General features: G+C 37.3%; 1 protein-coding gene and 1 pseudogene across 1 annotated transcript; both read left to right on the forward strand.

Moving 5' to 3' along the window:
- Positions 1–3269: 3269 nt before the first annotated feature.
- LOC140246643 (uncharacterized) lies at positions 3270–71993 on the forward strand (annotated as a pseudogene).
- Positions 71994–125923: 53930 nt separating this feature from the next.
- Positions 125924–127321, forward strand: LOC140246644 (uncharacterized). Its single transcript, XM_072325985.1, has one exon. The coding sequence runs from the start codon at positions 125924–125926 to the stop codon at positions 127319–127321; it is 1398 nt and encodes a 465-aa protein (XP_072182086.1).
- The last annotated feature ends 16858 nt before the right edge of the window (positions 127322–144179 follow it).

Consider the following 144179-nt stretch of genomic DNA (forward strand, 5'->3'; position numbering starts at 1 on the left):
CGCATAATTTTGTTGGGTACTGTTTCAAAGTATTGCAGGAAACAGCATACAACAAATGTGACCCGCTACAACAAAAGGATCCGAAAGTCGGGGGAGGACAATTTTCCGAAAATGGCATGATTTTATTCCCGTACTCTTCTACTTTAATTTCATATATAGCACAACTCATAAAAGTACTCGGTTGCAGCGGAGATATCGATGATTTTATCAGCGCATGTCAAGTGGTTGAGGAAATCGGGATTTCGAGAAAAGCGCCTTCAAAGTTGTCCTTCCGACGCTGTCATGGTCATGGGGAGGTGAGACAGTTTTCACCGCTTGACAATAGAAGGCATGCTCCTAGTGACCTCCACCATGTTCAGTCAAGCTTAGCGCTAGCGGTCTACGCCCGTCCAATCGGTAATCAGGATGCCATGCACTGACCAATAAGATCACTCCCTCGTTGCTAGGGGCGGAGTCTAGCTGCGGCGCTAAATCCAAATCTTCGGACACATTTCCCTTATATTGAAAGTCAGAAAATCATGGCCCATAAAAACGCTAATTTCTTGCCTTTCCTTTGATCATTTAGCCTAGAAATTTATTTTTTTTAAACAAAATTATGCCAAAAACAGAAATCCGATTGTTTTGACCAATTTTGATGATGTGACTTCAAACTCGATTTTCTCGGTTCAGCCGTCAGCGACTTTAGGATCCTTTTGCTGTAGCGGGTCACATATATGTGACCCACTACAACAATGGTAATTGTATGCCTATATTAGCTACCTATTGTGTAAATTTCTGGAAAGTTATATTTTCATGGGTTTTCAGTTATTCACAATCAAAAGTTTAAACTATTTTTTTTAAACATCTAGTACTTTGACACACAATGACTCATGTTTACCGCATTGAGGTGTATATTGAACTTTGGTATAGTGCTGTCAGTATGGGATTTCAGATCTTGTACTACTACATGGCATGTTAATCCTTATAAAACCAGGCTATTTCTGGTTTTGTTGGAGGGGGGGGGGGAGAGCATTTTACCAGTGTGGTCAATGAATTCAAGTATTGTAGTTTATTAATAGATGTACATGTACGTATCAAATTAAAAGAATATACCTCATCACTACATTTACTTCCCAGCGATTTTTATCAAGTTTGTAAAGCAACTTAACTGGTCGTATTATCCAATGAAGTAATAAACCAATAACTTATAGCTAACAATATACAACACAATGTAAGTACACGGTAGTTGCAAATGTTCAATACTTAATTTTTTTTTTCTAATTTCAGTTGATACCTTTCAAATTTCAAATACTGGCATGGAACAACAGATTCATTTAATGTGAGAAAATGACCTATACATGTCATTTATCCAACCTTCAGATGAATAAATCATGCATTTAATGTTGTGTAAATACTGTTTACGGATGCATAACATCAAACACCAGAAATGATATAATACTAGGAATATCTGTAGTTGTGAAAAGAGAACAAAAAGTGACATGTTATAACTTCCCTATGTCTCTCATAAATCACATGCTTTCCTTTCATTTCACCAGGAGGTATTGTATACAATCTATTGGGCACACGTTTCACTACTCTGATGTGTCCAGCATCAGCATGGCTCTCCCTGTCTCTATTCTTTACAAATGGGCCATCATGCTCTACATACTTAACGAGAGCAAAGGCATCACTATCATCTTCGAAAACCACAAAACCACGTACAAATGCCACTTCATTGCCTGTTACTTGTACACAATCATTTCTTCTGGTAGTGTGCCGAGAATATTCAGTAGTATGGATTCAAACTGTGTTTGTGCTTTCTTGTACACTTTAATTACAGAAAAATGTCACAGGATATTCTTGTGGGTTTTGTTTCTTGACATGCTATACCACATGATTATCACAGGACAATATCACACAGCAGTACCACACAGTAGTACCAACTGGAGTGATGACTATGTGGTGACTACCACAATGTACTGTGGTGGACTATGTGGTGACTGCCACAGTGTGGTAGACTATGTGGTGAATACCATAGTGTGGTGGACTATGTGGTGACTGCCACAGTGTGGTAGACTATGTGGTGAATACCATAGTGTGGTGGACTATGTGGTGAATACCACAGTGTAATGGACTATGTGGTTATAACCCTGTGGTCACAGTGTGTGAGACTGTGGTTTGATTCACAGTGTATTTAATATGTGTTTTGGACCAGGTGGTTACGCTATGTTGCACAGTGTGGTGACGCTGTGTTTCACACTGTGGTAAATACACAGTGTTACCACACGTCCCAAAATCACATATTAAACACATATTAAACACATGTGTTCGACAGTGTGTTACACACTGTGTTCCACACTGTGTGCCACACTGTGTTGCACACTGTGTTACATCATGTGGTAAAACTGTGTTCTTTCCATAAGGGTAGGCCTTTAATAGATAGAATGTTTATTTACACACAGGATACTTTTTATATACTGCTGAAATCTTTATGTACAATGAAATAATCGACTGATAGAATGGAAATGAATTCTAACAAAAACGAACATTGACAAACGAAAGAAAGCAAAGCAAAACGAATCAAAAAACAATGACGAGACCTCACTGTACTGTTACCTCATTCGATCCTGCATCTGTAAAAACACATACCGCATCCCATTCATGGGAGACTATCGACTATTCCTTCCCATGACTAACAAACTATTAGAAAAATTGACAGGTTAGTTTCTCTATTTTACCTAAATAGATATTAATAGGACGAAAATATATGCGGCGAAATCCGCCGATGATTAGACCTCACTCTCCTATAGGTGTCTACTTCCCCCTCCGTTATAGAAATGTTAGTTCTACAGTCTATATTATATTGACGTGCGATTTCTTAAAAGCCGGGCAATTCGTTATTTGCTGCCTGTATTCAATCACCGTTTGTATATGTATTACAGAATAGACCTAGACATGGATAGAAGAACAATGTTCCCAACAATCAACATAGTTAAAAAAAAAATAATACTAACCCCTTTTCATGTATTATGCGACGTAAGTCTTGGCTGACCATTTGCCATGAACAACTATTTTGATATTGTTGTCAGCGACGAAATCGTGTAGATGTCATTAATCATTCAACATAAAGGCAGTCTATTGGAATAACATAATTATTTAGGTGTCTACTAGTTACATTTCCCTTCTATTCCACCCCCCCCCCAAAAAAAAGAAGAAGAGAAAATGGGAGTCGTACTCAACTGTAATACACACCTTTCATTGACTTCAAATGAAACAGTGTCTAATGATCCATGATCTTCACTCACCAGCGTAAAATTCTCTCCACAAAAGTTCCTACCAAACTTGAACTACACATCTACTCACTTTTCCATTGTTTATGATCAATGGTAGGTACTGCCTCTACCTTTCAGGGATGGAAAGGAGAAGACATCCGACTAAGTTGTGGTATCCAGGGGGAGCCTGAAGCTGTGTTCTGGGTCAAGGAGAGCATTTCTGATGATCAGCCGAGGACGACCAAGGCTAGATTCGTAGAAGGAAACTTCAAGGGCGTGGAGGAGCGGTTCGACATCGACAAAAATTTCAGCCTCGTGATAAATGATTTGAAGGTGGCAGATGAGGGTCTCTACTACTGTCAGGTGGCGCTGAAAAATTTTGAAAACTTTGACAACTCCGTCTTCATGACAGTCAACTGTAAGTCAGATGCACGTGTTTATTTATAGTTATGTTAGACGGTGATCCTTAATCTAGAAGAGAAGTTAAATTTTACGGATAACCGCAGCGGCTATGGGGCGCTAAGTGTCACACGGTCGATTTCGTTACAAAAAGATGTCACAAAGTCAGTCATTTCATCGATAAAATGACCGATTTCGTGACGAAATGGATCATTTAACTACGAAATGACTAATTTTGTGACGAAATGACTGATTTCGTAACAAAATTGACCGTCAATGAACATAATATCATTTATCAAGTATTCTTAATTGTGCGAAGAATTGATGATTTTCGTAAAATACATAATTTTCATAAGGATCATGAGTTTCTATATCATGTAAATAACATTTGTGAAGTCAGCATGATAAAACATATTATTACAAAATAATGAATACGACAATAAAGGGGAGAAAATCATAAAGCATTCAAAAAACCTTTTATTGACCAGACGCTGCCATATAAACATATACCAGAAGCAGGAAACGCATTTCTGGAATCAAAATGGTAAACCTCATAACTGAAGCAATTTTCAGAAGTTAACTGTGATGTTAACTGATGTTAACAGAAGTTAACTGTCACAAAATTAGTCATTTCGTAGTTAAATGATCCATTTCGTCACGAAATCGGTCATTTTATCGATGAAATGACTGACTTTGTGACATCTTTTTGTAACGAAATCGACCGTGTGACACTTATCCCATTATGGCATACGTGGAAAGGCCTTGGAGTGGTTCACGAGTTACCTATCAAATAGATCCCAATTTGTACATGTCAATGGCTTTGATTCTCAAAATAAAACGATAACATGTGGTGTCCCACAAGGGAGCTTACTAGGCCCGTTGTTATTCATTATTTATATCAATGATTTTCATAGATCCTCGGAGAAACTATCATTCATATTATTCGCGGATGACTCTAACCTTTTCTTTTCCCATCCCAACCCAAATATCTTAGCAAGAACAGTAAACGAAGAACTGAAAAGGTTATACAATGGATATACGCAAATAAATTGTCACTTAATATTCAAAAAAAAAAAATTATGCTTTTTAGTAACTCTTTAGATAGCCTCCCGGGCAATATATCATTTGATACTACTCCCCTAGAAGAAGTTTCTACTTTTAAATTTCTTGGTGTTTGCGTTGATAACAAGCTTTCATGGAGGAATCATATTGATAGCATATGTAAAACTATTTCACGAAACATTGGCGTAATGAACAGATTAAAATATTATCTTCCTTCATATGCATTATTAACTCTTTACTCTAGTTTGATACTACCGTATCTAAACAACGGGATTCTTGCTTGGGGTAATACATATCAGATATTACTTGATAAACTTGTTTTATTGCAAAAGAAAGCGCTCAGAACTGTTTTTAACCTAACTACACGAGAACATACAGATCCTTTGTTTTTTTACCATAAAATACTAAAAATAAAAGATTTGTATGTGTTTCAACTTGGTCAGTTCATGTTTAATTATAACAGCAACTTTTTACCCAAAATATTTCACGACTCTTTCCATCGAAACAGTCATGTACATAACTATCCTACGCGACGATCAAACGAATTCCATCTTCCATTCATGAGAACCGTACATGCCCAAAATACATTTCTGTATACAGGACCCAGACTTTGGAATAATCTAGATAATAGCTTAAAAGACTCACCCTCATTCCTCACATTTAAATACAAATTCAGAAAACATTTGTTATCTACTTATAATTCTAGATAATCTGAATTAATTGTTTTAATTTATGCTTGAGGTTTCACCTGTCCTGATGTCGCAGCACTTGGCGTGTTCTGTATGCAGACCTCTCTTCTCTCTTTATTCTTCTTTCCTCTTCCTTCCTGTCTTTGTTCCTCGTAGACTTGTATTGTCACCGTCTTCTCTCTTCTCGGTACTGTCTCGCGTCGTATATGTGTGTGGGTAACTGAATGTCTGTACGAGTGTGTCGTCCTTCTTATATTTTCCCGGTACACCAGTTCAATGAACACCGTCTGGGCATTAGCATTGATACTTATTTCCTATTATTGTCGAAGCCAGCGTATAGCTATACTTTTACAAACGACTTAAGTAATCTATATTTAATATAAATGCTGTAAGAAAATAATAAAACAAACTTGAATAATATATTGCTTACTCATCAATTATCTAGGGATCCACGTCCTACAAGCTTAGCTTTTTTGTGGATCGCTATTTTCCAAAATTGAAGTTATTTTCTGAAAGCTCGCGAAGTATACATGTATACGCATCGTTCCTTCTGATTATTGTACATATGTTGATGTATATAATTTATTTCGTATATTACATGAACCTTTTGTAAAAGTGTAGACAATATCATTTTATGATATGTATACTTTGTATTACGTTTTGATTTTCTTTGATTGGAAATAAACTATGATTGAACTTGAACTTGAACTTGGTATTGAAATCTTGATATCACCAACAAATCAAGTGATTGTGGCAATCATGGCAAGTCGTCATTCTGTAATGAAAATACTTCATAAATATGAAGAGTTTGTTCGCAAAAACCGATAAGTCCATACTTGCCAAATGAAGATATTTGCGATTTAAGGTCAAGAAAAATAAAGAGAATAATAAGAAAATTTTTGCTTCTTTTGACCATAACTTCAAAATATACCTTTATATGTAGTGACCAATATATCATTTCAATGGTATTACAGAGACCGTACTTCAAAATCTTAAAAAATGGACTTATCGGTTTTTGCGAACAAACTCTTCATATATATAATATATACATATATATATATATATATATAATCCTGGGAATCTTTCACCTTCTAGTCTCATTTTCAACATAAATGATAAAGCAAACCATCACATATAAAATAAATGCCGGTAACTGGCACAAATAAGATGAATATATCCTTGAAAATGGTTTAGACATTCTCTAGTAATTTTTGATATTCAATGTAAAAAAAAATATAATTTTAAACAAAACTATCTTGTTTCCTAAGCGATGGCATCGAAGCATACAATCGAGGAATGCGTCGCTACTAGTCAGTCCCATCAAAGGCGGTGTACATATCAATCTCCCTCCAACTCACCTTTTTTCAACCTGACGTGTGTCGTGAGTGGATTCAAGCCTAACATTTCTATGCTATGGACCGAGGAGTCGGGAAAGAAACTAAAGTCCTTGAGCTCTCAACAGACAACACTACCTGACGACTCATACGAGAGGTCTGAAATGATCACTGTTTCAGCTTTAGGCCTACATGGGACGGAAGAAACCTTTACGTGTATAGCTATCGGTGACTCGTTAATGACTGGAGCGTCGACAGTTGAAATCACCGTCCGGCCTATACCAGGTTTGTGAAACTTTGTTATTTTCGTGTTTCTAAATGATAAAGGGATAACAAGTGGTAATCATATATATATATATATATATATATATATATATATATATGTATATATATTAGATATCAGTTCTAAGATCAAGACTTGTCATGATCTGGTGATTGATCTATTATTTTTGAGTAACCTAAAATTACCACACACATGTTCATCTTACCACTTAAATATATGCGTACGAGAAGCGTTTTAATTAAAGCTAACGATTAGATAATTTAGAGAGAATAGAATTCAAACAAGTACGAAACAAAAACACAAACCTTAATCTGTGTGCAGTATTTTATCTGAATAATGTAATTTCGTCAACATGTGTAAAATGGTTCTCCCTATGGAATCTATCATTTCTTTGGTACTAAAAGAAAGCATGACACCGATGTAATAATATGTATGTATATATATATATATATATATATATATATATATATATATATATATAATTATATATATATATATATATATATATATATATATATATAATATATATATATATATATATATATATATATATACATTTCTTCCCATTATTTTTCCGAAATCTAGGATACAACGAATATAAACTTTTTCATCTGTTATTCTATCGATTTTTTTTTCAGGAAAACGTGGTAATTTGGGTCTCATCATTGGCCTAGTCATTGGCATTCCTGTTGCCCTAGCCATCCTATCTCTCCTTGTTGGAAAGTGCCTGCAAAAATATCATCCGGAATACCTACCAAGAAAAGGTGGCGATTTTCTTTTACTAGTTAGATCATTTATTCATTTTTTTTTTTTTGGGGGGGGGAGGGTGTCATTGCAAACCACCTGAAGTGAATAAGAATCTATCTGTATTCACAAAAAATCCGTGAAAAAGAGTAGGTTATACGGTAAAAATATGGTAAAATATTATAATCTATGCTTTAAATAATCACAGTTGTAAGATGGGAATTGTAATGATCTACCAGATCTGCCTATAGTATAATACCGCAGGTTTAACAAAAAACAAGAAATTGAATATGTAAAAATGTTAAAGGAAAAAAGTCTTTTAAATTACAATAACTTTCAAAAGGATCTATTTCAATGGATGTCATTGCAAAAAGATTATCAATACTTATTGTACTCAATTATTTATACTCAATTATTTTGCTGCCGCTGTTGTTGGTATTATTTCACAGGATGTGGTTGGAATCCATGCTGTTGGAGACCACACGAACCAGAGCAACTTCATGAGGAAGAAGAATTAATGATGAGTATAAGAAAAAATAAAATGCAATCATGCTCATCATAATCCTTGCTAATGCTCTTTCTTGCTAATTCATTATTAGATGTGATGCAATATAGAGTTTGGCGCTGTCCAAGTCCAAGAATACGCATGCCAAGAAATGCCTAGTTTTCCTCCTTATTTCGTTGTTTTCCTACGAGAATGCAGCATATTCACTTATATCTCACGTATTTTCTCAACAAAAATTACACGTAAATATTCTTCTACGATTCCTTGTTTTCTTGAAGGCAAATTATGTGTAATATTTACTAATGAAGCTCAAAAATGCCGATATTTCTCTCTCTCTCTAACTCTCCTTCTGTTTTATAAGACAGAAATGAAAGGGGTAGTAACCTAGTGAGAACCATTTCCAGTTTCTTCGTAGTAAACGGATGTACTGTATACGTAATTACATCATCCACATTATTGTCGGGAGAGGCTTTAATATTTCCAATCCAAAGGCATTAGTCAAAATTCAATCCATTCAGAATGTTGAAATATAGTCATTGCATAGATGGGGAATCCAGATTCCCGTGGATAAAGAATAGAACATGGTAATTGTCTTTTAATTGTTTGGTGTCTTTCTTTCGCCAAAAACATTATCAAAAGGTAAAATTTATATGTAATGTACTTTTCAGTATCTTGAACGCAATAATAACCCCAACGTACTGAATTGTGAAGATTCAAGTCTATGTGCTCAATTTCGTGATATATAAATTGATTTCCCCTCCCCCCCCCCGTATCCTAGGCTTGTAAATGATATGAAATAAAATGTTTAAAGCATTAATTATTTGTTTCTAAATTGTCTCTGAAAATATACATTTGGCTGGAAATACTGTGCAATTAAATTTCTAACTTCTCTGGCATGTTACTGTGCACGACTATCAGTAGTCATTTACGGTATACCTATTTCTTCTGTTCATAATGTAGTTCTTTAACCCTACATAATATGTATAAAGGCCAAGGGGGACACATTGTGCCCCCCTACCAGCTTTTCGTTTGCCACTCCTTCGCCCTTAATCCGATTTCAACCAAATCATGTGACTTTTCCTAAAATCTAATTGCAAACATTTTAATGTATAATTTAGCTATATTTGATGTTGCTGATTGCCATGGCAACCATAAACTGACAACCATGTCAGTCAGATTTTTCATCTTTTTTCTGTTCCCAATTCATTAAACAGCATTACAGTGTATGAAATGAATGTTTCTTGGCTGAAATTTGTTGAAGGAGCAAAATTTGAAGTAATTATGGTCCTGGAGTAATTACGGTCTTATTATTTCCTTTGTTTTTTAAGTAACATAGGCATAAAACAATAGATATAATAGAGATAATTGAAAACAATAAATATTGCCCTTATTTTTTGAGTTGTTTTGATTCCTTCACCAAAGTTATGGCCTCTAATATCAATAGTTTATCATGATTATCAATTTGCAATCTCAAAATTCCAGTATTATGTAAATATGAAATACCATAACTATACATGTACCCATCCCAAACATTTCATCTCAGGTCTCATAATGTATCACTGTGTTGATATGAAAAGCGCCCCCATATGGTGACCTTGACAAATTTCAACCATAGCAAATGATAAAATTCCACTTGCTTATCATTTATGGCAAATATGAAAATGATTGGTTTATAATAAGGCATATATTATGAGGATAAAGAAATACAGAAAAATCATGTTTTTAGCATATTTCCTATGTATTCTATATATTTTGGTAAATAGCGCCCTCCATTGGTGACCTTGTAAAAATTCAAATTTACGGCCATTTAGAGTATGCGTTCCTCTACCTACGTGCCAAATATGACGATGATACATCAAATAATAACAAAGTTATATGGGGGGAGGGGCACAATGCCCCCCCCCCCTCCCCCCTTGGGCCTGCGAGAGGTCAAAATAGCTTGGGCTTAATAGGGTTAATGGAAAGTGAGCTATATTGCCTTTACCATTACATCACACAGCCATCAAGAAAATTAAGTATTGTAGATGTTAATAGTGAGAGTCACACTGCTCATTATTATTATTTTTCTTTATTATTATCATTATTATTTGTCATTTCAGACATGTTATATACATAGAAAAACACCCAAAAATTCGATTAAGCATAATTATGAAAGATAAGATAAGTTATCATTATTAGGCATTTCAGACATGTGCATGTATACATAGAAAAACACAAAACAAATTTGATTCAGCATAAAAAAGATAAGATAAATTACTGATAACACAGAGTCAAAGCACCTATATTGTGACATAGAAAACAGGGCTGCCAGGGGCAAGAAAAGGTAAACTTTATTATCATGACTCCCAGGTCTTCTATCCCACACCCCATCAACTGTGTCAAAATCTGTACATAAAATTGCACTTTTACAGTCACTGGTGAATTAAGCATGGAGTCGTATAGGAAAATAGATGGGATGAAAAGGCAATATCATACATTGTACTTACATAAACATAGGCCTACATTGGCGTCATTCTCTAAGGTAATATCAAGACTGCAACTTAAAACCTCAAAAAATGAAAACAATGGAAAATGGTCACATTTTTTAACAAAGAATTCCTGTAAATATCTTTATTGCCACGATCACTGAAAGTATAACAACAATAATATATTGAGTAGACACCTTCTTACTCTTGCTCTCTCTCTCTCTCTCTCTCTCTCTCTCTTTAGTATTCATTTTATTCTCTTTGGTTTTCTTCCCTTTCAAGGATCACCACGTAGCTCAGCTTGGCTGTCAAATGAACAAGTACAGCGCTGCCGAGAAGAGCTGAAGGAGCATTACCGTACATCAAGATGCAAGATCCCTTTTGCTCCACTCAAGTTCATGGAAAGTGTTGAAATGGATGAAATAGATCCTAATCTGTGTCAAATTGACCGATCATGGATGTCTACACAAATAACATACGGCGATTTTTTGAATTTGACCAACGTTTCAAAGCGCCTTCTGATAGTGGGTGAGGAAGGTTTCGGGAAAACAACACTCTGCTCCAAGATTGTCTGGGACTGGTGCCAGGGTAGGATTCTCCAGGATCTGGACATGGTCCTCCTAGTTTCTATAAGTGATTTCACTACCGGCCAAAGTATAAGTAGCATCATAAAAACATACCTCTCTGATTCAAATACAGCAACAACAAACCAGATAGAAAAGTACATCTCAGTAAATCAAAATAAAATTCTCCTCGTGTTTGATGGTTTTGATGAGTATAACGAAGAACTATGTGGCAGTGAGGTTATTAGCATTCTAAGATTAGAGCAATATATGTCATGCAAGGTAATTGTGACCACAAGATCATGGAGAACACAAGAATTCTTGAAAGACATCGATAATGCCGAAGCTTACACTGTAATAAGCGTCGAAGGATTTAACGAGGAGAATTTAAGAACTTACATTAAGAGATACTTTCGAATTCATGGAAAGATGGACGGTCTTGAAGAAAATTTGATCACTTTCATGGAAGAAAATGATGTTGTCCGGATGGAAATGGCCCCGTTATCGATCTACTGTGGCATATTTTGCCTCATGTGGAATGAATTGTGTGAAGAGAAACGAAAAGAAATGCACAAATTGCAAACTATTTCCCAGGTTTTTGAAGAAATGATCTCTTTTCTGAAAAAACACTATGCGTCAAAAGTATGCGGAAATCGACAAATCCAGAACTCTACGGAACATATGAAGGAAGCTGGTAGGGCAATTCAAGATATAAGTAGGATAGCACTGAACGGCTTATTGGACAGAAAACATTCATTTCGCGAAGAACTATTCAAAGAATGTCCAGATGCCATGGAAACATGTTGCAGAGTCGGAGTTTTGGCAGTAGAAAGAGATGTTGACGTTACATGCTTCGTTGTGCCAATGGTTTCTTTCTCACACAAATTATTTCAAGAATATGCTGCAGGGAAATACATCGAACACTTATTTGCCAATGATCGCGCCAAGTATGACGATCTGAAGAAAACACTTCTCAGTCGATACCAAGAGTTCCGTTACGTACTCTATTTTACATCAGCTTTAGGGAATGAGCTCAGTCTTGATATCCTTGACAGCTTGCTGGAATGCTCTGACCAGGATTACTGCGTTGACGTTGCATTCGAATGTCACACTGAGGAGGCAGCCAGAGTAGTGGGGAAACAATGGGAAGAATACGAAATATCACATGAAACATCAGAACATACAAAGCCAGGAATTACGTTTATGGTACACTGTAATCAAGTGGTGAGTTATACAGATTTATACATGTCGATTTGAAAGTGACATAAAAAGTATGTAGGATGGCTATTTACGCGTCTAGAACAAATACCCCCGGACAACCTCCCTAATAGGGCAAATGTCCTCCATGGTAGGGCACTTCCCCCTAGGACAATTAAACCCCGGATAATTACCCCACGGCAATTCCAAATAGGGCAACAGACAACTACACCTCCCACACACACGGGGTCATCCCACTAGACCGACACCCACGAGTCATACAGCCCACGAGTTCGACATTGAAAACAGGTCAATGATTCATACAGCTCACGAGTCATACAGCCCATGGGTTCGACACTAGGTAAATAAAGCCCATGAGTTCGACATTAGGTAAAATCAGCCCACGAGTTCGACAGATACAACTAGGCACGTAATGTGTCGGTCTCGTGGGCCTTGTTGGCTTTTAATAGTGTCGAACTCATGGGCTGTATGACTTGTGAGCTGTATATGACTCCTGCCGCGGGCTGTATGACTTGTGGGCTGTATGACTCGTGGGTGTCGGTCTCGTGATGTGCACCTCACACACACACACACACACACACACACACGCACACACACCTTAAACAGTTCAATTCCCCCTTGGACAAAATATAGGACTAAGGTCAGGTCACGAAGTTACCGTGATTTATTGCCAATTATGTCTACTTCTAAACTTCTTTACAACGGTTGAATTTTGTCTATTTCAAAAGTCCTATAGCTGCATGAGATTATTTCACTGCCACTACTTGTAGAACTTTCTTTAACATGATTCTGGGGTAATACCGTGACCGTCGTTTCAAGATTGCCCTGTCAGCTTGTGGTGTCAACAATTACCTTACTGGGCAATAAACCCTTGATATGATTAGCCACAATCAATCTCATTTCGGACAATAATCCATCCCAGGAAAAATGACCCCTCCCATTTTTTTTTTATTTATCGTCTTATAAATTCAATGCTAGCAATAGAAGAAATGTGCTAGCAAACGTTCATGAGCTTAAGCACTTTTTTGTCTGCTGAACATGGTATTACACGCCTGGAAAACTTACCACTAATGTGCGTAGACGGAGATGTACGATTACAATAAAGCATAAACAAACAAACAAAGAAAAAAAAAACATTTGAAGAGCTTTTGCTCAAGCTTGGTTGTTGGTCAGGATTTGAAAGTTGCCAAGTGTTATGTCAAAAGTGGACATGGAGAAAATATTGTTTCAAATGGACTATACATGTACCCTGAAAAACCAAAAAACTTTATACACAGAACATAGAACGACATAGGAGTGTCTCATATACTGTTAATGTTGCAATGTCTGTCCTTGGGAGCTACTGTTTAGTAGCCCCATGACCATTCCTTTACAATAATACCACGTGCTTAACAGGTTCATCTGAGTAGAATTCATGCATGCTTTCTTGTTTAGTTCTGTTTTCCGGCATAACACCCAAATAATCATGCATTATTATGTGAAGCTGTGATGTCATCATCTTTGTTTCTGATAATTTATGAATTTCGAAAACAAAATTCTTATTCCTCACATTTATCACTATGAATTCTTAAACTTTGTATATAAAAAAAGAAAAGTTGAAGAGATTCAAATTCAAAAGTGTATATTTGTTTAAAAGTGTCCTTTAAAGGTTTATATATGTAACTGAGTATTTATCAGGATCATGACACAAAAAAGTCTCCTTTGCTTAAAAAATATAGAAATGATTAGTAAATACGATTGAAAATTGAATAAGCGCTCATTTACTTCCCCACATCGGTCTATGGTAATTCTTACTTTTTACGATTATCAATAAATGCTTGCTCCCGTTAGAAATCATTACGTCTTGACGGAACGAAATGTGGACAAACTCTTTCGCGTGAATTGGCGAAGGGTATATGTTCCAGCTGTGTGCTGCATAAAGTAACACTAAGTGACTTCAGATTTCACATGGACTTCTACAAGATCCTCACTGAGGAGTCTTCAACCTGTCAGGTAAGTCTTTTGGTAATGGTTGCATTAGTAAGCAGTGGTGGATATGGGGAGGGGTGTTTAAACAAAAGAAATCAAAATAAATAAATGAAAGGGGCGCAGTAAGTGATACCAGAAGTATATTTGCGCCCCCTTCCCCTTCACAGAATTCCTGGATGTCCCCTGGTAAGACAAGTAAAGGAAATCGAAGTATTACTAAAGTATTTCATAAAGGCATTACAGAATTTTAAGTAGTCAGGTGGTAGTCATGCCGCCTACAAACATTAAATATAATAGATATGCGAAATAGAGCTACCGATTATTTGCGGGTTCGCTCGGTTTTCCCGTTTTGCTTGTGTGTTTGTTGTTTTTTCTTCTTTCGGCATGGCAGTCCTAGAGGGCAATGGCTGATGCGCCAGGTGAGGTTTTTCCAAGGGTTTCGAAGAACACCTAGTGTTGCTGTGTAACTTAAATCTGAAATGGGTCTTTAGTTGTAGTTTCTGCTGACGAAGTAAGACGAAGGGAAGAAGCAGAGTCTATCCACTCGGTGTTTACGGCGTGCTCTTTTCTCTCCTGCCTGCTGACTTCTCTCCTCTTCCACTTCTCTGATTCTTGCACCATTTGAAGCAAGTATTGTCAAGGATTTGAGCTGGCAAGGTCGTCAACAGCTGCTTTTTCCCAAAATATCATGGCCAGTTTTGCGCACATTCATGTCACGTTTGCACACATCCCTCAACATTAGGTTATCCTTATTAAAATAATAATAATAATAATAATGATAATAATAATAATAATAATAATAGTAATGATAAAAAAATATAAACTTACGAGTAACGGAAACATGCTTGCCGGAACGTCGGGACTGGGTAGGCCCTTTTCAAGGCCAAACACCTACCCTAGAGAATAATATGTGGTGCGCCGGCAACATTCTACCGCCATGGAAGCCTTCGAAGATTTAAAGAAACAAAATCCGCTGAATCTATGATTGAGTGATATTCCTGTTTATATGTTTGTTCAAAGTAAAGTTGTCAGGTTGTTATGAAACAGGATGGAACAAATGTTTCGATGATTAAAGGCGATAGTCTGGTAGAGGAAACAGCAGGAGGATGGGCTGAACGAAATTGAATTTGCATGAAAAAAAAAAGAAAAGGAAATGCCGGTATTCAGATGGGGGTTAAGACAATGAGGTTTAAAGCATTACTATTTTAGTCTGGATATAAAAGAAAAATAACAGTAAATCATCTTTATCTCTTTATGTTGACACGAACGCACTGTGATTATGCCTAGAATTGCAAAACGAGCTAACTCCATTCTCATAAAGTTTAGATATTTGAGAATAAATCTGCTAGAAACAACGAAAAAATAAGAAAATACGGGAAATTTTAAATTATAACGTCTAAAATATTCCTCGTTATGCCACAAATAAGGTATTACTGGAAGGTTAAATCTCGATCTGATGATGAACTTACTTTGAAATGTTTAAAAATGGCGCTTAGCTCATTTTGCAATAAATCTCTTCATAGTTCCTCTAGAAAAAATGAGAGTGAATCCCCTTCAGGACCAATCTTTCTTCCATCGTCCTTTTATACAAGGTCCGCCTTCCTATACCCACAGCGAGTTTCGGGAGAGAACGGGCTCTTATTAGTTGCCCCTATACTGGCACAGATATGCGTATTCATGCATCGCTCTAGCCCCAGTCACATAGACATTCCGGATCACCCCTGATCTGATCCGGGGTGATCCGGAAAGAGATCCATGTTGACACCTTGGACGTTATTGGACATCCGGGAAGCCAACATGACAACTTTTGGAGGTCAAAAACATCCGGCGTCATCTGAGGACTGCCGTGTTGGCAGAGCGATCCGGGAACTATCCCGGAACTCCCCTTATCATTGTGTAGATCCTTGAAGATCCATGTCTATTTGTTACTAGGGCCTCAGCGCAAGTATGCTTAAAAACGAAATCACTTGAAATCTTTAATCGCCAAAGTCAAGGAACACTCAAAGCACAAACAGAGACACTCACATGAGGTGTAAACCGTACATTTCGTGTTTGCCGCTGTGCAAACCACATACTGTTCTCACTGGAGATGAACGTGGTTTTTTTTTTTCACACTGTTTCCTTGAAAGACAAATTGCACAATGAAATAGCTTTGGTAGATACACTTTTATTTCTCTTTTTTTTTTTTTTGGGTGGGGGGGGGGGGGGGGGACTACGCTCTTTTGTGTTATCGACAATTCGCTAGAGCCGAAAGAGAAAATGCAAGGTATACTTAATTGTATTAGGACCATATAGATTTGGCACATGAGTTTCAACATCTTTATGTGTGTATTTGTTTCGATGCAGCCTTTTACTTTCACACTGCTGTTACGCAAAGGCCTATACTGATAACAAACATTGAATCTTTGTGTAATTTGTTTTTTTTTTTCGAAATTTTGTTTGGTTTCTGTTGTTTGATATAGATACAGCATCTCGAGTTGTGCAATCAAAACTGGACAGACAACTCTCTACATACATTGTCGCTTGGAGAATGCTTGGCCCAATGGGCGTGTACACTGCCACGTCTTTCGAGCTTCGCTGTGGATTATTGCTACAACTTGCCACACAATTTCTTCTCAACAGCAGCCACCATGGCATACTCCTGTCAGGTAAGTATGTTTCTGTTGACTACTATAATACGCGTAATTCGAATGCGAAAATTCACTAAAAGATCAGACTATTCTTTTTTCTTTGACGAATACAATTATGCATATACTGATTGTCTAAAAATGTACATTTCTTTTGCATGTATCTGTGTGTGTGTGTGTGTGTGTATGTGTGTATGTGTGTGTGAGTGAAAAAAAATCCTGAAAGGTGCTAAATCCACTTTGGATTGTAAAGAGAAAAAATAGGATCATCATTTCACATGCTTCGAAATGGTTTCATGCCACAATTTCACACCCAAAATCGTACTCCATAATGAGATAAAAGAAAATGTGCCTCACAAAAGTCTGCATGTCTTTACTGATTCATTATTTTGTGGACTATCACCCTTGTTATAGTCCACAAAACAAACAAATATCAGTCGAATGTAATTTGTCATTTTAAAAGCATCATCTCAAGTAATTTTTCGGTTTTGGCAGATCTGAACTTGCGAGATGCTACACTTTAAAATGGCATAGGATTTTCCCTTTCACGTAATCATACGGAAACATATCTTGAAGATTAGAGTACTCTAAAAGTTAAATTGCCAAAGTCAGTTTTACTCACATTTTCTCTTCCTTTCATGATTTCCAAACTTATATATGATTACATACCCCAAAATATTGTATAAGTAACTCGTTAATAACACGTGGTGTATTTTGTTCTTGTATGATTTCCTATCTCTGTATACTCTCCTGTTTCCTTAATCCCTCCAAAGGATCTGTTTTTATACATAGAAATGAAACATTTCACCGCAAATAACTACAGAGGAGCACTTTAAGACAGCAAACCCTCCAGCAAACTGTCAAGATTAAAATATCGCTATTTCGTAGCCAGTATCTTTAACACAACCGTTTATAGAGGTACTGGGATATCTGTGTAACACATTGGAGAAAATCTCATCAACCATTGATGACAATGTCCTTTATCACCGTTATGGCCGTTCATCTTTGACCTCAATACCCCAAATTTAACCGATTCTTTCTTCATTGTGAACACACTTCCACGTTTTCATCGGTTCTTGAGTTACCGAGAAATTGAGCTTATTTTATGTCCTTTATGGATACTATGCCTTTGACCTTTGACATCATAGTTTCTTTCGTACTTCACATAACATAATCTACAAGTTTAGCGGAAATGTGATCAACCATTGTGAAGTTATAGAGGAACAAAGCTGATTTAATGTCCTTTATGTCTCCTATTGACCTTTGACTACTTGATCCCTAAATTTGAGTGTGTCTTTCTTATGTTTTTGTAAACACTGCAAGTGTTAATTAAAATCTAATCAGTCGTTTTTTAGTTATTGGGAAATTAAGTTTTTTTGTATGTCCTTTATGACCCCTATGACATTTGACCCTCGAACTCATGACCCCCAACATTAATTGTTCATTAATATTACCTCATTATGTACATACTCTGCTAACTTTATGAAAGTGCATTCACCCGTTCTTGAATTGTATTGTACACGTACAGAAAGACAGACTGACAAACAGACAAACAACCCGACAGACATGCAGACAATCATACGGAACCGAAAACATAATCTCCACCTACCGTATAGGTTTCACCTACTGGCGGAGTTAACCAAGAAGTTGGTCATCTGGAGAGCTAAACAGACAGGAAAGCTAGCCAATTTGGCCTTACTATGGGGTCAAAGTGCATTCAATCATGTACAATGGTTTCGAATAGGATTCTATTGGATTTAGCACCTTTTGAAACAAAACGGAAATGGATTTACCCTGTTTTCAAGCAAAATTTATTTTTCGTTGCATGATTTCTCCATTTTCTAACAAGAATTTCAATACTTTGAAGAATTTCCTGCATGGGACTGTTAAAAGTGAATGAATGAGAGAATAACATCATAACAGGAAAAAAAAAATCTTCGTATTATTTTTAAGGAATCATGGACATGCCATGACAATGATCATCTGCTTCATAAACTAACGTGTTAAAGGTAATTGTTTGCTTTTATTAGCCATTATCTCCCTCCTGTATTCAATTCCATGTCCGTTCAAAACGAAACTGTCTATTTTGCAATCCGATGTATTTCAATAAATGCCCTTGACTACGACTATTTTTATATAACGAAATTTTGATATCTGTGCAAGCTGAAAATGTTAGAACTCTCTGGATAATTGTATTAAAGAAGTTTTAAGTCTTTTGCACGTTTACTTTGAAGGTATAAAGTATATTAGAAAGCCTTAATTCCAACCCCTTTCTATCATAATCGCTTATAGTCTTTCATTAAATACAAACCCTTGTACCTATACCTCCGCGATCCCAAACATATCGTGCCTTGCTCGCCCTGGTTTTGACCCTTCAACCGCTTCGCCCCTTTCTCCTACTGATTTCCATAGTTACACAGAAATCACTGTTTTTTTCTTCTTTTTTTATTACCGTGCTTTCTATTTTTTTATCAATGTTGATACGATATTTACTTAAAAAGTCGCATCTATTGTATTTCAGTTCACAGTATTTTCCGTGCTTACAGTGTTATATTGATTCTGTAGGGCCCTACAGTTTTTACGAATTGAAATGTCTTCTTCTTTTTTTTTTTTGCAATTGAAGACCTGAATATAAGAACGACCAAAGTCCAATTTTTGGCCAAATTCAGTTTGACATGGAAAATTGTAACTTATGCATGGACTCATCTTGTGTATAAATGATAAATCCTAATTACCCCCGGAAGTGCCTGAAATGAATGGGTTAAATCTTATATGAATGTAAGAATGTAAGGACTTGGGTTATTCTTACATTCATATTAAAGCGCCCTCTCTCATCCTTCTATCATCTCTATAGCAGAATATCATGTATATGATTCAGAGAACGACCCAAGTCCATATGATTCAAAGAACGACCCAAGTCCATCACACAAAATGGCCTCTCCACACTGTAAAAACATCGGTGTTAGATTTCACACCATGGGTGTTAAATCTAACACCGATAAAACTTCAATAGAGGGCCACACCCACATGTGTAGAAAATGTATTGTGACGGTGTTAAAAAGTGTTCGCCTGGCACTTCGTGGTGTTAATTTGACACTGTGGCTGGTGATATTTTTGACACTGCGCTAGAGTTAATTCAATAATGACACCGCATGATGTTGATTTGATATTGGTGGTGTTAATTTCAATGGTATAACACCCGTCCAGCTTCAATAGGGGACCACACCAACTGGTGTTACTGTGGTGTAAATGTATTTACAGATTTTTTTTTTCTCAAAAATCAAGTACTTTATCGGAAAATTCTTTATCGTCTTGTTGAAGTTCAAAATTAAGAAGAAGTGCAGTAACTAGGAAACTATTCAAAAAACAATTTTAAATTTTTAAATGACACCCGGAGGTGTTAATCTAACACCATGAATGAGCACCGGAAATTTAACACCAGCTCGGTGTTTCATATTTAACACCAGCCTTTTTGCAGTGCACAATTAATGTAAATGTTAATTGTCATAATAATATATGTTCTAATTTGAATATACAATGTTGCCTTCCCATCACAGTTAAATAGAATATTATTGGACAAATAAAAAAGATAGGCCTATGAAGTTTTTTTTTGGTTTACTCGAAATGGTCTTCCATGGACTTGGGTTGTTCTTACATTCAGATACTCAATTGTATTTCTGTAAGAAATGAACTAAATAAACTGAAGTGACGGTGCCCTCGCTGGTTTTGCGGCATGTTCCCGGTTTGAGAACTGACATTGATATCACGTCCTCAAATACATTTATATCTGCTTATTCACACGACTTGGGTCTTGATTTCGCACGTCCAGTTGTTTATTTTGTTATTTTTTTCAGATTCGAGATCTGACGTTATCTTTCGACGGAATTCGAAATCTGGACTTGATTGGAGGACCCATGGCCCAATGGGTGCATACTCTGCCAAATCTTTCGCGCCTAAGTTTGAGAGGTGGGACCTTTCCCGATAATTTCTTACCAACAGCCATCGCCATGGCAAAATCCTGTCAGGTATTTCTTATGCACAAATAACATTTGTTAGTGATCGTTGAAAAAAGCGCTTCATAGTTTGTGTTTTGCTGGCTTCACTCATTTGAATCTATAAATAACAATTGAAAAGCATATTAGAACACAACATAATACATGTAGCATTAGTGAAAAAAATGCATCTTCACCGATATTGGTGCTTAGGTGAAAAGGAATCTTATGGGGTGCCCTGCAAAGCAGAAGATGACTCTTACGCTTTGAAGGATGAATAAGAGGCATGACAATCTAATTAGTCTGAGAGCTGGCTGCTGGTCAATTTACCCCATCAAGCCCAAAAGGTTTGACCCCTGAGAGTTGCTGGGGCCACCCTCCTCATTAAAAAAATGCCCGTCAGCCTGGTCCCTGAGGGCGGGTTCGGCCCCCAGGGACCCCCCGAAAAGGCCCTCCGGCGGGTGTAATTTACCCCATGGAGCCCATGGACCAAACTTGGCCTATATGAATGCCCTATGGGTGTACATAATCAAAATATAAAAACTGACAAAATATCTGGTCGGGAAAGGGGTTGCCAGACCGCTTGTTTGCAGGCATAAAATCTTGTTTTTGGTCAAGGAGTCTGCGCCAAGACTACACTGTCCCATAGGCCCTGTACTGTAGTGTCTCCCAACAGGCTGACGGACAGTGCCAGTTAGTGCATGTAGTAGTCTTGGCGCAGACTCCTTTACGCTCAACAAGGGTTTGTGCCTGCAAACTACCCGTTATACCCTGGGACCCAGGGTAGTTTGCATGCATAAATTGACCACACACACACCCACCCCCCCCCCCACACACACACACGCACACACACACATACACACACAATTATGTTTACACATGACTCTATGTACAACTGTATATACCATAACACTAAACATGTTACAATTAATAGGTTTCTCATTAATGCAGCCATAATACCTTGCACATAATAAATGTCAAACCTATAAGATGTTCATACCTTTTGAATGTTTTACATGGATACTATCAATACACCTTTAAGGAACACTGAAGAAATTTGAAATTTGTGTGAAGTTGTATTAGGTTTTATTGGCCACACAGCCTACTCTTTCTGTATGATGTATTCACCTTATGAGACTCAAATAGAGCTTTTCAGAAAATGCTGAAAAACTTTTGTTGTGAGTAAACTTCAGTTTAAAGGGACTGTACAGTACTAGTTGAGGTGAGGGATTCATGTTTTGAACATTCCTAAGTGAGATAATGAGAAACCTTTTATGAAATATGAAAGAGCATATAATTTTAGGAAGGATTCAAGGTTTATTTGATGAAAATTGGTTTTCAAATGGCTGAGATATCCAAAAAAGTGATAATAATAAAAGGCGACAGGCCACAACTTTATTAGGTTCTCTTTGTTTCACCTTGTTTTTGGATATCTCAGCCATTTCAAAACCGATTTTCATCAAATAAACTTTTGATACCCCTTAGAATTGAATGTTCTTTGACATCTCATAGAGTGGTTTCTGAATATCTCGCAAAACGTTAAAAGCTAAATCCTCGCCTCGACCAGAACTGTACACACCCTTTAAGACCAACCACAACAGCGCTAAAGGCCAGTTGTATAACACATTTAAGTAAACATTTTCATCAACCGTGCATTAAACATAACTCTAATAAAGTTTATGTCAACAAGTGGGATGTAGCTTGGATTACTTCTTTTTCTCCTGCTTGATATCCTCTTTTAGATACAAATAACAAGTCTCAATCCTAATATAAGATTCCTTTGAAAACCTCAAACTAATAACTTTTTGTGTTTTTGGCTGATAAAAACCACCCTTTGATGTATAAAATAGGCAAGGATTACAGCATCCATGCCAACATTTCCTTTATTTGACTCTAATAAATTCCAAATCAGAATAAACTGCATAACATAAGGAAGGAGCTTAATGGTTTTGGAAATGATATTGATCAATTTTCATACTCAGTAGTGCATGTCACCTCATAGTTTTGGACAAATATCTGCATATCTATAATACTAATGAACATGTAATTACGGTGTTCTATATACATGTATTTCTTCCTTGGAACCTCAAATAACAAGCTTCGCAATAGAATGCTAACTTTCTGTAATGGAAATAAACAGGCCAAGAGCATTTACTTTGATCTTGTGTTCTCTTCATCTCTTCAGCGCTTTGGTTTTTTTTTTTTGGTCATCTTCTTATTTCTGGAGATATATTTTATTTATAATAGTTCCCAGCCCCACACAAATGGTGTCACATACTGCAAACACTGCCAATGACCGTGACCAGTACACACCAAGTTGAAACATAGTAGCTCTCTTTTTATATAGCATATTGGCTGAAAGTATTAACTTGGTCTTGTGGTCTCTTTATATCAGCAGTTTTGTCAACTCCTTATTTCTGGAGATACACTGTACTTCATCTTCAGTTCCCCAGCCCCACACAAACAAAAATCAACATACGGTGTCACACACTGCAAAGAGCGCATCAAAGTATATGATTGCCGTTAACCCGGGACATTATTATACACACAACGTGAAACATAAAATTACCAGCTAAATGAAATGTTAGCTTAATTTCTTTTCTTTAACAATAGCATGCACGTTGAGAGCATTTACATGTTGTATTCTCTTTTATATTAGAATTTTTGTCAACTCCTCATTGAGATACTTTGTCTACCCCCCTCCCCCCCCCCCCCCCAAAGAAAAAAAAAAAGATATTACTTCCAGGGTGTCACATACCATATACAGTTACAATGCAGGTCCTAGTTCATATTTATGATTTAGTTGCCATTCAAAACCATGGCAATTACACATCAAACCATGCATCACACTCTATGGAAGACTAAAGCTTACATAAATTACGTATAATGTAGGCCTATGATAAGCATTGCACATGTTTCAGTTGCAGTCTTATGATTCCTGAACTGACCAGTATTTGGCATGAATTTATTACATATAATATAAAACATAATTTCACATTTTAGTCTATCATACTGTATAATGCATGATTTGAGAAACTGAAGTCTACTCACAACAAAGGGTTTATTTCAGCATTTTCCAAATATATATATATATATATATATATATATATATATATATATATTTGTCTTATATGGTGGATACATAATAAAGGGTAAGCAGGTTGTGTGGCCAGTAAAACAGAATACAATTTCACACAAATTTCAAAATCTCCTCAGTGTTCCTGCTTGAAGGTTCACTGATAGTATCGATGTAAAACATTCAAAAGTTATGAACATAATAATTATAGGTATGTGCAAGGTATCATGGCTGTATGGAGAAACCACTGGTCATGTTTTGTGTTACGGTATATTCTTAGTATACATAGAGTCATATGTGAATGTGTGTGTGTGTGTGTGTGTGTGTGTGTGTGTGTGTGTGTGTGCGTGTGTGTGTGCGTGTGTGTGTGGGTGTGGGTGTGTGTGTGGTCAATTTGTGCATGCAAACTACCCTGGGTCCCAGGGTATAACGGGTAGTTTGCATGCACAAACCCTTGTTGAGCGTAAAGGGGTCTGCGCCAAGACTACTACATGCACTAACTGGCACTGTCCGTCAGCCTGTTGGGAGACGCTACAGTACAGGGCCTATGGGACAGTGTAGTCTTGGCGCAGACTCCTTGACCAAAAACAAGATTTTATGCCTGCAAACAAGCGGTCTGGCAACCCCTTTCCCGACCAGATATTTTGTCAGTTTTTATATTTTGATTATGTACACCCATAGGACATTCATATAGGCCAAGTTTGGTCCATGGGCTCCATGGGGTAAATTACACCCGCCGGAGGGCCTTTTCGGGGGGTCCCTGGGGGCCGAACCCGCCCTCAGGGACCAGGCTGACGGGCATTTTTTTAATGAGGAGGGTGGCCCCAGCAACTCTCAGGGGTCAAACCTTATGGGCTTGATGGGGTAAATTGACCAGCAGCCAGCTCTCAGACTAAATAGAGGAGAGGAACAGCCCATGCAAATACCAAACCCCATCGTATCAAAATTTAGTCATTATTTCAATTACCTGTAACGTTTTGTAATGTCAGTAACACCTGGTGAGAAGTAGAAAACTGTCAAAGATCTAACCAACCAGATGGTGGTAATTGTGACGGTACATAATTATAATGGACATTGTAATCATATTGTTTGGCCTGAATCACCTCACTGTCAAACCTATTATTTCTGTAAAGTATTGTCATTATCCCACAAATCGAACTAAATGAACTTTGCTTTAACATAATGGTTAGAACGTTTACAGGTTCCCAATGACCATCACTAATTTTGGATGGTATGACTTCTTCTTCTTCTTCTCACTACTCTTTCTCTCTCTTTCTCTCTCTCTCTCTCTCTCTCTCTCTCTCTCTCTCTATATATATATATATATATATATATATATATATATATATATCTTTGATATTTAGAGACGAAATTCACTGACATTTATGTTTACCTAACATATTTTCCTGCATGGTAAAGAAATGTTATTGCTAGGAGAAATTTAAGTGAAACTGTCGGAAAATATACCCATTCCAAAAGGTGCTACACATTGCTCGCAAACTGAACTCACCTGACAAAAATAGGATACGCTTATCTGCAATGTATTCTGTTGGGAATCTTCGGCAAATTGTAATCAGCGATTCCACTGGGCTATACTTTTCATGTATCTTGGTATCCGTCTAGTCATTGTCAAATATTCACACTTTCATTTATTTTCTTCATAGTATATCTTATATTTATTTACAGATGCAGAAATTAGAGTTGTACACTGATCCATTTACAACCTTTCATGAAAAGGACTTGATCAAATGGGTATTTATCCTGCCAAGCCTTTCGAGCCTCAGTATGACATGTGGCTATTTGCTCGATATAGGCCTATTCGTCTCAATTGCCACGGACCTGGCGCCATATAGTCAGGTATGTCAACTGAAAGTACGCGTTTTCCTTTTGACTGTGAAGATGAAAATGAGCCCTTCGGCTTCGTATTGTTTTGTCGTCATCAATGTGCTTACTCTTCCTCTGCACATAGACTTTTTTTCTTTGAGAAACAGTATACCCATTATCACAGAGAACTCTCTTCTGAAGAACTTTTTCCCTTTTCTGTCGACTTCTGCCTGCCTGCGGGCATCCATTTATTTGTCGTTTCCTCATCATACAGCCTTCCAGTGTATGACGAAATGCATCGTACAGGCAAAACGTATTGCTGTAAGAGAAATGCGTGAAATACCCAAATGCAGAATTTTTTAACACTACACGTTAAAACTGCTCAGATATGGTTTTGTGAAAGGGCCTAAGTAAAAATGTTTCCAAAACATACGGGCTTATATAGTGTCAGGGGGCTATGATTTTGGATTACATTGTTGTTTCGAAATTGGTATGCGGTATTCTGAAGGTTTGTTTATCCGAAAATGCCAAAAAAAAAGAATAAATGAATAAATAAATAAAATAATGAACAATTGGAATTTCAATTCTTATTTAGTTTTCGTATCAATGAATCTTCGTAATAACGAGTTGTAACCTAATTCTTCTCAGGTCTTGAAATAGTTGGATCGTAGATCGTTTTGTTGTTGTTGTTGTTGTTGTTGTTGTTGTTGTAATTGTTATCATGGTATGATGTGTTTTATCACAGCTTGGAAACGTAATTTCAGCAGTGCCAAAGAAGTATTTTGATTGAAATAAATCTATTCACCACTGATATATATATATATATATATATATATATATATATATATATATACCAAAAGGCGCTAAATCCATTGAAAAATGATGGATTTAGCGCCTTTTGGAAGCTAGCTCTTCATATATATATGTATATATATATATGTATATATATATGTATATATATATATATATATATATACATATATATATATGGGTCAGAATTTTGAACGATGTACAATTGAGTCAAAACAAGGCAAAAATTAAAAAGTAGGAAATTCTCCAAATTATTCATCTTACCTGAAAGAGTATAACTCAAGCTTTAATATGAACCCAATTATACTAGGATTTTCCCAGAGGAACAAGTTTTTATTCACCGCTGAAGTTTACCATGTCCAGAGCAGCGAACGTCCGTGAGGAATAGTACAGCACATGCACTTGAATACCATTTAACATAGTTTGCAAAGATCTGATTCAATTCAAAATCCTAACGAAATATCTTAAGGCACATGTGTACGTGCTTGCAGAATATTAAGCTTGTACTCTTAACCTGTACGTAATGGTAGACAACTGATGATTCAACTAAATTCGTCGTTTCTGTTGAAATATTGCTCTTCCGCTAAACACTTTCTCCGCTTTACGCGCATTTTACAGAAACGCAATATTTTGACCTCTTATTTCACTATCCCATACTTTAATCCTCACTCCCAAATAATAACATACCCTTTTAAGATGTATCTGATCTAGGCAGTCTCTATAACCCAAGGAACATAGCATAGTTTTCATCACGGAGGTTCGCATGTAGCTCACGGACGTTCGGAACAAACAAGATGCAGCTCTCTTGAGTTGGAAACGCATTCTACTCACAGCAAACAGCAATTTCATATCGAGAACAAACTCCTCTGCAAAATCCTGAATAGATATTACCAATTCTCAATTATATAAGCTTGTTTATCTTCTCATACTGAGGAATCAAAAAATTTTTTTTTTCCATCTCTCGTAAATGAACGTACAAACGTACGTGTAATCTCAGTGACGTATAGTCCATCCTTGAGAACGAATATATTTATCAAAATTTCGTTATCATGAAGTAAAGATTCAGGTCCTAAATTTGTTACCTAAAGTCTACAATGCAAAATCTGCTTATAACGAACATGGTCACAGCTAAAATTATGACAAAGAATTAACATAAAAAGACAACAGAAATGTGCTCCGTTATAGAAATACGAAGTTTAGCTGGGGAGGGCAAACGAATAGGTTGGGAAGAAATCCCTCTATGTTTGCTCCTTGTGTTACACACTGTTACCGAGGAGAATTTGTATTATTATATTAGTCAGAAATTATAATAGGATCGATACTGCGAAGCTTCGTCATAACAAGACACAATAAGTCCATATAACTTGGATGGATGTTTGTGACTTCGACATTATACAATATGGTTCGTTATAACAAACATTTTGTAGCGCGTCATTTCGGAGGCTCGTTATGCATACAGTTTGTCAATACGAAAATTGATAGAGTTCGTATAATTATGAAGCTTTTTTATTCGGTAAATGATAGGAATCTCCGAAGGTTAATCGAAAGGTTTATTAATTGGAACATGAAAAATCATGTTCGCTTATCCAAATGTGGAGAGACAAGTTAACAACAAAAATTCTCCAAATTTCAAAACCTCATAATAACTGTTTTCACCTAAACGAATATCAGGCCCTTTCCACTTTTAGAAGAACGGACCTAAAAATACTAATCCTTAATATCTATTTTTCGGACTAACAAACTTTCGGAATAAGAAAAATTTTAATAACAAACCTCCTTAATTAACTACAAACTTTTTTTTTTTCATTCTCGGAATAACAAACCTTTGGACATCGGAGTAACGAATCTTAGGAAGAGCGAACGTATGAAAGTGCAACCTTAAACCTATTCTTAATCATTACTTTTTTTAACATGTGTTTTCAAAGTAAGCACAAAAGCACAAACAAATTGACGATCTCTCTGTCTCTTAACTGTAAAATGAAAAAAAAAAAAAATCTTGGAAAGATTTACAAATGAACATTGCTTTTCATTGATGAGCATAAAACAACACCATGTGATGATAAGCGGAGGATTTGTTTGTTTTCATCAGACAATAATTGTATACTGCATTATTTTTGTTCGCTTGTGACGGCATTTCGATGAATAAAAAACATAAACAAACAAACAAAAACTTCTCCAGAGGAATTTGGTACAACGGGAGTGCACTGGCAATTCTTTTCTCTGTGTGTTGGAGCTCGATCCCTTCTCTGTTTCTCAGTCATTTTTATTCAACTGCTTCCACGTCCTTTTGAAATTTTTCCATTTTTTATTCAACACATGCCCATTACAGACTTCTTCCGTCATTATCCTGCATGTGATTACGTAGCACTTTTCGGATTTGTTTTGGTTTGTTTTGCTTTGTTTCTGTTTTCTGTTTGGTCGCAGCATGTCCAGGCTATTGAGGGAATGAGAGAAAAATTGTCATGAAGAGAAAAATAAGAATGAATTAAGGCATTTAATATCATGACAATTTCAGCGAACGTCCGTATGGAGACCAAAACTGGATGTGTTCTGTTTGAGACGGCAGCTACCATACTCAAAAGATAAACACTTGGCGCACCTGTCACTAAAAAGTGGCACTGATCCTCTTTCTCCTACTATGTAATCCATTGACTTATTCTACCAACGAACATCCGTGACAAAAACGTTTTCCTTTTGTTATTACAAGTAAATTGAGTGCTGAACATTATTCACTTTTGGGTATGAGCGGCTCGGTGATTTGGTAATATTTTCAACTAACATTACCTTTGCAACTGATTGACAAATTGCCCTACATCGACGTAAATAAGCACTGAATTGATCAGTGTTTTAGTAGTAGCCATGATAAAAAATCATGGGCGTACATACTCGAGCAGGATTCGAACCTACGACCTCCTGATCACCGGACAGGCGTCATCTCCACTAGACCACCGAGCTTTCGCCCGAAAGCAAGTGTTGGTTCTAATCCTTATAGCATGCAGCGGGTACTGCTTTGTTATTCAAATTCATGATTTTCTTCCGTCGAGATGTTTTCATTGCAACTGATTGACAAATTGCCCTACATCGACGTAAATAAGCACTGAATTGATCAGTGCTTTAGTAGTAGCCATGATAAAAAATCATGGGCGTACATACTCGAGCAGGACTCGAACCTACGACCTCCTGATCACCTGTCCTGATCACCTGTCCGGTGATCAGGAGGTCGTAGGTTCGAATCCTGCTCGAGCATGTACGCCCATGATTTTTTATCATGGCTACTACTAAAACACTGATCAATTCAGTGCTTATTTACGTCGATGTAGGGCAATTTGTCAATCAGTTGCAATGAAAACATCTCGACGGAAGAAAATCATGAATTTGAATAACAAAGCAGTACCCGCTGCATGCTATAAGGATTAGAACCAACACTTGCTTTCGGGCGAAAGCTCGGTGGTCTAGTGGAGATGACGCCTGTCCGGTGATCAGGAGGTCGTAGGTTCGAATCCTGCTCGAGTATGTACGCCCATGATTTTTTATCATGGCTACTACTAAAACACTGATCAATTCAGTGCTTATTTACGTCGATGTAGGGCAATTTGTCAATCAGTTGCAATGAAAACATCTCGACGGAAGAAAATCATGAATTTGAATAACAAAGCAGTAGGCTACCCGCTGCATGCTATAAGGATTAGAACCAACACTTGCTTTCGGGCGAAAGCTCGGTGGTCTAGTGGAGATGACGCCTGTCCGGTGATCAGGAGGTCGTAGGTTCGAATCCTGCTCGAGTATGTACGCCCATGATTTTTTATCATGGCTACTACTAAAACACTGATCAATTCAGTGCTTATTTACGTCGATGTAGGGCAATTTGTCAATCAGTTGCAATGAAAACATCTCGACGGAAGAAAATCATGAATTTGAATAACAAAGCAGTACCCGCTGCATGCTATAAGGATTAGAACCAACACTTGCTTTCGGGCGAAAGCTCGGTGGTCTAGTGGAGATGACGCCTGTCCGGTGATCAGGAGGTCGTAGTTTCGAATCCTGCTCGAGTATGTACGCCCATGATTTTTTATCATGGCTACTACTAAAACACTGATCAATTCAGTGCTTATTTACGTCGATGTAGGGCAATTTGTCAATCAGTTGCAATGAAAACATCTCGACGGAAGAAAATCATGAATTTGAATAACAAAGCAGTACCCGCTGCATGCTATAAGGATTAGAACCAACACTTGCTTTCGGGCGAAAGCTCGGTGGTCTAGTGGAGATGACGCCTGTCCGGTGATCAGGAGGTCGTAGGTTCGAATCCTGCTCGAGTATGTACGCCCATGATTTTTTATCATGGCTACTACTAAAACACTGATCAATTCAGTGCTTATTTACGTCGATGTAGGGCAATTTGTCAATCAGTTGCAATGAAAACATCTCGACGGAAGAAAATCATGAATTTGAATAACAAAGCAGTACCCGCTGCATGCTATAAGGATTAGAACCAACACTTGCTTTCGGGCGAAAGCTCGGTGGTCTAGTGGAGATGACGCCTGTCCGGTGATCAGGAGGTCGTAGGTTCGAATCCTGCTCGAGTATGTACGCCCATGATTTTTTATCATGGCTACTACTAAAACACTGATCAATTCAGTGCTTATTTACGTCGATGTAGGGCAATTTGTCAATCAGTTGCAATGAAAACATCTCGACGGAAGAAAATCATGAATTTGAATAACATTACCTTCATGTGCAGTAATATATTTGTAATTATCAGAAATTTCCTTTCTCGGACAGAACGTCCGTGAGCGAAACTTTCAGAACCTGTAACAGTACAAATTGTCTCCAGATCCTCATTAGAAAGAAATTTAAATGCACAAAAATTACAGACTACGTAAAATTCCATTTTCCTATAACTTTGTTTTCAGTGATTAGCTGTTTTTGTATAATTAGAGGGGAAACAAGCGTAAAATTGTGAGTAAATTTTCTACTGTTCGTTCATCATGATCACGTAACGCCTTAAAAATTCTGAAACTACTGCCCTAAACTCATTGTTTACTTTGTAAAACTTTATTTGCGGCTATTGGAGCTAAAAATTTTAAAGAATACAGGACACTTTCGAGACAAGTTATCCCTATTGAAGAGATTGCATACGTCACGGACGTTCGCTGGAATTGTCACGGACGTTCGTTCTACTGATAGGGTCATGTTCCAGGACGGATAACTAATCGGCAGAGAGTACCTAGCCTTCCTAACTCTTTCAAAAATTTGAAAAGGTATTGTCAATGCAAATTATAAGAAATTTGACATCCTTACAACATATGTATTGCTCAGAGGGGGATCAGGAGGTGAATTTTCAGAGAAAATATTGATTATTTGCTTGGTTTTCGGTGAATTGCATGGTCCAAAACTGCGGACAAGCCTCAGTCCGCTCCAAAAATAACATGCAGCTCCTCGGCTAGAGAGCCAAAGGTAAAATGCACCTTCGTCATCAAAGCAAGATGGTGTCCCACTTGAAAACGTTTTAATCATCTCGGACGTTCTTTTTTTCTCGGAGGTTCGTCTAAAAATATAATTTCGGTTCCTATTTGACAAAGGATGGACAGAAACTCAAAACAAACACATTATCGTGTGGCTAGATCTTAGTTGATTACGACTCAGAACAATATTACCAATAACGTTTAATGGGATACGATCTTTATTGCAAAATAGCGGAAGCACGTCCGCGACGAAACTGAGTAAAATTTTGCATAAAAGAATATTACGTCCCATGTACAGCCAGCAGACGTACAATTTTTGCAGGATATGTTCATTAGGTGGAACACCAAATTTTCGTATACATTACAGTTGGGACAACAAAGTAGAATTTGCAGCAGCGATAGAAATAAAAGCACCATGGACGTTCGTCTGTTTAGGACTTTGATATTTCAATTGTTCTCTGTGATTTTATACGTGCTCATAAAGTTCTTATAATTTTGTGGTTCACACCCATGATATGTCAGATCCAGAACATGGTCAGATATTAGATGCCACGTACGCTTAAAAATGCCTATCATTAGTTTGAAAAAGAGAAATTATTGTGAAAATAGCGTTTTTACCGTATTTTTACGCTTTAAGTCCTTGTCAAATGAAAAATATCAGGCAAAAGTCAACCAAACGATATATCTCCTGAAAGGAAATTTACCAATCTTTGAGATGACATGAAAAAATCTGGTTTCTTAGATCATCCTGGCGTGTTCTATGGGAAAGAATGTCATAAGGTGCGAAAATTGGCAATTGTACATCGTTCAAAATTCTCACCCATATATATATATATATATTATGTACATAACAAGTATAATAGCTCCCTATGCCTTTTTTTTTTTCAGATTCGCGATCTCTTCATTAAGATTTCCGGGGAAATTTTGAAAACGCCGGCAGCAGAAAACCTGGCTAAATTTGTGTGTCTCTTGCCGCATCTTACACGTGCCGATCTTCATTTCCATGGCGGGACTGAGAAATTCGCTAGCACGATTATTTCATCGATCGCATATTGTGAAGTAAATTTATCTGTCACTTCAATCTGCTTACTACTTGTTGAAACAGAAAAATAAGAGTGTCACAGTGATAAGTATTGCAACTAGTATCAAAGTGCATTATATATATTTGGTATTTACGTCAGCAACGTTTGAAAATATGTCCGTTTCCCTTGAAATGTATCACTTGTAAGTGCTTACTGATATTCTTTTCTCTCCAATTACTGAAAGACTTAATCATAATTATCTTAAAACGGTTCATATGAAGAAAATGTATCGAAACAACAAATTATAGTTGTATCATGCTTCATTGTCAGCAAGAACAAGTAATACAACTCATCGGGAGTATGTTGCAATTCTGCAGTTTTTTGTGGCTGTTGCTGCAGCTGTTGCTGTTGCTGTTGCTGCTGCTGTTGTTGTTGCTGCTGCTGTTGTTGAATGGAGTTTGATTCGATATATTTTAAAGTATGTGTTACCTTTTATGTCATACACTATCGTAATAACCGTACATTTACATGCTATTCTTTTATTTTGATCTGTAACATGCCACACACAGCTGGAAAACATTACGGTCAATGGAAAGCCAGTAACGGAGTTGGTCGGTCAGTGATGTTATAGGATGCATGACACAGGTATACATTGTAATGTCAGACTTCTTGTTTATATGATATGTTGTCATTAATAACACATAACAATTGTCATGCATGGGGCTGTTTATTGAGGAAGTCAATCCGACGTTCGAGGCCTGTAAGTTGCAGGCAACTCTCCTCAGCCAGACACAGCTATGACCGCTTCTTGCGCTTCAGATGCGCTCTTCGAGCTGAATTGAATCGCCCATATGGCAAGCCGTTTTAACGTTTAATCCTATTTCTTGAAATAAAGAATTCGACTTCTTGATATCAAGAAATATGATTAAATGTTAAAACGGCTTGCCTTACCCCCAGCTTCAGACCCTGAACCTGATCTTGACTCGGAGATACACGTCATCACTAAATCATTATTTGTAAAAGTACATCGCCAGATACAGCGATAGCAGTTTAAGCATGTTTCCGAAATCAAGGCAATTACATCGCATGTACTTGAAGTGCAGGAAAAAAAGAAGAAGTTCGCAGAATTGCAATTGCTGTGGAATGAACTGTTTACATGATAAGTAAAAAAAAAAAAATGATAAATCCGAAACGTTTTCCTCCAAATTGAGCATCTGAAATATACCAGGGAGGTGGCCACTTCCATGATTCTACCTTTTTCCGAAAAGAGCAGGAACGCGTAGCAACATTACTATGCCGAATGTATGCGGTACAGAAAGGCCGCAAGAGTGCGGTTGTGTGTATGTGTGTCGCGGGGGGGGGGGGTCAAAAATAGTCATTTCTTATATGACATATTTATTTATTTTGATTTCTTTTTCTCTTCTACCTGTTTGCACAGGCCTTACCACGAGGGTCGTTATTGGGACTCACCGCGAACACGTTACTCATGCGTACAAAGCTTGACGATATTGGCTAATTTGTGAAGAGAGAAACGCTATAACTTTACTGCAGCTATCTACCTATCACAGCATGGAAAGAGCACGTCATTACAATGAGACTGCCGAAATATTTTCCATAGTCAGTGTGGATGTGAGATTAAATCTTAACAGACATAACGAGTCACATTAAGTTGAAGGACAGAAGAAAAACAATCTGATATTCCCTGCAGATATATATGAAGAGTTTGCAAAAACCGATAAGTCCATATTTGTCAAATGCAGATATTTGCGATTAAAGGTCAAGAAAAATAAAGAGAATAATAAGAAAATTTTTGCTTCTTTTGACCATAACTTCAAAAATATACCTTTATTATGTAGTGACCAATATATCATTTGAAAGGTATTATTTTGTACTTTATGACAGAGACCGTACTTCAAAATCTTCAAAAATGGACTTATCGGTTTTTGCAAACAAACTCTTCATATATTGTATTATGAATAAAATGAGTGAGATAGACTGCTGTACATATAAATCCTAACAACAACAGCAACGACGACGATGAAAAAAAAAGTGTTTGGTTATTGCAATCCAGGACATTTTTGTGAGATGCTTAAGCTCCGGCTACCTGCATATAGAAGATAATGAAGTACATGATCGATGAGTACACCTGAGAGGGACTGTCATGGAAGACGGACCTGAACAGCGATACGATGATCAATAGACGCAAGGCCGTCATCAAATGAGCCTGGAATATTAAGCATAAGATATTCCAGAAAAACGAGAAATGCGGTCCAGTTAATGTCATATTCGGACACACAACAACCGCTGCACGGTATAGGCACTATTTTTTTTTTTGTATGATTACGAGAGCTGAGCAACCTACAGAGGAATTGAGGCAGATTTCATCCATTTTTTTTTTGGGGGGGGGGGAGTGGGCGGGGGTGTTCTTTATTATACGTAGAAAAAATTTGTTTGATACTTTCACACCGTAAGATATTCTAATTGTTTGAAGGTGATCTAGTTTCTACAAATCAACTATGGATTAGAATTAAGAGAGACCGGTCTTCAACAACACTTTTCAATATTCCCTCAACCCCGAGTGTGAAAAAAAAACTGCTTATGAAAATGAACTTTTACCTTTCTTCCTTCTTTCTGTCTTTTTTTGTGTTCTTGTTCATTATCAGCAGAAATGTAATATCTTTGTCCTCATGGCTAATTTTGCTTCTTAGTTTGCATTCTTTCCAACGAATTCAAACTAAAGAACCGACTAGTACTGACAAATATTGCTTTGAGTTGGTCCCGTCACATTCACATTCCTTTCGTAATGGACATAAGTCCTAGTTCCGACATTTCCTGAAATATAACAATGTGCTGTCTGCTTCCACTTGAATCATTGCATTTATTTCTGTAGCAGCACACATTCTCACGTTTTGAATTGAGATGTAATGTTTTTGTCCAGTAAAGTATAGTGTTGATTGGTTTTATCGTGATAGATTCAAGGAATGGAAGAAACATAAAAAATGGCATCAAGTATCTGAGGTGTCTTACTTTATTCATTTTTCGTTCTAATATCAAGAGCAATAACCTGATTATGAAATATTGATACGCTTAACACATTTTGAGAAGTAACCAGGGTGTTGAAATGTTTTCTCCTTTTCCACAGTTTGTCATTAATAACTGCTAATGCTTTAGATATATTATATTATCATCTGTTATAAAACACAATATTTGCTACTTTTCTTGCAGTCTTTGATATTGAATTCAATCTTTCTTCCATCCACTAAGTTCTCTTTTCACATATAAAAATTGAATTTATCTATTTTTACTTTATTATTTTGTAGAACATTTCCTTTTATCAATTCTACGAGATTAAAATAAGAGTCATATGTATCTTTAAACCCTGCTGGAATGGAAAACAATCTCCCACAATGAAATCCTAATGTGTTCATATGGTCAGCTATGTGAAAACGCCCGAATTTAAGTGTGACAATGATTGCACGCTGTAGTGGGTTTTCAAGGAGTGTTTACACAATAATGTTCTGGTTCACACTGTGAATTGTTGATTCACTTTGTGTTCACAATGTAAAAACGCTCGAATTTAACAATAGGACGAGATTTCTCACAATGTTCACATTGTGGGACATTCTATTTTTTCCAGCTGGAATGTACTTAAAAATGGATTAAAACCTTTCTTTACATCACGTATATACATCAATGGATATGAATGATATTTACCAACTCATAAAAACATTTGGTAGAATTATATTCCAACAAATATTAATAATCTAACCTCCCATCACCGTGCCAATTATAGGGTGTATGTTCATATTATTGTTTGTGACAATATTTGTCCATTAAATGATTCGTAAGAGTGTCTCTATTTTATTACCAATAATAATTTTAACATCATTTTATATGATTTCGATGAATCTAAATCATATCTTTCCGGACTTTAACATCAAATAAGTCTTTAACTAACAGAGCAACCCTCATGCCTGTCAATATCTTAAAAAGTGTATCATCCATTTCAAATAATAAAAGCGTCTTATCACTTATCCGTGGCTTACTTAAGTCAAATACAGAACATTTCAAATTAAGTTCACAGAGAACTATTTTATGCCACTGTGATTTTTGTTTAAACTCCTAGAGATCAGAAGCATACCTTATTGTTATCATTATAGTATTACGTTCATATATTTTTAAACTCTCTCCGGCAATGAATCTGTTTTTCAGAGGTTGAAATTGAAAGGTCGTATCATTAAAGTATCGCACCATTTCTTCGTAATTACATGTGATTGTTTTTACAATCGCCATCGGATGGTTTTATTCAATGCTCTGGATGTTGCTGCGACAACTGAAACTAAGAAAAAGTAAAAGTTACTTCCTGTTTTGTGAAGTTTTCTTCTCTACTGCTTCAATACATGCTGTAAACAGTTGTCAACAAATGTTTTTTCTATTATAGTGCACTCTTTCCTTTCTCTGTCTCTCCATCTCTCTTCTTCTCTTTCAAATATTCAGCAAAAGTCCAAGAGGTATGTAAAAAAAAGTCGTTTCGGACAATCTGATGAAGTAAAATTAATCCACTATTTACCGCATTATCATTCTGCTAGCTATAACGGCAAAATATGACGGATACACTCACACACACGCACAAACTCCAGCAATTATGGTCCAATAAGTTCCCTTCAACCATAAAAAGAAACATTGAAATCATGCATTCATAATATTTGATCTGTTTTGCATTTCAACATAATACTATAACTACATTATATGTATATCTGGTCTTATTTTATGCAGTGTTGTGCCTTCAGTGTTGGCATTGTTCTTCCGGGAGAACTCTGCATGCTATTATTGTGAAATATGCCTACACACAAACATTGACGGCAAATATCCTGTCCAAGTATAAACGCAGAGGACAGGATTCAAATCCCAAGACCTTTGTATACAAATCCAGAGCCTTAGCTCCTTTATGACGTAGTTCCCACGCTAATGGCATCAATTCTTAATTCTAAATCGATGTTATTCGTTACAAGCAAAGATAAATTACTTCATAAAAAAATTTACGTTTTTCCCAAGACTATAACATAGGGCCATTCGAAAGATACAAACACAGAATTAAGTGAAAATAGATTTTCTACCAACTATCACGATTTTCAAACAAATTCAATAAATCATTTAAATACAAACTACATCAAATCATTTTGTTTCCTTTCTCATGATATAAGTATTTCATGTTGCAGTCGCAATAAAATGAATATAAAGATTTTTGGTGGGATGACAGTCCTTTCCTCGTCACAAAACAACAAGAACAACAACAACAACAATAACAACAACAAAACCGTTCTCTTGGATCTACACTCAGAATGAGAGGATCAAGATGTGCAAGTAAGGGGATATGGGGATTAACGAATGGCCTTATTTGATTTCACTTGCAAAGAGATTTAAAAGTTATGGCTATGATGAAAGTGATCTATTAAACACATTATTTACCATTTGCAGATGAAACAAACACTCAACTTTAGTGATTCAAAATGGTTCAAAATTGTGAGTTAGAGATATATTTGAAATAACTTATGTATAGGAATGTTAATCTGTATATTACTGCTTGGCATTGTAAATGTACAAAATGTAAACAAAGGTTTTGATAGAATTTTTTTCGAGAATAAATCGTCTATAGTTATGGTTTATTGACAAAAACATTGATACCTCTTTATATTTTAGGCTTTTTATTGCGCAATTTTTTTAATTGCAGGATGTTTTGTGATACAACCACACATGCTGAAATGAGATAACTCCAACATTTTTTTTCATCCCTGCTCTCAATGGTAAACAATACCTTTAAGTCCATAATGCAATTATGTGTTTCTGCAATAGCTGTCAGTACTACACTTTTTTCAAGAGATTTTATGATTCATTTACAATTTGTCTATCCAGAAAATTTCTTGTTCTGAAGCTTTTTTAATCCAAAAGTGAAATAAGTTTTCTTTATTCGGAAGGTTTGGATTTTTTTCTTCATTTTTAGCATTTCTCACATTGAAGTTTTTGGCCGGATATTTGAACCGTAACATTTTTACCACTGACATTTCTACCCCCGAAAACAGAAAAAAAAATAAAGTAAAGTTAAAGGAACGGTATAACTTTGTTTCAGTTTTAGATGTTTATTTTATTATTTTTCTTTGTTTGTGCGATAATGAGAAACTACTTATGAATTATGAAAGCGAATGCAATCATAATAGGAAATTAAAGTGTATTAAGGAAAATCGGTTTTTACTACAATTACTTTGTTTCTCAATGCCGATTTTCGTCAAAAAAGCACTTATTAAATAGAAAAGAACTTAGGCCTATATTAGAGGAATTCAAAGTTGTTGTTTTTATGAAAATCTGTTTTGAAATGGCTGGGATATCCAAAAGTAAAGGTTGGTCCCACCGTTTATCACAACTTTTAGTACAGCAATCGATTTCATCAAATAGACTGTGAATTACTCTAAGAATTAAATGCACTTTCATAATTCATTCATATTAGTTTCTTGCTATCTTACAAAAAATGAAAAAAGAAAACCTTACAAATAAAAAGTTAAGATCCTTAAGTCGAATCTCAGTCAAAACCATACCATCCCTTTTACTGCAGTGTTCTGCATAATAGTTATACTATTCATGAGGAACACTACAATAAATGAATACCTCTAGAATTGACATTATATTTCTTTTAATCTAATCTAACTTACGCTTAAAAGAAATTGTCTTTCCCTTGCTGCATTTTACGTGTCAAAATTCGCAATGGACAAAGTAAACATAATGTTCAAAAAATCCCTGCCAAAAGCAGCATCTTTCATAGGCTAATAAAAGGCAGATGCCTTGTCGTCTGCTTGAGGTTTTCAGACCCTTTTGTTTTTGATATAAAAATGGCGTCCATATATATATGGCTGACATGACGGAACGGGAATCTTCTTCATAGTCGGCTTTCTAGTGTACATATTGGACATAATGTTCTCTCCAAGTCCTTACAAACTGTTGAGATCTTTTTTCAAATAAGCATAATTTTCGCTGTTCCTAGAAATTAATACATATGTATATTATCTCTGGTCACACTGACAGTACTGTATGTCATTGTATGTGCAGATTGCTAAACACAAAGGCACAAAATGCACAAAGGTACATGTCCGCGAGCGAGCGTGTCCCATTACAATGCGTTATGGCATACTATGTTAATGTGCACAACGGGAATTCGTTCGCTGGTATAAACTTTTCTCGATAAAAAGGAAATGGTACATCGTCCTTGCAGAAAGTCTTGCAGCTTTTCTGTGAAATGGATTGATAACCCATTTGGGAAGTAATGGAAGTCTGTGGCCATATAGCGATTCATAGCCGCACATAAATTACGAGCGGTGCCAGTGAGGTTGTACGTCAATACATGAGCGTTGTGCCAATTTGAAAAGGTTTCCAATTCAGACTAAACGTCAACACCTCGCCCAGCGGCTGCGTTGAATGATCTCGGCGACGCAGTAGAAAACATCGACATGTTGTAGAGAGTACATGAAACAAGGAGACACCAACAATAGCAAAGGGCTGTGTCTCAGGGTGGAACACTTCCCACCCTCTCGTTTGTCTCAAAAGCGTAGATTACATGAGGAGTGACGTGCCAATACACATTATAGCCTTTTATGAAAGCTGTATTGACGCCGATTCTTCGACAGACTTCTGGAACATTGCAGTTAAAACGTATAATTCACTCTGTTTTAAATGAACTGCCTCAGTCTTTGACTACCTGCGATGGATAGAAGATGCAACCTCGTAATGCTACTAACATTGACTGCTAGTATTATATGTAGCACCGCTGAAGAAGGTATGTATAAATAATTACGATTATTTAACCTGCGCTCACATCACTGTACGTAGCTTTGTCAGCTTTAAAATAATACCACTGTTCAAACGGTGTTTATACAGGTACACAGTGCAACCAACAATATCATCAGAATAACGTCAATGATCATAAGAGGGCCTACATGTCAGGTTGGTGAATAAACGTGACTCTCACAGACACACACACACACACACACACTCTCTCTCTCTTTCTCACACACACACTCACACATACATCTTAAGTATTAAGTCCACTGATATAAAACGCATTGAATGGAGTTATTTTTTATTATTTTTTTAATTTTCTATTATTTTTTTTTCAGACAGGATTTGACACAGAAAGAGCACTGTACATTTCAAACTACACATTGATGAATACTGTATGTTAATGTGTGCATCAATCTGTGAGAAAAAAATCACTCGCGGTTTTATGCAGAGACACTGCCGCCATCTTGTATTGGAGCACTATATGCGTCGTGATCTGCCAATGGCGGGCTTTACCATAACATTCGGCATTCTGATCATGAATGGCCGTATTGATCGAGACAGTGGGGAATCCCACATGAACTTTGAACCTGGCGTTGTTAGCTTGATGCGTATGATTTTTCGTTCGTCATTACTGTCTGTACGCGTTAGGGCAAGTCCATGATATCGCGCACCTTACGTATGGGAAATTCAGAGATTTCAAACCTCTGAAAAGTAATGAAGGAGAACTTGGATTTTACTGTTTATCATCTGGAGGAGTGGTAGCCCTAAGAAGAATATTATGTTTAAGTTTGATGTCATTTGACCTTGGGTTTATTATTTTATTAAGAAAAATATGGCAACTTACGTATGGGACCAGAGAAAAAACGGATTTTTCAAAATAAAGTTTGAATTGAAAATTCTCTGAAAGTGCCTTACTGATCAAGTTCTGTTTAGAAGTGAAGAAAGGTACAATACTGAAGTATCTTTCAACAAAGTTTCACTGCAAAAGAATTGCGCATATTTTCATGAAGTTGGTTTAATTAACGAAAGTACACCTTATATGGGACATGGCTCAACTTACGCATTGGACATTTGTCTTTAGTGCACAACTGTATTCATGGGAATGACTTTAAATTTCCCTATGGTGTCATATTCAGTTCCACAAATCATACTACAACATGTAACAAATGAAATAGACTTCTAAGTATGTACTTTCCCGGTTCAGATACCTAACAAAAGCTAAAATAAAACAAATAAAATTAATTACCAATTTACAATTAAATGTGTTAGTTTGGATTCCGTCATGCATTAACACTGTCCTCATGATGTCTACACATACAGATACAGTATACTGACACTCTATTTCTAGCCCATTTGTAATACTCTGGTCAATATTTTTTATCAAATGAAAAAAAAAAAAAATGTGCGAATTCTAGCTTGCGACCTTGATGTAGCATATATGCACATGTACCGGCTTACCTTGCAAGTTGTCTAAGTTTTTATAGAGTTTTGTAATTGTTTGAAATGCAGCACAAAACACAACAACAGCAAGAGTAATTAATTTTTCTCTGTAATCATCATGTTTTGCCATGTGAATTTTAGCTTCTGTAAAATCAATCAAATTTTAATGAAACTTTTAGATTTTAAAAGCCGTGGTAGGACAAAGAGATAGAAGAATGTATGTGCCAATGCTGGCTTCTTTTTTTTCAAATTGCTTGGCTTCAGGTCTATGAAACCAAAGACAACAAAATTTGTGTTTATACTTTGTACATACATACATACTTGTGTAGTGATACAGGAAAGATTATCATTTGTACATTTAAATCTTAAGAGAAAATGTAATTCTAGATTTGAAACACTCAAGTAACTCACTGATCTGAAACTTACAATTTTGATAAATTCTAATAACCTAATTTGATCATACACTACGAGATTGCAATGCTTGTTGATAATTGTGTAGATGTGGGGTACAAAGTAAGTATGAGTTGATGAAGGTGTCTCAGAGCACATCTGTCTCTTCAAACACAATATAGAAAAGAAAATTGAATTCCCTATTTGTTTGTGTAATTTGTGTTATTAGCACTCCAACCACAAAACCAGTATTGATATTGTCGTTCATGGCACATGTAAACTATAGTCTTCATTTTACAGGATTTTCAGAAATCATGTTCATGACCTTGATAAGTCATGACATATTCTGAGGGTGTGCAGTTGAAACATTAAACATCATATCAAAATAAAAAAGTATTCTCGTAGGGTTTTTCCTTTGGTATCACCTCAAATAATGACAAAGTTACCTGCGGTCACCTCAAGCGATTTTTCTTTTCAGTAAGACCTGTAATGTTGTCATTGATGAGCGCCACAAGCACAATTGTTTTTATTTCCCTTTTTAGGCTGTACAACCTGTAGTACGTGCTGAACAGTGTACTGCACCTAAAACGACACTTAGAGAATCCCATTCTCTAGGACAAAGTCATTTTGTAGAGAGGTAAAGTTGAAAATGATAACTAAATTAAGAAAATGTCCAATATCAAAATGTTAAAAGGAGGTTATTGAAGACCAGCTGCACAGCCTGTAATGAAAATAAGAAAATACAAGTATAAATGCATATTCTTTATTTTCCTTTCTTAATCATAGAATGACTCAATAATGCTGTTCTTACAATCTCCCTGAGGTCAACTAAGTAGGAGAGGTAGATATATAGACATATCCTTCAGAGTAGGTGCAAAGATAACCATTAACCAAACAAATGTAAGGACATATAGCATCCATGTCAAAAGGCGGTTTTCCCATTCACTTTGCATGTAATGTCCCATACGTAAGGCATTTGTCCCATACGTAAGCAAACTTTAATTAGTTATAAGATGAAGTACTAATTAAATTTCCACATTTAGTTTTGCTAATCTGGAGTTAAAATGAATAAATTAGAACTTCCTAAAGGATGATTGGTCAATGTTAGAAATCTTTAGAAAAAAAAAAAAAACTTTAAAAAACATACTCAAATCCTTACGTATGGGACACTTCTTTCTGGGAAAGAGCATAATTGGCATAATTAATGTGCTTATCTTGTCTTACCTATTGGAAATTATACTAGCTCATACAGGGGTCATGTCCATAAGGAACTAGGTCAAGGACAAATTCAAGTGATTTTAGATGAATATTTCAAATTTGCCCCATACGTAAGGTTTGTTTTTAATTCATGCAAATTAGGGCCATATTTCTTGCATACATTTGCATAATGAAATATTTTCTTTGCTGGAAATATAAAATTTAACTCTTTTGCTACAACATGATATCAATAACTTTTTGATTAAATCAAGATGAATTTTGAGCATCTGAGGGGACATTATCTTGGACTTGCCCGTTAACGGATTCAATGAGAAGTTAATAATGTTGTTACCTGAGAAAGATAAAAATTCGATATCATACAAGATAATATATCAATGTAATATCTCTGTAACTTGATGGTTCACGTTCATCCATACCAGGTTGTATAAAATCAGTAACACATGAAATTGTTCATGATGATCAGCAATGTTTTATGACTGGAAGAAATGTTATACCCCGTTTAGAGTCCCACCAAGTCTAGCACAACCTATATAGTGCTGTGTTCACGACAGACGAGGGGACTCTAAACGGTCTTGGCACAAACACGACGTGAATATAGTCTTGTTTTCAGACCCTTTGCCAACTGTACTCCTTTTTACAAAATGCACCCTCCGCGGACTTTGTTGCCACCCTTAATAAAGTCACCATTTTTTTTTCAAAGGACAAGGCACATCAGCTTAACCTGCTGCTTCTTTTGTTGTTAGAAGCAGTTAATATTCTGAAAAGGAAATTAGTGTGAGAAAACGGTCTGAAAACCAGGCTAGCGTAAACACAGCACACACTTCCAGTGATCAGCACTGTTTGTGGTGGTAAAAAATACCCTTCCACTGATTTCCATAGAAATGTATGCGGACCTCACTCTAGACAACAAGGGGACTCTAAACGGGGGTCTCTCTCACCTCCCACTGAGTTTGTATTTAAAAAAAAAAAAAGATAGCTAGTTTTCATCTAGCATGTTCTCCAGGGGTCCTCCTAGACAGGGGGACTCTAATACCCCTTTCCCGCTGCCCCGGGGTATTAGAGCAAACAGAACTATGGTGGATGCCATTGAATACTCTGAAGTACGCACATTCCTGGCTCCATTGTACCGTAGACTTTTAGAAAGCTTTGGATAGGGTTGAACATTCATTTCTTTTTTCATATTTTTGAAAAACACAATTTAGTTGACAATTCTATTCAGTGGATACATACCTTTCATAATGAAAGGATAACTTGTGCTGTTACCAATGGGTATTTTACTAAAGATACTCCTCTTTGAAGAAGCATCTTCCAAGGTTCTCCTATTTCCCTATTTTCCCTAAGCTATAGAAACATTGGAAATATCTATCTGGAGCAAGATTTACATGAAAGGAATACCAGTCAAAGATTTTGATTTTAAAAAAACTGTGCATGTATGCTGATGACACTTTTTTTTTTAGATGGTGAAGCAGAGTCTTTTTAGAACTTTTTCCATACCTGATAGGAATTTGTTGAATTTTCAGGTTGTATTAAGATCAATCTGTCCAAGTCTGAGGCAATACATACAATATTGGCTCTTTGAAACAATCTGAGTTTAATTTTTTTTTTTCTGCACAGGGTCTGCAATGGAAATCTAACTCATTTAAAGCTTCATGGATTTTTCCTCTTTAGTACGAAATCTTTATATGAATTGAATTGTACCAAAGTTGGCACATTATAAAAGAACATGTAGGATCCTACTCAATTGTTGGCGTCATAGGAGTCTATAATCTCTTATAGGGAAAGATGCAGTCATTAAATAACTATATACGGCTACCTCAGCTTTTCTATTATCTTATTAGATAGTTCATTTTTTTTTTATTTGTATGGAAAGGTAGGAAAGATAGAGTAAAATGACCTCTGACGTGTAATGCCTATATTGCTGATGGTCTGCGCATGGTAGACCCTTTTAAAATATTAATTTTCCAAGTAAACTGTGCGCTTAGAAACATCGGTATTATGCGCCATATAAATGTACTGTATTATTATTATACATAATGATGGCTCAGAGAGGGATTAGGTGAATTTTCAGAGAAAATACTAATCATTTGCCTGGTTTTCGGTGAATCGTATAGTCCAAAAATTGCAGACGATCCCCAGTCCGCTCCAAACATGACATGCAGCTCCTCGGCTAGAGAGCCAAAGGTAAAATGTACCTTCGCCATCAAAGCAAGACGGTGCCCCACTCGATAACGTATCAATCATCCCGACGTTCTTTTTTTTTTCTTGGAGGTTCGTCTAAATATGTAATTTCGGTTCGCATTTCACAAGGGATGGACATAAACTCAAAACATGCATATTACCGTGTGGCTAGATCTTAGTTGAATTCGACTCAGAACAATATCGCCAATAACGTTTTATGGGCAGCACGAAATGTATTAGTAAATAGCGGACGCACGTCCGTGACGAAAACTGAGTATAATCTTGCATAAAAGAATGTTACGTCCCATGTACAGCCAGCAGACGTACAATTTTTGCAGGATACGTACAATAGGTGGAACACCAAATTTTCGTATACATTACAGCTGGGACAACAAAGTAGAATTTGGAGCAGCGATAGAAATAAAAGCAACACGGACGTTCGTCTGTTTAAGGCTTTGATATTTCAATTGTTCTCCGTAATTTTCTATACGTGCTCATAAAGTTCTTATAATTTTGTGGTACATACCCATGATTTATGTCCGATCCAGAACACAGTCAGATATAAGATGCCACGTACCATAAAAAAGCACATTATTGATTTTAAAAACATTTTTTGTGTGTGTGAAAATAGCGTTTTTACCGTATTTTTATGGTTTAAGTTCTTGTCAAATGCAAAATATCAGTCAAAAGTCGATCAAACCATACATTTCCTGAAAGGAAATTTATCTGGCTTTGAGATGAAATGAAAGAATCTGGTTTCTTAGATTATCCTGGTGTGTTCTAAGGGAAAGAGTGTCATAAGGTGCGAAAATTGGCAATTGCACATTGTTCAAAATTCTCACCAATATACGTTTCACTTACCAGTCATACCCAACCCACCAAAGCATAACACCGGAGCAACCACCCCAACCACAGAATTCACATTGCATAGCCGCCGACAATTTGTGCAGTTACGTGTCATTCTGCCATCACAAATTGTCGCCATCGAGGTCAAAAATTAACCAGTCATACCCACCCCACCAAAGCATAAGACCGGATCAATTACACCACCCCAACCACCGCCCCGAGGCGGGGGCGACAATTTTTGACGGGGCTACAATATATGTCGCAACAATTTTTTTTGCCATCACAAATTATCGCCATCGAGGTCAAAAATTTTGAACTGCCCAAGCATAAGAAATTGTCGCCAGACGACAATTCTTGACGGGGTGACAAATTATGCCGCCAACTCCGTCAAAAAAAAAAAAAGAAACAAATTGGCTGGGCGACAATCTTTGTCGCAATGCCCATTCTTTTCATTGAGAGTGCAGGCTCCATAAGCCCTGGCTAATATTATGTTGAAAATAATAATCTTTAAATCAATATGGACGACGAAGTTACATAATCCCTTTTAGATTATTTTTCGCTGAACAGCACTATTCATAATGAGATTCTGCAAACTCTCATGTATATCACATGCGCACCTGATTTTTTAAAAATCCAGATATATATCAGGGTCCTCATATATGATATTCTATCCCTAGAGAAATTAAAGCATCAAAATTTATAAATGACTTTAAAATCAAATATAAACACTTTTTACTGGAAGATTACAAACATAGTTAATTCAAGGCGTATTTTTGTTGTTGCTGTTTTTCTGTGTTGTTATCGTCCATATCTCCGTAGTTTTCTTTTGTAATGATTGCATTGTTTTGACTTGTTCTGTTTTGTCAACTTAACCGACATTTTTTCCCTTAAATATGTCAAAGGTATGTATGTTACAGTACAATGGATCAGCTACTCACAAGGGCTTTTCCTTTCTTGCTGCTTCCCCCACCAATGGCATTGTCTTTGTATGTAGTCATACCGCTACATTATGCCTAATTGTATGTCCTATGTCTTATGAATTTTTCTCTTTTGTATCTCATTTTGTACATTCATGTTTTTTTATTTGCTCTGTATATTTTTAATGCTTGGTGCAAAATAAACTAAACTGAAACTGAAGCTAACCACATGAAAAAAAAAATCCCTCCAGTGAATTCTTCAATAAAATAGAATGCTTTTATGTTCTACAATATCAACATTAATATTGTAGAACATAAAAGCATCCTTTTTTACTGAAGAATTTACTGGAGGGATTAATATTGTAGAACATAAAAGCATCCTACTTTATGTTCTACAATATCAACATTAATATCGTAGAATATAAAAGCATCCTTTTTTACTGAAGAATTTACTGGAGGGATTAATATTGTAGAACATAAAAGCATCCTATTTTACTGAAGAATTTACTGGAGAGATTTTTTTTTCTGCCCACTTCTTTCAATATCTCCCACCGCTCCCCCCCCCCCCCCCAGCCCGGAAAAAAAAGTATTGTAGGATGGGACTCGTATTCAACTATTAAAAACGCCCTTTCATTGATATCAAATGAAGCAGTGAATAACGATAATTTATCTTTGTGCTTGGCAGTCACCGGTATGTAAGATAACAGTTCATATGATATTTAGGAATGTTCTAGAAAGCAACCCATTGAATATTAAAGAGCACGACTTCTTGTTGGAACCAGTTATTTTCAAAGTCACATACCCGAGCATATCTCGGAGGGTCCCCATGCACCCTCCGAAAACATGTTTTTTAACTTACTTTTTTTTTGTAACCCTCAGCTTGTCGAGTTATTGAGTTTTTTTAGTTCCCAAGAAAAAAAAATCGCGTCCCATGGGGATCATTGGCGGCCATCTTGGATTTTTAGGGAAAATCATTAATTTTCATAACTTTTGAACTTCACAGCATACAATTACAAATAAAACATTTTTTCAGGGGAAATGTAACATGAAGAATGGATTGAGATTGTTATTTACATGATTGAAGTAAACTTGATACAAGAAAAGCCCCAAAATATGAAAAATGCAGTGTCGTTTAAACCCCCCCCCCAAAAAAAATAAAAATAAAACTTTCGAACTACGAAACATACAGCGATAAGTCATGGGAAAGATACGTCATGGGAAATCGTTTGAGATAGATATTTAGATGATTAAAGCAAGTTTGATACAAGAAAAGTAAAAAAAAAAATATGAAAAATTCAGTGTCGTTTACTCTCGAAATTTCCCAAATAGTCCATATACATAATGACACATTACATACCTCATTAGAGTGACTGACCATTTTGTTTTAATATTCTAGCAGGAATAGGGGGTGGGGTCCCCATGCACCCTCCTTTTTGTATCCCTTAGGGTGGGATTTCACGGAGCACGCGAACGATTTGCGAAGGACGCGAATGGCAAAATCCAACATTCGGAAAAGTTTTTCTCCGAATGTGTTCCGACAATAACGCCGAAAACTATTCTTGCGCAGTTTGTGCGAAGTTTCCACGACGTATGTGCGAATGTCGTGTGCATCATTGCTAAAGTACAGCATGTTACGTACACGAAGAATACGCGACGGAAATGCGAACAACGAAAATTTTTCATTAATCATGGGAGAAAATGTACCCAAGGAGAGGTGGCAGCTATCTTGAGTTGATTTTTTTTCTTTCCTCTATTTCTCCTTTCTTTTCCTCTCATTTGTCTATGGTTTGCCTACATTTTTTTTTCCCCTAGGACTCATCTCCGCGAGAAAAGCATTTGATTTTTTTTTTTTTTGCAGTTCCTCCAACACGTAATCTCTCTAGTTCAAACGAAATTTTACATACTTGAGATTAATTCTTAGTGTATTCTGCGATTTTTTTTTATATTATATCAAACATTTCTTTCTCTTTGCTAGTTTTTAATTGCTTTTGTTACTATAGTTGTTAATAATTGTTTGATGTTTAGATGTATGCTACGATTTTTATAAGTAGAAAACGTATAGGTCATACATCCCCCAAACGTGCGGTAAACGTTCCCGAGAATGTCTCAAAAGGTACGCGAACAGTTTGCGATTACGTCGTAAAATGATCGGAAAAACTTCGCAGATTTCGCGTAACATACGCGAGACATTTTCCGAAGTTTCGGAGTCTGTTTGGGGTTTCACGAACATTTTGCGAACATCGCGCGTGTCTTGCGAAGGTCTTGCGCATATGACGAAGCTTTAAAGACACTTTCGAGAACAATTCACGAGCAAATACCGACTAAGTATGCGGAAAAGCTTCGCAAAAAATTTCAAACTTTTTTGAAATTCTCGCCGAAGTAAAAACGACATTCGCAAACAATTGACGACGCTTCCGAACCCTCACGTTTGTTTGGCGATCTTTTGCCATTCGCGTCATTCGCAAATCGTTCGCGTGCTCCGTGAAATCCCACCCTTAGGGTGTCTAGTTTATGATTTAATTTTGTTCCCAAGTAAAAATTGTGTTCCAATGGGGTCATTGGCGGCCATCGTGGATATTCAAGGAAAATGAACTTTTGAACTACACAACATATACAGTTACAATAAGAACATTTTTTTCAGGGTTGATGTGGTATAAGGAGTCGATTGAGATGGTTATTTACATGATTACAGCAAGTTTGACGCGAGAAACGTCCAAAATCTAAAAGAATTAGTGTCGTTTACACTGTAGAGTACTCAAATAATCCGTATTACATACATGACGAACTACATACCTGAAAGTAGTAACTCAACACTTTGTCTGTAGATCATATCTCAAATATGGTGTTTTGTAACAACAAAATATTAAACAGAATCTGATGAAAAAATCAACCACAAGCAATTCGACGCCTCACTTGTTAAAATCAAACAAAGAATGTAAGCACTATGGCAATTCATACGCAAAGACCCCCCAAATAACAGGTCAAAAGAGGTCAAACATACGTATTCATGACCATGAGGCCTTGGAGAACTCTAGTAATGTCTTCCCCAGCATCATCCTGAGGCAGATGGTGGGAGAAGGCGATCAACTGACGATCAACTCCAAATTTGATTTCTCAATGCTCCCACCTTGCTGAGACAACCTTATCTCACACATTAAATGTGTGACAAGTGGCGTATCTAGGGAAAACGGCTCCCTGGGCGCGTGTTTTTTTTTAGACGGCACAAATTGGGGAAACTAAAAATCTATCGGGGACCCTATCCCTAAACCTAACCCTAATCCTAACCCTAACCCTAACCATCAAACCCTAACCCTAACCCTAACCCCAACCCTGACCCTAACCCTAACCCTAACCATAACCAAAAACCATAACCCAATGTTTTTCCCATAGGTTTAACACGCGCCATGCCCCAATCTGTGCCGTCTTAAAAACAAAACGCTCCCGGGGCAAGCGCGAAAATTGCGCCCCCAATTTCAAAAGTGTTCAAGCCCAACCCCATCCCGGTCGCAAGCCGCCGGTAGCAATATTTTTTTTCCCAGGATGGGAGAGTCACTAGTGTGTGTAAAGTCTACGGCAGTCTGCTGACAAAAAACGTCTGAAACTAAGACTATAGGGAGACAAATTGTGTTTGCATACTTCAAAACCCCAATGACCACCAACCTCGGCAGCTCCTCGCTGTGGCACGATGTGCTAGTGCTCTGATCATGGCGCTATCAGTGTTTAAAAGATGGACGGTGGTTCGAACCCCATGCTGGGTTTTGCTCACCATCTTGTTTCCATTCTTGCTCTTAATTTGTAAAGTATCATAAGTTTGTAACGGTTTATTCCGTCAGGCTTATTAAGAGAGTAATAAAGTCAAAGACTTGATAGTTATTCTCTATCCAAGTCACCAAGACAAATAAATGCCTTTCCCATCCTGGGAAAAAAAATATCGCATCCCGGTAGGGACTTTAAAAAAAAAGTCCATAGATATGCTTTTTCAAGCACCTAAAGGGAGTCTTCTGAAGGCGATTTAAATGTAATAATTTTTAATAAATTTTGGCGAGCGAGCGCAGCGAGCGACCCGAAAATTTGTGTATATCGTCGGTGTTTTCACGAAGTGGCACGACCGGCCAAAATCGAGTAAATTTTCGATTTTAAGATTTTTGCATATTATGATAGTATATAACGAGATCTACAACCTGACAAATTTTTGAACCTCAATCTCAAATAATTACGTAATAATAACGACTGTGTCACTTCGTGAAAACTCCGACTGGTCGGTCTACGATTTTCACGAAGTGGCACGATCGCGGCTTGATGGTGCGTACACGCCGGACGTCATCATAAATCATTATCTGCCAAACGTCCTCGTACGCGCGCGTCCAAAATGGCTGCGCCCAGGGCAACGGAAACTAGACGGATAAAATCGGTAAAGTTACATATCGCTCTGCATTGACACTTAATTGTTTGAATTTTTCACATTTTTAAATGTAGATTTATGAATGAGGAATTAGAATATCAAAACAGCGTAAATATGTACTCTTGCAGATCACATTGACTTCGTTTGGCGCTGTCCTAGCTTCGTGATCTACGTATGCAGTCCCACATCTATTATTCGGTGTAAGTAGAGAATAGGCAGGGAAAGCGATTCGAACTAAAGTCAAATGAACACGTCTCACATTTGCATCGAATCTTAAACGCACTAACTGGTGATATATTGTGAAGTTTTATTATTACCTGTATTACGAGCTCAAATATGTAATGATACGACCTACTTCTTCCCAGGTAATTTAACTCTCTTCTTAGGTTATGTCTGAATCTTCCAGGAATGTAGTATTTTAGATCTAAACGTTAGAGTTAACTATCTAAATTAGATCTAGAAGTAGAACTGTTGTAGATATAGACTGCCTAGTAGGGAGTTTATATCTACAACAGTTCTACTTCTAGATCTAATTAAGATAGTTAACTGTGTTACAGTGTTAATAATAGTGTTCTTGAATACCGTTGGTGTTACCTGTCCAGGTTACTGTAACACTAACAGTGACGTTATTTCACTGACCACCTTTGAATTCTCAATGAAAAAACAAAATGATTTTAGAGTGACTTCTGCTAAAGTCTAAATCAGGGAGGTCCTCTTCCCACCTCCCTGTCTAAATTGAGGCATTACCAACAACAATGAAGTTTGATAATGTTGTCGTGAATACCGTACCAGCAAATTTGATTTGGATAGACAACAACAAGCAAAAAAAAAAAAAAAAAAAATGTTGTGCAACGTTTATGCTCAGTACCTGAATTCAGAAATTGTTCTATCATGCTATATTATGAGCCTAAAAGCCTAAATGTAGACGTAATAGGCCTATACGTGGCACGTACTTTTGCCTTAGTTTGCGATATTTCGTTTTGTTTGTTTTGATTTTTTACAGTGTATGGTTCTTTGAAACACAGAGGGTTTTTTTTTTGGGGGGGGGGAGTGGAGGCTGGGGATTCGGAGCTGGGCAAATTGTAAAATTAAACCAGAGTGATGTTCATAAACTTCAGATTCTGGTAAGCCGTAAAATATACACCTGAAAGGGATGGGGGGGGGGGGGGGGGGGCAGTGTAATGTTTTGCAAATCTGTGCATCAATTTTATGATCTTACAGAATTGTAAGTACTGGTACCGGTAGTGATGGAGTTTCATGTGACTGATATCTTGCATTCATCTTCCATTACAAACAGATATAGTGAGGCATTTGTGTGGACAACCCAACAACTTGCAGACTGGAATGAAATAAGTGCTGTCCTTCGATGATGGGTTACTTTACAATATTGTACTCCATACCGCATTCCTGTAGATTTCTCCTATCATCTCAAGCTTGAACAAGAACCGTAAGTTACATTGCTATCTGTCAAGGATTTAGCTAGACCAGTGTGTAATAGACAGTGCAGGCACACTACTAGTAATAATACTATTACTAATATGATTTGCCATATACTGAAATAATTGTATTATCTTACTCTTTCTTTAATTACAACTGTATTTGTAGTTTTATGAATGTGAAGCACTGACATAACATGGAATCCAATATTTTGACATCTAATTGCCTGTAGTCATGTTGAATTTTGGTATAAAGGCAATGCTGTCCCTCAGTTTGATTTTGATATGGCACCAGTATGCATTTCTTCAGTGTCATGTATCTTTCAGGACTGTTGTAACTGTAGTTGTGTGATTGTTAGTTTGATTATTTGTTGTGTTTTTATTTTTATTTTTTTTTTTTTTTGGGGGGGGGAGGGGCAAGGGAGATGAGGAAGAACAGTTATACACTCTGTACTGATATGAGATACCATTAACTTTGCAAAAGTCAATGGCACATACTGTATGACAAATTCTTGGCAGAGACGATGAAAATGAACTGTCTCAATATACATTTATAGTTTTACTCATGTCAATGTGTCTTTTTCTTTGTACACTCAGAAGTCAAATGTTGTAAGAGTCTGAGACATAACTTACATGGAATTGACTATGTCAATGATTTTCACTTGTGATGTTCTGCTTTCTTTATTCTTTACTTTAGTTCTGCTCCTGATCCTAATCAACAATGTGTTCATTCACCATTTCGTCTGGCTTAGCATCCTCTTCTTACTGCACTCAAAGGTTACATTGTGCACCATGCTAAAGGTGAGCAAGATATAAACAGCAATCCATGCAATACCTTTTCATGGAGTATTTGGTTTTATTTTGTCATAGACAATTACTAAGAAAATCCAGTGTCAATGGACAATTAGGTGTAATCCTAGTACAGTCTTGTTATGCACATTATCACATTGATTTAAACTTATGATTTAAAAAAAGAAAATGGATTAGCACTTTTGAGTAAAACATTACCAAAGTGTTGATATGAAAGGAACATTATCATATTATTGTCTTAGGGAAATCAGTGTAGTTTTAAAAATGTGGAAAATTAATTAAGAAGTATGTTATGACTGTTGTATCAAAGGTCATCATTCCCCTCTGCAATGGAGAAGTAACATTGTCTGTGAAAAACAATTGTTCCTCTTTGCATAGGGAGAGAAGCAGATGACAACTGTCTACTGGAGAAAGCCAAGAGAAACCCGAAACAGCTACAAACGACTAGGGTGGCTGAGCTGAACATCTGCACTAAAATGCAAGTCATTGGATCATAATGGAAGGAGATCATAACAATATTTCACCTCAATCACAGAGTTGCTCCACACAGCAGCAGCAAACTTTTCACAAGAGTGTGTGCCTTATAATGGACACGCAGGTTCTGGCAGAACATTATCTCGATGTTCTTTTTTGATTTTCTATTTAATGACTTTGGGTTTGTATGTGTGTAGAAGTGGGGGGCGGTAGTGGTGTCATAAAATAGGACATCATTTTTTTATTACAATAATGATGATGATAATAATAATAATCATAATAATCATCATCATCATAATCATAATCACAATAATAATAATAAAAATAGTAATAATAATAATCAACAGTGCTTATATAGCATATGGAACATTCTGTATTTTGCCTTTTGTGCTCAAGGATAGAAATGATCAAACAAAAACATGCAATTGCAATTACAAAAATACCTTGTTTCATGTTTAGACTGTAATGACAGGTTTCGCAAGGCAGACTTACATTTGTCAACATTTGTAATTCATTTTAAATTCTGAGTAAGATTATTCCATATGGTAGAGACATTGCAAGCAAATGTATGTCATTGCTTGTATATTCAGAATAACAAATAAGTCACTACCTAAACGAAGGTTTCTCTCTGGTGTGTTTCCTATTTAAAGTAGTTCTTTCAAATAGTGTGGATTCAAAAGTTAATATGAACATTTTGATCTGTATATGAATTTTGACTGGAAGCTAGTGCAAGCTTCTAAGAACTGGTGAAATTTTTGTTCATGTTTTTTTTTTATTTTGGACACTACTCTTGCAGCAGAGTTTGGAATAGCTTGTAATCTTTGTATCTGTTTGACTGACAATCCACGAAGTAATTAATGACAAAATCAATATGTCACACTAAGAAACCATGAACTGAATGTACTGCTGTGCATTTATCAGTAAAGTCTCAAATTTTCCAAATATTGTTTGTGAAAGAATCAAGGACACATTAAGGGACATTAATCCTACATACTGTATTTCTCACTGTCACCTTATTCACTGACATTACTCTTGATAACCGTCAATCCATGGGTCTTTCCATACAGCTTTGTCACAATGATGCCATCCTCAATTTCCACTGTATTATGCTTCCCCTCTCTGACTTTAAACAGTGCTTTTCACAACAAAACCATACCAATGTTAAAAACCATATAGATGTCTCTTCTTTTACTTTGTTTATGAACCAGCTCTCCCATCAAACTATTCATTTTGTCTCCCTTAGCCCAGCCACCATTAGGCCAAGCCCATTAACAATTTTCAGTATTTTTGAATTATGCCTACCCCAGCACCTGTGACACCCACAGCAGACGTAAACTAAAGTCAGGACCAAGTCAAGTCAAGTTGTGCAAGTTAGAAAGGTATTAGTAGACTGCAAGAGGGATAACAATTGGATGCTTACATTTTCCCTGCTTGCTCTCTCTCTGCAACTCAAGAATGACTAATAAACTTTGACAGAAAATGTTTTCTTGGATGATAGATGTACTGCAGTACACAGCCATATTCTTGCAGTCTGTGTCCACATAAGAAATTATGGCCTGGACATCATTATCTATGTCATTTTATATTGTACATTGTTCTGAATTTTATTTTTGAAACAAAAATGAGTAAATGCAGATCTGATAGCTCACTTCTTACAGAGCTTAGATAAGGAACTTTGTATATGGTAATCTCTAGCAGTGAGAGAAAAGAAAGGGAAACATGAGGATTTTTATATCTTGCAAAACAACATGGTAATAAATTAAATTTCAGGCACATACTGTGCATAATATGAGTGCTTACAAACTTTTACAAAATTAGGGAAGATCAATTAAGACTGTTTGCGGAAGATTGATAATACACTATATGCACTGTCACAGCAGTTTAAACATCAGTTAGTTCAGTCACTGTCTACAGGATTGTATTGCCTTTAATATGAAGGAGGTTATCCATACCAAATCAGCTAGTGTCTTTGTAATTATTAAGTACTTGTATTCATATCAGCAAATTCTAGATTCATTATAAAGTTAATGTTTGGTAAACAGCATTTGACCAGGTTGAAGTTAGCTGATGGGATATGGAGGGAGGTGGAACATTTTGATCATCATTTTGTAAGATTTTTTAGCTTTCAAGGCAAAAGTCATTCTAATCTCATACATCTGACTAACATTTTTGAATCTGAAAAAAAAAATGAAATATTGTAGTACCCTGAATGCCATAAATTTAGATATTACAAAGGTGGGTGATACATACAGGGCTTGGTATGTTAGAACAAAATAGAAAACGTTACATCTGAAAAATAAATGAAAGGTAATGTACTTAACCTTAACTTCATTCAAGTTGGAATCTATGTTATATGAGTAATATGATCCACATATAGTTTATTGAAAAGCCATAATTAAAACTCATGTAGTAATAAATCTATGAATGAGAAAAGATACCCAAAATAAAGCTCATTTAGTTTTTATGTAATTTAAAAAGTTTTGTAAGGTGTCACGTGTAGGAAATAAATAGAGAAAGAGAGATTGTGTGTCTTTTGTGTGTGTGCGTGTGTGTGTGAGGGAGAGAGAGAGAGAGAGAGAGAAAGAAAGCGAAAGAAAGAGTGGAAAAGAGAGTGATATTACCAGCGCAGAATTATTTTCTCTACAAGAATGACACATTCACAAAGCAGTAGAGCAAATTGATTACATTTCATGTTCGAAAACAACATGCTTCGTGGTTATAGCACGAGATACAGTAATGCTCCGAGGAAGAGAGTGAATCTTAAAAATTATGTGCATAAAGACCGATTGCAGTGAGCTGAGAGCAATGATCAATGTGTAATATATGAAGAACAACTCAATAATAATGCCTTTCTGCGAATGGATGAGAGATTTAGAAGGGGGAAAGAAAAAAAAAAGTATCAAACAAAATCTTGATACCCAATCCATATCACTAGTATACAAAGGAGCATCGCTAATGCGCGCGCTCGATTATGTGCGCGCGCGGCTATGAGAAATGATGAAGATAACCTAACGCGCAGCGCGTGCGCGCCGATGGTGTCACTTCGTGAAAAATGAAATCCGCACCATGCGCGAAGAATCAAAGCGGCACGGCCGACGGTGCCGGTTCGTGAAAACATTGGAAGCGTTGTTTACGTGTTTTTGTGTTTTCACGAACCGGCACGACCGACTTTGCCCGATATTTCAACGAAACTTTTGGTTTTCAAGATGAACCAAGAACATGAAACACAAAAAACTCCTAGTCTGTCGTGCAGTGTGATATTTAGGTAACTGGACGTGTAATACAGGCGCAATCATGGATTTTGCAAAGGCAAAAACTTCAAACGCGATTATCTCGAAACTTACTTTCGCGGCTCCGGGGCCGGCTGTGCCGGTTCGTGAAAACACCAGCGATATTTTAGGATAAAAAACATGGAATTCTCGTCATTTTTTTGGTTATCTTATGAAACATGGAATTGCGCCCCCCCCCATGTTCGAAACCATTTGCGCCCTCTTTTGATCCAATCGGCGATCGCTTCAGACCGAAAGAAATAGCAGCCGCTGCTCCGTGTAACATTTTGCCTGCTAAATATAAAATGACATGTGTGAATAGAATACACATTGCCATTTTGTCCGCGTCATCAACACGTTTTGTTCTTATCTCCTTTGTTATAAATTTTGGCGAGCGAGCGCAGCGAGCCAGCCGAAAACTTGTGTATTTCAGCTCACAAAACATGGTATTGTTGTCATTTTTTGGTTATTAATAATCTTACAATTCTAATCAAGATATAGTGACGGCGTTTAAGATAACGATTTATACCAACAAACTGAGGACTTGAAAAATACTCTAAATCAGTACAAGTGAGTGAGCTGAAATATGTATATTTCCCCGTCATCATTACGTTTTGTTCTTATCTTGTTTGATTTGGGGATTTTTTGCGCCCCCCCCCCCCCCGTAGTTCAAAACCGTTGGCACCCTCTTCTGATCCAATCGGTGATTGCCTCAGAAGGAAAGAAATTGCAGCCATTACTCCGTGTAACATTTTGCCTGCTCAATATAGTATGACATGTGTGAACACAATATACATTTTCTTTTTGTCTGCGTCATCATCACGTTTTGTTCTTATCTTCTTCTTTGTTATATAAATTTTGGCGAGCGAGCAGAAATTTTTTTACAAAACATGGAATTCTTGCTTGAACACAATTGATTTTGTTTTCTTCCGCTCCCCATCCGGTCGAGGGTTGTTGTTGTTTTTTTTTTTCTTTGTTTCTTTTTTTTTTTTGGTCTTCATATTTTTCCCGTTCTTTCGTATTTGGCGCCCCCAAGGAGTGGCGCCCGGGGCACGTGCCCCCCCCCCCTTGCCCACCCCCCCCCCCCCTAGATACGCCACTGTAAGTGACCATCGCCTTTCCATCTTAAAGAGAGCTGACCAGCTAATCTTCTGGTGCTCTGCATATAACCCCTTTGATCCTGGACAAAGATGGCAGAAGACAGTCTTCGGTAACACGGAGCCAGTGTGGTCAAGTGGTCCTATCTCTCCCACTTCCCTCATTGACTTGCGTCAGAAAATTACTGAGGAGATGAAGGAGGAGGAGCCAGACATTGATTATGGTGATCGTTTTGTTAATGACTACAAATTACAGAAATGTGAAATGAAAAGGTGACATATCGCTCACCACTTCTGTAGTTTGCACAGATACACAGGATGAGAATTCAGAATACTTTTGACAAAGTGAAGTCATACTGTGTTACTTTATTTTCTCAATAGACGTTACTTCCATACTTCATGGAAAACATGATACACCCGTCCAAATGTAACAAACCACTTTCTCTTTTGATAATAGTTTAAATATTATGTCTTGTATCAGACAACTTTTAACAGAATTTGAAAGAAAACTTAATTCCAAACAATTTGAACATTCTTTTGTTGAATTTAGATACAGAATGTAAGCACAAAAGCGACTTATATGCAAATACACCTAAATAAAGGTAGCAGCAATTACCATTGATATAACAGTCCCTATTCACAGTCTAGATTTTCGGCTGTCAAGTGAAGTTTATCTCTTTGTTTTCGGACAATAAGTTTTAAACAAATACATTTGAATGAATTGCTTTTCACCTCATTTTAAATAAGTTTTAATGAAAACATTTTGGCACCTTACTGTCTAAGATCGACTGAATATTTTGGCACAGTGATTGTTTTCATGAAAATACCCCAGCTCATTTTTTTTTAAATAAAAAATGAAACAAAATTGAACTCCTATACAAAGAGTGTAACACCTAATTTCAAGTTTCATGTTTGTCCATTAGTCACTTTCACATATTGTGATCAACATTATTATCATGTGTGACCTCTTTTGACCATTTACTTTAGGGGTATTGTTACGAATATGGATAAGCAGGAAACCACTGACCAGGGACCCACCTCCTTGCACTGACCATGCAGAACAATATGTGCCTTGTTGTAGATGAAAACCACTCACCCTCCGCAGCGAATTCTCGTGGGGTCAATGTTTACATTCCGCACGTGCCAAGCACATCCCTCCATGTTGACACTTTCTAGGGTTTCTCCTCTTTCCGACCTTCGTCCCAAAACATTCGGATTTTTGGCATAACTCTACCTCAAGTACCAAGTAGGGCACATTCCAAAACAAGTGGATTTCCGTTCTAGACTGGATCTCTGATAAAGTACACATTCCGCACATTCCGTAAATTCTGTCCATTCCTCGAATTACATCGTTTGGAATTCTATGTTGTGTATAGTCCTCTGAAGAATTCTATGTTTTACCTAATATGAAGGTATGCACCCCAAATATTCTATGTTTCTCATAGTTTCCATATAATTTGAATTGCCCGAATACTTTTGTAAGTTTAAAGAAATACACTGAGCATAGAGGTATAAATATCGATTGCTCTGTCTAAGCAAGGGACTTATAATCGGGTAAATCTACAACAAAAAATAGCCTTACCCCAAAAAAATTGATACAAAAGGTTTTTTAACGGTTTTGGGTAGGGTTTGACCTCCAAAATAACATACTAAAAATCTACTCAAATCCACCTACCGAAATAGGCCTATTTTCAAGATGGCGTCCAAAATGGCTGCCGTGGGCTTAAATTGCTATAGAATGGGCACTAGTTGGCCTATATTTGGGATTTTTGTGTCAATCCCTATGTTTCGGAGGTCAACAAATCTATTGAAATCATTTTCAAAGTTGATCAGTGATGGGAAAGCCTTAAATCCAAGATGACGTCCAAAATGGGCCCCAAAATGGCGGCCATGGGCATAAAATTGCTATTAAATTGTCAATAAATGCCGAACATATGTGATGTATGTGCCGATTTCTATGTTTTGGAGGTCGACAAATCCACTGATATCATTTTCAAAGTTGATTAGTGATGGGAAATCCCTAAATCCAAGATGGTGTCCAAAATGGCCCCCAAAATGGCGGCCATGGGCATAAAATTGCTATCAAATTGTCAATAAATGCCGTGTATTTGTGATATGTTTGTGTCAGTTTCTACATTTTTGAGGTCAACAAATCAACTAAAACTATTTTGTCACGAATGGAAAGTCTCTAAAACCAGGAATGGCATCTTGATGACATCCAAAATGACCACCATGGGGTTAAAATTTCTATAAAACAGCCAATAATTCGTTATACTCAAAATACCCAATGCGTATCTGATACTTCCAATTTTTGGATTGGATTTAATCCGTTATCGTGGAGGTCAGCTGTATAATCCAGGCCAAAATCATTTCTTGCCAAGTGCTAGTGTAACAAAACTTGAAATTCTGATATGGAATCCCACTTATGTGCATTTACCTTACTTTATAACTACTAACTCGGCTATTGATTATACATTTCAGTTTCAAGTTTGTGCGATCTTTTGTCGTATAACAACAAGTTATTTGTCCCTGTGTTCATTGTTGCTTCAAAAACTTGCACCAATAGTCTATTTGACACCTTGGTAATATGTGCACAATTCAGATAGTTTGTTTTGTAATTTCACAACAACACAAGATTATGAAATCAAATCTAAAACAAAATGTCAATTTTGAGTCGGGTCATTGTTGTCTTATTATTTCACACTGTTGGTGTGAGCATCGATATTTTGTGGGAGCTATCCTTCAGTTTCCGAAAGGCTACCCCAAACTGGCAAGGAATGATGTGCTCGCTTCATCGAGGGTATGAACACCCTGGTCAGTCTTCAGTGATGTTTTTGCCAATGATAGACATGTATTCAGGGGATAAGACTTGCATTCTATTGACTTTGGAGTTCCTTACCAATATGGCAATGAAGCACAATTTCTCACCCATCATAACATTTGATCAACCACTCTACTAGAAAGCTGCTGAAATCATCCAAGATGCACTGCAAGATGCAGTCCCTCGAAAAGGGTTGTGTTACTGCTTAGCTGTTTTCATATGTTCATGAACTGGCTCGGTGCCATAGGAACACTCATGCAAGGAACAGGGCTTAGGAAGGTTCTATAGAGGTCGTGTTTGGTGAGAATGCAGTGGTGCATAGATGACTGGAAAGGCAGTTCAAAGAGCGTTCAGAGGACATTTTGCTGGTAGACAAGTGCCTTAATCGAATGGCTGTATCCGAAATGATGAATGAGAATACTGAGTTTGCATCACTTGTGGCTCAGTCAGAGGATATGTACTCTAAGGTGTTGGATGGTGAGACAACGCTTGAGAATGTCGTGACATCTGAAGCAATGGTTACAATCAGAAAACAAATGGACAAACGGAATATGGAACTTCGAACAAGATCCAAGACAAGTCAGTTGTGGTTAAATTATCAGACAATGTTAGGGTTCGCAAAAAAGTTGATCATGGCAGATCGAAAAGGATCTTGGCCAATGCATCTACATGCTGTAACTGAATGTCTGCCAATATTTACTGCAGCTGGCTATTCCAACTACCTGAAGTCTTCTTACTTGTATCTTCAAGAAATGACAGAGCTAGAACAGAATCATCCAGATGTCTTCTGCAAGTTTGCAGATGGATTCCATGTCATCTGACGGAGTAATAAGTTCGGGCGGGTCTAAGCCCTGATCATGCCATCGAACAGACCTTGATGAGAACCCTGAAGAGCACTGGCGGCCTAACACGCAGAAGTGGGATGGGTGAAGAACAACTGTCTCTATGGACAATGTCAATGCCGGTCACGTCGGAATATAACAGTGCGATGCAGGAATTCACTGATCTTTTGTACACGACTAGTGAACAACACAAGGAATCTAGTGGCGCAAGGATGGAAAGAGATGCTTCTGACCTAGCCAAAATCAGTTCAAAACTCAGTGAATGCTCTCCATTTTCTCCAGATCCCTCACTAAGAAATATTGTGACTGGAGTGGTGGCCGCGTCGGATGTGAATGTCCACGAGCATAAGTCTGTTGGAGAGAAGATTATGGAAAGTATGGTCAATAAACCTGCTTTCACATCTTCCTTCAATCGAAAAGACAGAGCCAAAACACTTGGAGATCTATCTTCAGTCAAACTTGGTCCAGACAGAGCAATTGACCCTGCTCTACTCTTTCAAATATTTCTTGTCGTGTAAAAAACAGGAGACATTTCGTTGGAAGATGTCATGGGCTATGAGCTGAGCCCATTTCCCCCTGCCGTATTTGAGGGTATAGGTATTTTCAGAAAGGCTGACAAACCTCAATTAGTTCAAGCTATCAGAGACCATTCTGCCAAAGTGTGAAATAATACCGTGTCTGACTCTGTTCCCCAAACTGAGCACTATGTTCTTGATGGTGGCTCCTTGCTGCCTCGTCTGTCATGGACAGCCGGGAACAGTTTCAATGTGATAGCCAAGTCGTATGCTGACTTCACTATTCGTCACTATGGAAAAGCAACAGTCGTTTTTGATGGTTATGATGATGGCCCAACTATTAAGGACAATACACACAAGGGCCGTGGCCATATTGTTCATCCCGAAGTCAGTTTCACACCTGGAACAGAATTCTCTGGCAAAAAAACGATGAGTCCCTGTCCAGGAGCTCCAACAAGCAATAGCTCATCAACTTCATCAGTGAGGAAATGAAGCAAATTGGCTTGAACGTAATTCATGCACCAGGGGATGCCGATGTAGACATAGTAAAAGCGGCAGTGACAGCGTCATACCAACAATCAACTACCCTGATTAGAGAAGATACAGATCTGTTGGTGCTATTATTGCATTACGCTAGCGTCGACAGCAAAGAACCGTATTTTCGTTCTGACAATTCATCCAGGAACTGGAAGGTGCACAATATCAACCAGCTGAAAGTATCATTGGGTGAAGAGTTATGCCCACATCTTCTCTTCCTTCATGCCTTCACTGGGTGTGACTCGACATCTCGAGTATTTGGAATTGGAAAAAAGTCAGCATTTCAGACACTGGCAAAGGGGGATTCAGCAATCAAGACTTGTGCAAACACCTTCCTTGTCCCCAACCAAACAAGAGACATGGTCGTGGAAAACGGCAACAATGCCATGAAAGTATTATTTGGAGGACATCCCTGTGATTCCCTCGCCAAGTTGCGATATAATGTCTTTGTGAAGAAACTGGCTTCAGCTAAGTCGTTTGTCACCCCAGAACGTCTGCCACCAACAGCGTCTTCAACAAGGTTTCACTCTCTGAGAGTATACTATCAGATTATAGTCTGAATGGGGAGGAACGGAAACTTGAAGGCAACAGACTGGAGTTGGAAACTGGAGGACAATAAACTAGTTCCAGTCACGTCAGACAAGGACGCTGCTCCAGAAAAGTTGTTGAAGATGATCCGATGCAACTGCACAACTGGCTGTAGAACAAGTCGCTGTAGCTGTAGGGGATACGGTCTGCCATGCCACAGCGTCTGCGGACCCTGTCAACTTGATACCTGCGAAAATCCTTTCAAAAAGACAGTATCGGAGGACGAAGAGGAAGCATAGTTTATCTATGGTAAATGCTACTTCAATGAACGAACTTTCGTTGATGTTTTCGATTTACCCTAACTTGAAGGCATTTTAATTGAAAGTACGTTCTAGAGGAAATGGTGATCATTGTGAGAATAACGATTAATTTATTACTTTCTAAATTACCAAAGCATATTTTTATTTATGTTACGCACAAGATGGTCAATTAATTCTGATCACTACACACGGGACAACTTTTCAGGTAGACACTATTTGAAGGATTGGGCATGACCTCCAAAACATAGGAATAAACACAAACACTACAAATGTAGTCCATTTATTGCCTGTTTTAAAACAAGTACACGCCCATGGTGGCCATGGGGGGGGGGGCATTTTGGACGCCATATTGGATTTAAGGCCTTACCATCACTAGTCAATTCTGAAAATGATATCAGGTGATTTGTTGACCTCCAAAACATAGAAATCGACACATACATCACACAAGCACAGCATTTATTGACAATTTAGTAGCAAATTTATGCCCATGGCGGCCATTTTGGGGGCCATTTTGGACGCCATCTTGAATTTAAGGCTTTTCCATCTCTGATCAACTTTGAAAATGATATCAGTGGATTTGTTGACGGCCAACACATAGAAATCGACACATATATCACACATGCACGGTATTTATTGACAATTTAGTAGCAATTTTATGCCCATGGCGGCCATTTTGGATGCCATTTTGGACGCCATCTTGGATTTAAGGTTTTTTCCCATTACTAATCAGCTTTAAAAATGGTTTCATTGGATTTGTTGACCTCCAAAACATAGAAATTGACACAAAAATCACAAATGTAGGCCAGCTATTGCACATTCTATGGAAATTTAAGCCCACGGCGGCCATTTTGGATGCCATCTTGGAAATAGGCCCTTTCCGGTAGGTGGATTTGAGTAGATTTTTAGTATGTTATTTTGGAGGTCAAAACCTACCCAAAACCGTTGAAAAACCTTTTGTATCAATTTTTTTGGGTCAAACCACAAATTTACTCTACTATCAACTTTTTGGGACTTCGTGAATAAGAGAGAACTGTACTTCTTAAGAGGAGCGGCTTCTTGAATCTAAGGACTTTTGCGAAAGCCGTCGTGTCATGCAGTTAGAGTAATTAGACAAGTCCTGTCATATTTTGATCATGTACATTTGTCAACGTGAAGGATATCTGCCAATAAAAAGCAGTTTTTGCCCGGAACATACGCTCTTCCGATTGAACTGTGTTGCACCCTCTCATCGTGATGGTGAATGAATTGTGTGAATGTACTTGATGCACCTAAATATCTTACTAATTAACTCTCTTCCACTGCGGAAAATGTGCCTTTCTATTGGGGTTATCATTCCCGCTCGGTAAACATCCTGCCACCCCCAGTAGTCAGTGCAACAACACCCATTTTCCCCCAACAGTATTTTCATATGAATTGCCATAGTGCTTACATTCTTCATTCGATTTCACCAAGTGAGGGGTCACAATGCTTGGAAAATGTTTTTCTTCAGATTCTATTGTTTTTGATACAACAAACCTTAGTCGTATTTTGGCTATGATCTAAAGACAAATTGGTTAGTCACTCTTGTGAGGTATATAATTTGTCATGTATGTAACATGGATTATTTGGTGCAATTTCAATGGTAACCCACACTAAATTTTTCATATTATTTTGGACTTTTCTTATTTCAAACTTGCTTTCATCATGTAAATAACCATCTCAATCGATTAATCATGCAACATTTACCCTGAAGTAATTTTTTTTTTGTCCCTGTATGTTGTGAAGTTCAAAAGTTATGGAAATTAATGATTTTCCCTGAAAATCCAAGACGGCTGCCAAGATGGCCGCCAATGACCCCCATTGGACAAGTTTTTTTTTTTCTTGGGAAAAAATGATCAACTACACACCCTAAGTCTTACACAAACAAAGTAAGTTAAAAATGTGTTTGCAGGGTGCATGGGGAACCCCATTCCTACCAAACTATTTTGCTTTTATCTTGTTCAATGCTCACATTCTCATGTCTAACCTCAAAAGGAGGTACTCCCTCTACCGTTCAGGGATGGAAAGGAGAGGACATCCGACTGAGTTGTGATATCCAGGAGGAGCCTGAAGCTGTGTTCTGGGTAAAAGAGAGCATCTCAGATGGAGAACCAAGGACGATCAAGGCCAGATTCGTAGATGGAAACTTTAAAAGCGTGGATGAACGGTTTGACATCAACAAAAACTTCAGCCTCGTGATTACCGACTTGAACGTCGCAGACGAGGGTCTCTACTACTGCCAGGTGGCGCTGAAAAATTCAGAAAACTTTGACAACTCAGTCTTCATGACAGTCAACTGTAAGACATAACATATTGTCATCATGACATTTGGGGAATGGGAGGTAACCTTAAAGGACAAGTCCACCTTCATATAAATGTGGATTGAGTGAATGAAGCAATATTAGTAGAACACATCAGTCAAAGTTGGAGGGAAATTGGACATACCGTTCAAAAGTTATGAATTTTTATAGGATCTGGCCAGTCACTGCTGGATGAGAAGACTACTACCGAGTATGATGCTATATGCGTACAACGATACAAAGAAACTAAAAAGAGAATTTCACAAAAATTCACTTTTGGAATAAAGTGCGTATTTCTTCGACTTGTTACTAACATACGTTAAGGGTAATATAGGTTTTCCCCGCTCAATTTCATCAGATTTGCATTCGATTTAATGATGCAAGCATTCATTTTCGAGCGAATTTGAATGATCACCGAGATCAACATTCAAAAAGCTAAGTAGTTTATTCAATTTACTTTCATCAGCATTCGAATTCCTGATTTTGTCACATAACGTGTAAACAGCGCGTTCAAATTAAATATGTACTTGAAACGCATTCAAATTCGAACCAGCACAGCTGCGACAAATATTAAGGAATTCAATTTCACGAATAGGCAAACATTTACAGCATCTGGACAGTGTTTTTCGTTGCTGCTCATGGTCTTTGTATATTCTTCATCAGTTTGAATAATGGTACAACCACTTTCAGACGTACACGCCAAGGTGCCTTGCGCGTTAACAGATCGACGGCTGAAGAGACTGAGAGACTGAACATCAAAATTATGAATAATCATGTAAAAGAAAGAATATCCCAATGCAATGTATCTCACATACATTTCAAACCTCAGACGTGACTGAAAACAAAATCTTTAATACAACTATAATCACACTTGACTTTTCGATGTTCACATGTGATCTGTCATTCTGTTAGCAAAGTCGGAGTTTAACCATTTTGTAAAATAATGTGATATCCATTTTGATGGGGAAACAAAGTGAAAGTAGACAAAATAAAAAAAGATAAAAAAGAGATGTTGAAATTGAAATGATAACACTGAACGTTGATGAATTTATCATTCATTAACGTAAGACTATTCGTAAGAATTGCGTAGAATTACAGGACTTGGTTATGCTAATTGAATTTGAACGTTCAAAGGTCGAAGTTGTGTGCCTATAAATGAAAATGAAACTGATATTTGGTGCGAATTTGAACGTCTATCCAGCTGGCGCGAAATTTAATGCCAACTTTGAGACATTGAATTGAATGAATTTCTCTCTAAATTGAATGAAATAAAATCTAAAAGGATTGACATGAAATGAAATTGAATACTCAAAGAATTAAAATGATCCGTGAGAGTAGAGCGGTGACAGAAATCCTTTGAATTTGAACGCCTTTTCATTAATTCAAATGCAAATCTTATGAAATTGGGCAGGAAAACCTAAATTATCATCCCCCTGCCTTCTGAGAGAAAGAAGTCAAGAGTTCATTTGTTATGAGAGAAAATTTAGAATATGTTGAGTTTTCTTTATTCTTTCTTTATATCGTTGTACACATGTGACATCACAAGCTATAGTAGTCTTCTCATCCAGTCTTGACTGACCAGAAACTTCAAAAATTCATAACGTTTGAAAGGATTGTCCGATATTCCTCAAACTCTCACTGATGTGCTCTACTAATATTACTGCATTCACTCAACCCTCTTGTCTATGAAGGTGAACTTGTCCTTTATTTATATCGTTGTACACATGTGACATCACAAGCTATAGTAGTCTTCTCATCCAGTCTCGACTGACCAGAAACTTCAAAAATTCATAACGTTTGAAAGGATTGTCCGATATTCCTCAAACTCTCACTGATGTGCTCTACTAATATTACTGCATTCACTCAACTCTCTTGTCTATCTATGAAGGTGAACTTGTCCTTTAAAACAGCAAATTTTATGATCTTTATGAAGTGGTTGGACACCAAATTGTGGGACAGTTTCAACATTTTGAACTTCTTTCTTATAAGACATAATCAAATTGTCTATAAATATGACAAGTAGGCCTTTTATTGCCGCTTTTAATAGGGCCTGCGGAACGTTTAATAGGGTATGCGTGTTAGTCCCGGGGGAGTGCGCGTGGGGCTTATGTCAATAGCTAATTACATTCCATAAACCTGCATTTCTTTGATGAGTGAATTGAATTGTATTTTATATGCAACTTCAAAAGTGACGTTAGAAATAATACGACTGATTCTCGTCAATCGCCCCAACGAAAGATAAATACTAAAATGTTAAAGATGTAATATGTAAATGATGATAACATATATATTGTCACTCAATTTATTCAGTTTTATGAAATCAAACGATGAAATCATTCAATTTTGGTTGTAGTTCCATCGTCACTCCTATCAGCTTTATCTACCTGTTCTAATTTTCACACCTTAGATCTGAATAGTATAATAACATATCTGTATTTCTATGAAAGATATGACATTTAAATGCAAAAGACGTGCAATATTAAAGCATTTACTTTTCCATAGCTATGGCATCAAAGCATGCAATCAAGGAATGCGTCGATATGAGCCAGTCCAATCAAAGGCGGTGTACATATCAATCTCTCTCCAACTCGCCATCCGTCAATCTTACGTGCGTCACTAGTGGATTCAAGCCGAACATTTCTATGCTATGGACGGAGGAGTCAGGAAGGAAACTGAATTCCGTGAGTTCGCATCAGGTAACACTACCTGACGACTCGTACGAGAGGTTTGAGACAATCACTGTTTCAGCTGTAGGCCTGGATGGGACAGAGAAAACCTTCATGTGTGTCGCTATCGGCGACTCGCTCAATGGAATATCGATATTAGAGATCACCATTCTGCCTATACAAGGTTTGTGAAAAACTTGTCAACTCCATGTATCTGATTATTAACGGGTTAAAAAAAGGAGCAACAGAAAATGTTCGCCCCCAGTATACTTTTTTTTTTTATCATAGTCATGATAGTCACCAAAATTTACCACACGCGCTACACCGTCAAAACACATTCGTACATGAACGTTATCATTCATTTCAACCTACACTTGTTTATATATATATATGTTTATATATATATATATGAAGAGTTTGTTTGCAAAAACCGATAAGTCCATATTTGCCCAAATGGAGATATTTGCGATTAAAGGTCAGGAAAAATAAGGAGAATAATAAGAAAATTTTCGCTTCTTTTGACCATAACTTTAAAAATATACCTTTATATGAAGTGATCAATATATCATTTAAAAGGTATTATTTTGTACTTTATGACAGAGATCGTACTTCAAAATCTTCAAAAATGGACTTATCGGTTTTTGCAAACAAACCCTTCATATATTCAACTAGGGAGAAAACAAAAGACAAATTTCAACTTTTAATTTCGTCAGCATGTGTATAATGGTTCTCAAATAAGCACCCTCTTCGGTAATAAAAACAAACAAACAAAAGCATTTTGATTCTATGGACGAACAACTTACGTTTACTTGTTTGCAATTAAATTTCAGGGAAAAGGGGTAATTTTGGTCTCATCATTGGACTAATCATTGGAATACCTGTTGCCTTAGCCATCCTATCTCTCCCTGTTGGAATGTTTTTGCAAAAGTACCATCCGGACTACCTACCAAGAGAAGGTATTTTTCCTTTCGATTGTTGGAAACTTTCAATCATGTCTCTTTTTTTTTTTGGGGGGGGGGAGACTGCTTACTTTAATGAAGTAAAAGAAAGTTATTAATATCCATTGACACCAAAACCAGTGTAAGAGTGTAGTGATTGTGGGACGCTGTAGCATAGGGGATAAGACTCCAGATTCCCAAACGGAGGACCCGAGTTCGATTCCCGCCCAGTGCTTACGTAATTGGACAAGATGTTTTAACGAACAATGTTCCTCTCCACCCAGGTGTCTAAATGGGTACCTGGCAACGCTAGGGCAATAGTTGAGCAGGGTCCTCTGGTAGAGTAGAAGAGTGGCAACACTGAAGAGGTTACCCTGTTTTAGGAAGACCTTATCATTGTTATTATTATCATTATTGTTGTTGTTATTATTATTATTATTATCAACATCATTATTATCATATTATCGTAACATAATCTACGTCTCGAAAAATCATAGCTGTCAGACCGGACTGCAGTATAGTTTCACGACAACATGTATAGGTATTTTACAATTTGATTTTTTCCTTTTCTTGTGAATGTTCTGTATAAATCACACATGTACTTTTACTCTTTACGGATGGCAATGTTAGTCTGCGGACTTACTTTTATGCTTTCTTTTGATTTACAATAAAACCAAATTGAATTGACTTCAATTTGAACAAATTACGAAGAAATGAAGATTTTAGTAACGATGTACAATATAATCTCTAAGATGTTTTAAAAACTTTCAAAAGAGTCACACTAAAAACTCGTTGCAAACAATCATTCTGTTGCCGCTGTTCATTCTATGTTTCACAGGATGTGGCTGGAATCTCTGCTGGCGAAGACCAAACATACCAGAGCGATTTCACGAGGAAGAAGAGTTGATGAGTATGAGAAAACAGTGTAGTAATGTTAATAATACGATCTTTGCTAATACTCGAACCATCACTTGTGATATGCCACATTGTAATTCCCTATTCAATGTGATCCAGTGTATTGAGTTTGATTCTTTCAAAGTCAAAGGACACTCACATTCCCAGAGATGATAATACTTTTTTTGCGGGTCTGGTTTTGTTTCGTTCTATTACGTTTTGTTTCGGGGGGGGGGGGGAATAGGACGTACTGCCTTATTGTATTACATATTCTGGAAAATGTTAGCGAAACATACAATTTTTGTTCCCTTTCTCTCAGGAAGGAAATAGGCCATGGGCTAGTGGGGGTCAAATTGCACCCCCTCTGCACCTAACTTTCATTGGTGTTTCCATGTAGCCCTTGGTCTGGAGGGTCAGAAAAGTGATGTTAACAAAAAAAAAAGTTGGGTCCCAAGACCCGCCCCGTGACGTTTTGTGACGTGACTTCCGGAACGACCTTTATGCGAATATGGGGGAATAGCATTTGGGTATGATCCTAATAAAGTGGTCTCCATGCCTTTATTTTTCAATGATAAACAAAGATTATGGTATTTCTAGATTCCTCAGAAGATGGAAAAAATGATGCAAAGCAAAGTTTGGCAATATAAGTCCTCAGATTGTCGTCATCGACAACAAAATTGGCAACGATGTCGACAAAATTCAACAAAATTTTGCAAAATTTGTGCAATTTTTCAAGTTTCAGCCTTTAAAGGTAGGGAATCCCATTTGCATGCCTTAAATGAAAAGTTGTATAAATACAGTGGTATGTTGAAGAGGGTATCATTTTAGAAACTCCCATAAAGTATTGAAAGTGGAAGGTAACATTTAGTACATTTTTATTGACCGTTAGATTTTGAAATTTTTTTCGGGGCTCACCGTAAATTCCAGTACATTACTAGGCTACCTTTTGCAGACCCATACACTGCATGTGTGTCCATCATGTATATTTTGTGAAGAAAGTTCATCAAAACTTACAAACATTTCTATATAACATTCTTGCCACACACTCTATATGTTATTACATCAGCTCTTATACTTTTAGATTTGTGTTTATAGATTAAAAAAAAATACAAAAGACTGCAACAAAAAGGCTTAAGTGTGGCTGACACACAGAACTACTGAGTAGTTGAGTTTTGTGCATTATTCAAATTGTAGATAACTGTTGACTTCCAAATTTCTCAGCAGTGGCCTAAACAAGTCCCCTGAGGTTTATATTTGATGTTTTGCTGCATTTTGGGAGGTCTGTAAAAGGTATCCCCTACCTTTAAGTTTGTATATTTTCGTGAAAAATTTGTTAAATGACTTGAAATTTGGTCCAAACATTAAATGGATATATCTTATAGGAAAACAAAAGATTTTGGTCTAATTGTAATGCTATCGTCTTTTGTAGACATTCAAGTGCCCATTCGCGATGTCTAGAAATAAGCCTCCCAAATGCCTTTTTTGACGTCCAGTGTCCAAAAATGGGTTACAACTCATCTCTTTATCATGTAAATTCACAAATTTAATCATATTTTGTAATCAGCAATCACCTGACCAAATCAAAGTTACCCTAAAATGAGAAATCAAAGGTGACCATGGTTCTTTTTAATGATGACGTTGGTCACGACATCAGAGATGAAGACGATGTCAAAGATAAGAATTACGATATGGCAGGGATTCTTTTACAAATCTCCATTTCCATTGATTGATTTTAGGGATAAATTCACAGTACAAAGAAATTAAGATAATACATTTCAATTGCTATTGTCAGTTTATATCTTTGCTATAAACTCTAATCCTGCTTAAAGGAAAAATCCAGTCTAAAAGTAAGTTAGTCTAATAAAAAAGAGTTAAATCTTACGATTTCAACGGTATGAATTTGACTGTAATCTGATGAAAAGTAAGGTAGTTTTGCTTATATCTGCAAGGTAGTTCTTGTACACAGATACAAATATGCAAAGGAGTTGGCTGACCATGTCATAACCTCACAATTGTCCATTGATCGTGTCCAAAAAATGGCGAAAATCAATGTTCCTGTCATCGAAGTCTGAAACATGTTATTCCTGGTCGCTTAACTTCGTAATAGTGATCAGTTAGATATATCACGATTGAGTCTCAAGCATAATTGCGTTTGAATGAAAAACTTGAAATGTCAAAATTCTATGTACAAAATATAGGGCAAGATGTGAGGGGATGACATGCTCACTTTGTCAGTTGCATATTAATTTTGACCGTTCAAGAACTGTTCAGTAAAAAATTAGCAAAACTTCGAAATATCAAAACTTTCTAATTTTCCATACTATTTCGATTACAATTTTACCATTGAACTCGTAATATTTTACTTTTTCTTATCAGACTAAATTATATTTGGACTGGATTTCCCCTTTAGATAAAGTCCGATAACTAGTTTCAATACCAACATAATCAAAACATTTATCTCAACTACGCTGCACTCACTGGCACAATTCTAAATACTGTTTCCGGAATGGATTTTGACATGATTTTTCGTCTATTTTCTTGTGAAATTGCATCTACATTGTATTTGTCACCAAAATGGCACTTTTCATGTTGCATAATGGAGGCAATGATTTTTAGAGGTCTAGATTACTTTGATGTTTTCCTAACTTGGGGTGCTACCTTGGGGGTTCTTGACGGTGCTGTGGCATAGTGAACTCCTGACTCCCGACTCCCAGTCGGAGGACCCGAGTTCGATTCCCGCCCAGTGCTTACGTCCTTGGACAAAATGTTTTTACCCACCATGTCCCTCTCAACCCAGGTGTATAAATGGGTACTTGGCAACCCTATATGGGCACGATGTAGGCCCCATTTTTCTCGTCGGTAATGAGTATAACTATTAACATCATTATCTGATTTTGAATTTTGTATTTTTTTTTTAGCATTTGCTTTCGAAAATTTGGCAATATGTATTTGCAGGTCATCGACAATGAAGTGTGCATCCATGGGGTCGACAAACTTTAGAGTCCACACATTTTTTTTTTTTTTGTGCAAGTTCTCACGCTAAAACATATAAACATCCATTATTTGTGGTTAATTCATTCAGTGAAATTAAATCTAGCATGGATATTAGATAAATAGCCATATTTGATTAAAAAACGACAACGACAAATAAGGCATTATTTTAATTCAAGCTTCTTCTGTACATTTGAACTTAAAAGTCTTTTTTTTTTTAGATCAGCCAAGGTGCCTTACAGATGCCCAGGAGCTGACGCTGAATCACCGGGTGCACTTCACGAGTTTGACTCCCACGAATCATACAGCCCGTGAGTCATAGGGCCCGCAAGTTATACAGCCTGTGAGTCGTACAGCCCATGAGTTCGACACCATTGAGTCTGACACTAGGCAAGCAAGGCCCTTGAGTTTGACACGTAACAAATAAGACCCGCGAGACCAACACATTTACGGCCTGCGATGTAATGTCGAACTCGTGGGTCGTTTTTAACTCATGAGTTGTTTGTTTGTTTGTTTGTTTGTTTGTTTGGTTGGTTGTTTGGTTTTGTGTTTTTTTTTTTTTTTTGGGGGGGGGGTTGTGTGTTGCCTAGACAAGTGTCTAACTCGCGTTCCTTGTTTGACTAGTGTCAAACTTGCGGGCCTTGTTTGCATACTTTCGGACTCATAGGCCTTGTTTGCCTGCTGTCGAAGCCATGGGCTGTACGACTCGTTTTCCGTATGATTCGCGGGTGTCGAACTCGTGGGATGGCCCCGAATCACTTCGCCATCCTTTCAAAGTCTGACATTCATTTGCACATGAGCTCTGAATCGAACTCCAATGTCACCATCATTGTCATTTTCTGGGTGTATATGTTCAATGAATCATTTTTACACTTGTTTTTTTACTTGCGGCATCACCTCCCCTGAAATGAAGTCAACAGAGGTCGCATTAGATATTCATCCTTCGTCCATCCATGTTCTTCATTCCGTTGCTATAGCTTCCATATTCTTGGTTTGATAATTACTACGGAGGACATGCTGTTCAGAGACATCTCTGAGAAGCGAGATCAAAAATTTTTGCCTGTGTGACATAAACCATTTTACCGCACTTAGACTGTATTGCTCAAATTCGCAGAGCATTCGCCTCCAAAATTCTTCTGTTACCGTGCAAGGCACAGATAAATCTTCTCGGTTCATCCATAACCTCAGCTGTCCCATTTCAAGATCCAGCCCTTGTATGTATAGGCCCTGCATTATTTCTAGGGCTCCACGTGTTTACTGGCTGTGATAGCACAAGTGCTTTTAAGGTAAGGGGATGGTAAAAGCAACGTCGAGGCAAATGAGCAATTTCATGCTGCATTTCCAAAGCTTGGTGGATCTTGAAATGTTATAGCTGAGATGATGGATGAACTAGAACGATATACCTGTGCCTTGTATGGTAACAGAAGAATTAGGAAGGTGAATGCCCTCCAACTCTTTACAGTCCAAGCGCGGTGAAATGGCTAATGCCACAAAGGCAAAAACTTTTGATCTGGCTATGATACCGCCCTGCTGAAAAGTTTTAGAGCAGCATGTCCTACGCAATTATCAAACAAGAACATGGAAGCTAGCAACAAACCCAAACGAAGGACGTGGATGGACAAAGGATGTAAGACCTAGTGCGACCTCTATGGACATGCATCCTGGAAGTCATCGTGGCTGATGAATCAGGGCCTATATGGCCTACTGGTATAGCAACAGTGACATTTATGAGTAAGAATGAATTCATTCAACAGATATCGCACTCAGAAAATGACCATATGGGGACGTTGGAATTTAATTTGATTCAGAACTCATGTGCGCAAATGAATGTCAGACTCTGACAGGATGGGGAGATGGTTCCGCATCAGCTTGTGGACATCTTGTTAGGCACCATGACTTATGAATCGGAGCCCGATACTGACAGTGACAGTGAAATTAGTGACAATGAACTCATTCAACCAATAGAATCAGAAAATTATAATGATAGTGACATTGGAATCTAATTTTAACAGCGTTCCTGAGCAAACGAGTGTCAGACTTTGAAAGGATAACTTAAAGCTGGTAGATGACTTCATCTGTTTCAACATAGGTATCAAGCCAGTGGTAATTGTTTGAAGCATTCCGACATTGGGCTTTCAATAATTTAATCTGAAATAAATCATGCTCCAAAAAATACATGAAAATTCTATTTTGCAAATAATCATTATAAAACATCAAATCATCAATACTACTGTGAACAATGTTACATTTTAAAAGTTTCTTTATACTCCCAGATGGAATGAACGTTTAAAAAAGAGGTATCACAAATAATTATAATCGGTTAAGTGTTGACTAAGTATGAATATTAATAATATATTCAAAGCATAAGTTACAAAATATGACTAAAAAGAATACTCCTGAAAAAAAGGTTATGGAATTTTGAGTATCTAAAAGCAACCAACTTTTAGCAAAGAATGAATGTATGAAATGCCTTATGTGATTTATGAAATCAAAATCTTATTACTGAACTATCATTGTCTAATAACAATTTCAGAAAATGTCTCAAATGTCTCATTAATTGGGGAATCGCATGTAATAAACATGCCTTTATATTCACATTGAATGATTTGTCGTCGTAGATTGTGATAGAGTTATTAGGTGATCCGAGTATCCTCTCGGATCACCTTCTGTATCTGTACTGATTCTTTATTAGGTGATCCGAGTATCCTCTCGGATCACTTATTGTTTCTGTACGGAATCTTTATTGCTTTCTCCTCAAAAATTGTGCTATTAATTGTCTCCTAAAAAAAATTAAGCGTACGCGCGCGTTGAAAAATTTTTGAGTGCTCAAATCGAGCTCAATTTTTTTTTTTTTTTTGCACACGTTTCAGACCATTTGGAGCATTTTTTGAAAAATTGAAAAAATTGGACGGACGCGTACGTGCGCGCATAATTCGCACGCACAGCTAATATGAAATAGAAATGTCCCGTTTTTTCACAGTTATCAAATGCCTGAAATGTCAAGGAATATTTCTACCAAGTTTCAAGTCAATCCGATTCAATATGACGTCATACGGGCCCGTCAAATTCAAAATTCAGCGCGTGCGTCAATGGGGATACACAGTGCAACTATGCCAAAAAACCGCCAATTTTAAATCGGATTTTACTCGTCAGGATGGACGGTGACCCCCCATTTTCTTGACATATTCTAAAAGCTGATGAGTTGTACATGTCATTTCTTGGGCTGGCTATGCTGACAAAATGATTAAAAGATATCAAATTTCTTAATAAAGTAAAAAAAAAGTAAATTTTCAAAATGACGTCATCAAATTTCAAGTTTACTCGAGCGTATCTCACTTATCCCTTGCCAATTTTCACTCAAATTTCAATATGTTGTAGCTTATGAAATGTTCTTTCATAAATTTTATTACACAATTTTGATTAGATGACGACATCACCTCGAGAAAAAGGACTGAAAGTAACCTTGTCAAATTTGACCAGTTTACGTGTAATCTCTAAGGGAGTGCAATTTTTATGGAAATGAAAATTGACATGACTATCTTTGTCGAGCACTAGCTCACTTATGCTTCGGTGAATTTCTCTAAGATTTTAATATGTTGTAGCTGAGACGTAGGGCTATCGTAATGTGCCCTTCGTTTTTTCATGCGCTGTCGGGATCACGTGAAAAAAACTTGGTTGAAATTAAAGTTTATCTTCGATGTATTGAAATATTTCTTTCTTTTTGCAACTTTATGTGCAATAACTCAAAAAAAAAAAACATACCCTATCACCACCATATTTTGCACATGTTTAGTTCATGTCACGAACATCATTTCATAAAATAACAACTACTTGATCACATGCCATCTTGGGTATTTAGATTAGGGTCAAAGGTCATACATGTTTCATCCTGTATCTTGGTATATATATATGTCCTATCTTTCTCATATTTTGCACACGTAAAGACCATGTTACAAGGATCATTTCACAAAATAACCACTAATTGCTCAGATGCCATCTTGTCTGTGCAAAGTGGGGTCAAAGGTCATATGTACTTCTTTCTCAATCTTCGCTATTACGTGTTATCTCTATGGGAGGGAGTTTTTCTAGATGTGAAAATTGACATGACTATCTTTATCAAGCACTATCTCACTTATGCTTCAGTGAATTTCTCCTAGATTTTCATTTGTTGTAGCTGAGACTTTGCGCTATCGTCACATGCCCTTCGTTTTTTCATACAACGTCGAAATCTCATCGAAAATCCTGGTTGAAATTAAAGCTTACCTTCGATGTATTGAGATATTTCTTTCTTTCTGCAACTTTCTTTGCAATAAATCAAGAAAAACAGCTCCTATCACCCCCATACTTAGCACATGTTTAGTTCATGTCACGTACATTATTTCATAAAATAACAACTACTTGATCGGACAACATCTTGGGTATGTAAATTAGGGTCAAAGGTCATAAATGTTTCATCTTGTATCTTGGCGAATACCTATCCTATCTTTCCCATATTTTGCACACGTATAGACGATGTCGCAAGAATCATTTCACAAAATAACTACTTTTTCCTCAGATGCCATCTTGGGAGTGTTAAGGTGGGTCTAAGGTCATATGTATTTGTTGCTGTATCTTCGTTATCTAGTGTATACAGAATTTGGTACCAAAGATGGCAGATATGACTCCCTTTTCTAAATGAGAATCCAAACATCACACGGCCAACGTCTCTAAACACAGATGAAACCTGTATGGTCATGCCTATTGCGATCAGGACTCGAATCATTGATTAAAAAAAAAATCGGATCACCTTAATCTGTCAGTAATGACAAACTACAATCTCTAGAGTTGTCATTATGATCATCAGAAATGATGGCAAGAGAATTAACTAGTTCTACTTTCTCATTTTAAGCCAAATTTCTCTTACTATATCTTAGTTATTTTCTTTAATATTTTCGTTAATACAAACAATAACACTTGAAGGCTCTGATCTTTGTTGGAAAACTAATTTACTAGACAGCAGAAAAGAACTTACGGCGGCTTGTTTCACACACCTTGCACGCACACATAAACATCTTAAAAGACTACTGGATTATCAACAACAAAACACATACATACACACACACACACACACTAAGTTCCCCTTAAAGGATTCGAGTTTGTTGAGAAGGCAAAATGCAGATGTATTTTTTTTCTCATAGATAATGGTTTTAATCTTTAAGTGCCATTTTAAATTAATTTCTAAATTCAGTTGAATTTTGGATTTAGACAACAACCCCTACAATGTGAATTTCGTCATCGAGCCACTCTCTTTTCCGTCATCACTGAAGTCAAATGTATTATAGCAGGTGATTGATGATTTAGAATAAACTGATTAAAGTTCTGATTTTACTTTAAATATACGAGTTAATATATCAATTTACTAATCACCAAAAAGGACATTTTTTGGTTGTTATATCGCACTCAGCACATTTCCTCCTGAACGTCTATTCAATTCAATTTAATTCTATGAAGGTTTATTGACAATAAAAAAGAACATACAGCTCAATAGCTGAAATTGTTCATTTTACAGTTAAAACAGAAATACAACATTGTAAAAAATGTATATATATATATATATATATATTTGTTGAAATTGGCTATCGATATGATTGTAAATATGACGGAAACACTGTACAAACAGATAAAACATTAATATTCCAGCCCGGCCTCAAATCCCTGTATTTTGACCAAAGGCCCTAAAATTCCCATGGAAATTATCGACAAACAGTACATGCATAAATATTTTCTTTTTCGCTGATTAAAACCCTTGACCTCTTTACCCTCAATAAAAATGCATGTATTACAATCATCAATAATGGTGTACAAATACTGAAAAATATTGCACATTTATAGAAACAAACGAATGTAAAAATCATTGAGTAACTGAACTGAGCAGGGAATAATTAAATTTCTGAACAATAAAATAATTAAGCTTAATTATAGATACACGTCATAAACAAAATCATATGAATGTAAACAAACTCAAGGCGTCGTTATAGCACAACATGTGGTTCTCCAAACAAATCTACAGCACATCTCAAAATATATAACAATATTTCAACACGATTGACAAAACATTAAAAAGCATTGTATTTATCACAAAGGTGTTGAGTGCTTCCCACCCCCACCCACCAAGTCCAATTCAATGAACATCCAAGTTATTAAATAAAAAAAAATATCTAAAGATCCACAAATTTTCAACTTACACCGAACCTATCACAAATCCATGCATCGAAACATAAAAGAAAAAATCAGCACCAAACAACAAGCACATAGCATCCAGCCTGGCCCTTGACATTTGACCTTTAACCCCACGACCTCAAAATTCTCAAGAGAATCATTGATGGGCAGAGATATGCACTTGAAATTGACCTTTGACCTTTTGGACGTCAACAAAATACGCATGAAATTTACTATCAAAAACACAAAGAGAATACTTTACAAATGGTCAGGAATATTGCACATTGATGAGTAGAAAAGACTACAAGCCATTAAAGAAAAGGAAAGTCTACAAGCCATTAAGTAGCCTCACTAAGCAAGGGATTGCTGAGTTTCTGAAACGTTGTGTTCTGGTTCGGGGAATGTCGATATTTGACGAGTTCCTAAGGCTAGGAGTTATGAGTTGGGAACGCTGAGGAGGAAGCATGTCACGGCGACGGGTAGAGCGAAGGAGGGATTTTCCAAAACTAGTGAGAAGGGAATTCCTTCTTTCAGACAACGACTCGATGTTCATATCGCGGAGAGCATCTTTATAGGGGAGATGTAAGGGGTAACTGATGAGGCAGAGAGCTCTCCCCAGCACCTTTTCCAACGCTTGTGACTGCTCATGAGTCAGGTTGGTGCACCACACTGGGGCAGCAAATTCAAGAAGGGGCGGATGTACACGGTGTACACAAACAACAGATCATTATGGGTAACTCCGTTTTTCCTGAATGAGCAAAAAATGTAAAGTCTCCGAGAGGCGCGCGAGATTATTTCTCGTACTTGACTATCCCATCTCAGATAGTAACGCCAAGAATGCGCATGGAGGATACGACTTCAATCGGGTTGTTTCCAATAGTAGTGACGGGGGGGGGGGGGATATCATTACGCAAGAAGGCGAAGTGCATCAATTTGCATTTTTCAGGCTTGGGTTTCATGTAATTAGCATTGCTCCATTCACAAACAGATTCAACATGAGATTGCAAATTGTTGTGGCCGGCTTTCAGAAGACGCCAGGATTAAATAATGCCTCATTTGCTTCTTTTTTTTTTTTAAATCAAAGATGGCTATTCATTAAGAGGGCAAGTTCAACTTCACAGACATGTGGATTGAGTGAATGCAGCAATATCAGTAGAACACATCAGTGAGATTTTGAGGAAAATTAGACAATCCTTTTAACAGATATGAATTTTTGAAGTTTCTGCTCGCTCACTGCTGGATGAGAATACTAATACAGCTTGTGATGTCACTGTCATGTGTAGAACAATACAAAGAAATGATATAAAGAAACAACATACTTTTACTTTTCTTACAAAGTAAAGAGCTCTTGACTTGTCTTTTTCAAAAGGCAGGGAGAATAATACATTTAATATACGTCACTAACATATCGAGGAAATATGCGCGTTTTTCAAAAAATGAGATTTTGTGAAATTCTCTTTATATTTTCCTTACATTTGTGACCGTGCACCTCAAAACGAACATAAAGTCGCACATACTGATTTTGCGTGAGGACTGAAAATAAGTGCAATGGATCGATCTAGCCGAACTTGACTTGTTCATATTTTTCTGAAAGAGCGGGTCTTCTTTTACATTATGCTAAAATTTGGTATCATAAAACGGGCAGGAAAGTGTGTTTTTTAGCAGTTTATCTCGAACATTTTTGGTAGAATAGTGTGATTAGGTGTGTCCTTAGAATCCCTTTTTCGTTTCTGAAAAACCTTGTCCACACTCTTCACTTTCAACTCTAATAACTTTTGAAAAGATAGTGCTACTGCTTTGGAAGTTGGCATTAATTATGGACTGAATGTGTTAATGAGGCATGCTAAATTTCACTTTAATCTGATAATCTCTTCATTGTTGTTACTCAGGTGGTTTACTTCTTGTTTTTTGTCCCATTCATCGCACAGCCAGCACGGTTTGGTAAAGATTAAGCGCTTTCAAAAGAGTAGACACTGTACTTCAGGGCCTCTTTTCTCAGTTCACACTTTTCCTGAGTTTGTGCTCTCTTTCCAATATTTTGATGGGTTAGGAGAGTTCATTTCATTTGAGTTATACATCATTTTAAAGCTTAAAGTCTGCTCTTTTAGAATATCGTCATATTAAGCTAAAAATTCAAGTCTGGCGACTTTTTGTTTGTTTTGTGGTGCAGGGTCACATTTATACATCGTTCTACGCATGTGACATCACACATTGCACTGTAGTAATCTTCTCATCCAACAGTGACAGTGCAGATACTTCCAAAATTAAAAACTTTTGAATGGATTGTCCACTTTTTCCCAAAATTTTACCGATGTGGAATTCTACTAATATTGCTGCATTCACTTAACCTACATGTACATGAGGCTGGACTTATCCTTTGATATCCAGAATAAATTCCAATTCATATAGTCAATTAACCACAATATATTATCTAGATTAGCGTGAAGACTTGTGCTGACTTAGTTTGTCGACCTCATTTATGCCAATTTCGTTGTCGATGACCTGCAAGTCCCTATTGCCAAATTTTCGAAATAAAATGGTAAAAAAATCAAAATAGTTTAGGTCATACAGTGTATTAATCAAATAAATATCAATTCAGTGAAATGAAATGAATAAACAAACCATCAGATAATGATGTTGATAAAATCATTACCAACGATGAATTAAAGGTAAAGTACATATATGACTGACCCAATTACAAACATGACTTACAATATTTTATAAAAGTTTTAAAGAGATTAAAAGAGATTTAAAATAATCCCTGCTATGTCGTATATAATTCTAGTTTTTAATGTCCTCTTCATCTTCGATGTCGTGACCAACGTCATCATCAAAAAGAACCATGGCCACTTTTGATTTTTCATTTCAGGGCAACTTTTATTCAATCAAGTGATTGCTGATTGCAAAATATGATTAAATTTGTGAATATACATGATAAAAAGATGAGTTGTAACCTATTTTTGACACTGGATATTAAAAACAAAGGCATTAGGGAGGCTTATTTCTAGACACCGCGCGTGCGCACTTCAATGTCTACAAAAGACGATAGCATTTCAATTAGACCAAAATCTTTTGTTTTCCTTAAAGGGGATATTCATTTAATGTCCAGACTAAATTTCAAGTCATTTAACAAATTTTCACGAAAATATACAAACTTAAAGGCTGAAACTTGAAAAATTGCACAAATTTTGCAAAAATTTGTTGAATTTCGTCGACATCGTTGTCCATTTCGTTGTCGATGACGGCAATCTGAGGACTTATATTGTCAAACTTTGCTTTGCATCATTTTTTCGATCTTCTGAGGAATCTAGAAATGCCAAAATCTTTGGTTATCATTGAAAAATAAAGGCATGGGGACCACTTTATTAGGATAATACCCAATGCTATTCCCCCATATTCGCGTAAAGTTCGTTCCGGAAGTGACTTCCAAAACGTCACGTGGCGGGTCTTGGGACCCAACTTCTTTTTTTTTACATCAATTTTCTGACCCTCCAGAACAAGGGCTACATGGAAACACCAATGGATGTTAGGTGCAGAGGGGGTGCAAGTTTACCCCTACTAGCCCATGGCCTAAAAGCGTATGAACTATCCATCGGTTAACCAAATCATCTCAGTGAGTGGCTGCTGAAATGATCTCATTACCAAAAGCAGAACATATTGACTGCTGAAATATTTCAGTGCTATTATAGTTAACGGGGATTCCAGAATCTCGTAGACAACAGGTTGATCATGGCAATTGTGTGTTGTTGTTTTTTTTTTCCGGGGGGTGGAGGGGGGGGGGGTGGGAGGGCAATATCTCGAATCGCCAATATCGTCGGTCGTTTCACGAACCGACGCAAGTGACACCTGACGGTCAAAAGTTGATTCTGAGATAAACGCTGTCGAAAGTTTGGCTTGCTTTTTCTTGGTCATTACAAAATAAAATTAATTAAGTTTGTAGATAGGAAGAGAGAGTAACTTCTCATATTACATGTAACGTTGGATTGAAGTTTATCTGGTCATTAATTTATTACATATCTTCAAGCAAACATGTAAGTCAGTTCGTGAAAAAGAAAATGTTGCGTTTTACGCGCTTGCGCGTTTCACGAACTGACGCATCTCTCTACGCCTCCCATGTTTTTCGTTACAACTGCCGCCTAAGCGTTTCACGAACTGACGTAAATGGGACGCTGCATGCGCGTTTCAGCATTTTGTACAGAATCATCGTATCAGCGCGTACGACTATATTAGTAGCGCGCATTCTGAGATTTTGTAGGCCCATTTATGGCGAATCTCCACTCAAGGGCAATAAATCATGCAATGACTTCTGATGAAGAGATTATAGTTCTTGAATGTGTTTGAACTCGAAAAAAGTGCAGTATCGTGGCTTTAGAACCAGATTGAAGTTTTAATAACAGCACGTAAAACTGTAGTTTCATTCTTGTTATCAATTGCAATTTTTACACTTTGTTTACAATACCTATCAATTATAATAATCTCATGGATCAATCTACGAAAATACCAATAAGTGTTTAGGAAGCACCATCGATATGAAATGTGGTCATTACAAGATTGTGTCTGGTTATTCTTTCTGTACTTTTTTTTGCAGATTATAATCACCATACCATTTTGTTGTCATTGCTAATTTCGTTTATCTGTAAAGATCTAATAATTGCTAGACATTGGTACCAATGGCGTTAAAACCATGTCGGTGAACTAAGTCTTGCATTCTTGTCTTCTTGATTACAATGAAGTAATGCTTCTAAACATAGTTACATGAAATATATGAATATGTTAACAACATATCAAGATTTAGTATAATATTGTTTTATCACTGCTGTCACTTTTCATTAATCGCAATTTATATCGAATAGTATATAATTATGTTGAATAAAGTGAAAAGGGTAAGCCATCAATCGTCGTCATGAAATCGGATATCTTAACAATAATATAATTCTTGTAAATAGAATTAGGTACATAGATATATTCATGCAAAATTGTTCAGCATTCTGTTTTGAGACATCTGCCTTCAGACCGCTTTTTTATAGAAATAAAATGAAAAATATATTCCCCACAGATCAATACAAGCAAGGCGGAAATCGGATAAGAAATAAGGAAGATATGACAGTTTGAAATTTCACATTTTTTTAAACACTTGAAGAGTTTGTTCGCAAAAACCGATAAGTCCATATTTGCCAAATGGAGATATTTGCGATTAAAGGTCAAGAAAAATAAAGAAAATAATAAGAAAATTTTTGCTTCTTTTGACCATAACTTCAAAAATTTACCGTTATATCTAGTGACCAATATATCATTTAAAAGGTATTATTTTGTACTTTATCACAGAGACCGTACTTTAAAATCTTCAAAAATGGACTTATCGGTTTTTGCAAACAAACTCTTCACTTCTTGACCAGTCGTTATGAATATTCAAAACAGCAAATTGACGAGGTCATGCCCTCACAGTTTCTTATTCATTTCACATATAGAAATGGAAAAAAAAAATCTACTTTTTCAGCTGTACAAACACGAAACCTGCCTTGAAACACACATACACACACATAAAATGCTAACAATGATGTATCTTGGTGTGGGAACATGTTTTTACTTGTATTAGCTATAAATAACAATTTTTCCGAATTTCATGTATAACATACTTGAGAAATTGTTGGGCTATGACAATATAAACTCGCTTATTTGAATATTTGTAGGTACTGGTCAGGAAAATAATGCGCTAATTTTTTTTTTCGAAAAAAAATAACTAGAAATGTCGCTATGGCGACTGATGCCTCCGCCATAATGCATGATTCTCCCAATAGGTGTATAGTACAATGTCTTCACAATGTGTGATGACAGTTTCACATAACTGGCAAAATATTGAAATGACAGGTTAGTCAGAAATATCTTGAATGTTCACTTTCCTTGAACTGGGTTTGCTAATTGTCTATGAGTGCAGGTACACATATTTGGGGAATTGAGGATTTTTACTTGACTTCTGACCGACCCCTTTATAAGTTTTTATGCATTGAGTAATTCTCAAGGTATGAAGAAAGAGTGTAATTACAGTACAATATATATATATATATATATATATATATATATATATATGTTGTATTTAGTGGAGTATTGCACTGTACATGTCACCATGCTACCCACAGCAAAAAAAAAAATATATAATAATGATAAAAAAATAAAATAAAAATGAAAAAGACACAAACAGCAAAACAAAACACACAAAAACAAACAGTAAACATTTTTGGTCATATTACGACGTTAATGGAGATTGATAAATCATATATCTATCTAAATGAAATTCAGTTCCCTTTAAACAAATTCAAGCTTTACGTGTAAGAGGACACATTCCTTTTTTTTTGTTCTACAGAATTTGTAAAAGAAAAATCATTAAAGCCTATTAAATTAGAAATCAGTCTTTTCACACATAAAAACAAAACATCGCATGATAAAGCTTTGCATGATTTGATGCACTTTGAAAAAAAAAAAAGATTATGACTGACACTTACGCTGCCTCTCTTTAGACTCAGCATATTTCTTTGTCGGACCCCTGTGAAAAACAGCTCTTAGCTGACCAGGGCTATCCGTCCCATGAGTGGAGAATAAATAAATAGAAAATAAAAAATAAATAAATAAAAATTCTGTCTTAATAATTTTCGTATCTCCCTTAAATTAAATGTCTTGTTAGGCCACCATCATTTACGATCAGTGCAGTAAATTGACAGACTTTTTTTTTTTTAAGTCCGGTGGTTCAATTATTGAGTTCAATCAAGTCTGGGATCGAGCTGTTGTTCCACCTTGATCCTTTGTTTCCATTGTAACATCAATGGTATATACAGCAATGACAGATTGTCCATTTTCCCACTCTTTGCTTTTGTACCTCAGATACACGAAAATCAATTATGCATAGAAAAAATTGAATTCTATATCTTACTGCCTTGGCCTACAAAAAGAGTATAGGCCTAACGTTTGCTAACATTTTAAATGATTAAGCTATATTGGTTGGTACTGATTACAGTAAGATATAAACCTGAAAGTGAAAACAAAAAAGTGTTTACTCTCCTCCTGTGAAATGTGTTTAAAACTAGATCCACAAGAATAAGCTTTCCCAATTAGATCTAATAAACAGAAAAATGATTTAACAGTGGTTTTATCTCAACGTAGGCCTATGCCTGTTTACGGATGTTACGAAAAAGAGTTCTTCAGTTCCTCTTTTCTTCAAACGCATGAAGGAATTTTGATTACATATTTTGAATATCAAGTGGAACTCGAGTTTTACAACGCGAAACATAGTGTGTGCAACATAATGCGGACATGTATCATGCATTGGCGGACGGAATTTTTATTCATCGATTGCATAGTAAATGTACACACTGTCAGTCGTAGAGTCATATTATTTTGCCGCCTTGACGTGTCAGGGTTTGAGGGTCCTGTGCTAAACATTGTCCACGTCGTTTAGCTGTGCGCGAAGTTACGCCGCACGCCTATTTCCCATAGACGCATTGCTTTACGTCAGTTCGTGAAACGCTCACCTCGACTAAAGGGCCTCTTTTTCAAAGAGACGTAAGCGATTTTTCATATTTCCCGGCGTTTTTTTGCTACCAAATTTAATTCATATGTAGATCTTAGTATGTACATTAAGAATATATAAAAAACTCAACAGTAAAAATTTGCTCGAAATTTACCACATACGTCGGTTCGTGAAACGGCCGACGATATAATAGCAGGTGTAGGTGGAATACATGTGTAGTGTATTTCTCTACTATCTGGAACGGTATAGTTACCGGGACATAGTGAATCCTGATGCATTTCTATAACATTAAAATATCACAAAACACGAAATAGTCATCTCCGTGAGATATGAATTGATTCTCCTCCCAGAACCTTTGAAAATGATAACGATGAGTATTCTCGATTGTCTCACATTACTCACATATACGCAGATGACACACACATGCACTCACACACATACGCACATTATATATATATATATATATATATATATATATATATATATAGGCTTTAAATGCTACAATAGATGACAAATTACTTTGATTTCTGAAAAAAAAAACCACGTGGTAACTGTTCATCGGTATCAGTGATCAGTTGCACTTTAACCGATTGGTTTATGATTACGTAGTCTTGTAATTTCCTACGGAGATCAAGATATTAGCAATAACACTGGTACAATTTCTTCACAGGCATCGCTAAAATGTTGTGTTATAGTTGTTACAGTCACTATGCTTTCCCCCCCCCCCAAAAAAAAAAAATGTAAGATTTTGTTTTTTTTTCCACAATGGATTGTTTTGTTTGTATTTTTAATGCGACGATCAATGAAAGTATGAAACTGCGTGGATACTTTCTCTCTCTCTCTGTGTCTCTCTGCGAACACACACACACACACACACACACACACACAAATACATGCATATATATATATATATATATATATATATATATATAATGGTATTATTATCCGCGTGTTGGAATAAGAGCATGAAGACGATGAAGACAAACAAGTTGACATAATGCATTAGATTCCAACTTCATTTATTTGTAAACAAAATGTTCGACCCTTGCACGGGTCTTCCTCAGGGATTTTGCGCTCATGAAGATAGCGCAAATTTTGAGCTAACAACCGTGCGTGTTGGTTGCTAGCTCAAACTCTAAGCTGACAACCAGGCGCGTTTCTTTGTTATTATTATTATTATTCTGTGCTGAGCTTCAAATACAAATATCACTGTTACCCTGAGGAAGACCCGTGCAAGGGTCGAAAATTTAGTTTACAAATAAATGAAGTTGGAATCTAATGCATTATGTCAACTTGTTTGTCTTCATCGTCTTATATATATATATATATATATATATATATATTATAACGCTATTTCCATCCAAATGGAGAAATGCGGTTAAAATTATTAAGTAAGGGAATTTTGATAAAACTTGAAAAAACTTGATAAAACATGAAAATATTCGAAAAATGAAATATTGCCTTCTCTGAAAAATTATGCATCAATATGGGCTCAATGAAGAGTTGCACTGACGAGAGCACAATATGCATCTTATACCTAAAAAAAAGGCATACCTTAACTCCTCCAATAACCCGTTATGTATGCACATCCAATAAATATATACACCCATTTTTTGTTGTTGTCATTCCTGCCTATCTCCCCCAAATTGTACTGATGATACAGTTTCCAATCCATACGCACTATGCCATCTGTGCTCTACAGTGGAGTAGTCCGGAGGCCCCAGATCAATGACAAGCCTTCGAAAAACATTGTCAAAACCTTAAGGGCAATCAAAAATTTCCCTTTTGGAACGAATTTCCCGTAAGAAAACTTGTTTTCAGACGTATTTCCCCCCTATGGACGCCATTATATATATATATATATATATATATATATATATATATATATATATATATATTATTATTATTATATATATATATATATATATATATATACTCCGCAAAAAGAGTAAGATCCCCCCTAACATTTTTGAATATATCTCAAAAAGTCTTTTGTGGATTTTCATAATTCAAACGGGAATGGATAGGAAATTTCATTACTCATAACATGAATGGCATATCATTGCCACCGTATCATTATTGGAGTAACAAAACGCATTTTATGTAAAAATGCATGGGCAAAAAAGTTGCACTTTAGGCTATATGAAGCATATTGTATACATTTCCTATGTAAGTTAGCAAATGACCTTTTTAAATTGTGTAATTCTCAGGAATTTCTTTAGGTACAATGTGCTTCCCTATTAAACAAATGTTATGCATACTTTTTAAACAATAGCCTTTTCAATATGAAAATGTTGGGAGAAGCCATGTGATTTGTAATTGCAATTTGGGTTGATCACATTAATGTGCCTATGGCCATTTTGCATCTTGCGCTCAAGTTGTAGATCAGTTTGTTGAGGGAAATGGCGTCGAACGTATGGAGTGGCCTACAAGATCCCCTGACTGTAATCCAGTAGAGAATCTTTGGGATATCATTGAGCGGAAAGCAAGCAAGGAGGTGAAAAATGACACTTTACTGCAATAATTTCAGCGCATCTTGCAGAGAGCATGGGCCAACACTGAGCAGCGCCAAGTACAAACTTCAGTTAACAGTATGAGGACGAGATGCCGGCTGGTCATTGAAGCGGATGGTGGACATATCAATTATCAAATATTTGACTGTATGCTCATGACAAGAAAGAGATAGAAAAATATGCAATAAACCATGCTTAAATGTTCAGAATCATGATTGATTGTTTAATCATTTGTGTAAAAGTCACTGCAAATCAATAAAGTGCAACTTTTGTTTCCATGCATTTTGACATAAATGCATTTTTTTCACATCAATAATAATATCTGGTGGCAATGATTTACCACTCATGTTTAATAAAATTCTTTATCCATTTCCGTTTGAATTATGAAAATCGGTAAAATACTTTTTGAGATATATCCAAAAATGTTAGGGGGGAACTTACTCTTTTTGCTGAGTGTGTATATATATATATATATATATATATATATATATACATACATATACATATACTTTACATAGATATAATGATACTTGTAGTGCGCGTGTTGGTACCAGTACAGCAAAGAATGACGAAGTACGGTGGTAATGCATTTCGGTCCAACAGTGCTATTTTTCCAGACCTTGTTTAATTTTCGACGAATACATACGTCTTCCTCAGGGTCGACCCTGAGGAAGACGTATGTATATGTATATATATATATATATATATATATATATATATATACATATGAAGAGTTTGTTTGCAAAAACCGATAAGTCCATATTTGCCAAATGGAGATACTTGCGATTAAAAGTCAAGAAATATAACGAGAATAATAATAAAATGTTTGCTTCTTTTCACCATAACTTAAAAAATATACCTTTATTATGTAGTGACCAATATATCATTTAAAAGGTATTATTTTGTACTTTATGACAGATATCGTACTTCAAAATCTTCAAAAATGGACTTATCGGTTTTTGCAAACAAACCCTTTATATATATATATATATATATATATATATAATTCTTCCTTTTTTTCCTCTCTTTCAAGGATCAGCATGTAGCTCAGAGTGGCTTACAAACGAACAAGTAAGGCAATGTCAAGAAGAGTTGAAGGCGCATTACCGTCAGTCAAGATGCAAGGTCAACTTTGGTCCACTCAGCTTTAGGGAATGTGTTGAAATGGATGAAATACACCCCAATTTGAGTCTACAGCTCAATAAAGACACCAGACCTACACCAATAACGTACGGTGATCTTTTAACCAACGTTTCAAAGCGCCTTCTGATAGCGGGTGGGGAAGGTGTCGGAAAAACAACGCTCTGCGCAAAGATTGCATGGGACTGGTGCCAGGGAAGGATTCTCCAGGATTTGGACATGGTGCTCCTAGTTCCTCTTAGTGATGTCACCGATGACAAAAGTATAAGCGACATCATAAAAACATACCTCTCTGATTCAAATACAGCATCAACGAACCAGATAAAAAACTACATCTCAGTAAATCAAAATAGAATTCTCCTGCTGTTTGATGGCTTCGATGAGTATAACGGAGCATTACATGACAAGAACTGCAGTGAGGTTATTCGCATTCTAAGATTAGAGCAATATATGTCATGCAAGGTATTTGTGACCACACGGCGATGGAGAGAGGTAGAATTCTACGATGACACTTTCACTTTTGTAAGCGTCGAAGGATTTAACAAGGAGAATGCCAGAACTTACGTCAAAAGATACTTTCAAATTCATGGAGAGATGGACGCTCTTTCAGAAAAGTTGATCACTTTCATGGAAGAAAATGATGTTGTCCGCATACAAATGGCCCCGTTTCCCGTCTACTGTGCTATATTTTGCCACATGTGGAATGAACTAAGTGAAGAGACACTGGAAAAAATTCAAAATTCTACAACTATTCCCCAAGTTTTTGAAGAAATTATCTCTTTTCTCAAAGAAATTTACGCGTCAAGGGTGTATGAAAGTCTGCAAAACCAGAACTCTATCGAACACTTGAAGGATCAAGCTGATGTGGCAATTCGAGACATAGGTGAGATAGCATTGAATGGTTTATTGGACAGAAAGCATTTATTTCGCGAAGAAAAATTCAGAAAGTGTCGTAATGCCATGGAAACATGCTGCAGAGTTGGGGTTTTGACAACAGAGAGATATGTCGACAATCTATCATCCTGGTTATCAACGGTTTCTTTTTCCCACAAATTGTTTCAAGTGTATGCCGCAGGGGTATACATTGAGCATTTATTCGCCAATGATCGCCCCAAGTACAACAACCTGAAAGAAACACTTCTCAGTCGATATTACGAATTCCGTTACCTATTTTACTTCACATCAGCTTTAGGGAATGAAATAAGTCTTGATATTATGGACAGCTTGAAACAATGTACTTACAAGCATTTTTGCGTTGACGTTGCGTTCGAATGCCATACTGTGGAGATCGCCAGAACAGTGGGGAAGCAATGGGATGAATACCATATACCAGCGTATGGCCATCGTATCTCAGAACATCCGACGTCAGGAATTCTGTTCATGTTACACTGTAATCAAGTGGTGAGTATTTCAGCTGAAATGTCTTTTTAAAAGTCAGATTATGTAGAATGGCAATTTACGGATCTAGAACAAACCGCTACTTGACCGCCACCCTGTCTGTAAAGCCGGGATTTGTACAAACATCTTGCTGGGAAATGTACAAGTCTCGGAAATTTCATCAAAGGGAAGTGTACAAACGTCTCACCGGAACATGTACGAACGTTCAATTTGACAGAAAGTGTACAAACGCTAAAATTAATCATATCCCTTCAACGGTAGCCCTATTAGGTGCCAATGGTAAATTAACTCGATGTTTATAAAAAAACTGCACATTAACCTAAAAAATCCTGAAAAAGATATTAATGACTGGAATTTCATGTTTGATCATGATAGATCCAGGGGTGCCCCATAGGAGACGGAATGGGGGAGGAGACGGAATATTCACATGTTCAACATCTTCTTGATGGATTCATAGCAGATTTTCACAAAACATGGCAGGTGGCATCCCTGTAGGGATGGCTCTATCTTTAGCACTATCTGTGTTTTTTTTTCTTTTAGTTCTAAAGAAAAAAAAAGATTTAAAAAAAAGTTAGGGACCCTGAGGGTTCAAGAAGTGGGGGATCATCAAAACAAATTAAGATCTTATCGCCATAAGAATCCTATCTGCCACGTTATGTGAAAATCCATTGTGGGGTTTTCAAGAAAATGAAAACGGTAGGCCTAAATGTTCATGCGCACTTTGATAGACATCGAGTTCATCTACCGTCGATACAAAATACCGTAAAGCATGGTCTGTACATTTCCCTATATCTCCTGTCAAAATTAAACTATTGTACATTTCCCAGCGAGACATTTGTGCATTATCCGGTTATGACATTTTCAAGATTTGTACATTTCCCGGAGAGACGTTTGCAGAAATCCCGGTGTTTGCACAATCACAGTACAGGCTACAGAACTACAGTTCTCTGGTCCCGGCTCCACACACCCTTCAGATAACTATCGGAATAAATATTCCCATCAGGACAATTCTCTCCTCCCTCCCCCACCCCCCAAGCACCGCAGTACACTACCTCTATGGGGCGATCACCCTCATGGCACACCTCCTCCCCCCCCCCCCCAACTAAAATACAAAAATTTCCCCTGGGGTGATAGGGCAAAGGTTAGGTCACGGAGTTACAGTGATCATTGCTCATAATACTTCCGAACCTTTAACAAGGATAACATCTTAAATATTTCAACAGTGCTAGCTGAATACAAGCGTACTTTGCCATCTTTTATGCGTAGGCATTTCTTCATTTCAATTTTCAATTTTATATGCTAATATATAACGGTATCGCTCATTTCAGAATTGCCCGGCTGTACATCATTGAACATTAACCACAATAGCAGTTCCACAGAACAGCTAAACCCTTGATCACTGGCATAGCCGCGGGGCGGGGGGGGGGGGGGGACATGGGGGCGGTCGCCCTCCCCCAAAAAGATTTGGATCGAGGATTTGGGAGGTGGGAAAAAAAGAAGGGACACCAGTCATACCCACCCCACCAAAGCATAACACCGGAGCAACCACCCCAACCACATAATTCACAATGCATGGCCGCCGACAATATCTGGCTGGGCGACAATTTATGTCGCAACAATGTTTTTCGCCATCGCAAATTGTCACCATCGAGGTCAAAAATTGGGAACTGCATAACCATCAAAAAGGTCCAAAGCTTACAAGAAAACAGTGCTTACCACAATAAAAATATAGACGACAATCAAGAGGGCGCTACAACCGTTTTAACAATTAATGAACATTTCTTAAAACAACCTCTGTTGTGGTTACGACTATACATGATTATGTATTGTTCTGAAGCAAATTAGCAGGTTTTATCGCAACTTTTATGGAGAGGCTACTAAAAAATTGTATCAATTAAGCAAAAAAAAAAACACTTCAAAAATGTAAAACAAATGCACAAAACTCATGAAATTAAGTTTCTTATCTTACGTGAAGACATTATATCAAGCCATGCTAGTGACTTTTCCCAACCATACATCGTTTGGAATGCATTTCAAAGTTATTGGTAACTTGTTTTTTGTATACTGGTTACAGTGATAACCAGAATGGGTAACTATTGACATGAATAAAACATATTTTGTTTGAAATAATTTTTTAAGGAAACCAACTACATTTGAAGGTCATCGGACGAGGAACTTAGCAAAAGACGTATGGTAGAAAGGGGGCCCCTCACTTCAGTGCCATTGGCTCGATAAGCATTTAAAAGTTCTTTTGATTTCACTTTTGATCAAGCGACTATCGTATTACAAGTATATCAGTTCTAATTATATGTCAATGAGCAGGAGAGCTTATGTCAAAGTAATTTCTGACTGTAACTTTTAATTTTCATCTCAGATTTCATCATCAGCAATAGTTGTTTAGAATAGCTTTAGTTTGATCCGGATCATCAAATTCCTATTTGTGGTATTCATTTAACATACTTATTTGAATCATGTATAATCCACTTGTAGACTTTTCAACATTCAATTTAAGATCAAGTAATGTGCCTTTTTGATGGACAGGTTCAATGAATACTCTTTTTAAGAGCTTTTTTATTTTCAATTCACAAGAGAAACTGAATACTGTAAATTATTAGAGACAGATGCAGAAGGAGTTGAATAACTTTTGCCGAAAATACACGAGCATTCTGTCATCAATTATTTGGACTGCGCAAGTCGGTCAATAAATTACTTGATTTGAACGATGACATACGGTTTTGAAGGACGGTATATATTGATACCTTAGCGATGTAGCAGCACTGAATGCTCAGTCTAATATGAAATTGAATGACAAAACATTGAAATTAGCCGAAAACCTATATAATAAAGGAAATTTACTATAACTTCACTTATTCAATCTCGAGGAGGTCTGAACTACGTTTAACATAAACTTCGATATTTACTTAACAACATATGTGGTCCTCGAATTAGCTGTAAAACATTTAACCTATTTTCTGAAAACATGATTGATTTACACTATTCGGCATATGACATGAACCAAACACACAGGGAAATGTAACAACATCGTCTTATCTCGGGGACGACTCTTATACATACCATTCGTACTTCTATTTGTCCTATAGCTGGCGATGAAGCAATATGTCGTCAGATCTCTCTTATTTGCTTTTTTGGTACTTCATTTTCTCTCTGACCATTATTATTGTACTGTCCCTGTGTTCCTAATTTCTGCTACAATACTGCGTCTTTTGATTATACGTCAATTCTTTCTGTTTCTGTTCTTTCTTTTTGTCTGATTAACCACGATATTCTGGTAAGCACTGCTCAAAAGAATACATGGCCGTCATACTTATCATTAATATCTAAAGTTTGGATGTCCTCAGAATAAAAAAACAACAACAACAACAGCATACATATTTTTTTTAATATTACCGTCAACATTTAATGATAATAACGATAATGATAATGGATATTTATATAGCGCACGCGTCCACCTTTCAGTGCTCATGGCGCTTCGAAAATATACATGCAGAATACATGTTCAAAAATGACTACAGATAACACAAAGGCAACAACAAATGACAAACAAACAAACATGTACCAGATAAAGTATGCAATATATATTGTTCCAAACATTACAGACAGCAAGTATTGTCCTCATGTAGTGTGAGAGGAACAGATAAGTTTTAAGTTTGAATTTTAATGTTTCTGTAGATGACAATTTCCTTAACCAGAATAAGTAGCCGATTCCACAATTTTCGTCCAATAACGGAGTAAGCACGATCACTACGTCCATGTTTTATTCTGGGTGTTCGGAGTAGCAATGCATCTGATAGTGAACGTCAGCTGAAACAAAACAAAACAAAACGAACACACTCTAATTCTAAATAGCTAAATATAGATATTTTGAAGTGATCCACCCTTCACAAGCCTTGTTTTTCAGCAGATCAATCTGTATACGTCACTATATATATTTGCAATATCATTTATCATTAAGTAAAACCTAAAGTAGTGTGCATTGTATTTGCATTATCTTTCGTTGTTGAGTGTAAATAAAGCGAAATTGAATAACGTGGAATTGGCGTTTTCATCGAAAAATGATGACCAGCTGAAAAAAAAAAAATCAAAATGCGGCACTGTTCATATCAGGATTTTTTTCTTTGTTTTGTCTTGTTTTTTTAGAGACTGTGATATACAATGTTTCTAACCTTTCGATATTTCCTTTGCTGCCTTGAATAACGACTAAGCGCACAGCGTTTACAGCAGAACCCCTGGGGACAGGGCATAGAACTCTACACAACGTGTGTGTAGAGTTCTGTGGGACAGGGATCCTTATTGTTTGAATATATGGCGATTAGTCTCAATTCAGAAATACAAGGATATAAAAATGAGACCAAATTGGTTAAAAGTACTGATATCATGAATAAGCTACTCATTTGGAAATGCTCCCATAGCTTAATAAGCATACCTATGTCCAACAAACAAAATGACACCACAAAGGATTTGCCACCTCAGGTGGTACCAATATTTGGCCTGGCCTATGGACTATGTAGTAAGTCCATGGATTTACGAAACTTAGAAAAAGTCCAACCCATGCGCGTATACAAAGGTGTACAATCATAACGACGCAAAAAAGGAACAAAAACATATCATTTTGCAGAGCTTTCGCTCAAGCTTGGTTGATGGGAGAAGGATTTTGTTTATAGGAGGCTTGCTAAGGGCGAAAAAAGGGGTGATCGCTGTATTTTATAGTACAAAGTTAATGTTCTATTTTGCACATGTTCCTGGGTACAATTGGAATTTTTCCATCTAAAGAGATAATCTGTATCTGTTCAAATAAGCCTTAATTTACATAATTTATGCAAAAATACATATAAAAATTGTTTAGAAAATAAATTTTGTACAATTTGGTACAAGTATTATATAGAGTATGTAGACACAATTCCTGCAAAAATTGATTTCATACCTATGTAAATAAACATAAAATTTGCATAATTATGCGAGTAATTCGAATTGATTTCTAAACAATGAAACCCCCCTTAAATCTCTTCCTAGATAGATATAAATCTTTAGAAACACACTATGAAACAAAATGAGAAAAGAATTTGAATTACTAGCTAATTCACATAATTACTAAAGAAAGTAAAGTAAAAACATTATTTTCAATTTTTTCTTACAGTATAAGAACTGCATTTTATGATAAAAACTACCAAAGTATCATGCATATCCTTAAATTAAAAGGAAATGGTTTGTATACATTATTTCTCGTTTGTAATACCAAAACATTATTACTCTATGCAAATACCACCTAATTAGCATAATGTGCATAGTTATACCCGAATGTACCAGAAGTCAATGGTCAAGGTCGACTTGTTTCAGTTTACGCGATAACTCAAGACTGGATTAAGCAAATTTAACGAAACTTGGTCCAAGGATGACGAATGATGGGGCAATTAATTAAGCAGTTTTTAAGTAAAATCGGCAAGAGGTCAAAGGTCAAAAAGTTCAAGGTCAATGCTAATATTTCATTATTTTCCCCATATCTATGCAATGCCTGAAGGTATTTTCTTGAAACTTAGTGACTGCATACATGTTCTATATATATATATATATATATATATATATATATACATACCAAAATACGATTCTTCAGAGAGTTTCAGGTCAAGAGGTCAAAGGTCAAAGGTCAGGTGAAAATGTGGGGGTTTTTTTTGTCTCTGTATCTCGCAAATGGGTCAAGGTGTCTTCATGGAAATTAGTATGGTAGGGATTTCCTTGGGAATTTAGGGATCATTTGTCAAAGGTCAAATTTCAATATTTCCCTCATATTTTTGCAATGCTTGAAGGATTTTTCTTGAAACTTAATATATACATGTATTACGTAATTGAGATTCTCTGGGAAATTTCATGCCAAAAGGTCAAAGCTCAGAAGAAAGTGCTATATTTCACTTTTTCTTCCATATCTTGAATGTGAATCAAGGTATCATGAAATTTAGTTCATATTTGTGCATGTTCTTTCCTGACAGTGATACCCTTGTTGATTATCGACAAAAATTCTAAGCCCTCCCCTCTCAAGTGTTTTTGTTTCCTCTTGATAAGCAGGAAAGGACATGGAATTCAGTGACATAGTATAGTCATCACCGTCATTGCATTTAATGTATGGGTCGCATGAAAGTTAATTTTGATGTACACATGTATAACCTCTGACATTCTTACCTTTTACATTTTTACCTCTGTATTTCTTATTTCAACCTCTGACATCTTTACACAAAACTAGTTAACATAATTATGTTTTTTTGGAAAAAGCTTCAAGATCATGTAGATAATAATCATCTATGCAGGTATCAGCTGGTATGTGGTGGAATATAACATTCTTTGGACCGCCAGGGAGTTACATTATCCCAAGGGAAAACAATCACAACCAGGGAGAATATGATATTTACGATCCTCGTAAACAGTAGCATGTGACGATCTGTTGACAAATCACATCCTAGTAACTGTAAACGCCATCTAATATACTCTTTTATGGCTATGAACATATTATTTCTGTTTTTATTTATTGTTGAAATTGACTGATTTTAAGTCAGAGACTAAGATTATTGTTCACATGACAATTTTTGCATGAATTATTGCCTTATCAAAATGTTATTGTGTATAAATTTCCTAGCATAGTTTCCATGCCATAGCAGCTCATAGTATACTGAGGGAACGTTGTTTTTTATTTCCCGAAACAAACTTTGTTTCTAACTCAAGCTTGTAAGTTCTTAATCTGTGCAGATACCCTTAATCTACATAATCCACATAATTTACACAAGTTTATAATCAGTTTGATGTAAAAAAGCCCCTTATTCGCTTGGGTGCCTACAAAACACAATGAAAATCGAATTCACACTTTCACTATTGTAGTGCTGTTTTTTTTTTTTTTTGTAATGATTTCTAACCATGACCTCAGTTGTGTACTGTTTGCAAGGGAAAAACAATCCTTTTGTAAGCAATATTGTTCCGATTTGCATCTGTTCCTATGTAGGCCCTACTTTTATACTTGCATAATCATGTTTTAAGAGTGTCACTATCGATTGCTGTTTTTCCCATCCTGCAAAGCATTTATGCAATGAGGTAAAATTGATAGTAAAAATCATTTTAAAGGGAAGATAAACCCAAGAACAATGTGGATTGAGTGAAAGCAGCAACATTAGTAGAACACATCAGTGAAAGTTTGAAAAAAATCGGACAATCGATGCAAAAGTTATGAATTTTTAAAGTTTTGGTGTTGGAACCGCTGGATGAGGAGACTACCAGAGGTTATGACGTATGAGTGGACAACAATACCAAGAAAATATAAAGAAAATACTACAAAAATCCATTTTTCATGAAAATTACAAATTCCATCAATTTGATATTGACATATGTTAAGGGTAGCAATTATTCCCCCTGCTTTCTGAAAGCGGTTGGTCCACTGCTCTTTCATAATTCTAGAAAAGTGAATTTTTGTTGAGTTTCATTTATATTTTCTTTGCAGGTGCAACTGCTGGCAATTACTGGCAGCAATATCAGGAGAATGGCATAACAACTAAATCCGAGCGAGCAAAGCGAGAGAGCTTGAAAATTTTGACATATTACAGTCCCCAAACTGTCGTTTATGGGTGTGTTTTTTTCGCTTTGGAAATTAAGGGGGGCGCACTGGGCGCAACTGCTGGCAGTTACTGGCAGCAACATCAGGAAGAATGGCATAACGATTAAATGCGAGCGAGCGAAGCGAGTGAGCCTTAAAATTTTAACATTAACAGTCCCAAAAACTGTCGTTTGTAGCTATATTTTTCGCTTTACAACTAAGGGGGGCACACCGGGCGCAACTGCCGGCAATTACTGGCAGCAACATCAAGAGAATGGCATAACGATTACATGCGAGCGAGCAAAGCGAGCGAGCTTGAAAATTTTGACATTTTACAGTCCGAAAACTGTCGTTTGTGACTGTATTTTTTCGCTTTGGAAATTAAGGGGGTCGCACCGGGCGAAAACTGCAGGCAATTACTGGCAGCAACATCACGAAAATTGCATAACGAATAAATGCGAGCGAGCGAAGGGAGTGAGCTTGAAATTTTGACATTTTACAGTCCAAAAAACTGTCGTTTGTGACTGTATTTTTTCGCTTTGGAAATTAAGGGGGTCGCACCGGGCGAAAATAGCAGGCAATTACTGGCAGCAACATCACGAAAATTGCATAACGAATAAATGCGAGCGAGCGAAGCGAGGGAGCTTTAAAATTTTGACATTTTACAGTCTAAAAACTGCCATTTGTGACTTTATTTTTCGCTTTGGAAATTAAAGGAGACCTCCGGATGATTTTCAGATGTTTACATTTGAACAACTGTAAATTAGTTATACTGAGGACAGAGTTTCAGAATTTAGTGATAATTGGGATGAAGAATAAGGATATTTTCAAAATTTAGAACAAATTGCAATGAACAATATGTCACCATACGAATGCATGAGTTGGGGCTCAAGGAGGCAGAACAAAAGAAGAAGGCATGCATAGATTATACACAGGTGAACTCGCAAGCAAGCAGTATTGTAATGGAATTTACAACACTGCTACATTTCTGAAATATGTGAACCTCCTATGTCATCATCCTTGTTCAGTGTAATTTGTTAAAGGTTTTTCAAAGTATTGTTTCTCTGCTCAAGAACCACAATAAATTCCACAAATCTATACATGGTGTTGTCAATTTGTGTACTACATAATGTGAAATTGTGAACATCATCTGGGATGTCCCTTTAAAGGGGGCGCACCGGGGGCAACTGCTGTCAATCACTGGCAGCAACATCAGGAGAATGGCATAGCGATTAAATGCGAGCGAGCTATAAAATTTTGACAATTTACACTCCAAAAGCTGCCGTTTGTAGCTATATTTTTCGCTTTTGTTTGTCCCACTTTTATGGGGGAACCATCCCCTCCCCCCCCCCCATCAACGCCTCTGCATATGAGGGATCTGCTGCACCATCTTTGATAACTAAGGGAAATATACGTCAATCTGAAAACTGTACAAAGTCTATCGAAAGGGATCCAGTATAGCGGAGCTTTTGAATGTTTATGATTGCAATTCAACAATCTGGTGCATAGTTCTGGCGGTATTTTTACAATTTTCCATTAAGAAAGTTCGGGAGTTGCTTTGGGGATAAATGATTTGATTGGCAAACACTTCCGTAGGGGCGGGACAAATGCCCCTTTGCCCCCTCCCCCCCCCCCCAAAAAAAAAAAAAAGATGGATTCGACGCCCATGATATTCCCTGGGTGTGCCCGTAGATGTATCCTGACTGAGTCATCACTCACTGTCGGTTCTCAGGAATGATTCAGGATATGGAAGGGGTTAAATTATGGCGATATATATTTTTTGTTATTGTTTGTTTGTTTGTTTGTTTGTTTGTTTTTGTACATATTTTGTAGATTGTCCCCAGTTACTTGCGTCATAGCATGTTTACATGTAGGCCTATACTATTTGATGTTGTCAACGTCTGAGCCATACCATACAGTGTATGTCGATGATACTTTCTTCGCGAGCGAGCGAAGCGAGCGAGCGCTTGAAAAAAATGTGTATACACTTTCCTACAAGATAGAATACTGTTCAGCTCTGTTACCTGTCTGTAGGCCGGCGTACAAACGTTAAGCAATATGCCAAAATTGATACAATAAGATTTTTGCTTCCTTCAATTTTTTTTTTTTGCAAAATCAAAGGGGGGTGATTGTACAGGCCATCCCCCCTCCTCAATTTCAGGGGGGGGGGGGGAATATATCCCCCCCCCCCCCCGGATTTACGCCCATGCTAGTAACTGATCAGTGGGAATGCTAGGGGATGGTTGTTTCAATCCTTGTGGGATTCATTTAAGAGTACATTATATCTATTTATCTATTGTGTGAAAATAATTTGCTTCAGAATGGTCTCATATTCAAGTAATGTGCGGTTCAATGCTTCCAGGTTTATAGCATGCCTGTACAGTAAACGGGCCGTTAACGATCACCCCGACACTGTACAGGCATTAGTTAACATACTTTCATTGTATATTAATGATATTAGTCACACTAATTATGATCCAAATTGTACAAAATAATGATGATTACAATCACATCACATCGATCAAATTGTATTAAAAAGTGTCACTACAATTGACTTTATAAGCATTTGAGAGTTATCAACTCGGGATATAATTACATGCAACAAAAGAGCATGCATTCCTTCTTTCACTGATATTTAATTGTTAATTACGATTGATTGCTTAAACGTGTCATATTACTCTCTTTGCCATGGTTTAACCACCTCCAAGATAACTGTCTTTACATTTTCAAACACCACTCATGACCCTACGTGAATCGTTAATTTTTACTACTATGCTTTCTCCCATAGCAATCATTACGTCTTGACGGAAAGGGATGTGGGCAAACTCTTTCTCGTGAATTGGCGAGGACTATATGTTCCAGCCGTGGGCTGCACAGAGTAACAATAACCGACTTAAGATTTCACTCAGATTTCTACAAGATCCTCATCGCGGAGACTTCGAGCTGTCAGGTAATAATTCTCTGCCACGATAGGTGCGCAAGACGTATGTTGGATTTTTCTTCAGTTTGTTTATAGCATTTAAATAATTTTTTGTCATTATTACAAACAACACTGACGATAGAAAAGATATACTACAAATGTATTTACGAGCTTGTTCGTTGGTTCGCAGTACAGTCCTGGATGACGATGCCTGATGCGCCAAGTGCGCTTTTTTTCCTAGGGGTGTGAACAGTGCGTGGTGTAGCCTTTTTAAAAGCTTTTGGCTGAGGAATAACGCTAACTCCTGAACTAGCCACACCGAGCGTAACAAGAATTGGTGAAAGCGAGTTCGAGTGGAAAGCCATGAAGCCTCTTAAACCATTTCTTCTTCTTCTTCTTCTTCTTCTTCTTCTTCTTCTATTTCTTCTTCTTCTTCTTCTCCTTCTTCTTCTTTCTACTGCTTCTCGAAGTACGCGAGCATGAATTATTCATGCTACTCATGAGTCAATCCGCAGTTGGTATAGTAATGATTCACGTGTCAACGCCGGCAACGCGTGCTGAATACAAAGCAGCGTCCGCATGCACAAACCAGCTGACAGGCATACTTATGCGTATTCATTAGATGAAACGTCCTTGCAAGTAATGCGGTCCGGCCGCTACCTTTTCGGTAGCAGATTCGATGAGAAACAACGTTTCAGATACGAAATTTATGTCAGTTTTCTTTTTTTCTTTTTTTTTAAAGGCCTTTGACTGCACCGCTCGGTCTCACTCATTTCCTCTCACTTATTTTCTTTCCAAGCTTCACGTAGGAGGCCTTGTCAAAAGGCTACGCCTGGTGTGACTGTGCAACTTTAAAGGGGATAGCTAGTAACCGATCAGTGGGAATCAGTAGGAATGCTGAGGGATGATTGTTCCAATCCTTGTGATAGTCATTTAAGAGTGCATTATTATTCTGCATCCGATTTCAGTCAAATTTTTACCGTTGAACTCGGAAGATACTCTTTTTTATCAGGGTAATCTATTCCTGACCTTGATTACCCCTTAAAGGCCCGGTCACACCTTTCCGGGCAAGCTACGCGGGCTTGTTGAGAGTAGGAATTTTCCAGCACGCAGAAGAATTTTCTGGGGCGGGCAAGGACGTTGGCGAGTTTCGCACTTGACGCGTGTTACTTAATGGCCTTTTGGCAAGGCCTCGAGGCTAAAAAGAGACTAACTGCGAGAAAACGGGTGAAGGCGAGACCGAGTGGAGCAGCCACGAGCCTTGTAAAACTTGACATTAATTTCTTATCTTGAGCCCTGTTTCTCGCCGATTCTCCTACCAAAAAGGGTAGCGGCCAATCAGCGTCAGCATTTCTCATCACGTCGTCGCTACTCAATTCAATTCAATTCAATTCAAAGTTTATTTCATTTTTCGACAAAACATATAAGTTACACTTCTTTTGACAACAGAGAATAAAGTGAACAGAACATTATGTATCGAAAAGAATGTAAAACAATTGAGGAGGACCTTATAGTAATTATACATTGTACATGTAGTAAAAATAAAAAACAGAAGTGGTCGAAATAAAGTACATGTATAACTTTGCTTAAAGTGCGAAAAATGGAGAGACCCATTAAAAAGACAGAGCTTGTAGAATGTGGGCCCCTCTGGAATAATAACATCAATGGAAAGATTAATTGAAGCATCATAAATACAAAAGGAGAGGGGAAAAAGAGGAAGAAGTCTGGAAGCCCACTGAGAACTAGATTTACAGATAAATACACTTACTATTATAGACGTGAACAACATAGGACAAGACTAGACAACAAAACAACTGCTGGAAAAAAGGCTGTACGGGACAAAACGGGATGGACAAGACTAACAGACGCGAACAAACATGAAACAAGACTAGACAGCAAAACAACTACTGAAGAAAAGGCTGTACGGGACAAAACGGAATGGAAACGATGAACAAATAGAAGACAAAATAGCAAACGAAAATGCACAACAGAGACAGCGATCTTCGACAGAAGCGTATCAAGGGAAACAGATAATGGTTGTGATGGGGAAGAAAAGTGATTGTAGCGTCTAGAAGGAGAAAAGCAAGGAAATGAAGGAACGTGAGAACAGGAATAAGACAGACATTCATGTCTTTGACTCTTTTGGCGAAAGCGTAGATAACAGCAGACATCCAAAAGATTACAATTTATTCTTCAAAGAGGAAAAAGTAAGCCTGTATGTGAGAAAGAAGGCCAAACGGCTAGTTTTGTCCTGGAAGGTCATACGACTGCAATAGAAAGGACTTCAGTCTCCTCTTGAAAGAATGTATGGATGGGGCGTTTTTTATATCATGATTCAGAGAATTCCAATAATTTGGGCCGATATAAATAAGTGTATTTTTAGCAAGAATCGTGCGTAAGAGGGGTAAATGAAATTCATTGGAACGCCTAGTGGGATATTCAAGAAATGATTAGTTTTTTAGGAACATGGAATTAAAAATAGATGGAAGCAAATTGTAACAATACTTATACATAAATTGGCCTAGATTATACAAAAATAAATCTTTCATTTTTAAGAGCGTATTGGAGGTAAACAACGTGTTTGTATGAGAACGTACAGGGGAATGGCAGATAATGCGGAGGGCTTTCTTTTGCAAGAGGGACACTCTTTCAAGTAAATTCTGATGCGTGTTGCCCCATACTAAAACTCCATAATTCAAATGAGGCAATATTAACGACGAGTATAACATGAGTAATGTTTTTTGAGGAGTATGAAATTTCAATCTATTAATAACACCTGTATTACGCGATATTATATTACAAATATTATCAACATGTGATTTCCAGGAAAGTTTATCATCTACAAGGCGTAGCCGGGGGGGGGGGGGGGGCGATGGGGGCGGTCGCCCCCCCCCCCCCCCTAAGATTTGGACCGAGGAGTTGGGAGGCGGAAAAAAAAATGCGTGTATACTGTATGCATGCACATGAAGCGGGTCTCCTTTGCAACCTTTCATCAAATAAGATTTTTTTTTTTTATATTTCACTCAAAGTGTGCACCAGATCGTTGAATTTCAATTCAAAATATGCAAAATCTCTCGTGCTTGGGAAGGGGTATCCCCCTCCCCCTCTATGCCTCTTTCCCTAGCTAAGTACACTTTTTAGATTTACAAAAAATTCTGAATAATTCTGAGTGCACAAGACTTTTTCACTAATATTCCGAAAACTGAAGGTTCCCTCATGTATAAGGGGAATTTCCCCTTTTAATCGACCCTTTCCTCCCTCAGCCCCCCCCCCATCAGTTTTTTTTTTTTTTATTACCCAAATGTTGATTCCATCAAATATGCGTATTATGCGTATACGAGATATCTGAATTTCAACCTTAAAAAGATAAAACCTCCATCGGAAGGGAAAAGTGGAGATAACACTCGCCAACGCCTTCTTCCTGCTCGCCCCCCCCCCCGCCATGCAAAGAAGTAGACTGTGGCTATACCAAGATCGCTTTATTTCAATTCTAAAACCGCAAAAGCTCCGCGAGCGGGAGGGGGAATCCCCCTTCCCCTAAGTTCTACCTCACTAGACTTTATACATACGCACAGATAATGCACATTCGAAATAAGAGCTAAATTCCGTGATTTTAACACTTCGATGAAAAAGTGTTGCACCAAAAATTTGCACCAGATCGCTGAATTTCAGGTCTGAAAACGCAAAATCACCTTCGTGTGGGAGGGGATATGCCCATATCTACACCCTCGTGTGCATGCTTTTTCTGTTTGATTGCTGAACAGACAGCGTTCATGATATTCAGTGTAAGAATTAATACAAGAAGACTAGTGTGTTTGAATTATACTGTTTTATAGGCAAATTGTTCAATAATAATCTACACTAAAATATACGGCAACCTTAAACAAGTGGGACTGTTTCAACTCGTTAAAACACGCAAAAACATGCATCAAATTGCATCATTTGCAACATCAAAATGCAAAAAGTTCTCACCGTAGGAGGGGGGACACCCCCCTCCCACACCCTCCCCTACCCCCTCGCTCGCTCCGCTCGCTCGGGTTCAGTCGAGTTCGTGATATACAGTGAAAAAATTAATACAAGAAGTGTATCTAAATTATATCATTTTATATGCAAATTGTTCAATAATAATCTACACTAAAATATACTGCTACCTTAAACAAGTGGGACTGTTTCACGTCGATAAAACGCGCAAAAACATGCATCAAATTGCACCATTTGCAAAATCAAAATGCAAAAAGTTCTTACCGTGGGAGGGGGGACACCCCCCTCCCCTCCCCCCTCGTTCGCTCCGCTCGCTCGGGTTCAGTCGCGTTCATGATATTCAGTGAAAAGAATTAATACAAGAAGTGTATCTAAATTATACCATTTTATAGGCAAATTGTTCAATAATAATCTACACTAAAATATACTGCAATCTTAAACAAGTGGGACTGTTTCACGTCGTTAAAACACTCAAATACATGCATCAAATTGCACCATTTGCAAAATCAAAATGTAAAAAGTTCTCACCGTGGGAGGGGGGTTTCCCCCTCACCCTCCCCTACCCCCTCGCTCGCTCCGCTCGCTCCGCTCGCTCGGGTTCAGTCGCGTTCATGATATTCAGTGAAAAGAATTAATAGAAGAAGTGTATTTGAATTATACCATTTCGTCGGCGTTTTCACGAACTGACGCTATTTCGATTTTGGTCAAAATTTTCAAAATCGAGATATTGGTACCAAGTGAAAGTGCTTTCAAAACTCTACCAAATCCCAAAATTTTAGATCACAAAATTAATTATTCTTAATTTTATCAAAGAAAGAAAAAAACGACCGTACTCGAAATATCGAGAAATTGAGAAAAAGGAGTTTCACGAACCGACGCACGAAAGATACGCCGGTTCGTAAAACCCGAATCGCTACGGTGAAGAGCAATGCGGGTTTTACGAACCGTCGCAGTTCCATTACTTTGAGCTTTGTTCAACTTACTGGCCTAGAATTAGGTTTTGGCCCTAATCCAGATCTCAGAGTGAGAACCAAACCTTCTGAAAGATGAATGACGGCCTAAGCCAGCCCACTGTCCACGAGTGAAGGGAATGGTAAGCTATAATCCTATTAAAATCATGCTCAAAATAACAGTTTCAGTTGGACTACCATAACCATTAATTGCGGTAGTGTGTAGTCCCATGTATTCAATCGCGTGATGCTTATGAAGCCTAGTCTGTAAACGCCATCCAATTTCAAATTAGATCCCAAATCATATTATTTATTGTTTCTTTTCAACTTATGTCGTTACTTCTGAGACTACTGAGTACTGTAGTCGTAACGTCTGTGTGCAAGACATGCAGATTGCAAGATTTCAAAGTCTCGAAGACACTAAAAGCCTTGACTTTTGAGTTGAAAATGAAATCATGAGATTGACAAAGTAACCAATAGGCGTAAAAGATAAAAAAAAAAATAAAATAAAAAGTCTAACAGTAAAACTCAAAGGAAGAGTAAAGAATAAAGTTAGACATGTTAGACTTTTACTTTCAAGTCTAACTATTAAGTCTAAGTTAAGACTTGTAATACCAGTTACTAAAACTATGTTAAGATCAGCTGAAGTCTAAGACCAAGTCAAATTAACACAGTTCAGAGCCATACCGGTAGTCTAGCTCTAGATCTACATCTAGACTAGTGGTAATAGTAGGTAGAGTCCACCCATTTTTTCCCCCAATCTTTACTGGTCCATTCCTGAAAAAGTTACTGGTCAGTGTCCAACAGTGATTTTTCCTGGTCAGGGACCGTCGGACCAGTGCCAGTGTGCAGCGTTGGTGTAGATGTCATCTATGACAGTATGTGGTCTAGTGATACTACCTAAACACTACGAGTACTCTACAGGTTAGGTGGCTTTCCTGTACAGTGCAGTGTTAAAGTATACTTGTGAATTCAGCCCTAGTACCGTACTGTGTGTAGTGTATGTCTAACGTTAGTTCGAGTGGAGTACCTAAGCACAGCGGTGGGGCTTTTTTCCCCTAAAACTTGTGAATGTGGCCCAACCAAATGGCGTTTATATATTTACGCTTGATTGATAGTGATACAGTGGCGCTGTCTATTACCACAGCAGCCATACATAATCTTTTGTCCTTTCTTCTTTCCTTTTTTCCCTTTGTTCTTTCACTCTTTTTATTCTTGGAATCGAAGGACTTCCTAAGAAATGTCCCTCGACAGATTTAACCAGGACTCTTGAGTCCTGGTAAACCTAACCTTACCGAGTAACCGTTAACGTTTGTTAGGCCTAACATAACAGTAACACTGACTTAGCCCTGTATTGACTTTGTCTTTGGCCGACTTACTGAGATGGCGAGTCTCACTCTTTAACGTTAGTCTAAACGTAGTCGCTAGATCTGTCAGTGTCAGTGTCACCGGTTATTGTATATGGTGCCATCTCTAACGTACTTTAACAAGTTGATGTTAGTTATCTATGTCAACTTACTGATTTAGTAATAGTGGTACTGTCATCCTGTTGGACATCGCCGAAATATCATCCGTGACGTGTTAATTTCGTGTCACAAAGACAAAAGTTGCCAAGATCTAATACATGTCTAGATTTAGATGTAGTCTAGATCTAAGTATTATGAAATCTGTGTAACTTAAAAGTGAAAGGTCTAGACTTCACTTAGTCTATAATTAGACCAGACATTCATGAGGCAAAGGCCTATTTAGTAGATCTATTCTTATTCTATTTTAATGTCAATTCCTGCTAACTCGCCACGTGTTATTCCTAAGGCCAAGGACTTCCGGGTTAGTGATTTTTTGTTGTTGTTGATAAATACCAAACAGCAGACGTGTTTCATTTGCATTCTTGCACAGACTTCATGAAAATATGTGCAGTATCAAAGAAATATGATGCACATGACAATGCCACTGTTTTATAGGTGAATGGTTAATACCTTTAAAAGCTGAATGATAATGTAGAGTCTAGGTCTAATCAAGATGATACAGTCTCTGATAAGAAACAGGTTTGATTGTCGTAGACTGTTTCCCAAATGCAGGTAGTAATATTCAGCTACTTCAATGCAATGCCTTGTTTACAAGTACATGTAGATTTATATTCATGTGAATGATAATTCAATTTCTACATGAGACTTACTAAGTGCTAGACATAAGATCTGGCATCATTAAAATGTGTAAATGACGAGACAATTTGAATATGGATCAAAGACGAACAGCAGTATATTTTGACATTCTTTGATCCTGCATAGGCCTACCATTTTGTTTTATGTTTAATATAAATAGAGCAAAATAATTTCAACTTCAGTTTTGTTGGCTGATCTTTTTTTCTTCTCAAAATTAAAGTTGTATCTTGTACCATGATGTTTGATTTTAATCAAAAGTTCTTAATTTCTTTCTTTTCTTTCAGATGACTGGTGCCATGTAGTAGCGAAGAACTCGACTGTCTCAGAAAAGAAAAGAAAAAGTACAGGGTCGTGTACATCATCAACGGATGTGAATACAATGGTAATTAGAGTCTAGGTCTAATCAAGATGTTAAAGTCTCTGATAATAAAGAAGTTTGATTGTCGTAGACTGTTTCCCAAATGCAGTTAGTAATATTCAGCTTTTTCAAAGCAATGCCTTATTTACAAGGACATGTAGATTTATTCATGTGAATGATAATTTAATTTCTACATGAGACTTACTAAGTGCTAGACATAATATCTTGCATCATTAAAATATGTAAAAGGCGAGACAATTTGAATATGCATCAAAGACGAACAGCAGTATTTTTTGACATTCTTTGATCCTGTATACCATTTTGTTTTATGTTTAATATAAATAGAGCAAAATGATTTCAACTATAGCTTAGTTGGCTGATTTCTTTTTCTCAAAATGAAAGTTGTATCTTGTATCATGATGTTTGATTTTAATCGAAAGTTCTTAATTTCTGTCTTTTCTTTCACATGACTGATGCCATGCAGTAGCGAAGAGCTGGACTGTTTCAGAGAAGAAAAAAAGTACAGCATCGTGCTTATCATCAAGGAATGTGAATACAATGGCTTAGGAAAGAAGACAATCTACAGATAGGATAGAAGGGAGAACTTGGGATGAAGGGCGACAACATAAGGACGGTATATCTACATTAAAATGTGATTATAAAGTGGAAACATGAAAGAAGATTCTAAGATTGAAGGTGAAAACATGCATTCCATTCTGTGATGTCGTAATTACAATTTTGCTACACTTTAATAACACTACTGAGAGACATTTATATCAAGGCAAGCTTCATGTGGATATGGAATGTTAGATTTTCTTTAAGTGTTCATTGGTATGTATTTCATGATAATAAATCTTGAAGGTTTTGTGTGGTAATCATAACCTTGTGATACATCTTGATAAATTTCTAAGTGCACATTGGCAATATTCAGATGATGCTGTAATCAGATGAAGTTAGATGGTTGAATAATCATTGCATAGTTGTAATAGTTATCGACTGAGGATTAACATGCCCTTCACTGATTTATTTTTCGTAAACGGTGATAATTGCGAGAGTCAATCTAAATTGTCGGGGGCATAACCAAATGTGTCACACTGTCAAAATGTGTATATCAGAAACTTTTCGCTCGCTGTACGAATTTTCACAGAAAACAGATTTATGAGAGTCACAAATGGTAGCTTAGACCCATTAACAAAAAGTTCCAGCTTCATCTTCAACCATGTTCATGATACATGTTCATCTACATTTTGCAAACATTCTGAATGTTGATTGAGACATGTTATACATGTATGTATTTTTATGAAATTAATGCAACAAATAATCAAATATGCATCTCTCCTAGATGATAATATTAATCCAGTTAATGACATGCCAAACTCACCTCAAACTGTAATTCATTCTATTCTCCTTTATTCTTTTATTTATTATTTTGTTGTCTTCAACCCACTTTGAATGTGTTACGTATGATTCTTATAAACATGGGAAATGCACTCCATATAACTGATAGGACTTATAACAAATTGACATAATCATTCAACCATCACTAGACAGTTCTGTTATGAGATGTTCTTTATTTAACTAAAATTGTAAATTATGATACGTGTATGCTCCCATGCAAACTCACAACAAAATACAGAAATATGATTTCTTTTAGTAATAATTCATTATGTCTCTAAATGTACAATTAAAGAAAATGATTACAAAAAGGATGTCAAACATTGTATATTAAAATAATAGATTAGTCATTTGTCTCCATCCGTAGTAACACATGCAACTGCAGTGTGCAGTTTGTGGGCTGCTGTGAAAAAAAAAAAAAAATCACAGGCAGCCCAAGCGGGATTCGAACCCACGACCTCCGGATTACTAGACCAGCGCCATAACCACTAGACCACCGGGATGCCCTAGCACTGCCTTTAGACATGAATGATTAAATATAGAAGGGCTTGGGGGCGCTTCGAAGTTAACTGCTCTTATTAAATATGCACATGTCATTTGCAACTCGACTAAAGATGATTAAACGCACTGAAATTCTTACTTTAAATAGTATTCATAATCTGTTTTTTTCTTTTCTTTAATAGCTTGGGATGTACACTTCATACACTGTATCGGTCTACATTTCGCCTACAATATGGAATTCTTTACTTCGAGACGTTTGTTTTTTACAAAAGAAAATTAAGAGTCCTTTAAAGGTGCTGTAAAACAGTGGCGTGTTTTTTTTTTTTTTTTTTTTTTTTTTGGGGGGGGGGGAGGGGAGTCAAATTAGCCTTGGCCCCTCTCCACCGTCCTTTCCCCCCCCCCCCCCTTTGGCTGCTTTTTTTTTCAGTCATCACATGAAAATTCGTCTGCATCCACCCCGTAGTTTTGCCGATGACCTTTCTTTTTAATTATCTTAACCACACACAATTTTGGCCGAATTTCCCCACCCCTCTTGTGAATTTGCTAGCACATGTGTTTATAGTACTGGTGGATTAAGGATTCGGAGGGGGGGGGGGGTCGGCCAAAATTTCTCTTTTCTCATATGTAACAAGCCTACGCGGCGAAAGGCTGATATTATGGGCTTTCTACACATATTTTTAGATGCTAATTATTGGTTAATATGAGCACGATCATTTATGTTGTGATTAATTTGTTTCCTTTTCATATATGTATAACTATCAGAGACTTAATTGGCTTGGCACTCCTTACATCGACCTATTTTAGACACCCATTTCCTTCTCTCTCTCTTGCTTTTTCTCTACTGTCCTGTGAATAGTGTAACTACATGTACATGCAGTACCTCTTCTCTTTTGTATGATATACATCAAGTTTCCATCTGAGCATAATGTGTGTTGCAGCACTCTCAAGCTTCATGCATATGCAGCAACATCTTTTTATGTTCATATACGTAATTATGCTTGATATATTAATTTGAGAATGTTATTCTTTCTTTTGTACATGTTCCGTCCGCACTCTATAGATGTAAATGTAAATTGTAAGATTTGGTGCGCATGTTCGAACTGTGTTTCTCTTTTTGTGAACACACAAGAACTGATGTAATAATGAACTTGAATTACGCATATTCTTTAATATTGATTCCATCTCCATTTCCCATTAGATATTTATTGATTTATGGAGCTCTTCCACAGTTGTTATCCTTCCCATTGTCATTACTCATCTCTGAATAATTCAAATTTGATACTTTATTGAGAACCTATGTTTCTTCGATTACATAATGTACCTCTTCAATATATTGCTGCAAAAGGCATAATAAAACATGACCATTGTTATATATTTAAAATGAAGCTTGAAATTCTGATAATTTTGATGTTTATGTATTTTTAGGAGTTTATCAGTTTCGAAGAGTGCATGCAGGATGAGTTTTATGTTTTTATATAATGATCAAGTGTAGCTATCAAAGAATCTGTTGAGCAGGAAAGAGAAAGATGGAAAATGAGGAATTATGAGTGAATTCGCATGCAAGCCAAATGACAATAATGACACCGATAAAAATTGTGACAAAGTAAAAGTCACAAATAATGTGGAATAATAAGAAATAAAGAAATTAAGAGATTATTTCAGAGAAAGAAATAACAGTGCATGAGTATGAAAGATGAGTAAATGCAAGTAATCATTACTGACTGGCACATCTTTTTCCCTATATTTAGCGGTATCCTTCATCTTAGAACAAACATTCATAATTATTATGAAAGAAGTGAACTGAATTTGAATTAGAAATTATGTGAAAAATAAAGAAAGTAAGTTAAAAAAGTGAAAAATAAAACAGTAAAAAGTAAAAAAAAAATATGAAACACAGTATACCGAGTACATATTAATTACCAAATGATAAATGTCCACATGCAAAAGTGTTGAATAATATATCCACACAAAAAAGGAGGGGGGAGGGCAAAGAAATCTTTGGAGCGATCAACGACAGCTCTAATAACAATGCTAAATGAAGATGAAAACAAGGACAACACGCTTTTTAGAACAATTAAGAGAAACTGGCTTATATTATCATCTTAATTATCACCTAATGTATTATAATCATCACAATAATCATTACATGACAATTAATTTCAATTAATAAGGTTATTGTTGATAAGCAGGTATAGCCCTAATAGTATTTGTATGTAAACACATACGAAAATGAAATAGCGACGGATCGTAAATACACGCGTATTGCACGTTACCTATTGTGCAGGCCCTACAGCGCGGGTCTCACGAACCGGCGTAATACAACTTACGTCGGTTCGTGAGACCCGCGCTTAAGTACATAACCTATGGTGCGCGCAAGAAACGATGGATTTACGAACCGACGCAGTGAGTTTGAAGACAGAAATATCGTAATTCTTTTGAATTCACACTAAAATTACACTATGGATAGGAAGAACAACTTCCACTCTCATTACCCTGTCAAAATTTTCACACAGAAGACAGGAAAAGTTATTGAAAACGTTGTCTAAAACTTGTGAGATCTTTAAACGCGATTTTCTCAGAATTGCATTTTCGCTCAAAAACGAAATAGCGTCGGTTCGTGGTAACACCGACGATTTTATAGGCAAATTGTTCAATAATAATCTACACTAGGACTGTTTCACGTCGATAAAACGCGCAAAAACATGCATCAAATTGCACCATTTGCAACATCAAAATGCAAAAAGTTCTTACCGTGGGAGGGGGGACACCCCCTTCCCACACCCTCCCCTCCCCCCTCGCTCGCTCCGCTCGCTCGGGTTCAGTCGCGTTCATGATATTCAGTGAAAAGAATTAATACAAGAAGTGTATCTAAATTATACCATTTTATAGGCAAATTGTTCAATTATAATCTACACTAAAATATACTGCAATCTTAAACAAGTGGGACTGTTTCACGTCGTTAAAACACGCAAAAACATGCATCAAATTGTACCATTTGCAAAATCAAAATGCAAAAAGTTCTCACCGACGATGGAAGGGGGGAAACCCCCCCCCCTCCCACATCCTACCCTACCCCCTCGCTCGCTCCGCTCGCTCGGGTTCAGTCGCGTTCACGATATTCAGTGAAAAGAATTAATACAAGAAGTGTATTGGAATTATATCATTTTGTAGGCAAATTGATCAATTATAATCTACACTAAAATATACTGCAATCTTAAACAAGTGGGACTGTTTCACGTCGTTAAAACACGCAAAAACATGCATCAAATTGTACCATTTGCAAAATCAAAATGCAAAAAGTTCTCACCGACGATGGAAGGGGGGAAACCCCCCCCCCCCCCTCCCACATCCTACCCTACCCCCTCGCTCGCTCCGCTCGCTCGGGTTCAGTCGCGTTCATGATATTCAGTGAAAAGAATTAATACAAGAAGTGTATTGGAATTATACCATTTTATAGGCAAATTGTTCAATAATAATCTACACTAAAATATACTGCAATCTTAAACAAGTGGGACTGTTTCACGTCGTTAAAACACGCAAATACATGCATCAAATTGCACCATTTGCAAAATCAAAATGCAAAAAGTTCTCCCCCCCCTCCCACACCCTCCCCTATCCCCTCGCTCGCTCCGCTCGCTCCGCTCGCTCGGGTTCAGTCGCGTTCATGATATTCAGTGAAAAGAATATTTGAATCATAACATTTTATAGGCAAATTGTTCAATAATAATCTACAGTAAAATATACTGCGACCTTAAACAAGTGGGACTGTTTCACGTCGATAAAAAGCGCAAAAAACATGCATCAAATTGCACCATTTGCAACATCAAAATGCAAAAAGTTCTTATCGTGGGAGGGGGGACACCCCCCTCCCACACCCTCCCCTCCCCCCTCGCTCGCTCCGCTTGCTCGGGTTCAGTCGCGTTCATGATATTCAGTGAAAAGAATTAATACAAGAAGTGTATCTAGATTATACCATTTTATAGGCAAATTGTTCAACAATAATCTACACTAAAATATACTGCTACCATAAACAAGTGGGAATGTTTCACGTCGATAAAACGCGCAAAAACATGCATCAAATTGCACCATTTGCAACATCAAAATGCAAAAAGTTCTTACCGTGGGAGGGGGGAGACCCCCTCCCACACACTCCCCTCCCCCCTCGCTCGCTCCGCTCGCTGGGGTTCAGTCGCGTTCATGATATTCAGTGAACAGAATTAATACAAGAGTTTTAGTGTATTTAAATTATACCATGTTATAGGCAAATTGTTCAATAATAATCTACATCAAAATAAAGTGCTACCATAAACAAGTGGGACTGTTTCACGTCGATAAAACGCGCAAAAACATGCATCAAATTGCACCATTTACAACATCCAAATGCAAAAAAGTTCTTACCGTGGGAGGGGGGACACCCCCCTCCCACACCCTCCCCCCTCGCTCGCTCCGCTCGCTCGGGCTCGGTCGCTTCGCTCCCTCGCAGACTAACCGCCCCCCTAAGATGAAATCCTGGCTACGCCGTTGTCTACAATGACCCCCAAGAATTTAATATTTGATATTCTTTGTAGATGAGAATCATCTAAAACTATATTTGTGTTTAAACTATCAACAGTATTGCTGAAAATCATATATTTCGTTTTTTGAGCATTAAGTGATAAACAATAAGTTTATAAACAAGAAAATCAATATCATTATGGGCAAAAAATACGTTTGTATCATCTGGAAAATGAATAAAAGAGAGATCATCAGATACACGACCAAAATCATTGATATAAATAATGAACAATAACGGCCCTACAAGACTTCCCTGTGGGACGCCACATTTGACTTCTCTGATAACTGAATCATTGTTTTTAATTGTAACAAATTGTTTTCTATCGAACAAATAACTACGTAGCTACTAATGCAGCTCGCTCATCCGTAGCTGCCTGCAATGCCAGCGCAGCGTTGACACGTCCTCATTAGCATACCAACTGTGATCTGACTCATGAATATATGAATAATTCATATTCGCCTTCGTCGGGAGGCGGGAGGGGAAGAAAACCCAGGTTTGAAAAGACCTCGCGGCTGCGCCACTCGGTCTCGAGGCATTGTTAAAAGACTAGCCTCACCTGCTACTTGCGTGTATTTCATGAGACCTGTGTGAGAGCTTCGAAGACGATCCGTTGTCAGTTACGAGCGACATACGGGGACTGCGAAGTACCTGCGTGAGAGTTGCCTACGAGGTGCTGCCGCAAAAGGGCCACCTACTTGTGTTCTGCGTATAACAATGCAGGCAAACCCCCCCGACTCACAATGAACGGGTTTTGAGCATGCTCAAGGCCTTGTCACGCCGTGTTTTGGGAGTCCGGGTTGACTTACCGGGAAAATTTTGCTACCAAGACCTCAGGACTAGCAGTTGGCCCGCACCTGACAGTACCTAGCGCCTATCTCGCAAGTAACGTGGATAGTTGCCCGGAGATGCGCACTCAAGGCCGATTGACCCGCAGCAAACTTTTGAGTGTCACCAAAACTTTTACCGGGTGAGTCGCGTGGATTGCCCGCGGTCCACGCAGAACACCAGTAGGAGACCCGTAGTTGCCGCAAGTCACAGGCAGCTGACCCGCTTGAAGTACGTAAGTTGCCTTGGATCTATACTAATGCACCAGAAGTGTCATCTGCGTCATCTCCGGACATTCTACGAGCTTGATACGGGTGTTTTACTGACAAGAAACGTTGTCGAAACTGCCAATATCCGTGTAGCTGACCAGTTCCGTTTGCGTGGAGCGAGCCATACGAGATTTCTGCTGGTTAGTTGAGAGTCGACTGCGGCCAAGATAATGACAGTCTGTGGGACTTCAGCCATATCATATTCCTTCAGAGGAGTGCATTCACCGAGGTGTCAGCCCTCATTCACCACACGCAGGTCACGCGAATAAACGCAAGTAGCAGGGGTCCAACAGGTAAGACCCATGCGAAGCTCGCCCAAATCCTTGTCCACCCACAAAATTAACTTGTCCTACATGCTGGAAAATCCCCACACCAAATAAGCCACGTAGCTTCCCCGGAAAGTGTGACAGGGCCTAGAGCTCATTTCACATCATTCCGGGCAAGCCTTGCCTTCGACTTGCAAAGAAGAATTTTTGATATCCGGAGGTCCCGGAAGATGACCATTAGCTAGCACGAATCTCACCTGTTACAGTAGTCAACTGGAGGTGCCCACGCAAATCTTTTTATAGTCCAAGAGCATTAGGTCAAAAAAGGCCTAAACCTGGACATTTTTGGTAACAAGCTGATTTTTTCAGGATAGGTCCAGAAAAATGTCTACAATAACATATTGAAAGTCCTCATAAATCCTCTTTGAGCGTTTTCCGCAATCCACGATGGCGTCCAAAATGGCCGCCATTTCCAGAAATTCTTACAACTTTTCAACCAGAGAACCAAATTACAAAATCTAAATGTCTAAATACATGTTTTGAAGCATGTAGAACTCAATAAAATACATATCAAGAGATTTTGATGCCCGCAAGTACGGTAATCCAAGATGGCGTCCAAAATGGCCGCCATATTTTGAAATTCTTATAACTTTCCAGCCAGGTAACCCACATACAAAATTTAAATGTCTAAATATATGTTTTGAAGGGTGAAGAACTCAATAAAATACATATTAAGAGATGTTGACGGACACAAGTACCATAATCCAAGATGGCGTCCAAAATGGCCGCCATTTCCCGAAATATTTATAACTTTTAAACTAGGCAACCCAATACAAAATTTAAGTGTTTATGTTTCGAAACATAAGAACTCAATGAAATAAAAATTAACAGATGTTGACGCACGCATGTCCCGATTAAAACGCTCGAGCTCTTCCTAAAATGCAAAATGGCGTGCAAAATGCCCGGCAGTCACAATTTTATGTCACAATTATGTAAATAAATGTCAGTATAGTTTATAAGAAACTTTTTATTCAAAAATAGATCTTATGAGTAAAGTATACAAATAAATCATTTGGATGTTAAACTCAAGGAATGTGTCCTTGTTGCGAGAGAAACATTTCACCATTAGATTTGTTGCTAAACAGAGAGCCTACGAGATCCTTTTACCACGTTGTCTATTTTCGTCACCTCAAGCACATGAAATGAAAATTAAGTGCTAGCCCTTTTTAATTACCAACGCTTTTGGTGTCTACCATGAGGTTAGTTCCATTTGACACTGTCAGTTATCACTCAAGAAGTAAAAACAATTCTTGCTGATGCCTGCGCTACGTAAATGTTGAAAATTATTGTCTCCATGGGCGACAAAAAAAAATGTGTAATTCATCACATGACAGTGAATTTCTTTGCTGCAGTATATTGCTCCACCTTAAAACAAAGTGTCTAAAAGAGGGGCTGTAGAGCCCACTAATGTCAAAATCGCCCACTAATGTCAAAACAACCACTAATGTCATAACACGTCGACGACAAATGTCAAAACAACCACTAATGTCATAACGCGTCGACGACAAATGTCAAAACAACCACTAATGTCATAACAAGTCGACGACAAATGTCAAAATCGGATCAACCACTGATGTCATAACACGTGGACGACAAATGTCAAAATTTCCATTTTTACTGCAAATGTCATAACACGTCGACGACAAATGTCAAAATCGGATTAACCACTAATGTCATAACACGTCGACGACAAATGTCAAAATTTCCCAATTTTCTGCAAAATGTCCTGACGCGTCACAAGGGCGGATCGAGGAATGCCATAAAGGGGAGGCGCCTTTACAAAATCAAAGGCTGGCGTGACCCTCGGCCCCCTCCCCCCCCCCATTTTCTTATTTTTATTTCTGTTGTCTTGACAAAATAGAGAGAGGGGGCTGTAAAGGGGGATGCGCCCCCTCTAAATCCGCGATTGCGTCAACCACAAATATCAATATTGGATTAACCACAAATGTCATAACACGTAGACCACAAATGTCATAACGCGACACAGGGGCGGATCCATGAATTCCGTAAAGGGGGGGGGGGGGGGGCTTTTACAAAGTCAAAGGCTTGCGCGACCCCCTTTTCTTATTTTTGTTTCTGTTAGTGACGGTGCACGAGAGGGGGAAGCGCCCCCTTTCGATTTATCATTGCGTCAACCACATGGAAAAACTCAGTGCTTGCATTACAGGGGCGGATACAGGAATTTTGTAAAGGGGAGGCGTCTTTACAAAGTCAAAGGCTTGCGCGACCTTCCCCCCTCCCCATTTTCTTGTGTTGACCAAATAAAGAGAGGGGCACTAAAGGGGGATGCGCCCCATCTCAATGCACGATTGCATCAACAACAAGTCAAAATCGGGGATTAACCACAAATGCAATAACACGTCGACTACAAATGTCATAACGCGTCACAGGGGGGGGGGGGATCCAGGAATTCCGTAAAGGGGGGCGCCTTTACAAAATCAAAGGCTGGCGCAACAGTGGTGGGTGCACCAAGGGGATGAGCCCCCTCTCGACCCATCATTGCGTCAACCGCAAATATCAAAACTCATTGCTTGCATTACGGGGCGGATCCAGAAATTTCGTAAAGGGGAGGCGGCTTTACAAAATTGTTTTAACAAAAAAAAAGAAAGAAAAGAAAAGAAAGGGGGCACCAGAGGGGGATGCGCCCCCTCCTGATCCATCATTGCGTCAAGCACAAATGACCAAACTCATTGCTTGCATTACAGGGGCTGATCCAGGAATTTCGTTAAGGGGAGGCGTCTTATATTATAAGAAAATGGGGTGGGGTCTCGCCAGCTATTGATTTTGTAAAGGTGACTCCCCTTTACGGAATTCCTGGATCCGCCCCTGTAATGCAAGCAATGAGTTTTGATTTTTGTGGTTGACGCAATCAAGCATGGAACGAGAGGGGGCGCGTCCCCCTCTGGTGCCCCGTCACTATATTTTGTTAAAAGCCTTTGATTTTTTTAAAGGCGGCGATCCCCTTTACGGAATTCCTGGATCCACCCCTCTGACGCATTATGACATTTGCAATTAGTTTGAAAATTTTGACATTTGTATGTGGTCGACGTGTTCGGTTGACGCAATCGCGGATTGAGAGGGGGCGCATCTCCCTTCAGTGCCTCCTCTCTTTATTTAATCAAGACAACAGAAATAAAAAGGACGAAATGGGCGAGGGAGGAGGGTCGCACCAGAATTTGACTTTGTAAAGACGCCTCCCCTTTACGAAATTCCTGGATCCGCCCCTGTAATGAGAGCAATGAGTTTAGTCATTTGTGGTTGACGCAATGATGGATCGAGAGGGGGCGCATCCCCTTTGGTGCATCCTCACTATAATTATTAGGTTAAAAACAACAGAAATAAAAATAAGAAATGGGGGGGGGGGGTTGTCTCGCCAGCCTTTGATCTTGTAAAGGCGCTTCCCCCCCCCCCCCCCGTACGGAATTCCTGGATCCACCCCTGTGACGCGCGTTATGACATTTGTGGTCGACGTGTTTCCATTTGTCAATTAGGGACTTTTCGATTTGCACGTTGAGCCAGGCGTCACCCTGTTATGACGTAGTTTTTTCGTACTGCGCATGCGCGAGTGTCGACCCTCGGCTCATCGCACAAATTTCGAACGCGTTAACCCCGGTTATCACCGTCCACCCAAATCGGTTGCGCCGCGCTCAACCCACCCTTGCTATGACGTCACACTCCTCTCGGGTATCGTGCGAAAGAGCACGATGACTCTCGGGAAATCCGTGCTCAGTTCACCTGTTTTCCTTTTTCTTTCGAGAGAATATTTATATTCTATGTGCATGAAACCTTATGATCTTGATATGTCACAGCAGCAGCGCTGACATACAAACTACAGCCTCTGGTACCTACTTTATTTGCCCGTTTTCACTGTTTCGCACTTTGCAACTGCCTACCGTAGTCCCACACATGCATTTACACGTAATGCGGTACGCAAACAGATTTTGGTGCTTTTGGCCTAGCTAGTGCAGCAGTGCATTTGCCTAGTAGTCTTACCATGCATCATGTTTTAAAATCAACATAATTCCTCCCAGGATACGCATCTAGTCAAAGCCAAAATAAATATTACAAGTACAGAAACGAGTCACAAATTCCGCTTATATGCACGCAAAGCACAGGGCCTGGTTGCCTCCTGCACACGCCACGAGACGTGACGCCGGCGCCCGAAATCGAAACGTGTTTTAGCAGCGGGTCAACGTACAGACGTGACGCCTTGACGTACGGTTGCGCTCGGCGGCACGTCCTTCTCGTTCACCCAATCGAAAACTCCCTAATAATGCCCGATTTTGACTTGTTGTTGATGCAATCGTGGAATTAGAGGGGGCGCATCCCCCTTTAGTGCCCATCTCTTTATTTGGTCAATACAACAGAACTAAAAAGAAGAAAATGGGGAGGGGGAAGGTCGCGCCAATCTTTCACTTTGTAAAGACGCCTCCCCTTTACAAAATTTCCGGATCCGCCCCTGTAATGCAAGCAATGAGCTTTTCCATTGTATTATGTGGTTGAAGCAATGATGGATCGCGAGGGGGCGCTTCCCCCTCTCGTGCACCCTCACTATATTAGGTTAAACCAACAGAAACAAAAATAAGAAAAGGGGAGTCGCGTCAGCCTTTGATTTTGTACAGGCGCCCCCCTCCCCCCCCCCCCTACGGAATTCCTGGATCCGCCCCTGTGTTGCGTTATGACATTTGTGGTTAATCCAATACTGATATTTGTGCTTGACGCAATCTCGGATTTAGAGGGGCGCATCCCCTTTAGTGCCCCCTCTCTTTATTTCTTTTTTTCAACACAACAGAAATAAAAATAAGAAAATGGGGGTGGGGGCGAAGGTCGCGCCAGCCTTTTATTTTGTAAAGCCGCCTCCCAATTACGGAATTCCTGGATCCGCCCCCGTAATACAAGCAATGAGTTTTGATATTTCTGGTTGACGCAATGATGGGTCGACGAGAGGGGGCGCATCCCCCTCTGGTGCACCCTCACTGTAATTATTAGGTTAAAACAACAGAAAAAAAAATTGGGGGGGGGGGGGACGTGTCGCGTCAGCCTTTGATTTTGTAAAGGCGCCTCCCCCCCCCCTTTTACGGAATTCTTGGATCCCCCCCCCCCCCGTGACGCGTTATGACATTTGTGGTCGACGTGTTATTGCATTTGTGGTTAATCCCCGATTTTGACTTGTGGTTGACGCAATCGCGGATTGAGAGGGGGTGCATCCCCCTTTAGTGCCCCTCTCCTTATTTCGTCAACACAAGAAAATGGGGAGGGGGTAAGGTCGCGCCAGCCTTTGACTTTGTAAAGACGCCTCCCCTTTACAAAATTCCTGGATTCGCCCCTGTAATGCAAGCAATGAGTTTGTCCATAATTTTATGTGGTTGACGCAATGATGGATCGAGAGGGGGCGCTTCCCCCTCTCGTGCACCCTCACTAACAGAAACAAAAAGAAAAGGGGGTCGCGCAAGCCTTTGAATTTGTAAAGGCCCCCCCCCCCTTTACGGAATTCATGGATCCGCCCCTGTGTCGCGTTATGACATTTGTGGTTAATCCAATATTGATATTTGTGGTTGACGCAATCGCGGATTTAGAGGGGGCGCATCCCCCTTTAGAGCCCCCTCTCTCTATTTTGTCAAGACAACAGAAATAAAAATAAGAAAATGGGGGGGGGGTGGGGGGAGGGGGCCGAGGGTCACGCCAGCCTTTGATTTTGTAAAGGCGCCTCCCCTTTATGGAATTCCTCGATCCGCCCTTGTGACGCGTCATGACATTTTGCAGAAAATTGGGAAATTTTGACATTTGTCGTCGACGTGTTATGACATTAGTGGTTAATCCGATTTTGACATTTGTCGTCGACGTGTTATGACATTTGCAGTAAAAATGGAAATTTTGACATTTGTCGTCGACGTGTTATGACATTAGTGGTTGATCCGATTTTGACATTTGTCGTCGACGTGTTATGACATTAGTGGTTGTTTTGACATTTGTCGTCGACGCGTTATGACATTAGTGGTTGTTTTGACATTTGTCGTCGACACGTTATGACATTAGTGATTGTTTTGACATTTGTCGTCGACGTGTTATGACATTAGTGGTTGTTTTGACATTAGTGGGCGATTTTGACATTAGTGGGCTCTACAGGGGCGCTATTTTCGCTTCATCTGAGCGGTCACGACTACTTTGACGGAGCAAGAAAATCTCCCTGATTTTATTGTTTGTGAGTGACAGTGAATGATATATATATAATTTCTTGATTTTGAAACACCTTTTGAAGTAATTGAGCCAGGAAAATTGTGCTATCTAGACTAAGAACAGTGGATGCTGGACGATTTCTTCAATAAGTCTCTGCCTTGAGAATGCCTCAAAATGGCGACAAGTGTGTCGTATTCAGCAATGACTGGCGATAGTCAAGAGCCGAACAGAGGTAAGCCAGTTTTTCTCAAGAGCAAGGATATTCCAGGCTTTAATGGGAAAAATGTGTACGCAGATGAACTGTTCAAATGTCTCCTTCACGTTGTACCCTCAAGTGAAATCAAAGGAATTCAGAGAATTGGGGGACTTTGGCGCTTGTACATCACGAATAAAGATGCTCGTATCAAACTCATCACCAATGGCCTGAACATTCGTAGTGTCAATGTGTGTGTGTATGATTCGAATCCTTTTCTTCCTGGTGGCAGAGAGGACACACTGCGTCTTGTCGTAAAAGACATACCGTTGTCGGTTCATGAGAACGTGATAACCGATGAGCTAGAGAGGAGAAAATGCAAAATAACGGGAAAAATGCACTATCAGAAACTCAGAGTGGATGGGAAACTGACAAAGTGTTTGACTGGAGATCGTGTGTTGTATGTAGAACCCATGGCGTCACCCCTCCCACGAACAATCACCTTTGGGCTTTTCAAGGGAAGGATCTTCCATGTTGGACAGCCAGACCCAAACAAAGCGAACAAGATATGTTCGAGATGCCTGAAGTCTGGACACCTGCGATCAGCGTGTATGAATGAGATCGTGTGTCGGATTTGTAAACAAACCGGTCACGTCGAAGCTGACTGCCCAACCCATGACACACCCACCTCTCCAGCCAATCAACAATCAGGAAAGAGACAGCCCTCTCGATGGTCTCGCACAGAAGACCAAAGAGGTCGCCACGAAAACCGCCAAGCAGATACTGCTCTATCACGGGACCGGTATGAGATAGACTTTCCTCCTGCCGAGAAACTGAGCCATCGAAGAAGCAACAGCCTCCCCCGGAGAACACGGAGTAGCAGCAGAACAGCATCTTCTACGTCTTCATACCGACACCATGCTGGTCCACGGAGAGATCACGAGGACAGCAGCAACATGCGATCTTCGGATGCAGCGAACCCCCAACAGCTGGAATCCACCGCTGCGTTTCGTCCCGCTGAACAGAAGTCAGAGACAGCTGATCAGACCGCACCCCCAAAACCGTCCAATCAGCAGCAATCAAAAATTACGCAATTCATCGAGCAAGCTAGGCAACACAGCGACGCTATTCGCGAACACAATGGAAAGCCAGCTGACACCAGCGCACTGAGCGACCAACACTCAGCTGACAACAGTGCCTGTTCTGAAGAAGACGAGTCCGAATCAGGTGAATATTCAGAGTGCGAGGAAGATAACATCACTCAGCACCAGTCTGATCTCTCGACAGAGTCTCCAGAAACAGGAAAAGTGCGTGGTAAAGTGAACCAGACATCTAAAAGAAAGCAGAAACCCAAGAAGAAAACCGCGAAAAAAAGATGAAAGCATCCACTTCCTAAATGTCTTCTTCTTTATGTCATTTGCTTAGTCTGAATGTGAGAGGATTAAGGAACAAACTTAAACGAACTCAGATATATAAATGGTGTAAACAGCAAAAAGTAAACATAATGTTTTTGCAAGAAACATACTGGACAAAAGATATGGAGACAATTATCCAAAGTTAATGGAGAGGTAAATGCTTCTTCTCACATGGAACCAATCACTCCTGTGGTGTGGCGATATTTATAGATGATAGATTTGACATAGAAATAAATAAGATAGATTCACAAAACGATGGAAGAACTCTACTTTTAGATCCTAAGATAGAAGGTTATGATGTTATCTTAGTAAATGTTTATGCACCCGCTAAAAAGATGAAAAGAGAAAGTTTCTTTATGAAAATTGATAAATGGTTGAGTTATTATACTTCAGAAAATGAAGTCCATCTTATTGTAGGTGGGGATATGAATTGCGTTCTCGATATAAAGAAAGATGTGCGTGGTAGTCAAAGCTCATATTATAAGACACCACAAAGTTTGCGCCAACTTTGTAAAGAAAGAAAACTGATTGACGTGTGGAGAAATACTCATACCGATATCAGACAATTTACTTGGAGAAATTTGTCATTAAATGTAGCATCAAGACTTGACTACTGGTTAGTCAGTAAAAATGCACAGGCAAAAGTTTTGTCAAATGATATAAGACCATGTTATAAAGCTGATCATAATGCTATTTCTCTTAAGTTAAAGATTTCAAATATTTTTAAAGGTCCAGGGTGTTGGAAAATGAACACAGAAATATTAAAAGATGAAATATATCAACAAAAAGTTAAATCGCTCATCAGAAGCATTTCAGGTAATGCATGTTTTTCCTTTACACAGGTATGGGAACTCATAAAGATTAAAGTATGTGAGTTCACGCAAAAGTTCTGCAAAGATAGAGCCTTAAGAAAGAAAGAAGCAAAATTATGCTTAGAACAAAGATTCAGTGAACTTCAGAGAATGATTGATGTAGACAGTGACGTCAAGATACTGAAAGAGTACATATATTTTAAGAAAGAACTTGAACATGTTAATGAAAGAGAATGTAGAGGCGCAGCTGTTAGAGCAAGAGTTAGGTGGCTGGAAAAAGGGGAAAAGTGTACGAAGTATTTTCTAGGCTTAGAAAAATATAAATCAGAAAGAAAAGAGATGAACCAGTTGTTTTCAGTAGAAAAAGACAGATGTTTAACTGAACAAACAGAGATATTACAAGAAGTAGTGAAATTTTATTCACTGTTATATAAGAAATCTAATGCTGATGAAAATAAGCAAAATCAGTATATAAACTCAGTTCAAATTCCTTCATTGAGTGAAGAGGGAAAGAATAAATGTGAACGTCTGCTTACAATTGCTGAATGCAAACGTGCGGTTTTTTCAATGAGTAAAAACAAATCACCCGGTTCTGACGGTATACCTATAGAATTCTATCAAACTTTTTGGGATGAAATTCAATTTGTATTTTTAAATTTTCTTAATGAATGTTTCAAAAAGAAAGAAATGTCCAAAACTCAAAAAAATGGACTCTTAACATTGATCTATAAAAAAGGAGATCAGCGATATTTAGAAAATTGGAGACCAATTACACTGTTGAACTGCGACTACAAGATAATTGCCGCAGTTTTAGCCACACGCTTGCAATCAGTGATTAGTGAAATTGTAAATGAAGATCAAACTGGTTATATAAAAAATCGATTATCCGCTTTTAATATACGAATGACAATCGATGTTATTGAATATATGAAAAGAAAGGGAATAGATGGTGCAATAATGATGGCAGATTTTTCAAAAGCTTTTGATGTAATTGATTTTGATTTTGTGTTATTGTGTTTAAACAAGTTTAATTTTGGTAATATTTTTCAGACATGGATAAAAATACTGTATACAGATATTCGCAGCTCAGTGTTAGTAAATGGCTGGATATCTAAGTCTTTCTCAATACAAAGAGGCATTAGACAAGGATGTCCACTTTCAGCTTTACTCTTTGTGCTTGCTGCAGAATTTATGTCGACCCGAATAAGAAATAACAAGTGTATAAGTGGTATTTCTGTTTTACAAATGGAGGAAAATTTTGAAGTAAAACTACTACAATATGCAGACGACACTTTATTTTTTGTTTCAGATAAACAATCATTAGAAAATGTAAGTGAAGAGTTGGAATTATTTGGAAATGTAGCAGGACCAAAACTAAATAAGAGTAAAACATCTGTTATGTGGCTGGGAGCTGCCAAGTCAAAATGGTCACTCGATGATCTTGATTTAGTGTGGACAGACACACCCACAAAGTACCTAGGGTTTTATGTTTCACCTGATATGAATAAAGCACGAGTATTGAATTGGGAAAACAAACTTACGAAATTGCAAAGACTTTTGGATAATTGGAGAAAAAGAAAACTTACTCTTTTTGGTAGATTGACTATTGTCAAAACCTTAGCTTTAAGTCAAATAGTTCATATACTTATGGTTGACACAATTCCTGAGAAAATATTGAAACGATTGAATAATCTGTTATATATTTTTATTTGGCAAGCAAAAACTGAAAAAGTGAAACGAACTATTATGATTAAAGAACTTGAAAAAGGAGGCGTTAATATGATCGATCTTTTTAAGCAAAAACTCAGTTTCCGATTGAGATGGCTTGGTCGCACTATAGGTGCAACGAAAGGAACATGGGGTAAAATGTGTTTTTATTGGTATAACTTTTTCGGTGGATTAGAATTGTTGCTAAATTCTAATTTGGATTGTTTGAATATGAAGAGAATAAGTAAAGATCAACTCCCATTGTTTTATATTGAAATATTAGAAGCTTGGTTAATGATAAAGAATGATATTTGTTTAAAATTCCAACCCATGGTACACGGAGTACAATATGAAATTTTGTGGCATAACAAAAATGTAACCTTTCATAAAAAGACCTTATTTTATGATGGTTGGTATCAAAGTGGAATTGTATTTTTTAAAGATTTTTTTTTTTTAAGAATGGTAAGTTTATATCCATTCCAGAAATTTTTTATCAACTTAAACGACAGAAAAGTAAGCAAACATTAATTTTTGATTATATTTTACTACGCCAGGCTATCCCAAAAGCATGGATAAGTAATTACGAGGAATCATGTATAAAGTTTCATAATAGGTTATTGGAAATTCCTAAAATAAGAATAGGAAGAAGAGAGCAGAAAAGAAGCATTCAAGATGTTTCAACCAAACAGTTTTACAAACTATTGTGTACACAATGTCCCGATAGTAACAGATGTTGTATATACTGGGAAAAGATATTCGACTCATCATTTGATTGGATGAATATATTCAAAAGAAACTTGTGTTATTGTAAAGAAAACAAATTGAAAGAATTTAATTTTAAGATTTTGTATAATCTACTACCAGTAAAAAAGAATTTGTACAGATGGCAAATCAAAAGAGATGGAATATGTGAGCATTGCGGTGTAGATGAAGATAATCTACATGCGTTTATTGAGTGTAAATTGAATAAGTTTTTCTTTTCGTATCTAACAGTTATAATTAAAATTATATATAAAGTTGATTTTAAGATAACAGGAATGCATCTGGTAAAAGCTCTTAAAGAGACTGAATTAAATTTGTTTTTGACAATTGCCTTTTGGTGTATTTATAAATATGTACTGTTAAGAAATAAAACCGGAAAAGAATGTCGTGAAACTAATTTGCAACATTTGTTTGGAAGAGAAATTTGTAAAAGAATAGAGGAAGATCTGAATAGTAAGAAAACATATTATAATTTACCAAAGCAAATGAAGTATATCGTGTAAATAGTTTGTGGTTTCCTTTGAGCTCAAGAACCCCTTTTGAAGCTCATTGTATTTTTTTTCCATTTTTTGTATAATGTCATATAAAATGTTGAATTATGGAGGCAATAAATACCCTGTTGGGGTCAAAAAAAGTGTCTAAATTATCTTATTCATTTCGTGTAGATTAGGTAAAATCATATCATAGATTGAAATCAGAGAATGTGGCACTCATAGTTATTGGGACATGGAGGAGGAATACTCCTCTCCCACACGAGGGATCTTCTTTTTTTTTTTACTCGAAAGTGAAACATATAGTGCAAACGTTTGGTAAGATATTGAATTGTTTCCATCAAAGAGTCGGAAATGTATAAAGTAGTATTCAGGGAAATGGGCAATATATGGGAGGGTGTGGATGGGGGATTCCCTCCCCCCCCCCCCCCCAACATGAGGGAGATTTTGCATTTTTAGACTTGATATTCAGACATCTGATGCATCCTATTGGTGAAATATCAAATTTTTGTTTCCATAAAAAAAGGAACAAAAAGTTATGTAATCATGGAAGTGCGCGGTCATAGGGTTGCCCGCTCCCACATGAGGGCAAAATTTCGTATTTTCAGACTTGAAATTTACGGATCTGTTGCACCTATTTGGTGAAATATCGGATATTTGTTTTCTATTTAACGCTGGAAGAAATGTATATTCAGGAAAGTGTCGGGGAGGGGGAAGTGTGTTGGTAGAATACTCCTTCCCATACGATGGAGATTTTGGCATTTTCCGATTTGAAATTCAGAGATTTAGCGCACTCTTTTGGTGAAATATCCGAGATTTGCTTTTGTCCTAAAAGTAAGAAAGTATATATTAATGGAAATATGCAGGGGAGGTGTATGGGGTGATGCACCCTCCCACAAATGGATTTTTTTTTCAGGTTACGGGTTTTATGGCGCACAATGATTTTCGTTTCTATTAAAAAGTGTAAGTAGAATAAAGAATAAAGACTAGCATATCCAGGGCAATGAGCTAGTAGAGGATGTTGGGGGGGATCCCTTTCGACTGGAGGGAGTTTTGCATTTCTATGATCATTAAACGGCCTATCAAAGTGCACCTTTGGTGTTACATTGATTGTCCATCCTCAAAGAGTAGATAATTCATAGTCTCAGTATCCCAATCCCCTCCAACTCCAGGGAGACTGTACACTTGAATTGAAATGAAAATGATTATATCCTTTACACACATTTGATGGAATATTTGGGAATTGTTAATCAAAGGGGTATTTAATTTATACTGGGGAAGTGAGCGGTGGAAGGGTTTTGTAGGAAGGACAAATTACCCTTACTTTTGCATTTTGTAAGTGAAAGATCTAGTGCACACTTTTTGATGACATATTCGGAAATTTGTTAATCTCAAAAGTGTACAAAGTCTATGGAAAGGGGACGAGCGAGGGACGTTTTGCATTTTTATGATCGCAATGCAATGACAAAGTGCATATATTTTAGGATGAATATTTGGAAAATAATGATTGTACAGGCTACCCCTTTCCACAAGGGGAGGGGGATGCATCCAAGCGAACCTATACCCGTGTTGTGCACATTTAAGGGAAAGATTCCACTAGACCTTCTGAGTTGCTGAATCTCGAACATTATGTTGAATATCTTTGTCTCTTGATAAACAAACGACGGCCATTTTGGGCAACATTTGGTTTTCGCGAAGAACTCACGTGGTCTTATTCGTACTTACGTGATTCATGATCACTGAATAAGTATTTTGTTGGGTTCCTTATGTCTCAAAATATATATTTACACATTTAAGTGCGCATCGTGGTTACCTAGCTGCAGGCTTATGAGAAAAACAGGAAATGGCAGCCATTTTGGACACCATTTTGGATTTCTGAAAGTGCTTATGTGCTTTATTTGTGTTTCAAAATCTCCGAATAAGTATTATGATATATTATTTGGTTCCCTGAGACTCAAAACGTATATTTCGGCATTCTAATTGTGTACAGTTGAAATCTACTTGCAAAATTATGATAAAAAAAAAATCAGGAAATGGCGGCCATTTTGGACGCCATCTTGGATTACAGTACTTGGGTGCTTCAACCACTCTTATTATGTATTTCACTGAGTTCTTCATCCTTCGAAACATATATCTAGACATTTGAATTTTGTATTTAGGTTACCTGGCTGGAAAGTTATAAGAATTTCAGAAAATGGCGGCCAGTTTGGACGCCATCTTGGATTACAGTACTTGAGTGCATCAACATCTCTTAGTATGTGTTTTATTGAGTTCTTCATGCTTAATAACATATATTTAGACATTTAGATTTTGTATTTTGGTTCACTGGTTGAAAAGTTACAAGAATTTCTGGATATGGCGGCCATTTGGGACGCCATCTTGGATTGCGGAAAACGCTCAAAGAGGATTTATGAGAACTTTTAGTATGTTATTCTAGACATTTTTCTGGACCTATCCTGAAAAAAATCAGCTTGTTACCAAAAATGTCCAGGTTAAAACTAATGCTCTTGGACTATTACCCGAAACCATGTTTAGGCCCTGTCACACCTTTCCGGATAAGCTACGCGGGCTTGTTGTGTGTAGGGATTTTCCAGGATATCGGACAATTTTTGAGGGCGGACGAGGATTTGGGCGACTCAGTGAATGTATCTTACTTGTTGGACGCGTTCTACTAAAGTTCTTTTTGTGGGTATTCTGTGTGATCTGCGTACCAGACACGTGGAAGTTGACAACTCAATGAAGGAATTCCTCTGAAAGAATGGCAGAAGCCCCACGTACAGAATGTCATTATCTTGGCTGCATACGGCGACTGCGAAGTACCTGCGTGGAGTTGCCTGCGAGGTGCTGCCGCTAAGGGAATAAGTTTTGGTCATGCTCAAAACTTGGTTGCGGTTAAATCGGACTTGCGTGCGCACCTCCGGGCAACTGCAAGCGAGATACGCGCTAGGTACTGTCAGGTACGGACCAACTGCGGAGAACTCCTGGTAGCAAATTTGTTTCTTCGCAAGTCAAGCCGAAAAACTTCACCATATACTGTATGACAAGGCCTTGAGAATTCTCAAAACTTGTTCCGAGTGAGTCGTGGGGGTTCGCTTGCAGAAGTACACGCAGAACATCAGAAGGAGACCCTTACCGACAGCACCTTGTAGGCAACTCCAACACAGATACTTCGCAGTACCCGTAAGTCGAGAGAAATCACAGAAAACGGATCGGTTTCAAAGCTCTCACGCAGGTCACATGGAATACACGCAAGTAGAAGGTAAGTAGCACGCGTCTAGCAGGTAAGAAACAAGTGCGAAACTGGCAAAAATTCTTGTCCGAACGCGGAAAAAAAAAATCTCTCTCGTTCAGGAAAATCCCTCCTTGCAACAAGCCCGCGTAGCTTGCACGGAAAGGTGTGACACGGCCTTCAACTTGGTTGCGGGTAAATAGGAATTGCGTGGGCAAATCTGAGTGACTACGGGTGAGACACGTGCTAGCTACTGTCATGTACGGGTCATATGCGGGTCATCTGTGGGGACCTCCGGGTAGCAAAGATTGTTCTTCGCAAGTCGCACGCAAGGCTCGCCCTTAGAGGTGCAACAGGACCTTAATTCTGGAATTTGTCTCGAGGTGCTGTTTGTGCAACGAAGTAACACGGCTGGAAAGAAGCAGCGGCTACTCGTTGTTTACGACGTGCTCGTTTCTCTGCTGTCTTCGCGGTTCTCTCTTCCTCCACTTCTCTTCTGACTCTTCTCCGCACCAATTTGTTGCCAGCAGTCAAGGTCGTCAGCTATTTCGCAAGGCATCAGGGTCAATGTTGCAAACTTTCATGTCACCTTTGTAACCATCATAAACATGACAGTAGTCATAATTATTGTACATAACAATTTCCACTTATCCTGTGATTGAGTAGTTAGCTTATATATGCCGTTTAAATTAATGTAGTATGAGTTGTTAAAAAAAAAGCATGTACCTAACTGTTTGGATAATCAAATGGGAGTCTGGTAAAAGAAACAAAAACAGTAATTTTAGGTCATGGGAAACAATTTGTACGTGCAAGAGGGACAAAATGACAAATAGGAGTGACAATATCGGATATTGACTATAAAAAATATAATACTCACGCGTATATGGCAACGTATGCACTGTAATAATGGTTGATTTTATGTCCTGTTGAAAGATAAGAGTGAGATCTCATTGCTTCTGCCACTGGGGCAACTGTCCGTCTTCACCTACATCAGAGGTCCTGAATCCATGTCTGGGTAATGAGAAGCACATTATATCATTGAAACTTTTAGATAAACAAGATTATGTCAAATTGTGGATGGTAACAATTCCTTCTACTTCGAGGCGATGAATCTGTACGATGCAACTTTTGAAACCCACAAATACGTGTGAATTGGGGGAATGTTAAACACTTCACCAAGCATTGAGGAGGTTTCGGTGCAGCCGTCGCTGGATGAGAAGATTGCAACACTTTGTGAGGTCAGGTGTGGACAACGATATGCAGAACATTTGAGGGGAATTCAACATTATCTACCTTTTTCTAGCATAGGGGCCTAATGAAAGAAGGCTTACTGCGTAATTACCTCTTTCCGAAAGCAGAGGGTATTACTATTATCTTCATCATAATTTACACGTCCAGAGAATGTGTACTTTTTATTAGAAATCTCTTCTTTAAGTTGTACGTAGCCCCTAGTGATGTAAAAACTGTAACAGTCATCTCATCCAGCGATGGCTGCAACTTCAATTTGCGATTTTTTTTTTTCTGACGCATCGTTCACAACTGGAGAGTTCGGTTTCAAAAGGTACTACATCCATAATTTCAAGTTCTGAGAAAAACATGATTTTTTGATTACCATATTCAACAAGCTCAGACTAGAATGATATTTCCTCCAATTATAGTGCTCTATGATACAACACTAAAACCACTCTCTGTAAAAAAAATAAATAAATAAATAAATGAATAAAAAAATCTAGACCCGTACATTTTTTGTAATGAATAAATCATTTCTATATTTTTGTGGATGTAGTACGATTTGAAACCAAAATTGGACGTAGTACCATTCGAAACCAAAATTTCACATACCAGGGATATATTCACTGTGATGTAATGACATGTTTTGCGGATTTATTTCTTCCAGCAATGGTGTTGATGGGGATGGGATACAAGGTCAAGAGGGTCTAGGTAATTGACAATGCCCTGCCCTATTCAGCAACAAGAATAACAAACCAATGTGCACAGCTAATGTCCCACTTCTCTCTTACTGACCAATATTTGAATCAATGATTGTCACTGGTCATAACCATTCCATCAATTTTCACATGCTTCAAATGTTCTGGATCCGTCGAGCATGGGGGATGGGGATCTATTATGCGTAAACGGTTATAGATGGGTCAACATCTATTGTTTACAGATTACGTCAGTAAACAATGGTAGACGGTCAAGTCAATGCTGTTCTCTGATTGGTCAGTTTCCGGATGATGTCACTGGAGTGGATGTAGTACCTTTTGCAACCGAACTGATTTTTAAATGTAATTTTTAATCACTTTCTGGTTGGAAATTCAGCTTTTCGTTAGTATAGGTGAATAGAGGTCCTACAAATGAGTACACCAAGACCAAAAAGTGGATTTTGATTGAAAATGGACGTAGTACCTTTTGCAACTGAGCTCTTCAACTGTTGCTTCTCTTGTACTTAAAAAAAAAGTGTCTTCCGTTTTAACAATATCAAACACATTCCCAAGTCATGGACCTATTTTTAAATAGGAGTTTCAGTACGTAATAATGTCAAAGTACATAATTGAAGACCTGAATATAAGAACGAGCCAGGTCCAATTTTTGGCCAAATTCAGTTTGACATGGGAAATTGTAGCTTATGCACGGACTCATCTTGTGTATAAACGATAAATCCTAATTACCCCCGGAAGTGCCTGAAATGAATGATTTAAATCTTATATAAATGTAAGAATGAAGGACTTGGGTCATTCTTACATTCATATTATAGCGCCCTCTCTCATCCTTCTCTCATCTCTATAGCAGAATATCATGTATATGATTCAAAGAACGACCCAAGTCCATCACACAAAATTGCCTCTCCACAATTAACTCTTTATGTGCCATGGTGGAAACCCCCTGTGTGCCACGTTATTCTGAGACACGAAGGTAGTCATGCTTTGAGAAAGAATTCATTTTTTTTTTCAATTTGTATAGCTTCTACAAATTTCTGTTAAGCTGGACATAATAGTGAGCAAAGTTAAAGAGGAATGCCAAACTTTGCTTCTATATACAATGTATAACAATTCTATTTTCAATTTTCTTTTGAATTACCAGTTGCTACATTACTGTAAAGGCATGACTTTTGCACATAAAATAGTGACAGAAACTAAGCATGTACACGCAAATCTAGTTGGGAACACCGCTTGATAGTCAATCACCACATAGAATGCAAGCCGTATGTGAGAGGAACGAAAGCGCGAGAAACGCTTTGATTGTACAGCGGGATTAGCGGTTTATCGATCGGTTTTGGCGGCTTTGTTTGTTGAGCAGAATATGCGAAGTTGGCACGCCGTCGACTGAGCCGGACGTGCGAACGTGGCACGTAAAGAGTTAATGTAAATGAAGACTTTGTTCGCCAAAACCGAGAAGTCCATATTTGCCAAATGGAGATATTTGCGATTAAAGGTCAAGAAAAATAAAGATAATAATAAAAAAAAATGTTTGCTTCTTTTGACCATAACTTTAAAAAATGTACCTTTATATGTAGTGACTAATATATCATTTAAAAGGTATTACTTTGTACTTTATGACTAAGATCGCACTTCAAAATCTTCAGAAATGGACTTATCGGTTTTTGCGAACAAACTCTTCAAATTTTAATTGTCATAATAATATGTGTTCTAATTTGTATATACAATGTTGCCTTGCCATCACAGTTAAATAGAATATTATTGGATTAATAAAAAAAAATATGAAGTTTTTTTAAGTTTGCTCGAAATGGTCTTCCATGGACTTGGGTCGTTCTTATATTCAGATACTCAGTTATATTTCATGATGACAAATGTTTAAGTATAGAGGTGGAAGAGACTTTTTGGCAATATCGTAAGGCAAATCCCTTGGCGTGGATTCCGGCCTACAAGCATTACGCCTTGGAACAATTGTGCATTTAAAAAAAGAACACAAACACATATGGCTCTAGAATAAATCACGTAAAACTTTCGAATATTTTAAATGTCACTTGACCGAAAAGGACAACACAAGGTGGAATCATACAAAAAGAAAAAAAAGGAAAAAGGGACAAGAATAGCAGATACCCAAATAGGAAAAGTACAGAGAATAGAAGAGAAGTAATAAGAAGAAAAGAGATAGTATACGGTTTCCACGAGTTGGGAGCTTATTAGGGCCTATTTCTTTATACACTCAGCAAAAAAAGAAAGTAAACGCTTTTTCAAGTTTAGATTTCTCATAGAATATTTGGCTGAAAGCAGTGTATTATATACCATATTGAAGGTAATGTAATGGGCTATCAACCTGGTAGGTCAACAAAAATGGAAACTTAACGTATGAGTGAACACCATTCTTTTTCTCTTCCAGGGCACAAAAGTAAAAATTGCAAAACTGATCAAGTTGTCATTCATGCCTATGTGCTCTTCCATAAAACAATAAGAACAAACAACAAATTTCACACAAAAAGAAACATGAATTAAGTTGCGAAAACAAACCTTTGATCTCTATGATATCTTTTAAGCCTAAAAGACCAATGAAGACTAAAAATAATGGAGGAAAATAAAGCATCTTATGTCAAATCTAAATTCAAATGAAATAAGAGAAGAAGTAATAATCAACAAAAATTATACAAATTTGAGGGTTTTTTTCAAATTAGAAAATTGTAAAAAAAGTATGGTTCTTGAAAATGCCACATGGATTTTAAATCACTAGCTTAAATGAAATAAATAAAGAAATTCTGCTCATTTAACCATCTTTATGCTTTTTATTCCCTATGTCATTTGAAGTTTGACTTGACAGAAAATTCTTATTTTTTCATTTTTGATTTTTTTTTTTTGTTTTTCTTTGAGGTAATAGATAGATAAAGAGAACAAAAACTTATTTTTCCTATTTCATTCACGTCTCTCATTGTGTTAAACTGGTCTTTTGTTGTCATTGTTATCGTGAAGGGCATATGTAAATGAAAGAGAACATGTCAATTTGTGCTATTTTTAATTTTGTGCCTTGGAGAACAAAAACGAATGTGGCCACTCATGCGTAAATTTTTCTTTTTAATTAACCTATGAGCGTAATAGCCAATTAAATTACATTTCTTTCTTTTTTTGCTGAGTGTACATTGCGGATTTTTTTTCTTTTGAATAGGACGATTTAAGGACGTTTGTCAGTTAAAGTTAAGTCATGTCATTTTTTTCAAACTTTCCATACAGTAACTTTGACCCATCCGAAGCTCAAATATGTGATGTTCTTGTTTTTCTTCTACGGGACTTTGAAGAATGTGACTAATATGCCGTCCTGTACCAAAATGATAGCGTTCTAGGAGCAAGACCATGATTGGCAACAAAATCTGCAATGACAAACTTAAATCCCCATAATTCTTCCAAAATCCAAGTTTTTTTCCTCCATATTTGCAAGAATTGCAGAAAAAGGTACCCAAAACGAGGAAAAGGTTTTAAAGTTAGGGACTTTCTCAGTATTCTTGAGCGAGGAACGTGCTCACGCAGCAGAAAACACCGAAATCTCTCAAATCCTTTTCATTGACATTTTCTGCTGGGGGTGAGCTAAAGGACAAAGTTCATTAAACTTATGCTGTATATTCAAAACCCATGTCATTTTTACGAAACTTGACCAAATTGTGGGAGAAGCCTTCATAATTCCAGAAAAACAAGAAAAAGTGGGGGTTCATGTGCTCATTTTTGTGCTGGCAGCACCCCCATATGATAGAAATGTCATCGTAAGCCCCCGAAATCTGGTCAGGAAGCTATGCAGGGATGCCTTGGCAGGGTGGGTTCATAAAACTTATGCTGTACATTCAAAAACCGTGTCATTTTCACGAAACTTGACCAAATTGAAGGCGAAGGCTTACTTATTCCAGAAAAACAATAAAAAGTGGAGGTTGATGTGCTAGTTTTTGTGCTGGCAGCACCCCCATATGATAGAAATCATCCTAGAAACCCAAAATCTGGTTATAAACCCATTGTGGATGCCCTGATTACGTGGGGTTCATGAATGCCACGCATTCAAAACCTATGTCATTTTTACGAAACTTCATCAAATTGTAGAAGGAAGGGTTACTTAACGCAGAACAATTGTAAAAATAAGGGGTAAATGTGCTCGTTTTAGTGCTAGCAGAGCCTCTCGCGACAAAAATCATCGTAAGACCCCCAAATTTGGCCAGGAATTAATGCAGGCATATACCTTGCTATAGAACGGGTGGATCTCATGCAGTTCACTCAAAACCCTACTTTCTTTTAAACAGATAACAAAAAAAAAAAAAAAACGTGTCACAATTGCAGTGATATAGCGAAAAAAATATTCAAAAAGGAAGGTCCTTGTACGTTTTATATTATTTCCCTTACACAGCCATAATGATTATTATGTGGACGCAAGCTTGGAAAACTCCACATTGACGTGCTTTTTTGTTTGTTTTACCCACTTACTGTAGAAGAATGTGCAGAAATTGACAATGGACAAAGAATATTAAATGTAAGGAAATGAGAGTTTTAGCATTAGTCTGACGGTCCTCCGATGGAGAAACAAATCTAAATATAATGACGTTGATTGGAGATTGCATGTGTTGGTTCTTGCAGTGGTTAGTAAAGTGCGTATTGTAAACTATGGAGATGCACCTTCTGAGTACCCCTCCCCCCCCCCCCCCCCCCCCGCCCGCCGAAAAAAAATTCTTTGATTCTCCTTTTGTTGCACCAGATATGGTAATCACAAATTAATTTCTGAATGGTGAAAATGATAAATACTTGTTTGGTAATGTTTTCGTGATTTTTTTTTTTATTTTATGTATTTTTGTAACCAAAGATAAAAAACAAACAAACAGAACTTTGTATAAGTAATGACAAGTTTAGATACTCAGATTGTTTTAGTTGTTAGACCTAAAGATGAAATTTGTGTCATATATGTTTGTTTTGTTGTTGTTGTTGTTGTTGTTGTTGATGTTGATGTTGATGTTGATGTTGATGTTGTTGTTGTTGTTGTTGTAATACCTAGTCTAGTAGACTATAGTCCCCGACTAGGCCCTAGGTACCTTAGCACTCCGCCTGACCACATTGATGAAAAAATAATAAACTGCATGTCACAAAACAGATCTATAGATCGAAAATGGAAACAGCACAGATCCACTTCCAAGCTTCCCGATTCTGTCGATCAGTGTTTTGCTAACATAACCATGTATATTATGCGGCTCGGACCGCTGAACTTTTCGTATTACAGAGGTCATACAGATTGTAACGCGTACAGTCGGCACGCGAACCGAGCGAGGCCGCACAGCGTGGCCGCGTGGGGAACTGTCGGGTATTTGTGCGTACCACACTCGAGCGCGATCTACTACCAGCTGCTCAGCTCTGCTATCTCAGCTCATCTCTCGTGCGTGCGCTTCTACGCTCTTTGTTACGTCACTGCCAACCTGCGCAGCTAGGATGCGCACAAATTCAACTGAGGAACGTCCTTAAAACTTTGTAACGAAGAACTGCGTCTTAGATAATCAATCAGTGACTTCCATATATTGACTTTTGCGCCATAATAAGTTTTGGATTTTCCACATGATAATCTGAACATGTATTGCATAATGGATAAGATAATTATAAGAGGATACTAAAAGATTTGAAATACATATCTTTAAACATTTTAGGCAAGTGATTGTTAGTATATCCATACCTAAAACTGCTGTCTTTAAATCTAGAAGCACATTTGTGCCAAATAGTGACAACCAGTAATAAGTTTCACTGCTTTTTTTTTAATATGGACTTTATTCTGCTTATATTATAATTTCCCTCTACAATATAACGGTAGGTGATATGGGGTAATACGATAGCATTATAAAGTATTCGAAATATATGTTTCCGATATTTCTTTATATTGTTGAGTGAACTCGGTGCATATGATCAGACCAAGTTAAATGTTAATTGACAGTCTTTTATCAATACCTAATGGTATATATATATGTATATATATATATATATGTATATATATATGTATATATATATATGTATATATGTATATATATATATATATATATCGTCGGCGTTACCACGAACCGACGCTATTTCGTTTTTGAGCGAAAATGCAGTTCTGAGAAAATCGCGTTTAAAGATCTCACAAGTTTTAGATAACGTTTTCAATGATTTTTCCTGTCTTGTGTGTGAAAATTTTGACAGGGTGATGAGAGTGGAAGTTATTCTTCCTATCCATAGTGTAATTTTAGTGTGAATTCAAAAAATTTACGATATTTCTGTCTTCAAACTCACTGCGTCGGTTCGTAAATCCATCGTTTCTTGCGCGCACCATAGGTTATGTACTTAAGCGCGGGTCCCACGAACCGACGTAAGTTGTATTACGCCGGTTCGTGAGACCCGCGCTGTAGGGCCTGTACAATAGGTAACGTGCAATACGCGTGTATTTACGAACCGTCGCTATTTCATTTTCGTATGTGTTTACATACAAATACTATTAGGGCTATACCTGCTTATCAACAATAACCTTATTAATTGAAATTAATTGTCATGTAATGATTGTTGTGATGATTACAATACATTTAGTGATAATTAAGATGATAATACAAGCCAGTTTCTCTTAATTGTTCTAAAAAGAGTGTTGTCATTGTTTTCATCTTCATTTAGTACACGCATGTATTGTTATTATAGCTGTGGTTGATCGTTCCAAAGATTTCTTTGCCCCCCCCCTTTTTTGTCGATATATTATTATTTAACACTTTTGCATTTGGACATCTATGGTAATACATGTATTCGGTATACTGTGTTTCATATTTTTTTACTTTTTACTGTTTTTTTTTAACTTAATTAACTTACTTTTTCATTTTTTCACATTATTTTTAATTCAAATTCAGTTCACTTCTTTCATAATAATTATGAATGTTTGTTCTAAGATGAAGGATACCGCTAAATCTTGGGAAAAAGAAGTGACAGTCAGTAATAATTACTTGTATTTACTCATCTTTCATACTCATGCATGCACTCTGTTATTTCTTTCTCTGAAATAATATATTAATTTCTTTATTTCTTATTATTCCACATATTTGTGACATTTACTTTGTCACAATTTTTATCAGTGTCATTATTGTCATTTGGCTCGCATGCGAATTCACTCATAATTCCTCATTTTCCATCTTTCTCTTTCCTGCTCAACAGATTCTATGATAGCTGCACCTGATCATATAAAGACATAAACTCATCCTGCATGCACTCTTCGAAACTGATAAACTCCTAAAAATACATGACAATCAACACTATCAGAATTTCAAGCTTCATTTTAAATATATAATAATGGTCATGTTTTATTATGCCTTTTGCAGCAATATATTGAAGAGGTACATTATGTAATCGAAGAAACATAGGTCCTCAATAAAATATCAAATTTGAATTATTCAGAGATGAGTAATGACAATGGGAAGGATAACAATTGAGGAAGAGCTCCATAAATCAATACATATCCAATGGCAAATGTAGATGGAATCAAGATTCAAGAATATGTGTAATTCAAGTTCATTATTATATCAGTTCTTGTGTGTTCACAAAAAGAGGAACACAGTTCGAACATGCACACCAAATCTTACATCGTACATTTACATCTATAGAGTGCGGACGGAACATATACAAGAGAAAGAATAACATTCTCAAATTAATATATCAAGCATAACTACATGTATGTATATGACCACACAAAGATGTTGCTGCATATGCATGAAGCTTGAGAGTGCTGCAACACCCATATGCTCAGATAAAAACTTGATGTATATCATACAAAAGAGAAGAGGTACTGCATGTACATGTAGTTACACTATTCACAGGACAGTAGAGAAAAAGCACGAGAGAGGGAAA

This window comes from Diadema setosum, chromosome 3, assembly GCF_964275005.1.
Source record: "Diadema setosum chromosome 3, eeDiaSeto1, whole genome shotgun sequence".
Taxonomy (NCBI): domain Eukaryota; kingdom Metazoa; phylum Echinodermata; class Echinoidea; order Diadematoida; family Diadematidae; genus Diadema; species Diadema setosum.

What these genes read in the sequence shown, in the direction of transcription:
- LOC140246644 (XM_072325985.1), top strand. Translation starts at nt 125,924, where the DNA reads ATGGCGACAAGTGTGTCGTATTCAGCAATGACTGGCGATAGTCAAGAG.